Source organism: Xenopus laevis, chromosome 4S (assembly GCF_017654675.1).
Source record: "Xenopus laevis strain J_2021 chromosome 4S, Xenopus_laevis_v10.1, whole genome shotgun sequence".
Classification (NCBI taxonomy): Eukaryota; Metazoa; Chordata; class Amphibia; order Anura; family Pipidae; genus Xenopus; species Xenopus laevis.
The window spans coordinates 56,576,227-56,720,405 of record NC_054378.1 but is presented as its reverse complement, the minus strand read 5'-3'; the positions used below and the strand labels follow the sequence as shown (position 1 = coordinate 56,720,405).

The 144,179-nt window shown below is 39.3% G+C and overlaps 1 protein-coding gene across 1 annotated transcript; it reads left to right on the top strand.

Annotated features, from left to right (window-relative positions):
- The first annotated feature begins 31,364 nt into the window (after positions 1-31,364).
- fhod1.S (formin homology 2 domain containing 1 S homeolog) lies at positions 31,365-123,478 on the top strand. Its single transcript, XM_018260652.2, has 23 exons — positions 31,365-32,246; positions 51,377-51,483; positions 69,418-69,482; positions 72,285-72,352; positions 72,932-73,037; positions 74,958-75,052; positions 76,798-76,909; positions 78,163-78,257; positions 80,013-80,156; positions 80,843-81,201; positions 82,786-82,884; positions 92,102-92,247; positions 94,729-94,872; positions 96,857-97,722; positions 98,677-98,832; positions 103,233-103,415; positions 106,500-106,619; positions 107,729-107,890; positions 116,687-116,877; positions 117,385-117,577; positions 119,692-119,854; positions 121,619-121,795; positions 122,972-123,478. The coding sequence occupies exons 1-23, from the start codon at positions 32,082-32,084 to the stop codon at positions 123,052-123,054; spliced, it is 3,999 nt and encodes a 1,332-aa protein (XP_018116141.1). The 5' UTR covers positions 31,365-32,081; the 3' UTR covers positions 123,055-123,478.
- The last annotated feature ends 20,701 nt before the right edge of the window (positions 123,479-144,179 follow it).

Here is a 144,179-nt window from a genome sequence, read left to right as displayed (position 1 = left end):
CACTCGTTTACCTCTTGAGGCGTAGTGAAGAACATAGCTCTATCACCGGCTTAAACCCTCAGCTTTTCCGGATACACGGAGCTCTCACTGGGGACCTCTACATGTGTGCAGTACCCCACATCTGTCCTGTCTCACAGGGCAGTTTGACTGGGCATAGGTTGGGTGCCGTAGGCAATTTTGTAGCTCACTTTCCCTTTAGTGCCTCTTAATCTTTCGTCTATTGGGTGATCAGTCCCTCTAGGGTATTGTCCAGCCAGTAGTCCCTGTTCTGTCCTTCCTACGTATTACCCTGGGGCAGTGTGTAGTTCGACATGCAGCTAAACCTCCCCACAATCCAATAAAGAGACTAAGCTTGGAGTCTGTAGATTTTACTGGATAAGCAAGTGGAATAGAAGGGAAACTGTAATACAAACTGCAGAAAATATAATAAGTGTGCTTGCAATGAACTATATAAAAACATGCAAATGAACATATAACTGCAGCATAAACTATATATACTGGCACAAATGTCTATGCAGCAATGTCTCTGGGGGTGCTGGCAGCTGTGGAGGTGTTTTGGTGTAACTATTTCCTTACCAGCGATTCTATAGCTATGGCTCCCACAAGGCATTGCTCTAGGTGGGCGTATGGTAGCCTGATTAGTCCAAATTCTGCCATAAGCCTTCTGGATGTATAGAATGAATATAGGAAATGGTCTTGTGTAGTTACAGCAAGTGTCCAGCGGAGGGAGCCCACAGCATGAGAATCAGGAAATCCCAAAACATGGTAAAGGCTTATGCTGGAGACATGACAGTCCCCTTAGCTTGCTATATAGCACAATTGAGGCCTCAAACTCTCTTCCCTATAAGCAGGGTTAATATGAGGTATTGCAGCGTCGTTAGGGGCTACAGGGGTTGGTAGCTTTGTGGAGGTAACATTGGGGGATTGTGCCTCTAGATAATGGTGCAGCGTCTCCCCTTGGAGAGGCCTATGCTGTCTGGACAATAGTTTGTGGTTGGTGCAAAGCTCCCTGCTACCTTGCTGCCTGCCTGTAGAAGGAGGCGTGTGTAGAGCCGCAAGGGGTTAACAGCGTTGTGTATTTGGCTGTAGTGTCGGGCATTCAGGGGTTGTGGAGTAATCATCCCTTGGTCGGCTGCCGGTGAGGGAGAGGATATCTCAGAGAGGCTTTTTGTTCCCCGTTGGATGCAGATTTATTTCCTGCCGTAGGAGCCCTGCCTGAACGTGTCTTCCCTGTTGCCCTGTCGGCCACGCCCCCCGACCGGTGAGTTACATTTTTATCTAATGCATAAACCTTTTGTCTCACAATTTCTCAAAACTTTAGAATGTACGCTCTTGCACACAGGGCCCTCATTACTTATTATGTTCATTATGGGTTTTTTTTTTAGTTTATTTAGTTTTTTTGCTATTTCCTCCCCTTTCCTCTCCTTGTAATCAGGAGAGTTTGTTTAAAGAGAGATAATTAGCTCTGTATAAACAAGTCCCTTCCTTCCCACAATTTCATCCTGGCCATTTGGTTTACAGATGAGGTAGAGTGCATTGTACAGGATTTTAAATGACAAGGATATCTGGATTCATTGAGGTGTACCGGTATGTAAGGTACCCCACTAAATCCAATTGCTATGTTTATCCCTGGGCTGGTGCTCCTTTTAGGAAAAAAATGCACTGGTCAGAGGAAAAAGTACAGAGCACTGTGCCACCACTTACCATTTCCAGACACCCTTAGCCACTACACCTCACATGTGCAGTAAAGTAAGTCAAGACATTTGATTCTGCTGCACATGTTCAAGTCCAAGCCGGGGTTGTCCAGTAATATGGTTAATTGAGCAGAAAGTGTCTATTGAATTGCTGAAAATATGTCTTGTAGTAGACAGAGTACAGTACACTCCAAAATATACACAGGTTATTTAGGTAGCCCAGCGCGAACTTTGAAATAAAAGGACTTCCAGGTCCCGGGTTCGATGCCCGAATATAGGAATTGTTATATTGCGTTCCTGGGTTCCTAGATTCCTGAATTCTTGGCTTCCTGACCCTTGGCTTGACCTTGATTCTGATTCATGCTGCCTGCCTTGCTGAACTTTGACCCTAAGCTTCCTCCTTTGTCCTGACTACTCCCGCTGGGAGCCGATAGGTCCTCTGACAGTATATTTGGGCCATGGACCCCACCTGATGTCGGAAGAGCTCTCCGCGGATTGGCGTCCTGCATTAAAGCTTATGAGGCTCAGCAGGTCCACATTGGACAAGCACTGGACACTCTCTTTTCTCAGATCCCATCCACCTCTTTGGTCACGGAGAATCCTACCGTAGCAGTTGCTCTTTCTTCTGCTGAGCTCCGCATTCCTCCACCGCCCTGCTATAGTGGGGATCCACAAGCCTGCAGAGGTTTTGTCAGTGTTTATATTGCGGTAAGACCCATTTTGCCCATGACTGGGAAGATCTCCTTGCTCGGGTATAACTGGCGAATGTTACCTGGGAGGCATCGAACCTGCTCCCAAAAGAACTCTCATCGATTCCTTGTGCATTTACAGATTCGGTTACCTGATAAGACTGACAATGTTTCCGCTTTTCTTGATTCCGGGGCTGCAGGAAATTTCATGGATGCCGTTGTTGCCAAGTTCCTGAGGGTTCCCCTATTCCCTCTATCTAATCCCTTGAAGGTTTTGGCGATTGATGATTGACCGCTAACTTCTGAGATAATCTCAAAAACAACTGGAGAACTCCCACTGACGGTTGGATCCCTACATCAGGAGAAATAATCCTTTCTTCTAATAGACTGTCCATCAACTCCTGTAGTGTTGGGTCTACTCTGGCTCCATCTGCATAATCCTTCTATTGACTGGTCTGCCAATCAGATATCGCATTGGAGCCCTTACAGTCAGAAGAACTGTTTACCCGCTAAGTCCATTCATCGTGTGTCCCTTGCTGGAGCGGACTTACATATAATGACTTTGCGGATGTCTTCTGCACGAAATCTGCTGAGATTCTGCCTCCTCGTCGCTCTTAGGATTGTCCAATCAAAGTTCTTCCTGGTACCATGCCCCCCAGAGGTCGGACTTACCCCCTGTCTCCTGCTGAGACTTCTGCAATGAAGAAATATATCAAAGACAACCTCCAGCGAGGATTCATTAGAACTTCATCGTCTCCTGCAGGGACTGGGTGCAAAGGTAGGTGCCAGATGGGGAAGCCCCGGCCTGAAGTAGAAGTACATACCGTCGTAGCTTAGAAGGACAACCCCAGTTGGAAAAATGGGCAGCCAAATGGACGGCGGATGATGGACTTCTGACACTTGCCCTTCCATCACTCTCAAGAGTTGGTTAAAGCACAGCGGACCAAAGCTGCTCTGGAGTTGAGTTTTTGGCAGAGGTGGGAATTGAACCCACAACCTTTTGGACCAGTTTATCAACCAGAGCCCAGCACTCTACCAACTGAGCTATTCAGGCAGGTTATTTTAAAAAGTGGCCTCAGGTTGGTATTGACTTTATTAGGCAGACGATGGACTTCCGGCCCTGCCGGTCAATGCAGCGGCACAAGGGGACAATGGGCTATTACAGTCATCCGGAACCTTTCCCAAAATGTTGAGTTTCCTGTGGTGTAATGGTTAAAGTGCCTTTTTCTGCCCGTGGGGTTCTGAGTTCAAACCCTGGTTGGGTGACTTTTCAGGTTTCTTTATGCCTGTACAGAACCCTTTATTGTGTACAGGCTCGCCAATGGCATTTTCTTCATGCTAATCAGCTTCTCAAATGCTTAATATAAAGAAGGTTCATCTGTGCCTTCTGGATTGAAGAGCAACCTCTACTTTCTTTTCGGCAGAATCGCACCACAGCTGCCCTCACTAGTCAGCTTCTCAAATGCTTTTTTTATATTTTTAAGCTTGGCACAGAACACTGTCCTCATTAAGCAATTTGCCAAGGTCAACTTCAGGCTGATGCTAGGCAATCCCCAAAAAGAGTTCTGTATGGGGAAAAAATACCCAAGTTGATGCAAAGGTAAGGGCAAGGTGCCAAATGGGGAAGCCCTGGCCTGAAGTAGAAGTACATACCGGCGTAGCTTAGAAGGACAACCCCAGTTGAAAAAAGGGGCAGCCAAATGGAGGACGGATGATGGACTTCTGGCACTTGCCCTTCCATCACTCTCGAGAGTTGGTTAAAGCACAGTGGACCAGAGCTGTTCTGGAGTTGAGTTTTTGGCAGAGGTGGGAATCAAACCCACAACCTTTTGGACCAGGTTATTGACTAGAGCCCTGCGCTCTACCGACTGAGCTATACAGCAAGGCTCTATTAGGAAGGGGCCTCAGGTTGGTATTGACTTTATTAGGCAGAAGATGGACTTCTGGCCCTGCCGGTCAATGCAAAGCACAACGGGACAATAGGTTATTACAGTCATCCGGAACCTTTCCCAAAATGTTGAGTTTCCTGTGGTGTAATGGTTAAAGTGCCTTTTTCTGCCCGTGGGGTTCTGAGTTCAAACCCTGGTTGGGTGACTTTTCAGGTTTCTTTATGCCTGTACAGAACCCTTTATTGTGTGCAGGCTCGCCAATGGCATTTTGTTCATGCTAATCAGCTTCTCAAATGCTTAATTTCAAGAAGGTTCATCTGTGCCATCTTCTGCATCTGCATTCAAGAGCAACCTCTACTTTCTTTTCGGCAGAATCGCACGACAGCTGCCCTCACTCGTCAGCTTCTCAAATGCTTTTTTTTATATATTTAAGCTTGGCACAGAACACTGTCCTCATTAAGCAATTTGCCAAGGTCAACTTCAGGCTGATGCTAGGCAAACCCCAAAAAGAGTTCTGTATGGGGAAAAAATACCCAAGTTGATGCAAAGTTAAGGGCAAGGTGCCAGATGGGGAAGCCCTGGCCTGAAGTAGAAGTACAAACCGGCGTTGCTTAGAAGGACAACCCCAGTTGAAAAAAGGGGCAGCCAAATGGAGGGCGGATGATGGACTTCTGGCACTTGCCCTTCCATTACTCTTGAGAGTTGGTTAAAGCACAGCAGACCAGAGCTGCTCTGGAGTTGAGTTTTTGGCAGAGGTGGGAATCGAACCTAAAACCTTTTGGATCAGGTTATTGACTAGAGCCCTGTGCTCTACCGACTGAGCTATACAGCCAGGCTCTATTAGGAAGGAGCCTCAGGTTGGTATTGACTTTATTAGGCAGACGATGGACTTCCGGCCCTGCCGGTCAATGCAAAGGCACAAGGGGACAATAGGTTATTACAGTCATCCGGAACCTTTCCCAAAATGTTGAGTTTCCTGTGGTGTAATGGTTAAAGTGCCTTTTTCTGCCAGTGGGGTTCTGAGTTCAAACCCTGGTTGGGTGACTTTTCAGGTTTCTTTATGCCTGTACAGAACCCTTTATTGTGTGCAGGCTCGCCAATGGCATTTTCTTCATGCTAATCAGCTTCTCAAATGCTTAATTTCAAGAAGGTTCATCTGTGCCATCTTCTGCATCTGCATTCAAGAGCAACCTCTACTTTCTTTTCGGCAGAATCGCACCACAGCTGCCCTCACTAGTCAGCTTCTCAAATGCTTTTTTTTATATTTTTAAGTTTGGCACAGAACACTGTCCTCATTAAGCAATTTGCCAAGGTCAACTTCAGGCTGATGCTAGGCAAACCCAAAAAAGAGTTCTGTATGGGGAAAAAATACCCAAGTTGATGCAAAGGTAAGGGCAAGGTGCCAGATGGGGAAGCCCTGGCCTGAAGTAGAAGTACAAACCGGCGTAGCTTAGAAGGACAACCCCAGTTGAAAAAAGGGGCAGCCAAATGGAGGGTGGATGATGGACTTCTGGCACTTGCCCTTCCATCACTCTTGAGAGCTGGTTAAAGCACAGCAGACCAGTGCTGTTCTGGAGTTGAGTTTTTGGCAGAGGTGGGAATCGAAACCACAACCTTTTGGATCAGGTTATAGACTAGAGCCCTGCGCTCTACCGACTGTGCTATTCCGCCAGGCTCTATTAGCAAGGGCCCTCAGGTTGGTATTGACTTTATTAGGCAGAAGATGGACTTCAGGCCCTGCTGGTCAATGCAGAGGCACAAGGGGACAATAGGTTATTACAGTCATCCGGAACCTTTCCCAAAAGTTCGAGTTTCCTGAACATACCGGCGTAGCTCAGAAAGACAACCCCAGTTGGGGGGCAGCCAAATGGAGGGCGGATGATGGATTTCTGGCACATGCCCTTCCGTCACTCTCGAGAGTTGGTTAAAGCCCCTTTTGGACCAGGTTATTGACTAGAGCCCTCCGGTTGGTATTGACTTTATTAGGCAGAAGATGGACTTCCGGCCCTGCCGGTCAATGCAAAGGCACAAGGGGACAATAGGTTATTACAGTCATTCGGAAACCTTTCCCAAAATCTTGAGTTTCCTGTGGTGTAATCGTTAAAGCGCCTGTTTCTGCCCGTGGGGTTCTGAGTTCAAATCCTGGTTGGGTGACTTTTCAGGTTTCTTTATGCCTGTACAGAACCCTTTATTGTGTGCAGGCTCGCCAATGGCATTTTCTTCATGCTGCATCCAAGAGCGACTGCTACTTTGGAGACAGTTAAATCAGCACCCCCACATGGCTGTTCTATGGTGCATGCAGCAAATCACCTGGTTTCTTTACCCAAAGGGCCCAGCGTGCGAGTGCCAGGGGTGTATTTCAGGGAAAGGTGCCTTTTCTTCAGGCTACATTAATGAGTAACCAATATTTCACATTTGTTGCGGCAACAAAACTTCCTTCACTAATCAGCTTCTCAATGGTTAATTTCAAGAAGGTTCATCTGTGCCATCTTCTGCATCTGCATTCAAGAGCGACCTCTACTTTCTTTTCGGCAGAATTGCACCAAAGCTGCCCTCGCTAGTCAGCTCCTTAAATGCTTTTTTTATATTTTTAAGCTAGGCACAGAACACTGTCCTCATTAAGCAATTTGCCAAGGTCAACTTCAGGCTGATGCTAGGCAAACCCCAAAAAGAGTTCTGTATGGTGAAAAAATACCCAAGTTGATGCAAAGGTAAGAGCAAGGTGCCAGATGGGGAAGCCCTGGCCTGAAGTAGAAGTACATACCGGCGTAGCTTAGAAGGACAACCCCTGTTGGAAAAATTGGCAGCCAAATGGAGGGCGGATGATGGACTTCTGGCACTTGTCCTTTCATCACTCTCGAGAGTTGGTTAAAGCACAGCAGACAAGAGCTGCTCTGGAGTTGAGTTTTTGGCAGAGGTGGGAATCGAACCCACAAACTTTTGGACCAGGTTATCGACTAGAGCCCTGTGCTCTACCGACTGAGCTATACAGCCAGGCTCTATTAGAAAGGGGCCTCAGGTTGGTATTGACTTTATTAGGCAGACGATGGACTACCGGCCCTGCAAAGCACAAGGGGACAATAGGTTATTACAGTCATCCGGAACCTTTCCCAAAATGTTGAGTTTCCTGTGGTGTAATGGTTAAAGTGCCTTTTTCTGCCCGTGGGGTTCTGAGTTCAAACCCTGGTTGGGTGACTTTTCAGGTTTCTTTATGCCTGTACAGAACCCTTTATTGTGTGCAGGCTCGCCAATGGCATTTTCTTCATGCTAATCAGCTTCTCAAATGCTTAATTTAAAGAAGGTTCATCTGTGCCATCTTCTGCATCTGCATTGAAGAGCAACCTCTACTTTCTTTTCGGCAGAATCGCACCACAGCTGCCCTCACTAGTCAGCTTCTCAAATGCTTTTTTTTATATTTTTAAGCTTGGCACAGAACACTGTCCTCATTAAGCAATTTGCCAAGGTCAACTTCAGGCTGATGCTAGGCAAACCCCAAAAAGAGTTCTATATGGGGAAAAAATACCCAAGTTGATGCAAAGGTAAGGGCAAGGTGCCAGATGGGGAAGCCCTGGCCTGAAGTAGAAGTACATACCGGCATAGCTTAGAAGGACAACCCCAGTTGAAAAAAGGGGCAGCCAAATGGAGGGCGGATAATGGACTTCTAGCACTTGCCCTTCCATCACTCTCGAGAGTTGGTAAAAACACCGCGGACCAGAGCTGCTCTGGAGTTGAGTTATTGGCAGAGGTGGGAATCAAACCCACAACCTTTTGGACCAGGTTATAGACCAGTGCCCTGCGCTCTACCAACTGAGCTATTCTGCCTGGCTCTATTAGTAATGGGCCTCAGGTTGGTATTGACTTTATTAGGCAGAAGATGGACTTCCGGCCCTGCCGGTCAATGCAGAGGCACAAGGGGACAATAGGTTATTACAGTCAAATCGATAGGATTCAATTTAGACTGATCATTCACTGTGCTTCCGTCCAATGAAGACAATAACTTGTAGGAAAAGGGGTGATGAATTCAGTCGGACGCAGTGGGTTGCTGCAAAAACTGTGTTCTTTATTTTAACACAACATGTTTCGAGCTGTGCTCTAAGAGCACAGCTCGAAACATGTTGTGTTAAAATAAAGAACACAGTTTTTGCAGCAACCCACTGCGTCCGACTGAATTCATCACCCCTTTTCCTACAGGTTATTACAGTCATCCGGAACCTTTCCCAAAATGTCAAGTTTCCTGTGGTGTAATATTTAAAGCGCCTTTTTTTTGCCCGTGGTGTTTTGAGCTCAAATCCTGGTTGGGTGACTTTTCAGGTTTCTTTATGCCTGTACAGAACCCTTTATTGTGTGCAAGCTCGCCAATGGCATTTTCTTCATGCTGCATTCAAGAGCAACTGCTACTTTGGAGACAGTTAAATCAGCACCCCTGCAAGCTTTCAGTCTTTCCCCACTGAAGTCCTGGAAAAAAGTAAATGAGCCCTTATGTACTGTTAAAGGAGAAGGAAAGGCTTTGTGCACTTAGGGGGCCAAATGTTAGGCACCCCCAAGTGATTGTATTTACTTACCTGAAACCCCGGGCCGGTGCTCCTATCAGCAGAAAGCTGCACCGGCCTGGATGCCTTGCTTGCAAGTACTCCAGGCCGGTGCAGTTTTCGGCTAATAGGAGCACCGGACCAGGGTATCAGGAAAGTTAGTACAATCCTTGGGGGGGGTGCCCTAACATTTGGCACTACCCTTGGATTAGAGCTTTCCTTCTCCTTTAAACCACTACAGGAACAGCCTTTTGTTCTACTTTAAGCAATGTAAAAAATTAATACAACAGGGGGAAAGGAGGAGGCACAATCAGAGCCGGGCCACACTGGGCAGGCGCCCTAGGCAACCTGGGCCGACGTGGCGCCGGCTGAATGTGCGCATGCATAAGTTGACGTCAGCGCTCGTGCGCAAGTTGCAGCTGGCGCACATGCGCGTGTTAACGCCGGCGCGCATGCGCAGAAGTGTCAATCGGCGTGCGCACATGCGCAGAAGCAACAATTGAGTGCAGGAAGATGGGGAGTGAGAGGACCGGACACAGGGTAGGCGACAGAGCAGGTGCGTGCCTGGCGCCCTCCCAGCTTTGCGCCCTAGGCACGTGCCTACTCTGCCTACCCCTAGTTCCGGCCCTGGGCGCAATAGTAATAAACCATTGTAATAAATGATAATAACTAAAACAAATCATTTCACAGAATCATATATTCCACTTAGGAGAATAAATTAAAAATATATAGACCAAATGCAAATTGTCTGTAGCATACCAATATCATACTTAGTGTATGATATTGGTCATACTAAAGTTAACAATACATTTTAAATACATTCATTTATATTGTCAAAAAACTGGAAGGAGAAAATAATGTTCTCTTTCCTGCTGTGTGCTGAGTTCTCTGTCAGAGAAGCCAAGTGGCAGCAGATTATTAAATCTTCATGTTAAATGGCAGTCACTGTGGAGCAGCAGCCTTCTCTGGTAAGGATGATTTGCTCTGATGAATTAAGAAGCATTTGGCTGTATTTGCTTTACCACCTGGAACTACCCTTATAGACAAATCCTCTCAGCACATGGATCGATGAGTTAGTGGAACTCACAGCAGTAACAGGGTTTATGATTGAATCTACTAAAATGATAATTAAATCATGACAAGAAAATGACAGCATGCATTATAAACATGACAATAACAAACCAATTACATGTAAATCGCATTTGAGCAACAAAAAGAAATAACTGGGATCTTCTGTTATATAGAACTATAATTTACAACATAACGCCCCATCATGGCTGTGCAAGGGATAATTCTATATTACACACACAGAAGAATGGAAAAGTGACTTGTACAGAGAAAGGAATACTAATGATCATGTCACATTATCATTTTTATCTAATTGTAACCCCTGCATCTGACTAGCCTGCCTAATAACATGTGGAGTTCATAGAATGAGACTGAAAAACAGAGATTTCTATAGGAATCTCTAGAAATATTCTTCAATAGAAAACTGCATCATTTTAAATGACCAGAAATATCAAACTGGGCTTCTGTCATGATTTTATGATGTAGTTTTTATTTCTAAATGACACTGTTTACACTGCAAATAATTCACTCTACAATATAAAATGTCATTCCTGGACCAGCAAGTGTATTTTTTTAGTTGTAATATTGGTGTGTAAGCAGACATCTCAGGTAATTTTGCCTGGTCATGTGCTTTCAGAAAGAGGTAGCACTTTAGGATGGAACTGCTTTCTGGCAGGCTGTTGTTTCTCCTACTCAATGTAACTGAATGTGTCGCAGTGGGACCTGGATTTTACTATTGAGTGCTGTTCTCAGATCTACCAGGCAGCTGTTATCTTGTGTTAGGGAGCTGCTATCTGGTTACCTTCCCATTGTTCTGTTGTTAGGCTGCTTGGGGGGAAAGGGAGGAGGCTGATGTAACTCCAACTTGCAGTACAGCAGAGCACAAGTCACATGACTGGGGGCAGCTGGGATACTGAAAATATGTCTAGCCTGGTGTCAGATTTCAAAATTAAATATAAAAAAATTTGTTTGCTCTTAACTGATGTGTTTTGAAAAAAACAAAACATTTTTTTCCCATGACAGTATCCCTTTAAGTTTCCATGAAAGCGAATTGTTTTGGTGTTGCCAATACGAGATTCCCATGAATAAAGTGATGTGAAATGATGTCCTCTGGTTTCCTTTCACAAACAAATCAGTGAAATTGGCCGTAGTGTTTATGTTCCACAAGTGTAGTGAAAGATCACTGACTTTGTGCTATGTAATATGTCAGCACTACATAAATAAAGCATGCGAAAAAAACATAAGGATCATGCTCTCTCAAATGCAACTCAATGTGAGCAGCGTTTTCTGTTTTATACTTCTGCAGAAGAGATTGATACCCTCTGCTTGCAATGTGAAAGGCTGACCCCTATGCCCAGGCTTTAAAGGATAAGGAAAGTTAAACTAAAGAAGTAGACTAGAAATGTTGTACATTATGTTTTGTGCTTCTGTACCAGCCCAAGGTACCTACAGCCCTTTAGCAGTAAAGATCTGTGTCTCCAAAGATGCCCCAGTAGCTCCCTATCTTCTTTTATGCTGATTCACTGCACATGCTCTTTGCTGATGTAAGTTACTGAGCTTAGGGACCGACTCAAAATATACAGTATACATAGAATATAAATGTCACAATCTGATTAGTAATTAATACGTGTAATTACTACATGGCAGCTCAGAAACCAGTAGCATCTGTAGCATCAGCTTATATATCAGACCAACCTCATTTTCTTTTTGATAATTTGTGACAACCCCTAAGCTTAGCTTCCCAACAGCTGCTCAGAGCCCACTAAGCATGTTAGTGTTGCAGACACTTTCCAAGATGGTGACCCCCTCGTTTTCCGCCCGAAGTTGCCTCACAAGGAAACTTCGGGCGACTTCCGAAAATGAAGCGTTGTGTGTGCCTCCCCCCAGGTGATTTTCATTTTAGCCGGTGGAGAGCAGGGGGAAGGCAGTTCTGGGAGATTGAAGCCCCGAAGGAGAGGAGATTTGTCACTGGGGCAACTAATCACCCCGAATCTGCTTGTGTGGCCTGACCCTAAAGGAAAACATGTTTGTTTATGAAATCAATTATACAGAATTCTACATTGAAATCTGTTTTTCAAAAGAGGAAACCTTTTTTTTAATTTTAATTGTTTGAAAAGCCAAGTTTGAAAGTTTGATGTGGGGCTAGACATGTTGTAAGTCTCCCAGGTGCTCAAGTCATATGACTTATACTCTGATAAACTTCAGTCATGCTTTAATGCTGCACTGCAAATTGGATTGATGTCACAACCCCCCAGCCTATCAACAAAACAATGAGAAGGTAACAGCTCCCTGACACCTCTGCGCCTTAGGCAACCCGGCCGACTACATAGCCCCCACCTCTCATGCATGCGCGGAAGTGCGCAAGCAGCGAGAGCGCAAGTGCCCATGCGCGGAAGATCGATGAGGCTGCGCCAGTGCGCATGCGAGAAACAGCACACATGATGAGAAAGTGCAAGTAAGCATGCCCCGAAGAGCGCACATGAACCGCTGCAACTGCTTCTGGAAAAAATGGTCCTTACTAGGGGAAGTTGTCAGAAGAGGTACTGTGCCTGGTGCCCCTCTGCCTTTGCGCCCTAGGCATGTGCCTCTTCTGCCTACCCCTAGTTTCGGCCCTGGCTGAAGGATTTAGCTGCCTGAACTGATTGAAACTCCATGTTTCTATGTTGCTGTATCGGTTCTGCAGTGGGCTAATAGCACTGCTGGTAGAGAATATCCAGAACTAAAACATTTGAATCACGTAACTGCTAAAAATTGCCTGCCTCTGCTGTCAGGGAAAATGTCCCTGTCTGCCTATTACCGCTTCTTATTATATGAAATGCACTGTGACTGACATACACAGAGAGCAGACTGAAGGAGGTCCGACTTTAACTGCTTCATGTAAGTCACTCAATGTGGTTTTCAGTTAATATTTTCGACTGTTAATGGTGCATTTTAGCTGCCCTGGCTACTGGTAGATAAAATGCCCTGTGTTTCAATCGCTAACACTGCTGGTACAGGTGGTTATTAAAATGCTAAAGCTAAAATACCCTATGAGAGAACTGGCCCATGTTCCATTGGACTGGATTCATTTCTACAGTAAAGTACAAGTACTGTTGTGTGCAACTGAGGTTTAGTGACACTTGGGAAATAACATTAAGTTGAAGAAACAATAGCTTATCTGAAAGCAGTTACATTATGCATTGCTTGCTCTTTCTAAAAGCACATGACAAGGTAAAATGAAAACCCAAATAATGGACCTGACCCAGCAGTGCTGTTAAACTGCAACTCCCTTTATTCAGGACAAGTCACACTACATGTTCTAAAAAATGGCTTTGTTAAGAAACGTGGTGTAACCTGTCACAAATAAAGGAAGATGCGGTTTAAAGGAGAAGGAGGTGGTATGGACCCAATCTGATCTAAATATTCATCAATCAAGGCAGGACAAATTACCTTTTGGCTGATGGTTGCATACACACCAATATTACAACTAAAAAAATAATACATTTATCGGTTAAAGAATAACATCTTGAATACTAGAATGAATCGAGTGCAATTTACACAGTTTAATTTAGTAATAAAAGTCATGACAGAATCCCTATAATGCATGTGAATATTTTCCTAAAGTCATGGAAGACAAAAGAGCAGAAAATTGCAAATTGTCAGAATTAGTCAAAATGCAAAGTGGATTTATCTCATTAAAGCAAGAGAAAAAAAATACTGATACAGAATTTTGACAGATTTAGCTCCTAACAACTTGTTACTGTATGTTACAGTGACTTACCGAAATGAATCAGTTTCACTCAGTAAACAAAAAGGAGAAAAAAAAATCTTTCCAGATAAGTAATTAAGCATATAAATATATTTATGCAAAATCTATGTATTGCCCTCTAAAACGGGCAGAAGTGAAGGATGCAGATGCCCATTCATATCTAGCCACAGATGCACAAAAGGGGAGAAATCTTTATGATGACGTCAAACTGATGATATATTTGGGGTTTGTTCCTCAAACTTTGTTGCATGTCATCTATAGGGACTGTTAGTAGGACTGGGCAGAGATATGACTATGATGAACCACTACACTACTAGAGCTTTCTGCTTCACAAAACTCTGCTTTTGGGCCAGAGTGAGAATCTCTCAAAAAAATCGATGCCCTCTAGGAGAGAAGTCTACAAACCATTCTGATTCAATGTGTTGCAGGTTATTGCAATTAAAAAGTAATAAACTTCAAACAATTCCAAAAAACTACTGAGCTGTTCACTGCATTTAGGAACAGCTGACATCTCTAAGGGGCACATTTACTAAGGGTCGAAGTGAATTTTCGAATTCAAAAACTTCTAAATTTTTAAGTATTTTTTGGGTACTTCGACCATCGATTAGGCCAAAATTCGATTTGAATTGAAAAAACTTTGACTATGAAAATCGAAGTACTGTCTCTTTAAAAAACTTCGACTTCGACACCGCCACCTTAAACCTGCAAAATTGCTGTTTAGCCTATGGGGGACCTCCTATAACCTTTCTAGAGTGTTTGGCTATGTTCTGAGTAGTCAAAGTATTTTTTTCTGAAATCACTCGAAATGTTCGATTCGAGCAATTTAATCGATCGATCGAACAATATTTACTTTGATTGAAAACAGCCGTTTCCGATCAAAAAAATAATTCGACTATCGAAGTATCAAATCCGACCCTTAGTAAATGTGCCCCTTTTTGTTTGTATGCACTAAGCCACACCAAGACATGACTTGATTTGTCAGAGAGCACAGCCTACAGGAATGTGTATCACATGAGACAACTTTCTCCTGGGGAGGGAAACTTAATATCCCTGATCCACAGGTAACCTTATATATTATATTCAAAAAAGAACTCTATAATCACTCAATCACTTTCACTCCAGCTGCTGATAAACTAAAATTTCCATTATTACTTTACAACAGAAGCAGAGCAAAAGTTTTTAGATCCCATGTCAATTAAATTGCAATGACTTAGAAATGGTGCCCTCCAGTGGATACAATTATTAACTACAATTGTACAATGTACAATCATCAACACTTTTCAATGCTATTGAGATGGTGTTGAAATATTTACTATATTTTTCCTCATTCAAAAGTAGTGTTCCCCTATTAATAATCTCCCAACATACACCATTACCACATATAGGCTCTATAAATCAGATGCAAGATTTCACTGAACTTATAACTCGGAATGTATTTCTGCAATAGTTTTGATCAAAAGAATAACAGCTTTTTTATTTATTGTCACTGTGTGTGAGGGCATTAGATATATTAAGGTACAACATACAATGAGACTGCTGCAGGGTTTTTTTTTGTTTCTCTTCAATAACCTGTTTTTAGATTCATCTTCCTCTAACCATGGTCTATTAAAGAGAAACTAAAGGCAAAAATAAAATGTAAGCCAGCTGAATAACTTATCCTTCCACTGTCACATAGGCTTATCTTCTAAACCACACCACTGAGAGTCTATTAAACTGTCACATTTGTTATAACTGTTTCTAACAAGCCAAACAGCAAATCAGGGTTGGCAAACAATATCTTGCATCATTTTAGTTCCTTTTCTTTGTGATCAACAATACAAACCACATGGAGTTTAGCCAAGTCCTGATCAGCTTCAACTGCACATACTCCTGTTCGGACATTGCAGAGAGAAGGACCTTAAAGGAACACTAACACCAAAAAATTAAAGTGTTTTAAATCATGAAAATATCATGTAGCTTTGCCCTGCACTGGTAAAACCGATCTGTTTGCTTCAAAAACACTACTATAGTTCATATAAAGAAGCTGCTGTGTAGCAATGGTGGAAATTGAAAAAAGGCTATATGGCACAGGATAAATAGTGGATAACAGATAACACCATTATGTTCTACAGATCTTATTTGCTATCGGTTGTGTAACTTGAGCCTTTTCTCCTTTGGATGGCTGCCCCCATTGCTACACAGCAGCTTATTTATATAAACAATAGTAGTGTTTCTGAAGCAAACACAGCAGTTTTACTAGTGCAGGGCAACACTGCATTATATTTGTATTACTTTAAAACAATTAAATGTATTGATGAAAAAAGATATGCTCATTTTTGGATCCTGATCCTTAAATTAAGAAACTAAATTGTTTGTTTTTTTGGTCCCATAACCCTCCATCTGCTGTCAATGATCAAACTTTTACAAAATGCAATAAAAAAAACCACAAAGTTGTTTATGACCTGTATCGAGGCTATTGGATTAGTGTATAATCTACAGTTTAGTAGTATTGCCATCCAAAGTATTACTACTTGATCCATGCCTCTGCCCCCATGCCTGCCTAAACTGGTACACTGTATGATATGCATTATATGAACTTTTTAATTTCTGTGGAAACCATGTGTATTTGAACAAACTTGAGGGTTCAATTTAGTTTTGCTACTGTAGAGAAAGAAGAATGTCAAGAGAGTTGGACCCATATCTGTATTTAATCCAAGGATTCCACATTAATAAAAAAAAATCTGTGTATCAAGTAGGGTGCTAGTAATTTATTCTTGAGTCATTATCCAGCCTTTTCTGTACTTGACTGAGTATAGTGGTATCTGCTTCATTTTCCTTGCCCTTGCTAAAGTTTGCTTGGCTGTTGTCATGATAGCTCTGAACAAATGCAATTATGTGTTGTTTAGTCCCTCCATTTTTTACAATACTATACCAGGATCTTTTGGAATCAAGATTTCAAATATTGAATATACCCTATTAAAGCTCTGTATCCAAAACCTATGGGCATTTGGGGCATGTCCACCATGTATGTGGGATAGGTTATTTTTGTGGGATAGGTTATTTTTCTATATGCTTTTGGAAAGTATGAGGGTCAGTCAATGAATATAAATTGACTATTGCCCATATATTCTGGCTTGTCCACCATTTGAATAAAGAATCTTGTAGGTCTGGGATAAACCTTGGATGATGTAGTAAGGGTGCTGCAGGAGTGTGGGGAGAATGTAAACCCAATATTTTATAGGAAGAGTCCCAAATCTTCAGTATATGTCATAAACATATACTTGCACCTTTAGGTCTCAGTGGGGGTCAACACAGTGCAGGTGAGTAAGGATGCTGTAAAATGGCTTCGAAGGACACCCAATGAGGGCTATCTATGGTATGTAGCATTAAAACTTGAGTTAACTTGGCTGCTTTATAATAAAATAAACATTTAGATATGCCAAGGCCTCCTTTGTATTTTGGATAATACAGTGTGGCCCTATTTACTCTCTGAAGTTTACCGACCAAATGAATAAAAAGATTTTAGATTCAAACTTCTCAAGTTCTCTTGGTGGAATCAAGATTGGGAGAGTATCTAAAGAGATACAAGATTTTTGGCAAAATAGTCATTTTTACAATATGTATGTGTCCTAGCCAAGAGATATGTGGGAGATTCCATTTTTCTAGAAGGAGACGTTTTAAACATCGGGGGGGGGGGGTAATTAAACTTATACAGAGTATCATTCAAATTTGTTATCTTAATTTATAACAAGGAGATGAAGTGGGGGTGCTAGTGAACTTCAAAACTCAGTTAGAGCAATTTAAACGTTTCGTGGGGAAGATTTATATTTAACACCTCAATTTTACTATGCTTGATATGAAGACCTGATATGGAACCAAAAATGTCTAGTAATCTGCTGTATATAGATTTGGGATTGATGTCATAAGTCTAAAGATAATAAAAGTTTAATCGTTCATAAAAAGACTAATGTGGTGGTGGCAACCCCCTCCTTCTATTCCCATAATATCTGGGTTTGATCTAATCTGAATTGCTAATGGCTCAATGGCTTATGAATAAGGTTGGGGAAAGTGGGCACTCCTGTCTGATTCCACAATTAATGACAAATGAGTGTTAGGAGAACCCCATCATATTAACTTAATATAATTAATAAAAATAATAATAATAAATATAATTAACAATATAATGATTGTAAACCCCATAATACAAATAACCCCAGGAGAAGGAATTGAATGCCTTACGTAGCATCTGAGGCCTAGCAGCCCAGGACAAACCTCACTTGCTTGTGTATAATAATAGGGAGAAAGGTATTGATTCTCTATGCCAGAATCTTGCCTAATATTCTGATATCTGTATTTAGCACAGAAATCTGTCTGTAATTTTTACAATCGTATAAATCAGATTCTGGTTTGGGGGTAGCTGAAATTTTAGCCTGCACAGATTTTGTCCATAAAGCTATTCAGTATGGATGTTAAATATGAGATCTGTGGTGTTTATACAAATGGCCTGTAGATGTCACTGTGCTCAAGACTTATACTTTGCATACTTTCTATACAGCTTGTGGTGTTTGAGTTGCTTACTGTTGTGTAATGGTTGCATGAGCCTGCTAATAAAGCACTGTTATACTCTACTCATCCTCGGCTACCAAAACATAACATATTGGCGACGAGGATGGGATAAATATATCAGCTTTATCCACACTTTATACTGTGACATTTGCAGTAGGGACTTCATGAACATCTTAAGAAGAACTACGGCAGATCTTAGCAAAATATCCTACCTTTTTGCATTTGCGGCACTGTCCAGCTTTTGCAGGACATGTAGCATAATTTGCAGTGTGTTGTGTTGAACCACAGTGAAAGCAGTATTTTTTATATGTATTTGCTGCACGGTTTTGCAGTGAATCCCTTTCCTTAGTACTGTATTTTGCCTGTGACTGTGCATTATTAGGTGGTGTTAGAGTTGCTTACTGTTGTGTAATGGCTGCAGGAGCCTGCTAATAAAGCACTGTTATACTCTACTCATCCTTGGCTATCAAAACATAACAAGATCAATTCGGGGCAAACTTCCTATAATAAGTATTGGAAAGGCCGTCCAGGTCTGAGCCTTATTAGGTTTCAGCTGCTTTATGGCCTGTAAGACCTCGCCCCTTGTAATATTGTTGTCTGGTGTAAGTGTAGGGAGATCAAGATCCTGAAATATTTTCCAAAATTTTTCTCAGAAATAGTAGGTGGTTTGGCATATTGCTTTGCTAAACTGTAGTGAATATATTAGCTATCTGTGGGTTTCCCATTAAGGAGCCCCAAAGCATCTTAATTCTATGTATTGAGGGGTCTTATCTTACTTTTTCAGTTTCCATGCTAACATTCTACCTGGTTTATCAAGGCAGCAGTATAATTTATGTTTAGCCCAGAGCAAAGTTTTTAAGCAAAGTTGTCATTAATACTGTATATCCTAGTCCTTTTGTAATTGTTGAATTCATACAAGATGGGTTTCTGTAGGGGTAAGTGCATATATTGCTGTCAACCTTTCAAGTTTTTGGACCAAATTATCAATTGCCCTTTTCCTTGTATTCTTCCATTTGTGAGTCATTGCCAAAATGACCGAAGGGAGGTTCTCATTAAAGTGATTAGTTAAGCTCTATTTAACTGTAGCTACAATATCTGGAAAGCTTAAAAGAGATTCATTCAACTTCCAAATTTAGAGGTGGTATGTTCTAATTCTTGTAACAGTGTAATAAATACTGGGTCTGACCAAGCAATATTTGTCATTCTGAAGAAGTGAAGTCACTAACAGGTTAATAAAATAAAATTTGATTTATCTTAGTGGATAGATTGTATGGAGCTGAATAGTGTGAAAATTAGTGCACGTCTGGATTGACTTCCATCCATGCATCAACCAAACCACATGTGGCAAGCAAGTTTTTAAATTGTAACACCTCTTTAGTAGGGTTAACCACGGTCCATTGTTAAACGGTCAAGCCTCTGATTGCAGACTATATTAGAATCACCACAAAGTACAATCTAACACAATTGATTGCAGCTCCATAGTTCAAAAAGGTTGGTCTAAAAATTCGAATTGTTGGGTATTAGGGGTGTAATATGATACTATTTTAAGGGGAGGGGAGAATACCCAATTTACACCCGAATTTACACATTTTTATATTGTCCTTCCAGGTCAATGATTACCTTATGCATTATTATTTAGTTTATTTTAGTTTAAGTTGGGCTAGTGGAAAGGAGTACCTTTGGGTATCTTTTGTGGAAATACTTTGGTTAAGTGTTGTGGGGAAAATGTGTTTCCTGTAAACATATTATTTCTGCTTCCAAAGAAGACTAATATACAAAGGATTTTGTTTGCTTAACAAGAGAATTGAACCCTTGCACACAGGGTTGGACCGGGGGGCCTGGGGCCCACTGGGGTTGCTGTCTCAGGCCCCCCCCCTCCATGCCCCTGTCGCACATCCCCCTATGGGCCCCTGCCTCCATGTCCACCTCCTCCCTTGCATGCTCCTACCTTTCTTCTTTTGGCGATCGGGGGTCGTGGAAAGCAGTGGCAGATTCGGGCAGGGTCTGGGCCAGTGGGACCCACAAGAGCTGGGGCCCACTTGAATTTCTCCCAGTGTCCCGCTAGCCCAGTCCGAACCTGCTTGCACATTATGGCTATGGGCGTGTGATCATAGGATAGGAAGACGCAGCTACAGATTGTTTCTTGCCTGATCTGTAAGATTGTTGACTTGCCATAAAGATGGATTGCCTAGTACCCGAGAAGACATCCTTACCCCGATGGCTTCACAACAATTCACACTTACAGTCATGTACATTGAAAGATTAGCACCTGCCTCAATGAAAATCAAGCAATGGAAAAATGGGACACAGGGATTAAGCACTATCATACAATGCTAAGCATCTTAATAAAAGGCTGGGGAATGTTAGTATGGGGTAGTCAGAAAATAAAACAAATTTCCTGCCAGTACTTCCCCATCATTTCAAATAATTAAAGGTTTGTCAGTTAATTTTGAAATATACTGTATGTTACAGGGTGTCCAGATTTCTTTGTCTTCTAATAAAGCTGTTAAAGGGGTTGTTCACCTTCAAACAACTAGTTGGTTTCAGATAGATCACCAGAAATAACGACTAATTCCAATGACTTTCTATTTTCTATGTGTGACGGTTTTTCTGATATTGAAGTGTAAAGTGTAATTTCTCTCCTTCTGAAGCAGCTCTGGGAAGGGGGGGGGGGTCGTCGATCCTGTAAACTGTTCTAAATTGATAAATTTAGTTGAAACATTTCTTATCTTTGTCCCTGCAGAGCAGAATCTCTGAGTTTCATTACAGGCAGCTGTTATAATTGATACAGTTGTTGCTAATACTCCAGATGCTGCTGAGAAATGGATCAACTCAATGTTGCAAAATTGTAACAGTTTAGAGTCTGCACCTGAATTACTGAGCTGCCAGACTCAAACACCAGAGACACGAACATTCAACTTTAAACTTAGATTTTGGAAAAACAGTAAAAACGAAATAATGGAAAGTAATTGAAAAAAGTCTTTATTTCTGGGGAACAATCTAAAAACAACAGAATTGAAAAAAGTGTTTGGAAGGTGAATAACCCCTTTAAGTACAAAAGATTTTGTGTAATGTTAACTCTTTCAACGTGGCCCTAAAAAATGTTTTTGATAATAATTATTTTATTATCATTATAATTGGTGGTAATATAGGATTGTAACCATTGATTGGTGATCAAAATTTGTACTACAAGTTTATTTTGGGTCCTAGTTAAATGAGCAGAGCTAGAAGTGCTAAGTGGGCATCAAGCAAACCTCCCAACTGTCCTGTTTTTTACAGTTCTGATTTTGACAGCTCAGTCCGCAGTCCTGGATTGTTACTGAAGTTTCTCTTCTCAATTCACCTGCATTAGCAAAACTGTAATAGCACATTAAACATGGCCCTAAAACTTCCAGAAATGTGTTTATATGTTCCATAAGCTTCCAAATCTCTTTGTCCCTCTCATCATTTTTCAAATGTTGGTCGGTACTGTATTCATCAAGTGTAATTGGTTTATTTAAAATGTCCTGTATCGTCTGGAAGATATTCTTCCAATAAGTAACAGCCATCACTGCAGTATATTGTTTGAGAGTGATACAAAAGAAGCATATTGTTTTTAGTTATAAATACTTTCCATGAAATAGCCTGCAATATAGTGTGTGGATGCTGCCATCTGGTGGCTATTCACATTATTACAAGTAGTAGTTGACTTTTCAGTCTAGAATTGTATAATAATCACACATTTAGGATAGGGAAATTGCATGATCTTCATGTGCTGTTACTTTTTTACTGAGTGCCAGATTTTTTATCTCCTTCTCTACTCCACAATGGCTGGCATGGTCATGACTGTTGTAGGCATTTCAGAGGGGGACACATTAGATGCCAGTATTATGCAAAGTTGTTTTTGCACAGAGTAGTGCTTATCAGTTCCATACTGAGATGTGATTTCACATTGTTCAGGCTCTAGGTTTGACCATCACAGGTACCAGTTGGAATGAATGATACATGGAGTCTAAAATGCTTCCTATAATACTAACAAGGTATAATTCTTTTGCAGAGTCTGATGATATTCTGCTTGGGTCCAGCTTCCTTTTTTATATGTTTAACCTTATTAAACCTGTATTCTGGTTTAAATTGTGATTCTATTCTGGTTAAATCTGTAATCTGGTTCAGGATGATTGTTTTCGTTTTTTCACATTTATCCCTCACTACAGATACAAGACTTTAGATATTCTTTGGTTCATTCTGGAGTTGAGTCAGCAAGAGGGAGAAACTATAGTATAGCAGTTTTGCCTCAGGATGTAACTTAAAGTACCAGCTGTTAATGTTTTCATACTAAAGTAATATAGTCCTTTTCATACACTACATGGTACAGTATGAGATTATATTCCCCAAACTAAACATTAAAAAAAGATCTATTGTAATTCTTTGGAGCCTTTTTTCTCCCTCAAACAAGCAACCACAAAGCTTGAAACAACATTTCCTGCTAATTATGACTCACAAGACTGCCACTGGCTTTACCAGTACAAAAGAAAGTATAGTTTCAGTTATTCTTTCCTTCCTTTATCTATTTGACAGGAATGAAAGGAAACTATATTAAAAAAACAACAACTAAATAAACAGTATAGTTATGTTTAAAGTATATAGGGGGGTATTTTCAAAAGACGCTAGTGCTAGAGCAAAATGGGAGCAAAGCTGAGCCCTCTTTAGTGCCCACTTACCCAGCACTAGTGTCTGGGCCATTACTGTGCTCCTACTGTAATGCTCTGCATGGTGCAGAGCACAGTGCTAGCGGGTGCAAGGCAGCTCTGTACCTACCGTCTACCATAGTATAAGTGGAAAAGACCATTCACCCATCAGTGCCCCCTCAGCCCACCCCTTATGAATACAGTGGCAAACGCAGGTATCACTGTATTAAACAGATACTGACATCAGAAAAGAACCTTTTTAATATCTATCATAACACTGTCTTTGAATGCTATTTTTAATTTTGTCATAAAAGTATTTGCCTGCAGGCCTGGATTTGTGGAGAGGCCACCAAGGACCGGGCCTAGGGTGGCAGAATTTTAGGGGGCAGTATGCTGCCCAACCACACCCACATTGGTTCAGAAACACTGGAGATCCACAGGAGATACAATAGTTTTTTTAATTTCCTGTGCGCTGATCCCCATTGCTGAGGGGACAGGGGCGACGAATGGCAGTGGGCCTAGGGGCACCTGCTATGTAAATCCGGCCCTGTTTGCCTGATGCTTTTACATTACCTTTCTTACCCCCATGTTCCTGTATGAGGGGGTTGCCATATTTGCACAGCAGTAGTCTGATAACATTAAGGTGCAAGGAAACTATAAGGCAAGCTAAAATTGCTATAGAAAAGGATATTGCAGCTAGCAGTAAAAAAAATCCTAAATTATTTTTTAAATATGTTAATAGTAAAAAAATGAAACAGGAAGGGGTGGGACCCTTACTATCAGAGGGGGGTCAGCTGGTTGATGAAAACAAAATAAAAGCGCAGATTCTGAACTCATATTTTTCATCTGTCTACACAAATGAGGAACCAGTAAGTGAAGGTTTCCTACTTAACAGTCCCAATTCTAGTAATACAACTAATGATGCATGGTTCACACATGAAGAAATTCAAAAGAGACTAGAACATGTTAAGATTAACAAAGGTCCAGGGCCAGATGGTATTCATCCCAGGGTAATTAGCGAGCTTAGCTCTGTGATTTCCAAACCTCTTTACTTAATTTTTCAGGATTCATTGAGATCTGGCATAGTGCCGAGAGACTGGCGAATTGCTAATGTGGTGCCTCTATTCAAAAAAGGATCCCGTTCTCAGCCTCAAAACTATAGGCCAGTTAGTCTGACGTCAGTGGTAGGAAAGCTTTTCGAAGGGTTAATAAAGGATAAGATACTGGACTTCATAGCTAATCATAATACTATGAGTTTGTGCCAGCATGGTTTTATGCGTAATAGATCTTGCCAGACTAACTTAATTTCTTTTTATGAGAATGTAAGTAGAGACCTCGATTCTGGGATGGCAGTGGATGTGATTTACTTAGACTTTGCTAAAGCATTTGATACAGTGCCACACAAAAGGTTACTGGTTAAATTAAGGAATGTTGGCCTGGAACATAGTATTTGTACCTGGATAGAGAACTGGCTAAAATATAGACTACAAAGAGAGGTGGTAAATGGAACATTTTCTAATTGGACCAGTGTTGTTAGTGGAGTACCGCAGGGCTCTGTACTAGGTCCCTTGCTTTTCAACTTGTTTATTAATGACCTGGAGGTGGGCATTGAAAGTACTGTTTCTATTTTTGCAGATGATACTAAATTGTGCAGAACTATAGGTTCCATGCAGGATGCTGCCACTTTGCAGAGTGATTTGTCTAAACTGGAAAACTGGGCAGCAAACTGGAGTATTAGCAACAAATGTATCAATTATAACAGCTGCCTGTAATGAAACTCAGAGATTCTGCTCTGCAGGGACAAAGATAAGAAATGTTTCAACTAAATTTATCAATTTAGAACAGTTTACAGGATCGACGACCCCCCCCCCCTTCCCAGAGCTGCTTCAGAAGGAGAGAAATGACACTTTACACTTCAATATTAGAAAAACCGTCACACATAGAAAATAGAAAGTCTAAAGTGACAGACACTGTAGGTGTGTGCATGATCAGCATTACTATAGAGCAATTTTTTCTAAGGCAATATGTAAGGTACCGTATATCTTGATAAATTGGATAATTGCCAGGGGTAAAATCTTATTTGGCTTAAAAGAAGTAAACTATAGCTTAGTGAAATACTGTATATCACATTATAGTGTACAATATATTATGGCAATGCTATTTGTTTATATTTGTGATGAAGTGTATGAAACATATGATATTGAGGGAGCTTCTTACACAGGCCAACATTTTGGTGACACATTTGCCCTTCACCAGTCAGTTTCTAAATGCTTCTAAATCATTAAAGTCAGCTACCGCAAAGATGTTAAGAGAACTATCAGACTCTTTCTAGAAGCATTCCCTGACAGGGTTGGGTCACTTAAATCCAGTATGGCTCACGGTGCCAGAAAGCTTTTCTTAATTCTACAGAAATTGATCTGCTGGTGCATTCCTGCCAGTAGAGAAACTCCTGTCACTGCCATAAGTTTATGGCATTCTGCCTGAGTGTTACAATGTTTAAGAACAATTAGGGCAATGGCACACTGAGCTGTTTCAAATAATTTTAAGTAAGTCATCTGCACTGGTCTCCATTGTTTGCTGTGGTAATAAACTGAAAGTACACATGAGTTTGTCAAGAAATCATTGTAGTGGGTAGGCTTTCATTGGTACAGGAATGGAAGGTGGTTTACCTGACGTGTATGGAAAGTAAATGGGTGACCATGTTAATTAATTTGGACCTCCCTCATGGAAGAAGGTGGATGGTGCTGGAAGCCCAGGGTAAGGGAGGACACATCAAAAAAAGAACCAAATATAAGGCATTAGGCATGTATGTATTTATTAGTGATGGTAAAATTGCTGGAAGTGGCCACTATTATTAAAATTGTCCAAGGAGCAAAATAAAGACAAAAGAGATCCTCTATTGTCCTCCCTAGACAATGGTTAAAAAGTGTAAATACCATATATTTAGCAGTTACAACTTGTAAACATAAACCAACATTATTAAATGAAAAAATACCATTGTTTTGTCTTTTTTTTATGACTTTTTTGGAGTACAGGATATGATGTCCCTGACATAATAAATGTTGAGGATGTAGTTTCATCTCATCAATTTGCCAGCCAGAACATGGCAGAATAAACTTTGCTGAAAAGGGTAAGAAAAGTTCACACTTTGATACATTTGCGGATTACCAACTGTTTGACGGGGCGAAAATGCACCTGGTGCAATGAAGTTCTAATTCTCTTGCGCCGAGGAGCTTTTTTGTTAGTAAATTGTATGCAATATGCAAATTATGATTTCGATCGGTATTTGGCCAAATCTTACGCAAAGGATTCGGGAGTTCGGCCGAATCCGAAATAGTGGATTCGGTGCATCCCTACTGTATATAGTATCTTTAAAAAATGCCATTTTATTGGCACTCCCTCTAGATCTGGTATGGTCCCTGTCCTTATTTCAAATAAATTCACAGTAGCAGGGGGACAGCCAATCACAGCACTGCATTCACACAAGTATTGACTGGCTTCAGTTCCCTATCAGGTCAGCCTAGCTACTGATTGTTTCCTATCGCACATTGCAGTGTGCTGACTACTTCGGGCGACTTCGGAAAACTAAGCGCATGCGAGTGCCATGCCCCAGGCGTTTTTTCATTCTGGTAGGCAGAAGACAGGGGCAAGCAGTTCAAATTAGTCGCCCCAAAGAAGAGGTGAATAGTGGCAGGGCGACTAAATCTCCCCGAATCTCCCAGTGTGATCTTACCCTAAACAGCCTGGGAAAGGAGGCAGCAGAAAGTGAAACAACTGGGCAGGATTAGTAGAGTTTTTGCAGAGGTGTTAATTAAGCATATAATGCACTGGCACATTCTTGTTTTTTTACATAATGTGTGTCCTTTAAAGGGAATCACACAGGCTGAATTTGAGCGCTGTCAATTTTTTTCTCTTTTTTGTGTGCGCATTTAGCGGCTGTATATGATTAGTAGCAGCTGGTAAACTAGAGTCTAGAGTATAGGTTAGTCCGAGTGCTGTACAAAATTGCAGGTCAATGCTACAGCATGTGTAAGAACAATTGCTCACAAAGATGTCTATACTTCCTAAGCTTTTATACCTGTTCTGAACCCTCCCTGTTACAGTACCATTATCTGATCTTGCTGGGTTTGGCTCCAAGCTTTTGCGATTTGTTTGGGCTGGTAAATTCTCACGCATTAGCAAAACGAATATGATGAATATGATGTTGCCTAAGGATAAATGAGGGTTGGGATTTCCTAATTTCTCGTTGTGCGGCCCAATTAGCTCAAATAGTGACCTTACATACGATTGGTGATAGCCCTCATTGGGTCCAACTAGAAGCTCTTTTTTGTAAGCCCTACTCTCCTTCGGCTCTAATCTGGTGCCCCACCAAACTTAGACCTAAATTAGGTAGCGTATGCTTATTACATACTATTAGGCTTTGGGATAGTGTTCAGTTACGGTTTCAATGCAATCCCCATTGACTCCAGCAGCCCCTTTGTTAGGTAATCCGCTTTTTCCACCGGGCCTGCAACCTACACTATTTCAATGGTAGCAAGATCAGAACTTTTTGTATCTAGGGCAGCTCTTCTCCTTATTGGGGCCCTATACCCCTCAGAGCTTTTCTCAGAAATATAGTGTGCCACAGGCTGAAAGCTATAGAGTAAACCAAGTGTTGCATTATGCTCAATCTTTATGGAGATCTTCAGGGGTGGTGAACGGTTCTCAGACCTTTTTTGAACATTGGTGTTGTAAAGCACCCAAATCGCGGGGAGTGATTTCAACATTGTACAATAACTGTTTTGTCCTGACTGACACCCGTCAGGTTTCGTATACACAATTATGGCAAGAGGACATAGGCTGTCAAATAGGTTTAGACGACTGGGAAGTAATTTGGTCTAATATCAAGAAATCTTCAAGGAATGTCTCACTCCTAGAAACAAATTATAAGGTTTTACTCCGGTGGTACCTGGTCCCCGCACGTATAGCGCGATTTATACCTTCAGCTGATGATAGATGTTTTAGGGGTTGTACCCACAAGGGCACTATGTATCATATTTGGTGGCTATGTCCTTTAGTTCAAAGATTTTGGATAAGAATATATAATATGATTTATTCCATTTTTAATATACCTATTCCAAAACACCCTAGCACGGCCCTATTATGTAAAAAACCTGATGCTTTCACGTCACACCAATTCCAACTTTTCCTGTTGATTATGACGGCTGCAAAACAAACAATCGCAAAGGCTTGGAAAACCAAGCATATCTCTATCGAGGTCACGAAGGGTAAAATTGATTGGATAATGGTCCAGGAGAAGATGTCTAGCATGTTACTGGATACTCACCAGAAATACCTGTTGGTTTGGTCCCCTTGGATTGAATATAGATTTGGTACTAATTATCCGACTGCCTTTCTAAGCATTTGAATCATTACCACTGTCTTATCTCACTTGTAACTATTTTTATAGGATTTTCAGGACTTGTCTGCGAGTTCAATGGTTAATTTGATTGTCAGTATTTTGCTTTCTATTCACCAACAGTGGATGTTCACAGTTTAACTATAAGCTATGTGTAAATTTGTGAGTATTTTGATGTAACTACACGTGGAGACTATATGGTATATTTGAAGACTCAATCTGTACTGTCTCTTAATGTGCTACTGTAAGCTACTGTCAACTTTGTTTATGTTATGTAAACTCAATAAAAATATTGGAATATAAGAACAATTGTGCACAATTTCTCTTTGTTTTGTGAAGGTAACACATGCTCCTATAGTTATCCGGCCAAAATGAGCACAAGTAATAGAGGTGTGCCCAGTATAGCCATGATGCCCAACACATGCAAAGCTCATTTTACTACTTTCTGTTGTGGGTGTTTTCAAAAAACATAAAGTTAACATTAACAGTTACATAAAATAATTTATACCTACCAAGTGCATTACATTACGTGGACTAGGAAATTACTCATTGGTTCAGGTTAGGTATCAAGGCCAAAACAAAAAAAATCTAACGCTCAAGGCCAAAACAACAAAAATCTAACGCTGATTAAATTATATACAGTAGAACCCCCATTTTTTGTTTTTTAGGGGAGTGTAACTGCGAGCTATAACCTTAATCCTGTCTGTGATCAATCAGCAGCCACCAGATGGCAGCATTATCTGTACAGTTTTGCAACCATGTTAGTAACTAATCAGTGTTGTCAAAACAGCCCATACAGTTGTTTATACATGGTTCTTATGCATATCGCAACATGTAAAACATTTTATAAGAGGCGATCCAGCTTCATCACAGAAGAATGCAGATTATGGTATTTCCCCACGATTTATACTGATCACCACAAAAAAAAGGGTGTTCTACTTTTAACTTTTAGTATGTTATAGATTTATTAATTCTAAACAACTTTTCAATTGATCTTCATTATATATTTTTTATAGTTTCTTGATTATTTGCCTTCTTTTTCTGACCCATTGCAGCTTTCAAATGGGGTCACTGATTTTTGTCCATACAGTGGGCATATGGGCTTGGGTAGTGTTAGAGCAATGGTAGATGAGATTAGTTGCTTGCAACAAATCTCCTCTTCTGTGGGCGACTAATCTCCTCCAAATGCTTTCCCACCGGCTATAAAGTGATTGCTGGTGGTAAAACATGAATCTTTTTGACTTTCTGAAGTTGTCCAAAGTTGTCTCACAAGGAAACGTTGAGGGACTGGAAAGTAATTCTCTTACCACCTGTGGGAAAGCATTTGGGGGAGATTAGTCACCCATAGAAAAGATTTGCTGTGGAGACTAATCTCCTCGTATATCATTTCCCTTAGAGGTCTGTTTTTTATACCAAGCTGGCCATATACCTAAAGATTTGAAATCACCAAATTAGTTGATGTTAGTCTGAATCGGCCAACCAAATTGGCATGATCCAATTGCTTGGCCATACAGCCAGCCTATAGAGAACGGTCTCATGAGGACATCTTCCAGGCACCATTGTGATACTTGCCCAACAGGATTTTCAAACCTGAACAATATATGAACAATTTTCAACCTGTACATGGCCAGCTAAATCTGTTAATGGAACAGCAATACCTGCCTCCAGACTTGCTGAACAACAAATTCTATAACCCTTTTGTAGAAACTGCTTTAGAATCCAAAATGATGTCATAAAGCAGCTATGGGCAACTAACTTCCACTGTGTGACAACATACAGGCAAATCCAGCCCGACCACTAGCTGAATCCTCTTCTGTGGTTGCATCAGGAAGCCTTGTCGCATTTGCAAAGACACGTTAGGTTATGGACACTGGCTGTTGTCAACGGCTGTTTTCAGTTCAGTAATTGGGCTGACCTCAGCTAGTGTGTGACCTCACACAGACTGATCAGATTCAAATCAATGGAGCAGTGGCACTGAGCAGATCTTCTTACTCAGCCACTGACAACAGCCTGTGTGTCAATAGCCGTAGAATGTACATTTAGAAGCAAAAACCGCAGAGTGTGTTCGTGCCAGAGCGCACACAATTGGGTCAGGCACGGGTCTATAAAAGGAACCTGAAAGTCGGGAGCGGGCTGAGGGAGGGCAAGTTAGGGTCAGGTGCAGGACGGATTTTTCCCGACCCGCACCTGACCCTAACCTGCCCTGGGTTCCTTTTATAGACCTGTGCCCGACCCGCCAATGATGTCACAAAAGGGTTGAGCAGCGCTGGATATTCCCGGTAGTGATGTGCGGGTTGAGAATTTCTTGACCCGCACCCGACCCTAACCTGCCCGCTCCCTACCCGCATCCGACCCGGGCCCGCTGCTCCCCTTTATTTATAAACCAGCGCCCGCCCTGCAGTGACGTCACAAAAGGGGCGGGACAGGCGGAAGTCTATAAATTCTGGCATCAGAAGCCGGCAGTACTAGGTGCGCGACCCGCACATTTTGTCCAGGGGTCAGCCCGAACCCGCCTGACCCGCTGGTAAACCCGCAGGTGCCAGGGGGCTCAGCTCGGCCTGCACATCACTAATTCCCGGGGTCCCGCTATTGGTGTGCACCATTCCCTCTCACTGCACACGCATGTGTCATATCGCTGGGGAATGTTGTGTTCCACATTTACTTTAGGCCCCTAAAATTTCGCCACCCTAGGCCTTTATGGCCTCGCCACAAATCCGGGCCTGGGTGCGGGTCAAGCAGAAGCCATCAGTTCAAGGTGGGATGCGAGGTTGGCAAGAAGAGGATTCAGCTAGCGGATGGGGGCTGTAATAATTGATCAGCAGGCTTATTTCTTAACCATCCGACCCTAGCAGGGCTGGAACTAGGGGTAGGCACAAGTGCCTAGGGAGCAAAGCTTGGTAGGCGCAAGTGTTACCATTTTGAAAAGTGGATGCGCTCTTTGAAGTTGGTGCATGCGCAACATCACGCACACGCGCCATCAGCAGCGCGCTGTTGCGCACGCGCGTCCTCGGTTGCGCACGGTTACGCACAATTACGCACGCGCGTCCTCGGTTGCGCACGGTTACGCACGCGCGTCCTCGGTTGCGCACGGTTACGCACAATTACGCACGCGCGTCCTCGGTTGCACAGATGCGACGGGGACGGAAGTTGCTAACGGCCAGCTGGGTTGCCTGGGGCAACTGACAGACCTGGCCCGGCACTGGACCCTAGCCATTTATTTGTGCAAATGTGCCCCTGGGGCAGTAACTCAGTGACAAACCAGGAATTGTCACCATTGTTCAAACAACTATAGGCAGAGCAAGTGGAGGCAAGAACTTGTTAAAGGTTAGGGGCAAATGTGTCCATTAGTAGATGAGCCCTAGTGGAGTGTGATAGTTCATTAACCCCAGCCTGTTACAGGGTAACGCAGAAGATGAAATACAGAAACCACAAACTGCGCACGACCCTCTCTACTGACAATTCGCTTTACTTAAGTCCCTCATCACTGTCCAACCGTAGCTCCGATAATAATCAGTCCCTGGTCATTTGTCCCTCTTTTATGTCCACGTTGCAGTGTCGCTACTGTTTCATCCTCACACTGTTTCTAAACGACTTCTGAGCTGAGCCCCATTTTCCGCCGGTTCCCCTTCGCTCTGCATCTGCTTCCCTTGCGTCTCACTGCTCGTCCTCCCTGCACAGTCAGCTCCACCCCCAAATCCCCACAACAAACCCCCTCTCGCCCTCCTTGCTTTCCAGGTGACGTCAGGCTCTGCCTCCCCTGGGAGCTGAGGTCTGTTCCTTGGACTATGACTTGGGGAGAGTGAAGAGGCAGAAGCGCTGCTGGAGAGAGTTTCCACCTTAGCGGAGCTGCAGCCATGGCGACCGTTCAATGCCGGGTGCAGTACCTGGATGACATGGACCCCTTTATTTGTACAAACTTCCCCGAGCCCAGAAGAGCCCCGGTGCACAGTCTCTCAGAGAACACTTCGCTGCTGGATCAGCTGCCGGCCATACACAAGCTGCTGGAGGCGCCCTTAAAGGTACTGGATAGTTGGGGACATGTAGAAGAGTAAAAGTGGAGTCCTGGAAGATTTTATTAACAAAAGGTTGGGAAAGGGCGATGAAGTGAGCGGTATACAGTGGAACCTCAATTTTACATCCCCTAAGTTTTCCCTCATTTTACATTGTTACATATATTATGTACAATTAATTCCCCTGATTTAACATTTTCCTGGATTTGACACCATTTTTTTCTGGTCCCCTGAAAAACGTAAAATGGGGGTTGTACTGTATAGTAGAATTTATAAAGAGTAGGACTGAGTACAGGCACATGGAGCTTGGTGTTCTCTGAGGTGCTGGCAGGGATGAAGTCTTTCAGGTAATACACAGACAGTCCCGGCTTCATAGTATTTGGACTACGTGTCCCAGCAGCCCTGGCATATGAGACATAACGAGTTCCCAGCAGATGAGCTTGAGTTTTCGTTGAGTAGCAAAGGGACTCCCTTAGCTGCACTAGAGATTCTATTAATAGAGATTTCTATCCGACTCAAATGTTTAAAAGTGAAATGAGTTTGCAGCACTTGTACCCCTTTACTAGAGATGTGCCCAGATTTTATATAGAACATCATCGATTGGTTCTACATCTCAAAGACAGACTTTTTTTTACCCCGAGCAGCTGCTCTTACCTGCGACTGAGTATCCTGCCCAGATCATTCATTCCCATGTCAAGGCAGAAGGTATTTTCCTCCAATTCTACAGAGCATTGCATAGGCATGGGTCCAGAAGAATTTTACAGGCATCTGAAAAATCCCCCCCTTGTGAATATCCATGCATACCCTCACTCTACCATTGTATAGTTTGTAGCAAAGTTGTAACAGAGGCTCACACCTAATAAAATTCAGTTACACAGTGTTTATGAATATCATACTGTGCCCCCCGCTTTGCCATCCTGTAGGTTCTACTAAAGTTCTGATGGAGGCTTGCACATTATACAATTAAGCAGTGTCGGACTGGCCCACCGGGATACCAGGAAAACTCCCGGTAGGCCAAGGTGTCAGTGGGCCCTCCTGCTTCTAAACATTTGGTTTATTTCATGGCCATTCCCTATTTCTATGAGAATAAAGAGGCTAAATATATGGAATAATAGATTATAGTATGTAAAGAAAAGAGACTAGGAGAATAGAGGTTGAGTAAGGAAAGGAAGAAAATAATACTTAGAGTGGGCCCCTGGTCTAAAAGGTGTTTGGGTGGGCCCCTGATCTAAGGGTTTTTGGTGGGCCCCTGGTGTCCCAGTCCGACACTGCAATTAAGTTACACTTGTAGTGGTCCCAAGGCAAGAAAAGTTAACCCCCTTATGATGATATATGTTGACTAGATCCTATTAGTCTGTACTGTATGTAATTAGATGAATAACATGCTATTGTTATGCTCTTAAAATGTGTTCATGACTGTTGCACAGACAAGTCAGTTCTTGAAGTTGCATTGTCTCAAAATGCTATTTTGCATCCTGTCAAGGCGTTCCTTTCTTGTAGATGCTACATTCTCAGCTAATGATTGTGTCTGTCAGGTGATAAGGGTATGCATAAAGAAAGTTACCCCTACACACCTAACATTTGCAGTATGAGACTGGAAGAACTGTGCCAGTCAGAATACCCTTCCCAACTGACATCTGCTTCCCATTAGCTAGAATGCAAGGCACTGTTATGGCACTTGCATGTGGCAGTCAGTACGTGTCAATGCTAACTCCTCCTTGAGAGGGCCGAGACAATCTGAAATGCCCCATTGTGCCAAGAGCTTTGTAGTTGGGCAATATCCACTGTTCATTTAGGTTTATAAAAACTGCTACTACTCAGTTTATTGAGCCTTGTTTGGGGCCTGACCAACCAATATTCGACTGGTTATAAAATCTTGTCATTCAAGGACTACATAGGCCCACACTATCATCTGATCATGGGCCCAGGGATGATCCAATCAGCCCAAATTGGTCCAGAAAGTGTATGGCAAAATCAGATAAAAATCCACAAATGAGCAGATTGTGCCTTTGATACCAGGGATGCTGCTGCCATGAGGTGAGTTGAGAAACTTTGCCCAGACGACAGCTCCCTGCAAGTTACCAAGGATAACAAGAAGCCGCTCCTGGTTACTTTAAAGGGGCGGTTCACCTTTAAGTTAACTTTTAGTATGTTATAGTATGGTGAATTTTAAGCATATTTTCAAATGGTCTACATTATTTTATTTTTTGAATTATTTGCCTTCTTCTTCTGACTCTTTCCAGATATCAAATGGGGGTCACATTTATTGTTACTGCTACTTTTTATTACTCATCTTTCTATTCAGAATCATATTCCAGTCTCTTATTCAAACCAGTGCATGGTTGCTAAGGTAATGTAGACCCTAGCAACCAGATTGCTGAAATTTTAAACTGCTGAGAGCTGCTGAAAAAAAAGCTAAGTAAAAAAACACAAATAAAAAATGAAAACCAATTGCAAATTGTCTCAGAATATCACTCTTATCACAATTTAAAGGTTAACAACCCCTTTAAGGTGGCCAAAATTCTCAGATCTTCACCTGTTCAAAGTTGGTCAGTCTAAATGGAACCTATAATCTGCTTATGTTCAGTCTCAGCGGTGCATCTGCATGTGAGGAAGGGAAAGAAGCTCCTACACCTCTTCACTTCCTCTCAAATGTTATTGTTTAGGCTGTAACCCCCAAACAAACGAAACAATGCTAGTCTGCTATTCACTGATCAAAATGCACAATATAATATATATTCAGTTGTTAGTATAAACTCCAGTTTGGGTAGTTGGCAACTTTTAGTAAAGGCACACAAAACTTATACCAATTTCCCTATTGATCATGCATTGTTTTTAATATATACAGCAGTACGCTGTTGTTTTCTGTCCATTAATAGTGTGATAAAGGATTAAGTAAGGACTGTAATATTTTATAGTTTGTGTGGATGAAATAGAGCTCAAACAAACTATTAATTCAGAGAAATAGTAAAAATCTATGTCATGTTTTGGATGGAGATCCACCATGGAGTTTATATAAACTATAGTTGTGTTTCTGAAGCAAACACACCAGTTTTACCAATGCAGGGCAACAGTGCATTATTTTATCATTCCTTTAAAACACTTAAATATTTTGGTGTTACTGTTCCTTCAAATGTGGGCTGCCTTTATCCCAGATCTGAACCAAACAAAAAATCCTGACATCCAAAAGGCACCAAGCAAGGGTTAATGTTTTTTTTGTCTGGGAATATATGTGAAGCCGCCCCTTTTTCCATATATGTGTGTTTCCCAAATTTAGCTGAAGTAACTGTTGGCAGGCATGGTACAGTCTAGCTCTCTGGAACATACCTCTCCACATGACCCTTTGATCACTCTCTGTTTTTAGTTAAATTCTCTCTGGCTCCTAAATAAGATTTCTGTCTCCATAGCAATCAGACTAGACTCTCTTTACCCTGCTATACCAGTTGATCCAGGGTTTCTCAAAGTTCTCAGTTTGGGACTTCATCAATGTATTATTTCATACACTGCACGTGTTAAGCCTTTTTTTCCAACAACAATAATATGATATGAATAGAGTAATGCATGTCAGTCACTGGCACAATGGATATTCATATTATTTTGTTTGGTCGCCAAGAATGTTGTCACCGTTATTAAATTTCCCTGTGGCCCCTGTGGGAGTCTTGACGCTATAATTTGAAAACAATGGACTAAGAAGTTTCGAACCTGTGTTTTTACCAGATTTCATTTCAGTGCATCTTAGTAACTAACATTGTTCTCCCAATTTTTTGTTCAATATGCTTTGCAGGTGTTTGTATTTGTTGATTGGGAACTGTGATTGGGGTAGGGCTGGAGTTGTCATTAGGAAACAGTTTTTCAGTACATCTTTCTACAAAAGTGGAAATGTGCCATACCCTTTTAATAGAAATGCTTTTTTATTGTGTGCATCCAGCCTTCTGCATCTTTCCATGAAGGCGTCACTGGGAATTATTGGTTTGCCTTCTTTAAATGAAAATTGAAGTGTAAAGGGAGTCACACTTCAAATAATTTAGTCTTCCATGTAAAATGTAATTCCTGACCCAACAAGTGTATTTTTTTTAGTTGCAATATTGGTGTGTAGGCAGCCATCTTAGATTATTTTGCCTGGTCATGTGCTTTCAGAAAAAGCCAGCACTTCAGGATGCAACTGCTTTCAAGCAGGCTATTGTTTTTCCTACTCAATGTAACTGAAGGTGTTGCAGTGGGACATGGATTTTTACTATTGAGTGCTGTTCTTATATCTACCAGGGAGCTGCTATTTGGTTACCTTCCCATTGTTCTGCTGATGGGCTGCTGGGAGGGAGAAGGGAGGAGTGATATCACTCCAACTTTCAGTTTAGCAGTAAAAGAGTGCACAAGTCACATGACCGGGGGCACCTGGGAAACTGACAATATGTATAGCCCCATGTCAGATTTCAAAATTAAATATAAAAAAAAATCATTTTCATCTTTTGAAAAATGGATTTCAGTGCTGGAGCAGCACTATTAACTGATGCATTATGAAAAAAACATGTGTTCCCATGACAGTATCCCTTTAAGGGTAGGACTACATAGACGATTTTCACGCGATCTGACACGCTGTGAAAAAATACAGGCGTCACGTCGGATGCGACAGAAATAAGGTAAGTAATAGCATTGTCAGATGGTGTTGCAGCGTTGATCCGGCGCGACACGACTGCATGCTGCGTCTGCATCCGACAGTCACGTCGCTTCGGATCAACACTGTAACTTCATCGAACATTTCCATTACTTACCTTATTTCTGTTGCATCCGACGTGATGCCTGTGTTTTTGTGCAGCACGTCGGATCGTGAGGAAATCATCCATGTAGTCCTACCCTAAGAGATTTTCCTCAGACAACAATTGCAGTATATTATAATGGCTTATAGGGGGTATCTGGAAATTATTGCAGCAATATAAATCAAGAAGTATTGAAAAGTAAAGTGCCTGCAAGCTTTGTGTTCATTTTTATGGTCTATTTAAGGGAATTTTTCCTTTAACCTTTTCCCTGCCAACATTCTTTCTATGCTGCAGAAAAATGTAATTGCCTAGCAACACTTTTTTTGTCCCCAAAGTGACCTTCAAAAAGAAAAGGAAGGGTTCAATGGACCAAAAAGCGATATCTGAAAATCTACAGTTAGTTTAGAATATGTTTATATATATATATATATATATATATATATATATATATATATATATATATATATATATATATATATATATAGATAGTCAATGGAGGAGTCGGCACTCACGACACAAGGTTCACAGTTGCCTGGGTGCAGTGTCCAAAATAAGATTCAATATTGCACAAATAAGGTCCGCACTCTCAGGACTTAGGAAAAGTTAAGAATTTTTTTATACACATAGGAGACTGACGTTTCGACCTCTTCAGAGGCCTTTCTCAAAGTATAAAAAAATTCTTAACTTTTCCTAAGTTCTGAGAGTGCGGACCTTATTTGTGCTATATATATAGATAGATATATATATAGATATATAGATATATATATATATATATATATCTATATATATATATATAGTTCAAAAGCCTCCCGCACTCCGTTCACAGTTTTAAAGGACCAGGTGCCTCCTCATTATGCTTATTTGTATATATCAAAAAAGTAGGAGTACACCAGTGATGTGGAAAAGTTAAAACATATTAATTTTATTATTCCATTTAAAAACAGGCCAACGTTTCTGTCTCCTCCTAAGACCTTTATCAAGACCTGACTTGACCTGACTTGATAAAGGTCTTAATAATAAATAATAAAATTAATATGTTTTAACTTTTTCAAATCTCCGATGTGCTCCTACTTTTTTGAGATATATATATATATATGCGCCTGGGTGCAGTCCTAAAAATATCAATATCAACATAGTCCATAGACTATCTGTGCCCACATAAAATACTTTTTTATTTTGCCATAAGACCTGTGAGTGCGACTTCTATGGACTATGTTAAGCCTTTTATTTAACACAATTACTTCATTTCAAAGGCTCAAATGTAAGTGGACAAATTAAAAAACTGAAATTAAAATGTTCATTTCTAAAACTTGGTTGAAAACTCTTTGCTGACAATGACAGCCTAAAGTCTTGAACTCATGGACATCACCAGATTCTGGGTTTCCTACTTTTTAATGCTCTACCAGGACTTTACTGCAGCAGCTTTCAGTTGATGTTTGTGGGCCTTTCTAGTCTTCAACAAGTGAAATGCATGCTCAATTGCGTTCAGATCAGGTGACTGACTTGGCCATTGAAGAATATTCCACTTCTTTGCTTTAATAAACTCCTGGTTTGCTTTGGCTGTATGTTTTGGGTCATTGTCAATCTGTATTATGAAACGCCTCCCAATCAATGTGACTGCATTTAGCTGGATTTGAGCAGACAGTATGGGGCAGATTTATTTAAAAAATACTTCAAAATTCGACCATCGAATTAAAATACTTTGGCATCGAAGTCGAAGGATTTTTTACCGAATTTGGCAATCGAACGATCAAAATAAAATCGTTCGCTCAAACGATTAAATCATTCTAACGATTTCAGCGATCGATCGAAGGATTTTCCTTCGACCTCTAAAGACTTAGAAAACTGCTCTAGAAGGTCCCCATAGGCTAACATAGCACTTCGGCAGGTTTAATTTGATGACAATTGGTCAATCTTTGGAAATCCTGCCTGGTTTACCTTATTTGGAAAACAGGGCAGGCAGTTTTGACCCAGGCAGCCCTTCAAAAAAACCGGGCTGTCCGGGTCAAAACCGGACAGATGGCAACCCTAATGGCAATAGAGTAGACTCCTAACATTATACTTATACTTAAACATCATTTTATTTTGCATTCCACACCTTTCTTTCATGACATTAATTCTAAAAGACTATGGGTTATTCAATCTTATTCCAGTTGCTTCTAGCAACCGTTTTGGCAATTCTGTCAAAATGCCTGATCTTTAACTATGCATATAATTAAATAACTAAACTTCAGCATACTGCTTCACCTTGCTCATCAATCTAATGACTGCTTCACGCTAATATCAGAAACTGAGAGAAAGGGTACATGGACTTCTTTTGTGGGGGCTGCCATCCTACAACATTTATTGGAAAGCAGACAATGACATCTCAATCTTTGTGCTTTGCTTCCTGACAGCCAAAAACTATTTATTTATATATTTTGGTTGAAGAAGGTTGTTGCCACTGAAAGCTTGTGCTATCAATTTATGCTTTCCAATAAATGTTGCTGATCGATAAGCCACACAAAATAAGCCTGTGTCTGTAGTGCAGGCATGTCCAAAGTCCGGTCCGCAGGCCTCCCGTTTTCAAATTTACACTGGCCTGCAGCCTTAAACAAGGAATCGCCCATTCATGGGCAGGCCCGAATTTGGGGAGAGGCCGTCTAGGCCCAGGCCTAGGGCTGCCTTACAGTATAAGCCAAAACATGCCACTTGCTCAGTTTTGACTATTTAAAAACTGTGGCGTTTATTTTCATAAAGCATTGGCACCCAACTAGCTAGCCCAACCCAGGATCCGGTACTTTTTTTCGCTCCTGAAAATAGGAGTAGAGAGCAGTGCCTTCTATCTCCTTCCCGCGGCGGCTGCGCGTCTTGATGTAATCGCATATTAGCGTGTGACATCATGACATCACTGGATTAGGCGCTAGTTCTCGCCGGAAGCTGCCACAGGGCCAAATCTGGCCCTCGTTGCAAAAAGTTTGGACACCACTGCTGTAGTATATAGAAGTACACAAAACTTTGTAAGAACACTTGTCCCTCATAATGTTGCCCCATTAAAACTGTGAGCTGGCATAATACTTTTTAAATGGTGCAGCCTGGACATTAGTGATATATGGACATACATAACCAAAGCAGTGTATAGTAGCAGCTCCATGCAAAAACCTAACGTGTCAGTGTTGTGTTATTTTGTCAGTCTCAAGATCCTGTTGGGGAAATCTCCACTAAGATTCCAGCATGTCCATGTTTGTTGTTTTAGTTTTGTGCTAGAATTAGTATATTAAATTGATTTTTAGTCCATTTATTTTTAAGCGAGAGCAAGTGTCCAATTAGTAATATTTTGGTGTGACAAGCCTCCCTTCGTCAGATGGTGTAAACAGTTTGATGGATCCATAATAATAGACAAGGCCATCTTTTAGGAGTAATTTGGTATGATAATTGTTCTTCACAATGGTAACACGGCCAAGAAATATGATACAGACACAGTTGCTATTGATGTTTCCATATTCCAAGATGATTACACCTCCATACACATTGCCCCACTAATTTAAAAGTGGTTTCATAAACTAAAGGAGGATTTCAGCTGTCTTCCATACTCCCCCCCGCCCCCATTTACCAGATCTTAACATCAATCAATATGTATAGAACATTTTGAAGCCCTTTTCGCTTTCCACTTCCTTTTGTTCCATTTTTTAAGAATGTCTAGTATCCCAATAAACACAGTTTCGGTCATAAATTAAGACTTTTCAAAAAAAGGATTGAAGGTGTTCTTAAAGCAATGAGTGGCCATACATAATATGTATAGTGCTGTATTATGGCTCGCTATCTCCCTAGGCACCCTTTTGTGCAACAGGGGTTTTTTTTCTCTCCAAATTTTATTTTATCACATGGGCTCCCAAGGACAGCACCCTAAAGCTGTCACCCTAGACATGGGCCTTTGAGTGTGTATATGGCAAATTCACCCCTGAATACGTTTATATTTTTCACAGAAAACATACAATACTCCCTTAATCTATCAACTGAAGCACAGGACAGAATTTATAATGAGGGGTGGTCCTGAATTTGTATAATTTAATCCACATGAATTAAAATTTGCCCCTGTGGTACGTACGCTTGCCAATAAATCAGTTGATTTGTAAATCTTTTAAATTTGGCCTTTCTTATTCATATTCTTATTCATTCATTCATTTTGACTGGCTGAAAAAGACTTGTAGATAATATACCCCTTAAACCGAGTATACTTTTGGCCTTTACTTGAAAAAAAGGCAACGAAGTAGACTAGAAACCAGCATTAGAGGAGTGCTTCATCCTCTTACTTCCAGGTCAATTGATTTTTTTTAAGGCCCTAGCTATTGGTAAACATTTGACCATGCAGTGGTTTGCAGTTTTGGCTTTTCAGCTAAATTCGCTGATCAGATCAATCCATGCACAGTATTAGCTAGCATTATAAACGTTTATAGTAGTATACTAACTACATTTATTTGTGTTATGTTTTGGGTAGCCGAGGATGAGAAGAGTATAACAGTGCTTTTTTAGCAGAGTCATGCAGGCCTTACACAACAGTAAGCTTTCACTTTCACTTTTAAGCTGACAGGAAGTATGCACAGTATGTTTGAGCACAGTGACATCTACAGGCCATTTGTATAAACACCACAAATTGCTTCTAATTATTTTGTTTACTTTTAGTTTGCATGTTATCATTGTCTCAAATAATTTCAGGCTTATCTTTTTCCCCCTTTAATTGAATTTTTTTGCATTTCCTTAGAGAACTTTGTCAGATATCTTGGTCAGGGCTCCTCAGTTGCTTCCTATTATGACTCGTGCATATCCTTTGTGTGTGTGTCAGACCTTCTACGTCTTATTCATTGTAATTCTTAGTAACAGGCTCAAAGAATAATTCAATATTGGACAATGCACAGTTAATTGTTAAGACTGATGTTGAAAGTGTTTTTCCATTTCATTTTTTTATTTATTCTTTCATGGTAACTTATTGTTTCCAAAACAACTTTTAACAACTTTTTGTTATATTTTATTTATTCAGTGTCATCATGTTTCAAAGATTATGCATCATTTACATCAATCCCAGCCACAAATATTTAAAAAAATAAATAAAAAGCACATTTTATTTGTCAAAGTATGTTGTCACAGTTGTGTGCAATATAGGGAAATAGGAGTTGTGTGCAATATAGGGAAATAGGTGGAGAAAGTCCAAATTTCTGGCTGTACAAACAGATATAAGAAGTCAGTTACAAGCAAATCTCCTTGTGGGTGCTCCAAAATGTATATAACAGAAAGTGTATGTTAATGCAATTCATTAACATGCTCCTGCAATCCTCATGTTTCCATTGCCCCCATCCTGCCTCTTCTCATGAATGTTGCTCGATGCGCCTATTAATGCTGGGGAACCATGAAGCTACCACCACCCAGGACCTGCTGTTAGCTGAAGATTTCCCATAGGGAATTGTGCCAATAGGTACAGCAGACTTGCAGACTGCAAGCACAGTTGTGTCTATTTTAATGCATCAGGGAAAACTGCAGCTGGCACAAACAACAGTGGGAAAAAAGATGCATTATGAGAATAAAATATTGCTATTTGCGTCCAAAATTTGCACACTGTACTTGTGTTTTCAAATGACCCCTATTATTTTCTGTTTATTTTTTTAAAGTAAAATATAAAATATTTTTTCAACTTGGAAGAGGAAAGAACAGTGGTGGTAAATCATTACCCTCTTCATTTTGAGTTCATGCCTCAAGTACACTATGAAGAAAAACTTACAAATGAGATTAAGTTAGAATCTCATGTCTGGAAGAAATAGATAATAAAAATTCTCAGAAATGAAATTTGTATTGCACATTTTATCAAATCCTTGATTTGTGAGAGGAAACATATTCATTTAAGTATCTTACCGTCCATTAGTTAAAAGGTATTGAGTATATTGTTTTGAGCCCAGTTTTGAGTTTTATTGGCCATTGTCCCAAGGGAAAGTCTCTGTTGTAGAACAAAAACAATAAAGTTGTGAATCTAGTGTTTCTACTTCTAATTGTTTTCCAGCTGTCCCATGTTTTAATTATCTTCAGGATCCTGTGATTGATTATATTACATTTTAGGCAAAATCAAAAACATTTTATTTTTTATTTTCCCCTTAAGCTGGAACAAGAATGCAAATAATCATTGCAGGGCAAGAGCACGTCTGGTTAGAGAACATACATGTTTTGTGTATTTTAATGCATATGGACTGAATAGTATTGTCTATTACAAATTATGCATTCATTTTGTAAAACTGTATGACATTTCTTTCACTGGGTGCTTAGGTTAATAGCATTGTAAATTAAAATAGGTATGTGTTATATTACATAGATGTCTTAAAGGAATACTGTATATATTTTAGGCATTTACTTCATTTATGAGTAATTATTTTATAATGTTACTTTTCTTGATAATTTTGCAAATCTAATATATTGCTTAAAGGAACAGTTCAGTTTAAAACCGACTGGGTAAATGGACTGTGCAAAATAAAAAATGTTTATAATATAGTTAGTCAGCCAAAAATGTAATGTATAAAGGCTGGAGAGACCAGATGTCTAACATAATAGCCAGAACACTACTTCCTGCTTTGCAGCTCTCTATCACTTAGTCAGTCAGCAACTTTAAAGGAGAAACAAACCCGTACTAGAAAACCCCCCCTAATTTTCGGAAATTTTCGTGACTTTCAGCGCATGTGCAGACGTTCATGACCGGAAATTTACTCCAACTGCTCATGCGCCGAAACTCCGCTCAGATTCCAAAGAAGACCGAAAAAAGAAGATGGAGCCTGTGAACTCCCGAGGCCAAATCTGCACAGAGGGGTAAGTAAAAAATTAGGGGCATTTGCCCGGGGGGGGGGCAGTTAGGCTGTGGGGGAGAAGGGATGTTGGTCTACGCAGGGTAGGGGTTTTTTCTAGTATGGGATTGTTTCTCCTTTAAGGGGAGGGGCACATGGGACATAACTTTTTAGTGTGTTTGCTTTTGATCCTTAGCATGCAGCTCAGATTCAAAGCAAACAGTTATGACCCACATGGCCCTCCTCAATTCACTGATTGGTTACTGCCTGGTAAGCGATAAGAGAGCTGCAAAGCAGGAAGTAGTGTTCTGGCTATTATGTTAGACATCCAGTCACTCCAGCTTTTATACATTACATTTTTTGCTAACTAACTATAGTTGCAACATTTATTATTTTGCACAGCCTATCTATTTATTTTCACGCTGAACTGTTCCTTTAACATTATGCTAGACTAGAGGCAGAATGATTCCCACATGATTCAGGATTTACAATCATGAGCGGATTAGATGTTATGGTATAGTATTGTTATGTTTCAAATGTGCCTTTTGTTAAATTGGGGCAACTGTTTAGGGATAGACAGTATAAACTAATTCACAAGGCATGTAAAAACTGGCATTTGGATATATGAAAAACTTGACAGAACAAATTGTGAAATTGAAATGTAAATTTAGAGACACTCTGGCCACAAATGGCCTGCAGGGTGGTAGGCTTACAGCAGTGATCCTCAACCAGTGACTTGTGAGCAATATGTTGCTCACTATCCCCTTGGATGTTGCTCCCTGTTGCCTCAAAGCAGGAGCTTATTTTTGAATTCTTAGCTTTGGTTGCATAAAAACAGATGTTCTGCTAAAAAGAGTCTCCTGTAGGCTACCAGTCCACATAGGGGCTAACAAATAGCCAATCATGGTCCTTATTTGGCAACCCAGGAACTTTTTCCATGCTTGTGTTGCTCTCCAACTCTTTTGGAGGTGTAGTAGGAATGCTCACTCTGTTTGTTTAAACACTTGAACATATAAAGGCAACTGTGAAATTTCCAGCCAGTTTTTAATTAACACAAAATGAGACTTCATGGTGAGTCAGGAATCTCACATCAGTACAGGTATGGAACCTGTTATGCAGAATGTTTGGGACCTGAGATATTCCGGATAATGGATCTTTCCTTAATTCGGATCTCATTGCCTTAAGTCAGAGGTCCCCAACCTTTTTTCCTGTGAGCCACATTCAAATGTAAAAAGAGTTGGGGAGCAACACAAGCATGAAACAATCCCTTGTGGTACCAAATAAGGGCTTTAATTGGATATTTGGTAGCTCCTATGTGGACTGGCAGCTTACAGAAGGCTCTACTTGGCAATGTACTTAGTTTTTATGCAATTAAAACTTGCTTCTGAGCCTGGAATTCAAAAATAAGCACCTGCTTTGAAGACATTGAGAGCAACATTCAAGGGGTTGGAGAGCAACATGTTGCTCACGAGCTACTGGATGGGGATCACTGCCTTAACTCTACTAGAAAATCATGTAAACATTAAATAAATCCAAAAAGCTGATTCTGCTTCCAATAAGGATTACTTATATTTTATTTGGGATAATGTACAAGGTACTGTTTTATTATTACAGAAAAAAAGGAAATACTTTTTTAAAAATGTGGATTATTTTGATATAATGGAGTCTATGGGAGATGGCCTTTCCCTAATTCTGAGCTTTCTGGATAACTGATCCCATACCTGTTGTAAGCTGTGGGATCCACAACAGACACTTTTCTTCTTTTTAAAGGCAGACCATTTCAGGATACAAAACAAACCATAAAAATAAATCCTGCCCACTGGGTGCTACCTTCACACATGAAGCGTTCCCTTACTAACCTGGGCCCCTTGTGGACTACGAGTAAGAAAACACATAAGTAGGGGTCACCCCTGTACTCACAAATCTGGGGGATTGCTCAGCCTCCTGGCTTTCCTCAGACAGACAGACCCTCTGTCACTTGGTCTCCTCTCTCTGTACCTTGCAGTAGCAAAATGGCCCCCCCAGCCCCTCTGGGAGTGTCCTTCCTGCTCTGTGTCCTGCTCTGAGAGACATTCCTAACAGGCCCACTAGAACTAAATACCTTTCCACAGGACAGCCTTCCTGTTGAAGGTGAGTTCTAATCCATGAGCTTGGCTACTGGATCGGAGTACCTGGCTTGCCTTTACTTTCCGGAATACTCCAGCTTCCAGGACCTGGCCGCCAAAGCCTTTAAACAGAGAACCTATTCTCGCTTTATGAACACCCTTCCTGGTGCCTACCTCTCCCACTAAGGAGAACTTAAAGGGAAAACACACATTTTCCCACATTGTTTTGGTCACTCTACCACACTGTACATAGTCAAATGATTTTTGCATCAGATTTTTTGAAAGAGGATTTCTTGTTGGACACAATTGTATTTTTCCCAACAGACTTATGAAATATATCTATTTACAGAAATGGTAAGCGGTTTAGTACTGCGATGTAATCTGCATACATTTTGTCAATTTACTACATCAGTCCATTCTTGTACCTGCAGAGATTTCAGTTTCAGCCGAAGCTGCTCAGTCAGAAATCAAAACCAGGCTTCTCTAAATAAGCATCCCCTGTTTTTAGTCCACGGGATAGTTTACCATGGTGTGAGTGTTGCATTAGATCTTTTTAGATAGTAGTGGCAAACATTAATTTATATAACACTAAAAAAATGTAGCACATCCAAAACTAAATTCCAGGGCACAAAAGTATGCTAACATGGTTTCCAAACCCTGCAGCAATTTTTTTAAGGGATCTTTGAGAACAGATCTGTTAGTCATTTATTAGGCTCTTGAGAATATTCTAAATGTTCTCGTTACTATAAGGTCCTGAGACATACTGTTATTTCATTGCACCGCTTGCAAAACTCATATGACAAAAGAATAGAGTGGATTGAAGTATTTACTGATGAGTATGTAATAAAATAGCTTCATTTTAATACAGTTTAGTATATGAAACATCAATCTCTTTCATTGTGGAACAGAGCCAAGCATCACCAAAGAAATGATCATTTTACTCTAGATGTCAAACTGTTAGAACAGAGCATCTTATGCCAGAGCTGAACTAAAAACGGAAATGGGCAATACAACACAATAAACCCTCACAGATGTTTCTTCCACAACCTGGTGAAACTGTTTGCAAACCTAGCCAATGACTAAAACATTCAGTATTCCTGAATGACAACATTAAAGGAGAACTAAACCCTAAAAAGGAATATCGTTAAAAATACTATATTTTATATACTGAACTTATTGCACCAGCGCACAGTTTCAGCTTGTCAATAGCAGCAATTACCCAGGACTTCAAACTTGTCACAGGGGGTCACCATCTTGGAAAGTGTCTGCGACACTCATGCTCAGTGGGCTCTGAGCAGCTGTTAGGGGTCGTCGGTAATTATCAAGCAGAAAATTAGGGTTGTCTGTAATATAAACTGATGCTACAGGGCTGACTATTAAATTCTGATGCTAGTTGCACTGGTTTCTGTGCTGCCATGTTGTAATTACTAATCAGCCTTATATTGTGACATTTCTATTCTATGTGTACTGTATATAGTGAGTGTGACAGCAGCACAGAGCATGTGCAGTGAATCAGCAGAAAAGAAAATGTACAACAATGTACAACATTTCTAGCCTGTTTCACTAGTTAGCTTTAGTTCTCTAATTTGAGAGCTAAATCTGCATCAGAATGCTAAATCTTATACAATTTCACATTTGTAATGGATCCTAGACTTGACTTAGAACTAAAGATGCCTGCACACATGCTACTGAAGCATGTTTTTGGTTGACAGTTCTGGTTTGCCAAAGCATGGCTAAGAAATACTGTAGGGGAAAGGTAATAATAGGAAAGATAATAAAAATAAGAACACACAAAATTAACAATGAAGGCCAAGACCCCTTTAAGAGTAATAAAAAAAAATAGGCACCAAATCTGAAGAAATCTATACGTAAGGTATTACAATCATTTCAAGTGCTGTACTTGTAAAATTTAATGCATGTCAGTCAGCAAGCTGGTGTAAACTGATTTTTACTTGTAATGGTGCCTGGGATATATCCAAAGCTAATTCCAGAAGCACAATGAGAGATTCTGATCTGCTGAAAGTACAGTATCTGCAGATGATTGCAGCAGTATTCCAGATAATGTAACAGGTATTCCCTCAGCATTCTCCTGCCTAACTCTAAAAAGAAACAATCATTACTGCTGTAATGAGCAAAATGCGTACAGCAACCAGTTTAGCAAAAGGGTGGTAGAATGTTCTTTTGGTTTTAAGGACAGCCATCCTCCCTAAGGCAAGTTGTTAGCATTGGTTAGTTCAGTAAAGCTAGCATCACTAAAATATTTTAGTTTCTCGATCCATAGTCACCATTGTAAATCAGCCTTGCTTTCCTGCATATAGTGGGGAAAAAACTTACCCATTTTAATTGCATGGATATTGTCCTTTCATCTCCTTTTTCTGTTAACGTGCCTTGTTAATATAAAGATAATTGTATGAAATCATTGCTAAAGAGAAATCCATTGACATTCCTTTGTGTACAAAGCAGCAGTCAGATCCCTCCCCACAGATATGTGGCCTGGGGGCTTTTCCAGCTATAAAACAATTAACAGTATGTGCTCAACTTGTGCAACTTTTATTTAATTTTTGTGAAATTAAGCCAAAGAAAAACAATGAATAACTAAGAGAGAGAAAATATTAAAATTATATATAAACAGCAACTTTTGAAACTGAAATTTTTCTCCGTTGTTATAAGCATGCTTTGTAGTAGAAGACCAGCATGTGGTCATCAAAATCTTCACCTTAATTGGTATGATACTAATTAAAAAAATAAGAAATAGTAGCAATAAATGTTATAATATTTCAACCTGAGGTTTAGCTACATTTTTGCAAGGCATATTTGATTTATATTCAGTACAGGGGTAGCTCCTTTACAACTTGACCTGCATCTGTACCCACATTCGAAACTCCTACCCGCAAACCCGCAGGTTACCTGACCCACTACAGGACTCTAACTATAGGTGCTGTAGGCCCATGCTAGTGCAAATGCTAGAGGGACTGCTGTTAGATGCAGTCATGGTTTATTGGGCTGGTGGGGGCTGTTTGGGCTTGAAATGTCTTGAAATGGGCTTGAATCCTAGTCCAGGGCTGATGTGCGTTGTGCCCATGCTTGATCAGTGGGGCTTGACTAAACTTAAAATACATGCAAAATACTTTTTCTGTACAGTATGTTACAGTTTCACAGGGCATTCACTATCATTTCGACACTTAGGGGCAAATTTGTCAAGGGTCTAATAGTAAATTTGAATTAGAATTTTCAACTGTCAAAATTCACATTTTCAAATTTTACTCCCACCATTTCAATGTAAATGTCGAACGTGAGATTTATGTGAGAATGTGAGATTTATCACACCTTGACTATGGAAACACTCCTAATTCAAATATTCTCCACCTAAAACCTGCCGAGTTCATTTACAATTCAATGGCAGAGGTCTGTTGAGCCATTTGGAGATGTTAATAGCCTTCCTGACATTGAGTTTTTTTTCAGGAGAAAAACTAGATTCGTAAAAATTGAATACGATTGGAATTTTCGGATCGGAACCATTCAATTTAATATTAGACATTCAAAATTATTCTTAACCTTCCAGTCGAATTGTGAGCATATTCGAATTAAAAAAAATTCACATGAATTCAAAATTCGACCTTTGATAAATGGGCCTCCCCATGTACACTTAATCCAAAATACGGGCAGACACATTGAACTTGGGTTGGTCAGTAATGTGTTGCTTGAGCTACAATGTTCTTTACAAAATCACTTGGGTTTCGCACACACTCTGTTATTTGAGAAATCGGGTTAATTTGTTTTGGTTCTGGCTTGATTGATCTAAACAGAAATTAAGATAATCAGTCTTCTGATTTAGTGCCTGTATTGGTGTGTAACAAAATACACAAAGGTGCATTTCCACATAGTGACCGCTGCTAGCTGGTCAATCAGATCTGTGCTTTAATGCCACATACATGTGTGGTCAAAACTATACACATATGTTTGGTCAGGTATCCCAAAAGTCAGCTAGGGGCCGATTCACCAAGGGTCGAATATCTTAACCCTCGGTATTCGACTGGGAATTAAAATCCTTTGAATATCGAAGTCGAAGGATTTTAGCGCAAATAGTTCGATCGTTCGATCCATCGTTCGATCGAAGGAAAAATCCTTCGATCGAACGATTAAATCCTTCGAATCGAACAATTCGAAGGATTATCCTTCGACCAAAAAAACTTAGGCAATCCTATGGGGACCTTCCCCATAGACTAACATTGAGTTCGGTAGGTTTTAGATGGCGAACTAGGGGGTCGAAGTTTTTTCTTAAAGAGACAGTACTTCGACTATCGAATAGTCGAATAGTCGAACGATTTTTAGTTTGAATCCTTCGATTCGAAGTCGTAGTCGAAGGTCGAAGTAGCCCATTCGATGGTCGAAGTAGCCCAAAAAACACTTCCAAATTCGAAGTTTTTTTACTTCGAATCCTTCACTCGAAGTTAGTGAATTGGCCCCCTAGTGTGTGGCACACAGGGTTTGGAAAGATAATGAAGAGTTCAATGAAGAATAATCAACAAACTACTTTGTACAATAGGACTGTCAAATGTGGAACAATTTGTTCTTCTATTCTGGTAGTTTTATCCAAATTGGTCTGATTTTGCATTATATAGTGAATAAAGTACCCCCTTTTGTAAAATATAGGGATATTATAAGTTACCGAGGAGTTTCATGACCATATAAAAACACGAGGCCGAAGGCCGAGTGTTTTTATACAGGTCATGGAACTCCGAGGTAACTTCTAATATCCTCATATTTTACAACTGGGGGTACTTTATTTATTATAATACACAAATTTCAATGAGTCATGTGACAGAAATGACATCAGAACTCACCGTTTATAACTGATGACATCAGAACTCACCGTTTATAAGGATATAATTTACAGGATATTCATGGCTTTTGTGTATTATATGTAAATATAACACTGTAATACAATTATTGTTGCATGTTCCAATATCTGTTGACACTCTGATCGCTGAGAATATTTTATTCTAGCTGATGAAAAGCTATGTACTATCTGTGATGCAGGAAGATACAGGCATCAAGATGCACAGAACTGGTTCAAGGTAGTTGATATAGGTTAACTGCTGTAGAACAGAGTATATACAATTTAAAGATTTGATTTTAAAGTTTTATTTTCAGAATTAAGATATATTCATTACAGAATGTGAAATTTTTAGTCCTCACACTGTTAACTATAACATTGTGCAAGCATCATGAATGCTGTAAAGCTTAGCTCCTGGAACTATTGCCTGTGGCTGTTATATTCATGCTAAACCATGTGATGTATTTAAGCATATATGACTTAATGGGCTGGATAATTAGCAATTTAATGGGATGAATGTGACCTGGAAGTTAAAGAGTAAGCCTCACTATTGTGGCTTCTCATCACAAGGTGACTTCTAATAGATCTGCATTAGCAACAAAAAGCTATACTACTATAACTTTATATGTATATATTTTTTTTTTAGCTGGAAGACTGCACACTCCAGTTAACTACCAATGGAAATTACCTGGATATTGAACTATCTCTGGCAGAGCAAAGAGATTATCTAGAAGCTTTTTATGAAGATATAAGGTAGACACAATTTTACTCTTAATTGTATTACGGTATATATTATTGGATTTGTTCTTTGCACGTCTAATTTATCTATTTTAAGTAGTATATGGTTGTAAGTTTACTTGATATTAACTTTAACAAGTTTGCATCACTCTGCTTTTTTTTTTTTTTTTAAACTCTCGTTCTATATTGTTCATTGGGCACCTACAGCTTCAGTCTCGCACTAGGTGGTCATTTAAACTTGCATATGTGGGGGGCTGATCTAAATTGTGTTAATGTTCTTATGGCTTTTGCATATCTACATTCAGTTTTAAATACTAGTAGATATTTTTCTAGATTTATTTAAGTTAATATGTTCCACAGTCATTGTTGTGTGTGTGTGCCAGATGTAATTCATAAAAATGCTAAATATTCATTAACAATTTACTTTTAAAGAACTTTTTACTCTTGCTATCTTATTTGCCCCATCTGTGGCATTTTCGTTTTTTTTTCTTCTTCAAAATTAATTTTGGCAAGCATTATATCACAACTTAAAAATTACAAGGCGGAAACTGTTTTAAATCTGTTGCTTGTCAAGTCTGGTATTGGCTCTGATAATACAACATCTTCTTGGCTGTTATATACATTTTTTTCTCTTTTCTAAAGATCAGGTTCATATTGATACTCCGAATTGTTCACCACACATTTCCCCCTTGTATTGATCTGTTTATGTCTTTATAGAATGCATAACTCAACTTATACATATCAGGAGTTTTGTTATGGCCAAGCACTTAGTAGCCATGTTTTTTCTCAACAATCCCAAAGTAATTGCAGGGCAGCGATATGTCCGATTTCAGGGAATTGCAATTCAGACACTGCATACAATTTGCAAGAGGAGGCAGAACTGAACCAGAGGTAGTAAGTGCAACGAAACAAAAGCTGGATTTTGATATAAGTAGCTTTAATTAATGTCAGTTTTCCCACAACTGCACTTTGTAAATGACCACCTTAGTCAGAGGTGACTGGCAGTGAGACAAAATGAGATTTGACTGGTAGTCCAAACATCAGGTGAGAGGCTGTTCATGAGACAATGGTAAGAAAACAGTGTACTTGGCTTAAGACAATTCAATATAATGATAGAAATAGATGGTTAAATGCTTACTATCTTCAAACTTCAAATTTTCTGCAGGAAGGCATAGCATGCTGTAGGTCACACTGTCTTGCACCCTCTGCTATTAAAGGAAAACTATACCCCCGAACAATGTAGGTCTCTATAGAAAGATATTGCATAAAACAGCTCATATGTAAAATCCTGCTTCATGTAAATAAACCATTTTCATAATAATATACTTTTCTAGTAGTATGTGCCATTGGGTAATCATAAATAGAAAATTGCCATTTTAAAAAATAAGGGCCGCCCCCTGGGATCGTAGGATTCACTGTACTCACAAACATACCAACAAACCATACATGTTAGGTCACATGAGCCAATTAACAGACAGAGTTGTGACTTTTGCTTCCACACTTCTTCCTGTTACAGTTAGAGTTGAAGTATTTCTGGTCAGGTGATCTCTGAGACAGCACAGAGACCATCTCGAAATGGTGGCTCAAGGCAAGAGATGTAAAAGGGCAATATTTACTCAAATATAAATTCCAGTTTGGTGAGATTCTTTAATATGCCACTTAATATGATATGAACTATCTTTTGCTTAAGTGATCATTTTGGGGGTATAGTTTTCCTTTAACATGGAAATGTGAGGGCTTGTGGTTGGATACAACTTGCTGGACACAACAGCTGAGTGCATGTACTGTTGCCCTGCACTGGTAAATCTGATCAGTTTGCTGCAGAAACACTACTATAGTTCATAAAAACAAGCTGCTGTGTATCAATGGCAGAAATTGAAAAAAAGGCTATAGCACAGGTTAAATAGCTGTGTAACCTGAGCCCTTTCTCCTTTGAATAGCTGTCCCCACTGCTACACAGCAGCTTATTTATATAAACAATAGTAGTGTTTCTGAAGCAAACACAGCAGTATATTTTATGTTACTATTACTGTCTTTGGATGTGATACACTTGCTCTCTATGCTATGTCTGTAAATGTAGTTTGTCTCATAATTGGTTTCCCACAGTCCCACAATTTTAGATCCTGAAAATACTGTATGTATGGCAGTAGAGGCTTTATTTGTAGGAAGTATAACAAGAGCAGAAGGTGGTTGCCTTTTTATACTTTAAGGCTAAGGCCACACTAGGCGATAGCGCCGCGATTTGACTCGCAGCGACTTTTCGCCGCGACTTTTAAGCCGCAATCGCTGGGGAAACTTTTGCGCTGGCGTCTATGGGGAATCGCGTAAAATCGCCAGCGTAAAAACACACGCGGCGATCTTTTTTCTATTGTCGCTCGAAATCGCCTAGCGAGGCAATTTCGAGCGACAGTAGAGAAAAGATCGCCGCGTGTGTTTTTACGCTGCCGATTTTACGCGATTCCCCATAGACGCCAGCGCAAAAGTTTCCCCAGCGATTGCTTAAAAGTCGCGACGAAAAGTCGCGGCGAAAAGTCGCCGCGAGTCAAATCGCGGCGCTATCGCCTAGTGTGGCCTTAGCCTAAAGAAGAAACAAACCCCTTATTAATAAAAAAAAAACGTACCCCGCATACACCCCCTCCCTCCTCCCCCTCCCGCAGCCTAGCTGCTACCCCAGGCAAATACTCCTAACTTTTTACTTACCCTTCGGTGCAGATTCAGGGATTGGAGTTTACGGCAGCCATCTTCCGGGTCTTTGTGTCCTCTTCCAGCGCTTTGCCAATTTCCATCCATTTCGGCACATGCGCAGTTGTCGCAAACCGGGAAATTGCTCCAACGGCGCATGCGCCGATCCACCGGACTCATTCTCAAATTACTGAAGACCAGGAAGATGGTTGTCGTGAACTCCAATCACTGAATCTGCCCAGAGGGGTAAGTAAAAAGTTAAAGGCATTTGCCCGGGTAGCAGCTAGGCTGGGGGGAGGAGGTCTATGTGGGGTGGTGGGTAGGGTTTTTTCTAATAAGGGGTTTGTTTCTCCTTTAAATAGATTATTTCTTACAGGTGAAAATAATGTTAATTTTAATATATTAATATTATATATAGATATTACTATTAATATTTTTATACATTTGTCCTTGCACTGCATAATTTCTCTTTTCTGTAGTGTTTACAATAAATCATACACTCTGTGTTCTGTGTTTATAAACACTGACTTTTTATTATCCCTAGTCTGGTAATTATCTGGTAAACAGGAAGAATGAAGTTGCTCTTTATAAGCCAAGTTTTTTTTCTTGCTGCACGTTATTTGTAGAAAGAGTTGTAAGGGTAGAATGTTCTCATTTTTGCCCAAAATGTAAAAAAAAAACCAAAACAACAATTTGTCCACCACAGTCTTCCAATTTGTCACTTTAAAGGGGTTGTTCACCTTCCAAACACTTTTTTCAGTTCAGTTGTTTTCAGATTGTTCACCATAAAATACTTTTTTCAATTTTATTTTTTACCGTTTTCCCAAAAATGAAGTTTAAAGTTTAAGGGTTCCTGTCTCTAGTATTTCAGTCAGGCAGCTCATTAAACCAGGAGCATCTGAACTGTTACAATTTGCTACATTTAGTTGATACATTTAGTTTATAAATTTCTTAGCAGTATCTGTGGAATATAAGCAACTATTGTATCAATTCTAACAGTTGCCTTTAATGAAACTCTGGGATTCTGCTCAGTAGAGACAAAGATAAGAAATGTATCAACTAAATGTATCAGTTTAAAACAGTTAATGAGTCGGTGACCCCCTTCCCAGAGCTGCTTTAGAAGGTGAAAAATTAAACTTTATACTTCAATATTAGAAAAACAGTCACAAATAGAAAATAGAAAGTAATCGGAAAAAGTATTTTTGGTTAACAATCTGAACTGAACTGAACTTTTTTCAACTGAACTGAAAAAAGTGTTTTAAGGTGGACAACCCCTTTAATTTGGACTTTTTTGTTTTGCAGTAATTAATTTCTAACTATAAAAAAGTTGTACCCTGGTTTATCTGCAAGTGTTGAAATCCACTGGAGAACCACTGTGCTCATGTATGGAAATCATTTTACTCAAACTGCACTTCTTGTTTAACATCTAAGCCTTTTTTTAACATCCCATCAGTTCTATTGCTTCCATATGAAGAAATCCAGGAATTCCCAAGAGGGCTACAAGTTCTATAAAAGGATGAAAGTTTCATGTTACTAAATATTTTGATGTGTTATTGCACTTAATTTTAGTATTATGAGTAATGGCTTTGAGGCACGCCTCTACTTAAAAAAGGAACATGTTTTCTTTTAGCAAGTGTGTACAATATATATAACCTATGTAGGTTATATATATATAACCTATGTTCAGTTTTCAGGTACAGACTGAACTGAAATACCTAGGCTATTTAAAGGGGTTGTTTACCTTCCAAACACTTTTTTCCAGTTCAGTTGTTTTCAGATTGGTCCCCAAAAATAAAGATTTTTTTCAATTACTTTCCATTACTTATTTTTTACTGTTTTTCCAAACTTTAAATTTAAAGTTAAATGTTCCTGTCTGTGGTGTTCGAGTCTGGCAGCTCAGTAATTCAGGTGCAGATTCTGAACTGTTACAACTTTGCAACATTTAGTTGATACATTTTTCAGCAGCATCTCTGGAGTATTGGCAACTATTGTATCAATTCTAACAGCTGCCTTTAATGAAACCATTAAACCAGCTGGGACATAAATAAGAAATTTATCAACTAAATGTATCAATGTAGAAAAATGTACATGGTCGACGACCCCCCTCCCAGAGCTTCTTTAGAAGGTGAAAACTTACACTTTACACTTCAATATTAGAGAAACAGTGACACATAGAAAATAGAACGTAATTGGAAAAAGTCCTTATTTCTGGTGATCTATCTGAAAACTAGTTGTTTGAAGGTGAAAAACCCCTTTAAGTCTCAATCACTCTTACACAGGAGGGGTTTTTTTGGTGTGTGTTTGGCACTCATTTGAGACAGAGGTTTCGGCCTACCTGAGCACATGAACTGATTGATTCCATTTTGTTTTGTTTAAGTACCTACAAGTGTTCAGTTCAGTACAATTTTGTTCCATTGCATTATGATGCATTGATTTTAATTCAGTATGCTGCATTATTTTCATTTGACTCATGTTCAATATATTTTAAAATAGAAATGTATGTTTGTTTTAAAACACATATACATGCTTTAGCAAAAACTCATAAATGCAATTTTTATTCTAATGCTTTCAGCATTTATTACATTTTGAGTAATAGATATTTAATTAAACAAAAAGATGGTTGGTGGCTTATACCTATTACTATTTTTATAGCTACAATTCCTGAAGTTTAAATACCTATTGTTATGTAATATACATGGAATACCAGAGTCGTTTGCTGCCTGGTTTCCTGAGGCAGAAAGAACCACAGCTAGTAATGGTATCAGCTGTCTTAAAACAGCAGCAGACTTTAAGGCGTCCTTTAGGATAGCTCAAATGCTGTATTTCGTGTCTCAACACAGTAATGTATGATTGGACCTGGCTGAGATACCAACTTAAATACAAGTTGGGTTGCCATATGACTGACATTTCAACGGCCTAGCTATTATATTATTGCCAGTTATAGTTACTGCCAGGATCAGTATAAATAAATTTACCAATGTACTTGCCGGTAAATTTGTAATTTCCACTTCCTTGCCAATCAGTTATGCTCCCTGTCCCCGTGCAGCCCTGTTTTGCACTAGGTCTGCCCCAATTCCAGCTACAATGCCATCAAGGTTCCCTGGACTTGATGAGCTCTGCCCCTGTTCCATTAAATCCTCACCCTCATGATGTCATGGTCCCACCCCTTGACATCAACACCCATCCCCTTTAGTTACAAGCCACAATAAAATGTAGCAAAGGTGGCTTCCCTAAATACAAAATATATACCAGCTTTCTGCTGTATGGGCTATCTATTTTTCCAGTTTTATGATAGTTATTTCCTTTCTGGATTTGATAAATGCTGTGATTGTTCATCAACATTTTTTAGTAATTCTAAATTCAGTTAGAATAATCCAACATCACACACCAGACATAGACAGTTGATTTCTATATTTTGAGTTCACAGAAGTATAATCCAAAACAAGATTTTAGGAGAGATAGACCATGGAATTTGTTGTCACTGAAGCTTACCTACATTTTTAGAAAACATAATTAGTAACTCTTGCTGAAAGGTTTTTCCATGTAGTTTTTCCATGTAGTTTATGATGCAGTCTAAAACTGCTTTCATATTTTTTGTGTAATAGAAATTAGTGTTTCCTCTCAGAAGACAGCGAGACATTCATTTTTATTGCCTTTTTTAATGTAATTACTTTTACCCGTCTTAACATTTGATCAATATCTGCATAGTTTTAGCTTATCTTTTTCTGCTATGGAGGGTTTTTACCCCAAGCTCTAGAAGACATTTGCTTTAGAGTGATGAATAATATGAAGGTTTGAAACTACCCCCTTCCATTTCCAAAATATATTGATTACACAGGATCACAGGATAGTCATAAGCAGAGGCATAAGTCCAGCTCTGCAACCCCTATAAATATTTTTTGCGATTGTAAGTATGTTTGTAAGTGCTTATATACCATCCACCATGTTTGTATATGAAAACTGAAGCAGAGAAAAACAGAGAATCGGTTTATTATTTATATTTTGTTAGTATCCTCCTAGATATGATTTTACATAGTTTTATAGGCTTCTATCATTAGTAAATATGCAGATTTTCTACACTAACTTTTGCATAAGCTCTCACTGCCTTTTACCAGGAATTATAGAGCACACAGCCAAGTAGTATTAGAGATGTATAGTCTTGTTGTAACCCCCAACATCTCGGCTGTCCAACTGGAGACCCAGTGCCTGAACATGTCTCTTTAGCATATTTGTAGTTTCCCCAATCTGGCCAATGACTCAACTGATGACTTTGTGTCATTATTATTATTATTATTATTATTATTAATTAACCCCTGTTACTAGTGAGCCACATCTAAATGTAAAAAAAGAGTTGAAGAGCAATACAAGCATGAAATACAAGCCAAATAAAGGCTACGATTGGCTATTTGGTAGCCCGTAAATGGACTGGCAGCCTACAGGAAGCTCTATTTGGCAGAACACCTGGGGGCAGATTTATCAAGGGTCGAAGTGAATTCGAGGGAATTTTCGAAGTAAAAAAATTCAAAGTAATTTTTTGGATACTTCGACCATCGAATAGGATACTACGACTTCGAATTTACTTTGAATTTGATTCGAAGTAAAATAGTTTGAATATTCGACCATTCGATAATCAAAGTATTGTCTCTTTAAAAAAAACTTTGACTTCAATACTTTGCCAAATTAAACCTGCTGAAGTGCTATGTTAGCCTATGGGGACCTTCTACAGCAAGTTTTTTGAAGTCAAAGTAAAATCGTTCGATCGTACAATAAAATCGTTTTAATTGGTTGATTCGAAGGATTTAATAGTTCGATCGAATGATTTTACTTCGACCGCAGAATACCCAAATTCGATGAAAAAAGTTTGAATTTTATATTCGAATTCAAAGTATTTGAATTAGATGGTCGATTTTCGAAGTATTTTTTACTTCGAAAAAATCTGCCCCCTGGTTTTTATACAACCAACACTTGCCTCCAAACCTGAGGCCACTGGGAGCAACATCCAAGGAGTTGGTGAGCAATATGTTGCTCACGAGCCACTGGTTTAGGATCACTGATCTAGGCCCTAAACTTGGTATACTGGATAATCAGCGCCACTACATTGGATTTTATGATTGCACTGCCTATTAAACTAGACTATTAAGGTGATATTCTGAAGAAAAGAAACAAATCTCTGTAAGCAATACATAGCTAGCCATGTTCTTGAATTCATATAGATTTTGTTTGCTCAATTTCCTGTGTTATTTTGCATATAGGATATAGACTGCATATCTTATTCCCCCAAGAAAATTATAGATGAATACAGATGAATGTTCACTGCACATCCTTCAGGCCACATATCATAGAAATGTATAATTTATTTTGTAGGAAACCGAAGCCAAAATATGCTGGTCTTTGCAGATGTATTTCAACTTTCCTTTGGAAGCATTCCTACATTAATCCCCTATGCATGCAATTATTTCTATGTCGTTTAATATAAAAATGTCAGAAAAATATTTTACATTATATGAAACAATAATTTATATTGCATTTTTGTAAGTTTTCAATATACCGTACAGTGTGGGCCTCAAGGCCGCTGTAAAGTGAAATACAACTATAAACATAAGGGGGAAAAACTCAAAAGCTAAAAAATTAAGGAATTAGAAAGGTAAAAAGTAAATCATTACCAGTAGTTTATACTATCAATCAGTGAAGACTTAACTGAACATCAATAATTAGCAAATACAGTTACAATATCAGTCCAAGGATTTTCTTATCAAAATCATCAAATTGGTTTGTACTGGGAGTCTCCGATTGCCTTGTTCACACAGAAAGCAGTAAAGCAAATGTTTGATCGGGTTTACCCTGATCCAAAATCTTGTAAAAATGGGACAGGTCTACCACATGGTTATATTGAACCAGGTTGTAGGCATCCAAACAGTTGGGACTGGTATTTTCTACATATTAAACAGTTATTTGTTAGGCGAGTTACCATCTTTGCAGGACTTTATAGAAGACCTCCAATAATATTGTTTTAATAGAACTTGCTTTAGTTAAGAAAAATATTTTGCTTACTAGTTATCTAGTCAGGCAACTACTTAAAAGGAACATTTCGGTGTAAAAATTGGGTAAATAGGCTGTGCAAAATAAAAAATGTTTTCAATAGAGTTAGTTAGCCAAAAATGTATTCTATATAGGCTGGAGGACTGGATGTATAACATAACAGAACACAACTTCCTGCTTTTCAGCTCTCTTGGTTTCCACCAGGCAGTAACCAATCATTGACTTGAGGGGGGGGCACATGGGTCATAACTGTTGCTTTTGAATCTGAGCTGAATGCTGAGGATCAATTGAAGACTCACTGAACATTTATGTCCCGTGTGGGCCCCCTTAAATTAGTGTTCTGGCTATTATGTGAGACGTCAAGTCACTCCAGCCTGTATACATTACATTTTTGACTAACTATATAAGAAACAGTTTTCATTTTGCACAGCCTATCTATTTACCCAGTTTTTATTTTTACACTGAACTGTTCCTTTAAGCTGAAGCCATAAGGTAAAATATTTGCTGAGCCGGCAATTTTTTGTAATGTCTGCTGCCTGGGTTAATATTTCTAACATATGCCATACATTTTCATATCTGTTCCATGATCAACGTAGAAATCCTGATGTTAGCATTGTACTGCCTATTACCAAAATGCTTCATAACATTTTACTTTTTTACCTGGCCAGTATCTCACTGACTTTAGCTGGCAAAATAGTGGCAAAGGCCAGGCCAGTATTTCAAATATACCAGCAATGTTCTTGCTGGTAAATTTGTAATACAAGTATGGGACATGTTATCCGGAAATCTGTTATCCAGAAAGATCCAAATTAAGGAAAGCACGTCTCACATAGACTCCATTTTATCCAAATAATCCAAATTTTAAAAAACGATTTCCTTTTTCTCTGTAATAATAAAACAGGATCTTGTACTTGATCCCAATTAAGATATTATTAATCCTTATTGGAAGCAAAAGCAGCCTATTGGGTTTATTAAATGTTTACATGATTTTCTACTAGACTTAAGGTATGAAGTTCCAAATTATGGAAACATCTGTTATCCGGAAAGCCGCAGGTCCCGAGCATTCTGGATAACAGGTCCCATACCTGTACCATAATCTTTCTGCCCCCTGATATCATGACCACACTCTCTCTCATCATCAGCTTACCCCCATCAAACTCCAGCTGGTGTTATACTACTGAAATAGTAGCATCTCTAGCTGTGCCAGTGCATTTGTAAAGAGAGTGAAGGCAGCGGATTGGCACATTTACATATATGGTTTGTATGTGTATAGACACCACAGTTTAGAGACAGTGCAATTTTTTGATTGAAACAAACACGTTTGATCATTTGTTTTTGTGTGTACAATCATCCAAAATGGAAACCTCTGTTGGTAACTCCATTCTATATGTAAGGGACCCATCTGCAAGCTCAGAACTCATTGGGATATTCTTTTCACACATTATTGCCCTGTCAGTTTAATTGCTGCAGTCTGGCCATCCTGCACATTCTGTACCCATTTATGGCCAACACGTGTATGTGGAGGAAGGTGAGTTCTATGCTATTACTGCTCTGGTAAAAAGAGCTCTCCACCCAAGTCTGTATATTTGTCTTCCTCCCACTACATGGGAGTTCACAAAATCATCTTTGTATAGTCAATATGTAGAGATTCGTGACTATTTGTTTACTATATGTATTTAAGTATTCCTTGTGCACAAGCTACACATGTAGGCAGCACAGATTTTTGTTGTATCTTGTTTTGGAGTTTGGCCAGTGAAACCAGAATCCTAAAGCTGACAGAAAAGAAAACACTGTCTACATGCCAACCATTTATTTCTCATGTGTTTATTTGTTCTTTTTTACTAAAAGGGTGTAAACAGAATATTGCATGCAACAAATTGAGACCAGATTAATGTTGAAAATTATAGGCTCTAAAATGTTTATGGCCAAAACTGTCGAATTCAATTAGGGAGTTTTTCAATTGAGCCCAGAGTGTCTGTTCGGCATTTTTGGAATATACTGAATAGTGCGGATATACAGAAATGGGAAGTCTTTTTGTTGTGCTATAGGTATGCTATACTAAGCAACTTTGTTCTGGACTACATTTTTTATTTTCCATTATTTTTAAATTATTAGCCATTCTATGCAGGTGATTTTAGCCTGCAACAGAATATACTGTCTCATTGGGGCCACTGATTCAATCCTTACAACCAAAAGGAAATAGTGACTGTGATGCTATTGTTCTGTTCTGATTTTCAGATCCTCTTCTAGTATTTTTCCATTTAGATTTCAGAATGTATCCCTGGTGAATAACCACTAGTAACCAGATACAAATGTAAAAACATTTGCAAAACAAATGTGTAAATAATTCAGAACTAAGAAAAAACAGAAACTGCCTTATAATTCTGTTAAATCATATTAAAAGTTAAATTTAAGATGACTTACCCCTTGGTAATGTAACCTTGGTGCTCTTTATATGTCAAAATACCTCCTCAAAGGTATATCAATAAAGGCAAGGCCGAATTCTATGGACATAGTTTAGCAATGCCAAAATTTAATTTGTGAGGAAAACCGTCTTTATTAAACAGTCATTAAGATGTAACATTTTCCTTAATTCTTGTCCTGCTCTGAAGTCTTACAACAAATTTGAAGCTACCATTGGCATTAGCAGTTTCTTTTTTGAAGGGGATGGTGTGTCTTTATTGAGCTGGCAAGTTCTAAATAATTCTTTCCAGTTGTTGTCATGGCTGGATTATTTCTTTGCATGAGTTTGCAAGAAATTTTCCACCACGTATGCCACTGAATGATATAAGGAGTTACTAATATTGCCCTTAATTTTTAAACTACAGAGAGATTTCCAGCCGGGGGATATATCCTGTGTGGTGATGAAATCTTTACATTTTGTGGAAGTATTTGGGATAAAGTTGGTATTTATAAAACCCATCTGTTTTTGTTTCCATTACTCCTAGGAAACCAGGAGGCAGGCTCTCTTTAGTAATTTATATGCCCCACATACAAATATCTCTTAATTGGTGTGTTTTGAGCAGGCGGAAACAGGGACATGTCAATGAATTAAAAATAATAGACACCATACATGTGTGTTTAAATCAGGATCTTGTTTGTCAAACTAACCCTTTAAAGGAATGATAAATGTAAAAAAGAAAAACTGGGTAAATAGATGTGCAAAATAGAAAAATGTTTCTATTATAGTAAAATCTATAAAAGCTGGAGGGACTGGATGGCTAACAATAATCAGAACTCAACTTCCTGCTTTTCAGCTCTCTGAGTCAGTGACTTGAACAGGGGCCACATGGGACATAAATGTTCAGTGAGTTTGCTTTTGATCCTTAGCATGCAGCTCAGATGCAAAAGCAAATATTTATGACCCATATGGCCCCCCTTTAAAGGAACAGTAACACCAAAAAATGAAAGTGTTTTATTGTAATGAAAATATCATGTATTGTTGCCCTGTACTGGTAAAACTGATCTGTTTGCTTCAGAAACACTACTATAGTTCATATAAACAAGCTGCTGTGTAGCAATGGCGGAAATTCAAAAACGGCTATATGGCACTGGTTAACCAATGGATAATAGATAACACTATTAGACAGACAGAGCTTATTTGCTATCTGCTGTATAACCTGAGCCTTTTCTCCTTTGAATGGTTGCCCCCATTGCTACACAGCAGCTTATTTATATAAACAATAGTAGTGTTTCTGAAGCAAACACAGCAGTTTTACCAGTGCAGGGCAACACTGCATTATATTTTCATACACTTTTATTTTTTGACGTTACTGTTCCTTTAAGTCACTAGTTTGATTTTGATCCTGAGCATGCAAGCAAACTAACTAAACAGTTATGTCCCATGTGACTCCCCTTCAGGTCTCATTAACCAGTTAGAGAGACACAATGGTGGAAGTTCTGTTATGGCTTTTATGTAACACATTATTCACTCCAGCATTCAAAGCTTACATTTTTGGTTAATGATATTGAAAATATTTTTTATTTTGCACAGCCTATCTATGTACCCAGTTTTATTTTTACACTGAATATTTATTTCAAAAGAATGGTTAATGCCATATGTCCACTGCAGTGCCAAAGCTGGAAACTCTGGCAGTGACATTCAGCCTCCGTTTAGAAATAAGCTTTCCTGAAGGAATATTACTGCCTGCATGTGTCATAAGCAAAACATTTACTGTGCTCTGCTATGGTAAGTGTTGACCAGTGGTGGTTATTTTGTGTTTTCCTTCTGCGCCCACCAGTACACCACTTTAGGGCAATGACACACAAGAAAATGTATCATCCATGTTAAATATTTGCTACTGTGGGCAAAAAATCTCCCTGAAAATGCCTTGCTGTTCACTAACCTTGTAATCAGTGCAAGTAAATTGCTGGAAGTTTCTTCCTCTCGCATTTTCTTGCAAATAAACCAAATTGTCACGAGTAGTGTAATTTACTTGCGGTGATTGCAAGATATGTGAACAGCAAGGCATTTTCAGGAAGGTTCACCGTTTTCGCTCACAGTTGCGGATTTTTAACACAAAGCTATATGCCATTGCACTTAGGTTTAGGGATGCACCGAATCCAGGATTCGGTTCGGGATTCGGCCAGGATTCGGCCTTTTTCAGCAGGATTCGGCCGAAACCTTCTACCTGGCCGAACCGAATCCTAATTTGCATATGCAGATTAGGAGCGAGGAGGGAAATTGCGTGACTTTTTGTCAGAGAACAAGGAAGTAAAAAATGTTTTCCCCTTCCCGCCATGCAAATTAGGGTTCGGGTTCGGTATTCGGCCAAATCTTTCACGAAGGATTCGGGGGTTCGGCCGAATCCAAAAAAGTGGATTCGGTGCATCCCTACTTAGGTTAGCCATTTTTATATTTTATCGTTGAGTTTGAAAGGTAATTAGTATTGAAAACAAACATTTTTATATAAAATACAAAAATGGTCTTGGATTTTCAGTTTAGATTTTTATTTATTTTTTTGTTTGTGTGTTTGGGTTGTGAGTCATCTTTCTGCCATCAGTGATATTCTTAGAATATCTTAGAGGCTTGAGTCACTGTGGGAAGCCACTGTCCTTGAAAACTGAGCCAAGAACTCATGTGCTAAGGATAGTAATATGAGAACAGCATCCTATAATGTTTTAAAGGCATAGAGGTACAACTATAGTAAAGAAAATACAGTTTCTCAAATTTTTCATGCATTGGGGACTGAAAACACAAGTGTATTTATGTACACTAAGAAAATGTTTTACATATGTTTTAAGAAATGCTCATTTGGTGAGGTCAGCAAATAAGCGGATCTTTACATGATTGGGACAGAGGGCCAGATTGTATTGATGCAATTTGTGGCTTAGTAATATGGGGCCTGTGATTTCTGATGGCAGTCCTACCAATGACACAGGGAGTGATTTGACCACTACTGTGCTCAAGTAGGAAAATGCAGTAAAAAAAAACTGGTGGTTACCGCATTAAAAAAGCCCTCCTTATGTAATTTGCTGGCTGACGGACAATCAAAGCTCAGAAACCGCAAATCATCTATTTTTGTCCAGTGCAAACAGTTGAATGTATATTTTTCCTGTGTTGTGACACTAGTTTCTAGGAATTACACTAGGAATTACTGATTCTCCTTACAGTTTTTAAAATCACTTTCTTTTTATAGACAATCCCCTTAATCTTGTCAGTCAGTCTCTTCAAACGGATATCGTCAACTATGCCAGTATAGGTATTCTGCTGTAGTAAACACAAGACCCTACAAGAACCACTGCATTTTTAAATCATGCTTTCTCATGTACTCTGTTATTTAATGATTAACCAGCAGCTGTAGCACAGTTTTCTTAAAACACCGCAATAACCTTTGCTGAACCGACCACTATAACCTGTTGGCTATGTTGGTCAGCATTGTCACATATGAATAGATTGGCTCAGATACAGTACTAAAAAATCAAGCAGCATGTTTGTAATGTCAGTTTTAATAAAGTTATTTTTTCTTTTTTTTCTTTTTTTTTAAACTGGGCAAGCTAGAAAATCCCATCTCGCAAGTACCACATCACCACACTGATACGGTTCATGTCCTCTCCCCCAGAAGAAAAATAATTTAAAAAAAAATTATAAATGAAATACATTTTATCCTCAGCCTTTGCTACATTTGCTGTTGTATGTGTAATAGATGGGAGAAAAATGCAGAAAGGAAACTTTCTGCAAGTATGCATGCATATATAGGCACTCTCTCATACAATCCACAAAGGAAAAGCTTACTAGTCAGCCCAAATGATTTAAACTTAAACCTAACCCACTGTAGAAGTCAACTTGGCATTGTAATAGACACCATTTTAAAATGTTTTGGTGAGCCTGAGGATTTTTTTAATATAGGTTTCCTTCAGTTTAGGTTGAAGCCAGACTCCCCACTGTGTTGCAGATTAGAGGATTATACAGGCTTTAGAAGACAGTATTGGTTTGGAAGTTGGAACAACTGAGCTCTTTACCACAAAGTAATAAAGCTCTGACTTCTGTCTTCTATATCTTAATCCTTTTTCCTGTTGGACAATACTCACTATAAGAGTCACTCCCTGTAACATTCACAGGTGGAAAATCCCAATATAGCAGAGAGACAGTGCAGTAAAGATATGAATTTAGAGCTTGCACTCTGGTGAATGTTTTTTAAATGTTTCCCTTTTTAGTAATTATGTGCAGAATTTATTTTTAAGGGCAGCCTTGTGTGGGTTTGGTTTGTGGAGCTTTGTTTTCTTTTTGGTTTTAAAACCATTGTGTATTCTAAGGAAAGTGGGCCACATAGCGTTTTCTCTGCTAGCAAACATGCCAGCAGGTTAAAGACCGATCTGAGCATAGATAGAACATGCAACGCAAAATTAAAAACCAAGCAAACATCAAAGCTCCACAAAACAAACCCATGTAAACCCATGTCAGAAATTCTTCTCACAATTACAGTGTTATGAAATTATCATGCATGACAAACATTTCTTTGACACCACAGGATAGCAGTTATGAAATACACTGTAAAGATAACTTTGTGTGCCACCGGCCTAAAGCCCTTGTCAGTTGCTTTCCCAACTTTGGTTCATGTACAAACATGTGACTTGTCATGCTGATTTTGTTTCACTGCTGTAACTAAGGAGCAGACAACAAGTGACGTGCCAAGCCAGCCGGCCGCCACTTAGGTCCCAGTCGCTGCCGAGGACGCGCGTGCGCAACTGTGCGTAACCGAGGACGCGCGTGCGCAACTGTGCGTAACCGAGGACGCGCGTGCGCAATTGTGCGCAACTGAGGACGCGCGTGCGCAATTGTGCGCAACTGAGGACGCGCGTGCGCAATTGTGCGCAACTGATGATGCGCGTGCACAAAGCACTTTGACTTTAGAGAACGCCCCCATTTTTAACTGAGATAACACTTGCCGTACTAAGGGTAGGCTGCATATGAGGTACTGCCTACCCCTAGTTCCGGCCTCGAGGCCCATTTAAAATCACTAACCACGAGCTAGGCGCAGAATTGCTCCCATTACATTGTGGTGCTTTATTTTAGCTCCATGCACATTGCATCAGTCTGCCAGCAATTCATTTCCTTGCTGCATGAGGTGGAACCTGTAACGAACACCTGTTTTAACCTAGCAGTACATAGGGAACTTTGTGTGTTGGGTTGTAGGAGCTGGATATAATAGCTGTTCACTATCACACATAGTTCATGTGGTACCTATTCCCTTCCAGAATTAATCTTTGCACCCATGGTTTATTATATATTACAATATTATTGCGAGAGCAGCAAGAGGGGACCGGTCACCGGACTAGGGGTAGGAGGCAGTGAAGGTGTGTGCTGGGCGCCCCTTCAGCTTTGCACCCTAGGCACATGCCTACTCTGCCTACACCTAGTTCCGGCCCTGCAACACAAACACACAGTGGATATAGGGCTTACAGCCTCAGCCAAAAAATGGCAAGACCCCATGTGCAGAAGGAATGTTATCAATACTTTTCAGTTGAGAATTTCGCCTTGAATAAATGATTCTTAGCCAAACACATGGGGGCAAAATCACTAAAGGGCAAATTCTCTCCTGCAAAGGCTTCACCAAACTCCGCACCACTTCGCCAGGTGCAAATTCGCTGCCACTTCGCTAATTCACTAAAATACAAAATTGGTGAATGCTGGCAAAGTTTCGCTAGCGTTAATTTGTCAGCGCGAGCATTTCATAGCTTTCACTAGCGTTCATTTCTGCCTTGCGATACAGTGTTAGTACTCTTACGATTAGGTCAATTTGAATAGGGCGGATTCATATAGGTCTTAAATACGACTTTATTAGAGATGTTGGCGCATATGCTTGAAGTGGTCACTTATTACAAATGTCCAAGGATGCAAAATAAAGACAGAAGAGATCCTCTAATGCCCTAGACATGAGCCCACAAATGTGGCATGCCCCTCAAATGGTTGAATAAAAAAGTTAACACAAAAATATTTAATAGTTAGAACTTTTGACGGCAATCCCTCTTTAAAATATGAAAAACCTGGCTTTTTATAACTTTTATGAGTTTCCGGCATACAGGATATGATGTCACTGACATAAGATTGAGGAGGATGTAACTTCATCTTATCAGTTAGCCAGGTCTAAGATGACGAAGGAAACGCTGGTGAAAGAGGTAATGTTCTGTAAAATTCGATTGTTCATCTGGCTATAGGGCGCTAAACAATGCTAGCGACGGTGTCTTTTGCTAGCGAATTGTGCTGTATGCCTGTTAGAAAATTGGCGATGTGCCTGTGGATGGGATTGCTGGCAAAACTTTTGCTAGCGATGGCCACTTCACCCTTTAGTAAATCTGCCCCATGGTGTTGCATACAAGGTAGCAGACTGCTTTTCTCGTTCATGTCACGGGAAAGTAACTTGTGGCGAACTGCGGACAGTATATTACATATGGCCTGCAGTTAATATAACGTAGTAATTTTCAACAGAATAGAATTGGTCTGTGATAGGGACTCATGAGTAAACATTTTTAATGTTTACATTTTGAGTTGATCACTCTTAACAACTGTCTTTGTGGTCATTGATACCCAGGGGCACTTGTATGAGGTAATGGGTCACACCAGGAGTGGGATAAGGTAAGTATAAAAATGAATCTGAAGGCAGGCCACATAGACTGATGACACAATCTGCTTGAGAATTTGTTGAGCAAATGAACCTGTGGAAGAATGTTACTAATAAAGGCACCTAGCTTATACTGGAAACTTACAAATGCCATTATTTTTTCTAGCAAAGGAAGACGACCTACAATTATTCTCCGCACACAGTTGTCAGTGAGAGTCCACTCTATTCTTGGTAAGTGTTTTAACAATGAGGAATTCAGAACCTCCACCTCTGTGACTACTGTAAAAATTTCACTCCAGCACCCTGATTTGAGAATGTATGGCACACAGACAACTTGAGAGGTCATCTTTATTGTTATATATGGACATCACAGATGACGAGCACAAGTACAGCTCACTCATTTGCATACATACATTTGCCCCCCCTTCATTTGGTACAGAATTAATCTTTGTGCCCCTTGTATATTATATATTACAATATTTTTGCCAGAGCGGCAAGAGGACAGGACTAGGGGTAGGAGGCAGTGAAGGTGCGTGCCTGGCACCCTCTCCAGCTTTGCGCCCTAGGCACTGCCTTCTCTGCCTTTAGCTAGTTCCGGCCCTGCAACACAAACACATAGTGGATATAGGGCTTACAGCCTCCCCCATAAAATGTCAAGACCCCATGTGCAGAAGAAATTTTATCAATACTTTTCAGTTGAGAATCTCACCCTTAATAAGTGATTCTTAGCCAAACACATGGGGGAAATTCACTAAAGGGCAAATTTTGCTTGCCAAGGCTTCGCCAAACTCCACACCATTTCGCCAGGTGCAAATCCGCTACCACTTCTCTTATTCACTAAAATGCAAAGTTGACGAATGCTGGCGAAGTTTCACTAGCTTTAATTTGTGAGCGCGAGCATTTCATATCTTTCGTTTCTGTCTTGCGAAACATTGTTAGTACTCTTGCGCTTAACGTGTTGTAGGAAACTGTGGTGAAAGAGGTAATGTTCTGTAAAATTTGATTCTCTGGCGACAGGGCTCTAAACTACGCTAGTTATGGTCTCTTTTGTTAGTGAATTGTCCTCTATGCCTGTTAGTAAATTGGAAACTAGCGACGGCCACTTCACCCTTTAGTAATTCTGCCCCATGGTAGAATTACCCCAAGGTAGAGGACTGCTTTTCTCGTTCATGTAACAGGAAAGTAACTTTTGGCGAACTGCGGACAGTATGATTACATATGGCCTGCAGTTAATAGAAATTAGTAATTTTCAACAGAATAGAATTGGTCTGTGATTGGGACTCATAAGTAAACATTTTTAATGTTTACATTTGGAGTCGATCACTCTTAACAACTATCATTGTGGCCAAAATGTATCAGATTTATCTTATACTGTGCAGATGAGTTACACGTATCTTTTCAATTTCATGCCATGTGACATAAGTGTTCCAGATAGTGAGGATAATGTAGAAAATGCAATATAGATAATACAAACCAAGGTGTGAATTAATAAACAGTGATGTATACTGTATAACATCAGATAGACATATTAAGTGTAATATTAGGTAACTTGCAATAACAATATATTAAAATACAATAGCTTTCAAAACATGACCAAACTTGATTTCTGTTGCTCCATCCAGCTATTGGATGGTAGGTATGCATGGGGTTATTTTGTAATATTTACTTTAAGTCCAGCGTAAGTATTGTTATTATACTTTCCCAAAATGATCCCCAAAACTACTATTCATAATAAACCTTTATACTGACTTGAGAGACAAACCAGGAATTAGAGGGTGGATCAATATTTTCCCACGCCCTAGCAATTGGAGTTCTTGTAGCAATAAAAAATGATAGGCTATAGTATAATGCTCCTCAGTCAGACTGTAGTAATCCCAATTAATTAAATTGAGACCTGTAAAAGCATACTGAGTTGATATCTCATACTGGCAAATTTCTAATATTGTCTTTAAAATATATTGTTTTGGGATATGACCACCAAATGTGCCAGCATTGTTATACATTTTAATTTAGGGTAAATTTTAACCTAAATATAGGTATTTTATTGTAATCATATGCTTTGGCATCAAAGCATACCAATAATAAATAGAGACTCGTTGATTTCATAATTTTAGTGTCAGCCAAAACAACTAATGTCTTCCAACAAAGATTAAAAAAACAAGCCCTAATATGTATATTAAATTTTGAGAAATCAATTAGCATCATCTTATAGATTTTAAAAGCGTTAATGTCACATGGCTTTTTGGTTTCAGATTGTATTGAGCTAAAAACTAAGGGTTTACACAAACGTCCTGCAAAAAAGCTGAGATTCCCAAACCCAAATATAAGATTAATTGCTTTACTAATACTTAATATTAACATTTTACAGCAGAACCAATATAAATCAAATTAGTCTGTCTATAAATGGAGAAATTAATGTGTAAGAAAACCAAGTAGTAATTAAGAGGTTCTTTTGTATGATTAAAGGAGAACTAAACGCTAAAAATTAGTAGAGCTAAAAATGCCATGTTTTATATACTGCACTTATTGCACCAGCCTAAAGTTTCAGCATCTCAATAGCAGCAATTATCCAGGACTTCAAACTTGTCACAGGGTGTCACAACTGTTGAGAAGCTAAGCTTAGGGGTCGTTGCAAATTATCAAGCAGACAATGAGGTTGGCCTGTAATATAAGCTGATGCTACAGGGCTAAATATTAAATTCTGATGCTAGTTGCACTGGTTTCTGTGCTGCCATGTAGTAATTATCCATATTAATTACTAATAAGCTGTATACTGTGACATTTAAATCCTATGTGTACTGTATATTTTGAGTAGGTCCCTAAGCTCAGTAACTGACAGCACCATGGAGCATTGTATCTGAATCAGATACAGGTAGAACCTGTGTATCTTACAATTCAGCTCTTTCAGCTAGTATTAAAAACAAACAACCAAAGGTCGCAAGAAAGATTGTAATTGTAATGTAATTGCAATGTTTATGACCACTTTAAAATTGAACATTTTAATAGCTAAATCCTTCTTATTTTTTCCTTCAGAAAAATTATACAATTCCAATGGGCCTGAACTGAGAAGGTCTCTCTTCTCTCTCAAGCAACTTTTTCAGGTGAGTCCAGGATTACTTTTTTCCTACTATGTTAGTGTGTAGTGATGGGCAAATAAATTCGAAGTGAAAACGATCGAATTGCTTGTTTTTAGTGAAAATGTTGGAATTGCTTGATTTTCCCGAGAAAACGTTTTGAATTGCTAGATTTTATAGTGAAAACGTTCAAATTGCTAAATTTTTTAGAGAAAAGTAATTGCTCGATTTTGTTGTGAAAACATTCGAATTGCTTGATATTTTCGTGAAAACATTCGAATTTCACGATTTTTCTGCAAACTTTTCCGATTTCATTTTTCGCCTTTTTTGTGATTTTTGCGGGAAATTCGTGAATTTTTCTGGAGAAATTCGCCCATCACTATTAGTGTGCATAAAATGTGGAATGTGTATCTAGCTAATAATTTGATGGCAATATTACATCGCTGTGCAGCAATGGAAACACAATAATTTTCATATACCTCATGTAATATATTTTTTATATTTGTTCAATAGAAATCTGCAAGAATTGTAAGCTATAATTGAAAATGCTGCTGTCTATGGTATTATCTTTTTTTTTTATATTTTATATCTCCCTGACTTCTACAGGAAGATAAGGATCTTGTTCCTGAGTTTGTCAACTCTGAGGGTTTAACATGTCTTATCAAAGTGGGTGCAGAAGCTGATCAGAACTATCAGAACTACATCCTTCGAGGTTTGCCATATTCTGTACAATATTTCTTTGATAACACCTCAGAAATGCTTTGTTATATACACGTTATGACACCGATCAGTTTCCAGTTGTCTGCTTTGAGTTCTTAAAGTTTACTGTGTGTTGGGAAATGCCACGCAAGTATTTGATCAGCTGAGGCTACAGTTAAAACCATAGTGGATCCAAGCAGGTCTCATTTCTCATGGTGTTTAAATGCTGCAAAAAAAATCTTCTGTTAAACTTAAGCCAAAGAAAAAGTTAGAAAAGCTAGAAAAAGTTCTTGGCATCTTACTAGCAGTATGAAAGAGTTGCTGAGATGTTGCTTTGGATTCTTTGCTTTGATAATTGATGTGGCTGCCCATATAGAAGAGATGCATGAAATGCAGAATTCACTGTGGGATTTGGACAAAACTCAAAAGCAGAATTTGTACAAATCCATAGTGGTTACTTGAACCAAATCAAACCCTAAATTGTCATGTAAATTTTTGGACCACCCTGGAAGGAGACACTTTTTTTCTCGTTTTAATTATTTTTAAACTTCTCTTATTTAAAATAGGGTTTGGTTCAGTATTTATTCAAATATTTGGTTGAGGCTTCAGTGTTCAGTCAAATATAAAATTAAAGCATTGCATGCATCTCTATGGTATAGTTTTGTTGATGTAAATCATGCAAAATGTTCTAGAAATATTTGTGCCCATTTTAATTAAACATTGGCCAATTAGTTGATATAAATTACTTTTTGTGTTTTTCTTCCTAACTAAAGCCCTAAAGCTAATTATGAGACAAAGGTGGAAGCTTCCCCTGTCATCAAAAGTTATTGTGTTAGAGAGGAAGGAATGAATCTGTGTTTGAAAGTCCTCCATTGTTTCCAGATCCTGCAGTGGGAAGATGAAGGGACACTTTATGAGAACAGGCTTCAGGCCAGCTAGTGACTTTTCTGTCTATTTCATGCTGAAAAATGAATAAACACTCCGCATATAAAATGGTCTAGATGTTAATTTGTCTCCACCATGAACGAGTATAAACTTTAGTTACTCTCCCACATTTTGCAAAGCCTGTGATTTCGTAATTGATTTAAAAAATGTTGCAAATTGGAGAAGACATAGTCAGGCTCAGTTAATGCTGGGCACCTTTGCCCTTGGTTGCTATCAGGGTCGGACTGGGCCAGCAGGATGATGGGAAAAAAACGGATGGGCCCCGACCCTCATGGGCCCCCGCAGGCCCAGACCTGCTCCCTGATCGGGCGAAACAAAAACAAAAATCTGTGCGTCGCGGTGCGCTGTTGTTTGCACATGTGCTGCTGTTTGCGGATGTGCAACGCGTGCTGCTGTTCACGTGTGTGCACAACGGCTCGGTTCGCATATGCGTGCAACAAGACAGTTCTTGCACATGCACATAGGGCCCATAAAGTTTAGAACCTGGTGGGCCCCAAATGCGCCAGTCCGACGCCTGTTTCTATGGGTTATTGCTCAGGTGATTATTTCCGCAGTGTTGGCAAATGAGTCCAGAGTGTCTGCAAATGGGTAAAACCCCAAGGATACCCTTGGTGCCAGTGCCTTTGATCTTATGTCACATATACCGTTTCCTCTGTTTTATGCAAATACCACCAGCACAACTGCAGTTGACATTAATGACTATTGCCATTGTGTATAGGGGCATGTGTTAAAAACACCCAAGTGTGATGTGCAGTGGCGTAACTAGATGTTACGCCCACAGCAAATTAATTTTAGGGTACCCAACATAACCAGAGGTTGTCTTTTCTTTACCAATATGTGTTGAAATTGCTCATTATTTAGGACCTTATGGGCCCCTATACCTCCTGCCCCCCCCCCTGCTCTGCTTCCTCTGTAGTTACGCCCTTGGTGATGTGAGCGTTAAGATTCTGGCTTGCATCTGCTAAAGGTCTGATTTTGTTTCCAACAGCTTTGAGTCAGATAATGCTGTTTGTCGATGGCATGAATGGTGTGATCAATCACAACGAGACAATTCAGTGGCTTTACACACTTTGTGGCAGTCAAGTGAGTTTCCTTCTTTTAAAGTCATAAATGATATATTATATAAAGTTATTATTTCATTATTATTATTATATTAATATATATTAGTATTATTATATACATTTTTATGTAAACTGCTCACAATATTTTGTGCATAAATACAAAAGCAGTATTATTCTCATGTATGTATGTATATATATATATATATATTTTCTGAGGGACAGTCCCAATTTTGACAGCTCAGCCTGCAGTCCCGGGTTTCTTACTGAAAAGTCTTCAGTTTCTCTTTGATGCACCAGAAAAAGTTTGTTACAAACTGTCTGAAGCTTTTAGCAGAGAGCCCAGAACACTGAGTAGCTGCACTTTGACACAATTTAAGATAAGCAAAGATACAAATGTAACTATTTAAAATAAGCATGTCTCTTGGGGAAACTGAGACTCATAGCTTAAAGGGCAATTTCAGCTTCATTAGCAAAACTCTTATAACACATAAAACATGGCCCTTAAGATCACAGAAATGCCAAATTTTGTAAAAATGGACATGGTAATTAGGGGTGCCTACAAAATGGGCGTGATCAAAACATTTTCACCACTGCCTTGTAAAAGCTGCCCATTCTGTAGACATCTTATTGGTCTATTGTGTTAGGTCCCTTCCAACAGCCTGCCCAACTGATAGCTTTGCTAAAACTGGCCAAATATCTATCAAACAGACTCGAAAATCCCATTGGGTGAGGAACGCATCAGCATATTGATGCAGTCCTCTCCAAATTGGTCACTGTAGGCACCATTATGATCTGATTGTGGCTTAGGGCTCCTGATAAGTCCTAGGGCTCCTGATAAGAAATAGCCTGATAGTGGCCAGGCTGGTTTAAATACACTTAGGTTTGCCACCTATCTGGTTTTGACCCGGACAGCCCGTTTTCTTTCAAGGGCTGTCTGGGTCCAACCTGCCAGCCCAGTTTTTCCAAGTTAGGAACACCAGGATTCCATGTGATTGACATTGTGATCGGCTGATCAGCATGTCATAGCTCCAACCCTGACATCATCAGCCTACCCCTAATACGCCATATTGTCATTGGCCGCCCCCATTACCTCACGTCCCTCCCAGAGTTACCCACAAGGAAAGGTGGCAACTCTAAATCCACTCATTTGGTAACCTTGTCAAACACTTGGATAATAAAACACATTTCCAGTATAATGTGAGTTTTACGAGGTTTTTGTGGGCTCCTTATATCCTCCTGTAGCCATATACCTTTAGCTGGCCATTAACGCAAAGACTTGACAGTATGAATCTCTGCTTCGTATGATTTTCGGGCCGTGTGTGGAGTGTACCGACATTTTACTTGCCATGGCGATCGGTCGTTCAGACGATCGGACAGGTTAGAAAATTTCTGTCGGCTACTGATAATATTTCTGCATGTATAGCCGATCTGACGATATCAGTGGGTGATTGTTAACAGCTTTTATCGGACCTAACTTTCGTACGATTGCTGTCAGGGACAGAACATAGTCTAATCTTTTCTTTTACTACCTTATTTGATCTGAATGGTTAGTGGCAGGTCAAGAGATGGCACTGAATGAACATTCGTCCGATATGAAGGTAAATCTGCACGTCTATGGCCAGCTTTAGGTAGCTCCCATCCCTTATTTATGTCACTGTTGAACCTGCTTGCACTTTATTCATTTATTATGGTAACCAGAGTTATTTGACTAAAGTGCTATTATAAGCTACAGATCATTTTGAAATAAAGTCTTCCATTTTTTTACAGTATCGACTGGTCGTAAAGACTGCTTTAAAGCTCCTGATTGTCTTTGTTGAATATACAGAGTCGAACGCTTCTGTTCTAATTAGAGCAGTAAACAATGTAGATAACAATCGGGGTAAGCAGTATTTTGCATTTTACAATTTGGGTGTTGCAAGCAGATTTTTTCCGGAACCTGTTTATTAAAGAAACATGTCAACTGTGTTTTTGTTGAGACATTTTGCTTTACCCAAAGTAAACACATAATTATAAGGGCGCAGTTTATTGTGGATGTGTATTCTGTGCATACAAGTGTTTTTATGTGTTTAAGTGTTTATTTTATACAATTACTGACTTAATATAATACAGTAATAACAGCTGCTCCGGTAAGCTTCATTGTCATTGTGAATTTTTACCATAGCCTTTATACCAAATGAATCTTTATTCACTACCAATCTTTAACTTGCCTCTAAAGGCAGTTAAAGAGATGGCAAAAAAATATCCTTTAAATTGTTACCTGTGCATGGTAACTAAAAAGTACCGGAGTTTGCAAAGACTATATTAAATTTATGCGAGGGAAAATTTTTTGCCAGAGGCATACAGTGTCGGACTGGGATACCAGGGGCCCACCAGAAAACCTTAGACCAGGGATCCCCAACCATTAGAACCCGTGAGCAACATTCAGAAGTAAAAGGAGTTGGGGAGCAACACTAGCATGAAAAATATCCCTGGGGTGCCAAATAGGGGCTGTGATTGGCCATTTAGCAGCCCCTATGCGTATTGTCAACCCACATTGAGGCTCTGTTTGGCAGTACAACTGTTTTTATACAACCAAAACTTGCCTCCAAGCCTAAAATTCAAAAATAAGCACCTGCTTTGATGCCACTGGGAGCAACATCCAAGGGGTTGGAGAGCAACATGTTGCTCGCGAGCTACTGGTTGGGGATCACTGCCTTAGACTAAGGGCCCACACTCCAAACTATCCTCTCCTCATTCAACCTCTTTATTCTCCTAGTCTCTTTTCTCTACATAATATACTCTATTCTTCCATTATTAAGCCTCTGTGTTCCCATAAAGAAGAAGAAGACCATGAAATAGGCCAATGGTTAGAAGTAAGAGGCCCATTGAGACCTGGGACCACCAGGAGTTTTCCTGGTATCCTGATGGACCAGTCCGACACTGGAGGCATACATTATTCTTAGATGATCACTGCATACTCCCTACTATACATAGTGATATGCAAAACCAAGTCAGCATTTAGGTTTCATGTTAGGATCATTTAAAAATGCATTTGCCTTTCAGTGGTAAATGTTAATTCAGTCAACATTTAAATGTTAAAATAAATATACCTTTTAGTGAAAGTCTTATACCTAAGTCATTTTTCCTGATCAGGCTGCAGTCCATGGTTAAATTTAATAGATATCCTGGAAGAAAAGAACGGGGCCGACTCAGAGCTGCTAGTTTTCACAATGACACTCATTAATAAGGTATGTAAGCACATTTATATCTGTTATGTTTATGAACATGATGTTTTTGTACACCATGGCACTTATGGATAAGGATATAGCAAACATCCTAGGAAATCGGCACTTTTAATCATTCAGAGAATTTTCCCTTATGCCAATACCTAGAATCTCCTTTGAGAAAGGGACAACATACTTGAAATCACCTCCTAATTACTGTATGATTGTGCACTTGCTGAATTTATAAAGATAAAAACAGTATAGTTCACGTGTAGGATTTTAGCATTTTTCACTGTTGGCTGTAATTTAATTTAGGTTAGTAATACTAAGGGCCAGGGCACACAGGCAGATTCAGGGAGATAAGTCACGAAATGCCTCCCCTGCCTTCCCGCTGCCTAAAATGGAAATCGCCGGCGGGATGGCAAGATTCGTTTTCCAAAGTCGCCTGAAGTTGCCTCACGAGGAAACGGTCTGTTCTTTTTTTCTACAATCAGCCTCTGTGTGGCTGGGCTGGTCTGCACTTGAGGACCAAATCTCTTGTTGGGCAAATAATTGGTTGGGCATCAGGTACCAAAATTAAACTAAGCTATATAGAACAAGGACAGTTTATGCCCAAATATTATATCTTAAAATAAATAGTGTAAACAATGCATACAGTAAATTTAAAAAAATATAAATATATTATTGCTGTTTAAAACTTTGAAGCCCATCCATTATTCCAAAATGGAATCATGCTCATATCTATGTCCTTTTAGTCAGATATCATGCTGTATATCATATCATGATGTATGGCCATCTTAGAAGTTTATATAATGATGTTCTCTAATTACACAGGGTGACGACAAATATATTTATGCCTTAGCCACATAAGAATCAAGAAAGCAAACACATGTGGAAGTTGTTTATTTAAAACATTTAACTACTTCCCACATGGAAAGGGCCAGTGTAATTTTATACAGACCTGTTTAGTGTTATGAACTTTATCTGGCATGACATAAAATCTAAAGCACATAGAAATGATAGCTCAAGGTCATGAGAACATCATGCTACAGAAATGAAAATGAGCCTGTCTGCATAAACTTCAAAACATCTTGCAATGATTACGCTGACCAGATAATCTTCCAAACACTTGTTACAGCAAGGATGAACAGACCTCCTTGCCTTCCTTGTGGCCTAATTGCATTTCAAATTGTTGTGGAAGGAGAGACCTTAAAATGTATTACTTTTCTTTCATTGTGTCTCCATGGCTTCAGCCTTGTGACAACCACTATTACCAATAATGTAATTGACTGTCTCCATGATTATATAAATATTTGGGAAATAATTTTAGCACAAGACACTTGTCACCTGATATATTACTGATGCAGATATAACAAGAATTGGCAGCTTCTTAGTTATGTTGGCATTCACACTAATAAAAATTGGACCATTCCAAATATTGACACTGAAAAATGGGGTGGTAAGCTGTAGAACAGAATGCAAACAATTTAATTTTATTTACTTGTAGGGTTTTCTTTCCAACATTCCAAGAGTGATAACAACAGATAAATTATAAAACGGTGAATAACATTTCATTGTCAAACAAAAGCATACAGTGTTACTATTTCTGGAGAACAAGGAGAGGCCTTGTTCTGTGCATAAGGAAGTTTTGGTTGGTTTTGGTTGGTTTTGGTGCTGCTGTGGTGGGCACCTGTTAATTGTTATAGCTATTTTCCTTGTGTCACCACTAGCTGATTATATTCTTCGGAATTTGCATGACTGTTGTTTGGCTTTCTGTAGACTCTTTCAGCACTTCCTGACCAGGACTCATTTTATGATGTTACTGACTGTCTGGAGCAGCAGGGAATGGAAAAGATCATTCAGCATCACATGAACAACAAAGCAACTGACCCAGACCTGAAACAGAAACTTGTACTGTATGAGGTAACTCCTTTCTCGCATTGTACATATAGTTTGAGCAGATCTTTAGTATCGTAAACTCAAAATGTTCCCATGTTGTCTGATAACATTAGTTTAATATTTTGTGTGGGCAAGTATTATGGCCTGTGCTCTCTTTAGTGTGGGAAATATTGTAAACAAAAATATGCAGTGTCTATAAAAAGTTTAGACCCTCTTTTGAGATGTTCTTCTTATTTATTCTGCCCTTTACTACAAGTGGAGAAGATCAAAGCTATGTGATATTGAAAAAATAATCTAACTGGGCATTGACTGAATCGGTGGAACATAAGATGGCAGCTGTTACTCCCAAGTTTTTTTCCTTGCCTTTTATAAAAACACATACTATGTCCCGTTTATAAAGCAATTTGTTTTGCTTGTACGTGACTAGAGGAGGATGTTGACTTGACTTGAATGAGAATCACAGATTTGTGACAGCACTTAGGAAGCTTATGCTCAAGACAATCTAATTTGAGTTTCATTTAAAATATCCAGTTAAGAATAATATAGGGTTCGGCCAAATCCGAATCCTGCTGAAAAACGCATCCCTTAAAATCGAATATCGAAATTTTTCATGTATTGTCCCTTTAAAAATTTGATTTTGACTATTCGCCATCTAAAACCAACATTATTTTTTCACTAACCTGGTGTCTTCTTTCTCTTGGAATAACCAGAGTGCATTGAAACAGGAGGATGAAGGTGTCGAGGAAGCATCTAAAACTTTCCGTAAAGAGCGTAGACGAAACCCTCTGGGTGTTGAAGAGGTACGACGCTCCAGACGCTCGCTTGGAAACAGTGCAGAAGTTTGGGCAAAGATCAACTCCACTTCTTCAGTGACAAAACCCCAGGATGAAAACAGTACTTCCCTAACCCCTGTGATCAATGAGTTCAGCCTACAAGTGCCTAAGTTCAGCGTTGTGCCACCATCTCCACCAAAACAGCTTGCAAAAGAAGAGCCACTGCCTTCTCTAGCGTACATAGATTCATACACAAAGGCAGATTGTTATGCTTCAAATGGGAATAAAACTGAACTGTAAGCATAATTCTATCTGAGCATGTTACTTCTATTACTGTTGGCAGCTTTTCACATTCATTTGCTAATGCAGTATTTTGAGATTCTACAGCCAGCTGTACACACTTTGCGAAGCACATTTACCTGTATTAGCATTGAAATTTTACGACTACTGTACCCACAGACAGGTAAATGAAGAGAGGACATAATAATATATGGGGGGCAGATTTATCAAGGTCGAATTGAAAATCGAATTTTTAAATTTGAATTATGAGGCAATTTTAGTGTACTTCGACTAGGGAATAGTCCAAATTCAAATAGAATTTGAAAAAAATTCGTAGGGATGCACTGAATCCACTATTTTGGATTCGGCCTAACCCCGAATCCTTCTCGAAAGATTTAGCCGAATACTGAGCCGAATCCTAATTTGCATATGCACGATTTCCCTCCCCACCCCTAATTTGCATATGCAAATTAGGATTCGGTTTGGCCGTGCAGAAGGGTTCGGCCAAATCCGAATCCTGCTGAAAAAGGCTGAATCCCGAACTGAATCCTGGATTCGTTGCATCCCTGAAAATTCGAATATCGAAATTTATCATGTACTGTCTTTTTAAAAATTCGACTTCGACTATTTGCCATCTAAAACTTGCCAAATTGCTGTTTTAGCCTATGGGGGACCTCCTAGAACCAATTTGGAGTCATTCGGTGGACTTTGAATCTAATTCGATCGAATTCATTCCGAATTTGATTCAAACGATTGAATACAGCCTATTCACCCAAAGTTAAAAAGTGTGATATTCTTTTTTAATAAATTTCGGTCGTTCTTTCTTTATTCGAATTTCGAGTTGATGGGAGTTTAAAATAACTCCCATCAACTCAAAATTTGACCCTTGATAAATCTACCCCATAGTGTTGCTAAAACATGCAACCCTAATTGGTAAGCACTATCAAAAAATATTCACTTAACATTTAATAGACAAGCATAATTTGACAACATCCTTTAAAAAACTATCCTTAACAGTGTCTACCTAAAATGATCACTCCAATATTTAGAATTAGTACAGTAAATATTCTGTCTATACATACATTTATTTATACTATTGCTACTACCTCTCTACATGCTTTTATATTTGTCAATTTATTATGGATATTTATTTGTATTTGATAAAAAACTGGCCTGTTAATCTGTTCATGAAATCCAGGTATGATTAAGGTTAATATTGTGACTTGATTTCAATCTGTAAATTGGGTGCCTGAGCTGAAACATATTTTAAGGTAATAGTGGATCTTCAACTACTGGCCCTAGCATTGTCTCACTTTTCTGGCATTTAAATTATTTGTTGATTAGATACCCCCAGTACCATAGATCAGTGACAGTAGTTGAAAGCTTCATACATGTATAATATCACTGCAATCTATAAATGTTCCCAAAATGTTAGTGATATTTTCAAGAGCCTACTACTGTATAAAGCATCAACCAGCTAATGCATACCAGTGTTCAGGAGAATTATGGAATGCAAAAATTCTTCCAAAGATGAGGAGATTTGTGCTACAATTATTAGAGCCAGCAACATATTATTCATACTATTTCTTGTTGATTTACAGATCTGCTGTTGAAAATGTCAGCACCTCCACATTATCCTTTTCCAACCCCACCCCAGAGTTGGATCAGTTGTCTAACATTGGTGACAGAAGTATATTTAAGTAAGTTTTACAGTTTAAATGCTTTGGGTATGAAAGCCAGCATTTTAAGACGCAATCTCTGTAACATTTGTAAATATGTGCTTGTTCCCATATACATGCATTAATACTTCTTCGAATCTCAGGCAACACTCACTCTGGAAACCCTCTATAACAGTGACAGATGGTTTGTTCCTCTGTCTCTGTGACATTACACTATAGCCCCACTTTAAGACACTTTAATTATTATATTTGTATGGTTAGTCTTTCCTTATCTCTGCCAGTGGGAGGGTTAGGTTAGCCTATGTCTAGTTAACTGCAGTTTTTTAATTTAACCACTAACTAGAATACAGCTGTCCCTTTTATGAGTGGTCAGAGAAGGGGGATGGGAGGAGAAGGGAAAAGCTTTGTTGTACGGGGAGTTACCACGGTAATGTCTGAGTTTTGATTTCCCATGCTTTTACTCTGGTAATCAGAGCATTCAAGGAAAAGAGATTTCTAATCAGACATGTCTCCATTTATGAAGGTGAGTGTGTGATATTTGTATGATATTTGGGCTACAAATTTTACTCTTGCTTTATGAACAGTTCAGAGTTCAGACATTATGGGGATATGTGTTCTCTACAGGAGAAAAATATAAATATATTGCCTGCCTTTTCTTGTGGATTTTTAGCTTGTCTGTTTTAAAAAAAAATATATGGGAGAGAAGGTTTTGTCATAAATATAGGAATATAAATAAGGGATTTACATGCAATCACAGTGACTGAACCACTAATTATATATTTTACTGAAAACAATTATCCATAATATGGTAAATCATGAATATGTTGCTTTTTCATGCTAGAATTATATTATTCTACTGCTTTTATAATCAGTAGTTTTTGAATAATGAGCCCACTATATAATACTGAGTTCAGCAGACTACTTTTTGTTATTTCAAACCTGTCTTTAGCTTCTCCACCAATGTTTGTTTTTTGGAAGTTCATCGTTTGATAAATGCATATCAGAAAAGAAATAAATTATACCGCAGATATTTCTCTTGAAATGGGAATCCCCTTCTGCATAGAAGAAAAGCGTTTCATGGCAAGAATATGCAAAATGACCAGTATCTAACTAGTGATTAGTAACAATAAGGCTTAGTACATTGTATACTGTATATAGATGTGATCGAAAATGCAGTGATAATCTGGATCAGTATATGTACTGTAACTTGTTAATGTAAACTAAAGTCCAGTTTATACATTACCGCAAGTGTAGTCACTTAAAGGTTTTAACTCATTGGTTACTACTAATATTTATAGATTATACTAAGGGGGTAAATTATTCCCTGTATATTTAACATAGAGGGTGCATTATTCACTCTGTGAAGTTCTTCATTTGTTATTTATGACCCTCGCCTTAGGTTTCATATAATTATTACCATTCTCATAAATAAATATTCACAGTGTTGTTAGTCCATCATCTAGCTAGGCTTAAAATTAAGCTTTATCACAAGCAATTACATCTCAGCAATATCTGTGGCCTGTCTGACGCACCATTGCCATTCTAAGCAATTCACAATTAAGATAGCCTTCGCAAACAGTTCTGTGATGTCATTTGAATTGAAATGTTCTGTGGTCTTAAAGCATAATATATGTCCTATAATAACTCAACCTGAAAAATGTAATTAGTAAGCACTGCATAGTTTCATTTACAAAATATCAAGGGCCTGCATAGACACCTGCACACATACACTATGGGGCAGATTTATTAAGGGTCGAAGAAAAAATTTGAATTTTCGAGAAAAAAATTTTTGTCAAAACTCGAATTTCGAATTGTGAATTATCCAAACTCGATTCGATTTTTAATTAAAATTTCAAGACTATTTGCCGCATAAAACCTGTCAAATTACTGTATAAGTCAATGGGAGAGGTCCAGGGATTAATTTGGTGAAGTTTGCAGCCTTCTTGACATTCAAGTTTTTTTCAATTCAATTACAGTTTTCGGGTAGATTCAGTTCTTCCGAACTGAGAAAATTAGATTTTATTAATACATTTGGATTGGTTGAATTTAGAATTTATGGGAGTTTATTGGAGTTTTAAAAAACTCACATGAATTTGAAATTCGACGCTTGATAAATGTGCCTCCCCGTCAAATGGAAGAGGCAACATATGGGAGTACCTCAGCATGGACTTCTGGATCCAGTGTCGGACTGGCCCACCGTGATACCAGGAAAACTCCTGGTGGGCCCAGGTGTCAGTGGGCCTCTTACTTCTGACCATTTGGTTATTCCCTATTTCTTAGGCTTAATAATGGAAGAATAGAGTATAGTAGGTAGATTTAAAAGACTATGAGAATAAAGAGGTTAAGTGAGGAGAGGAAAAATAATAGTTTAGAAAGTGGGCCCATGGTCTGAGGTTTTCTGGTGGGCCCCTGGCATCCCAGTCCGACACTGTCTGGATCCGCTATTTATAGTATATCTGTACTGTTCATTGAACTTCTGGAAGTAGCTTCAGTCTCAGATAGGGTTGCCACCTTTTCTAAAAAAAATGTTACCGGCCGGTGGGGGCGGGAACAAAAGGGGGCGGTCCATGACGCAAAAGGGGGCTGAGCCACTCACAGTGCTGTAAAATGGCGGCGGAGCAACACACGCGATGGCCAGAAGCCTGAAAAAAACCCTGTAAGTTCTGAGCGAATTGGGGGCGGGCCAAGGGCTTTTTAAAAGTGTATTATAAATTACCTGCAAATTTGTAATACCGGCCCGGCCTTGGCAGGTGTTTTACTGGCTAGGCCGGTAAAAAACTGGCTGGGTGGCAACCTTAGTCTCAGGCACACCTTTCAGATGTCATGGGTTTTGCAAAAATTGAAAGCAACATTAAACTGGAGAATAAAAATGAAATATGAAATTATTTAAACAGTCAGTTTGAAATATTAAGTTTTGATGAAAGTCTTCCTCTATATTCTCTGCTCAAAACTTTTTTCTTACTTCTTTTTCAAACTCTTCTCTTTGCAGACTTCACCAAACAGAATTTGTTTGGTAAGTGGTTTTTCTAAGCACTAACAAACTGAGCCTATCTTGATCTCAGCTCTATTGCTGTCTGTTCCCTTAGTATCAGTTTGCCTTTAACCAGTAAGTTAACCATGACGGTTTAATGGATACATGTTAATTGTAGTATTTATTTTCTTAACATCATAAACAGCTACTTTTTTTCTTTTAATTCTCAGCAGCCCCACGCATTTTCTGTTGTTTTGTTTAACTTTTTTGTCAGTTACTTACATAATGTATGTATAACACATTGTTTGAACTATAGTGTGATTCGTTTTCATTTTTGGCATTGACTATCTTTATAAGCTTTAACACTATTGTGTTATAACTTTGCATGTTGTTGTAATCTCTAACACAGTCCTATATTTCTCTTGTTTTTTTAACTGCATTTTTTTAAAAAGAATATAATGAAATATAATGTAGATAATCTTATGTATAAATAGGTTATATTCTTCTTTTAATATTTATATTATCGTAATAGTAAAATTTAAGAGCATTACACTGTATGTCCTCTGTGATTCATTTTCTCCTTGCTGGGCAACAAAACATCACCGGCGCTGGAAAATATCTTTTCATTTCTGTGAGTGTAGATTGTGACTTTAACTGGTGGCGATTCACACTGACAATAGAAATGTATTGTAGGAAGAGATTAAGCACAGACAACATGTGCCATTACCCTAAAAGGTGTTATCTTGACAGTCCCTGGCCTCTCATAATACTATTCGTTCTTTGTCCCTGGCCTCTCATAATACTATTCGTTCTTTTGAAATGAAGTTCCCAGTGGCACAATGATTTGTGCTGTTGTCTTTAACCATTTAGGTTCTAGGTGCAATCCTAACTAGGGCACTATCTGCAAGGTGTTTGTATGTTTTCCTTGTGATTGTGTGGGCTGCGTCTGGGTATTTCGATTTTTTTTCCAGCAGGTTAATTGACATCTGATTATAACTGACCTTAGTGCGTGTTAGGGTCAGGCCACATGAGCAGATTCGGGGATATAAGTCGCAGCGACAAATCTTCTCTTCTTCGGGGCGACAATCTTTTTCTCAACTTTTGGCGACTTCGGAAAACGAATTGCCACGTGTGCCTTCCCCCAGGCGATTTTCATTTTTCAAATCTCTGGTCCTAGTCGCTGGGCAACTAATCTCCCCGAATCTGCTCGTGTGGCCAGACCCTTAATGGCATAAGCGTCATTGGAAAGTATTCTTTTTGGATTACTATATTGCACCAATCCAGTGACTTGTGTTTTAGGACCAGAGATTGGATCATGGCATAATTATATTATTTTGAGATGTTGAACTGAGTTATTAGCAACCCAGATTATTTTTTAAACAATCAAAACAAAACAAACATTAGCTACTAATTTAGCTAAAAACTAAAAATTAATTTAAAAAAATTAATTAACCCTCGATATTCGACCATCGAAGTAAAATCCATTGACTTCCAATATCAAAGTAGAAGGATTTACCTTATTTCGTGCGATTGAACGATCAAAGGAAAAATCGCTAGATCGAACGATTAAATCCTTCTAATCGAACGATTCGAAGGATTTTAATCCATCGATCGAACGATTTTCCTTAGATCCCATATTGGCTAGAAAGCCTATGGGGACCTTCCCCATAGGCTAACATTGATGCTCGGTGGGTTTTAGGTGGTGAAGTAGGTGGTTGAAGTTTTTTTTAAAAAGACAGTGATTCGACTATCGAATAGTCAAACAATTTTTAGTTCGATTCGAAGTTGTAGTCGAAGGTCGAAGTAGCCAATTCGATGGTCGAAGTAGCCGAAAAAATACTTTGAAATTCCAAGTATTTTTTATTCTAATCCTTCAGTCGAGCTAAGTAAATGTGCCCCATGGTGTTGCTTTTACATGGTGCTAAAAATTAATATTATCTTTAAAAATAACCCCTTTATTGGAGCTCCCTATAAATGTTCTCTGGTCTCTGTCTTTGATTCAATTGAGGGGTGGGCATGTCCTAACGGTCCCGACCAGAAGCACAGTAGAAGGGGGACAGACAATCACAGCCCTGCAGTCACACAAGCACAGACAGGCTTCAGTTCCCTATCAGGTCATGCTAGCTGCTGATTGGTTCCTGTCCTACAATGCAGTGAGCCGCCGGCTCCCCTGCACAGCCTGGGAATTCAGGGAGCAGAAAGTGGAAGCGAAGGAGGGATTATTAAGGTTTTTGCAGAAATATTCAATAAATCAGCCTGAAACACTACTTTTTAAAGCACAATTCTTCTATATCTAAATGAGTATAATGCACTGGTACGTTCTTATTTTTTACTCAATATGTCTCCTTTAAGAATGTGCTGACATCCAAACTCTCCCTTTTTTTTGCTGTTGCTTTTTAATGAATTTATAAAACCATTCCAGTACATATTGCAAAAGTTATTTTGTCAATGTGTTCTAGGTGTGTGAAGTGTGAATATTGCATGAGTTTGTTACTTTTGGTGTGATTGAAAAGCACTGTGACCTCAGGTCATGCAAAGTTCACTTATTGACTAATGAATTCTTCCCACAACCCTAAGAAGAATAGTAATTTTTGTGATGATAAACCCATTCTCAACAAAATTTAGTAAGTAGTCTGAAAATGTATGCAAATTTGATCTAACCTGAAGCATACAAATAACATATTGCAAAACATTTAGCTAAGGAATTCTTAAGATGATTTGAGACAAAAAAAATTACTCATCATTATCCACAGCAATACATTGTAATCTCCTCCTGCAACAGAAATTACAAAGTAAGGTGCCTAACTGCTTCTTAACCACTTTTTCGGGTTGCACAGCTTAGAAAACGTTAAGGAAAAGTTGGTACTATTGACCATTCGATAGTACTGTCGACCAGTCGAAGTACTGTCTCTTTAAAAAAAAAGTTCGACCCCCTAGTTCGCCACCTAAAAGCTACCAAAGTCAATGTTAGCCTATGGGGAAGTTCCCCATAGGCTTTGCTATCTTTTTTAGGTTGAAGAAAAATCGTTCGATCGATGGATTAAAATCGATCGAACAAATTGTGCTAAATCCTTCGACTTCGATATTCGAAGTCGAAGGATTTCAATTCGACAGTCGAATATCGAGGGTTAATTAACCCTCGATATTCGACCTTAAGTAAATTGTCCCCGTAGAGTAGGATTAAACCCCTCACCCTTCCAAAATGTCATATACATGAGCAATTGCGACACTATCACTATATCTAAAAATTCAAGATTTACTTCAAGTAAAAGTTGTCGAGGGACTGTAGAAGACAATAGAAGTTGCTCTAATCCTATTGGACCATTTGGACATAGTAAGTTAGGTTGAAAAATGACACACGTCCATCAAGTTCAACCTTTTAGCTCTATTTTAACCTGCCTAACTGCTATTTGATTTACCAATGAGAATTTTAGAGGTTTCTGGTTTTTGTTTCTCAAAAGTCGCCCAAAAAAGTCTAATTTTTAGATTGTCTTCTGTTTTTTTTCCCGGATTGTTCATCGCTTTTTTTAGTTCAAACTTTTTATAAATGGAACTTTTAATAAATTCAATGGCAGTCATTGTTTCAAAAACCTCTAAAACCAAGACCTTTAATACATGCAAGCCTCCACATGTATGTTCCAAACATTTTTGTTTTTAAAGGGTAAATGTATTTTTGTTGCTTTAGCCCACATAAAATGCAGTAAATGTGTTAATTTTGCAGTATCCACATGGATTGCCATAAAAGTTTGTATGCACTATTGTGATTTTTGTGTGTCTATGTACCAGATACTTTAGTAACCCTTGGTACCTAATGCCATGTGGGGAGGCAACATGAGTGTTTTGATGTGTTTTTTTTTTCTTTTAGATTGTTCATACATTTTTATGAAAACAATTGGTAAAGCAAAGTTTTCCAGTATGGTACTTTGAAGTAAAGAGACATTTACCCATTTTTTATTTATAAGAATGTATACTTTTCAAAAATCTATGGTTTCCTGGGTTAAAATTACTGTTAGATTATTTTTTTTTTGGCTTTGGAATTTAAAGTATGCTGATTTCTGCTGTGATGCTTTAATAATTTACTATGTTACTATCAATAGAGGTCATAAATCTCCATAAAACTATACTTAACTGATATTGTCACATTTGGGAGACATGGGACTTTCCAAATCAACTGGATTTTGCACATACAATAAAACTGGTATATATATATATATATATAAATATATATATATATATATATATATATATATATATATATATATATACATTTTTTATTTTGCACAATCTATTTGCCCAGTTTTTATTTGTACACTGAACTGTTCCTTTAAGAAGAACATGTTATTATTTTGGCAGAATATGTAACTGTTTAGGTAAAACATCTACTGCCTGCCAGGGTGCGCTGAAACATTAATGCAGTGTGTGAGAGAGCCCTGGAGCCATCTGTGCATTTAAGCATGTAGCCATTTATTATCATCCCTAAAGTTGGAAGGATGCCAAAGTGTTCCAAGTTTCAAATACAAATATTCCCAACAAAAACAGTCAGCATGAGTTTTATAGCTGTGCTTTAGATTATAGAAAGTGTGATAATACAATTTTGTTTTAAAGAAAAAACTTTTTATGAATGCATGGGAAAGATAATTTCTGTTACCTACAGCTCTGCTGTTTTAGGCAAGATAACTGTTTCAGAAGTGCTGTTATGCAAAATGTTTCTTTAATTCCTTTAGGAATAGGATCCAAGCTTCTTCACTTTGCACGTACCTTATGCCCACAGACAACATCAAACATTCCAGTGTTGTCCAGTTTTTCCATAAAGTGGTCTGATTTTAGACATGCCACTTGTTACCAGACAGACAATAAAAGAACAATCTCACACTAAGAAGCCTATCTAGTTGGCACTCCCAATTGTCTGCATTAGGATCCTGCAGTCAGGAATTCCACACATTTTTTTCATTGTTACATTTCTTTAGAAAATTAACATTGACATAATAGAAACATATCTACTTGTGTGTCATTAGTCTTGTGAACAGCAAACCCCATGGTGGCCATAAATAATTTTTAAAACGTTTATTATTCTTGTATTCCAAACATTTACAACCAGATGATACAAAGGGGAAATTATAGAAGGAATAGAAAGTAACAGAGCAAATTATGTACATATATCCAACAGAATAATTTAAAATAATAGGTTGCTCAAGTGCAATTTCCATCTGGGAAAGTTTGCTGGGCATGACTTCTCAGCTGAGACAATTAATATGGTATGCAGAAAAAGATTACCCTAGCAAATATACATTAGCTTTCATTGTTTTAATTGCACTTGAACCATTTAAGCTTCTTTTAATACTGTTATGATTTTGTTCAATGTTTCAGGTTTATTACTAAATTTATATCTTTTGAAAGGGCAGTAATGTTAAAGACTGCAATATGTCTATATATAACAAAAAGAGCAGAGTTTCTAAAGACGTTGTAGGACTATCTACAGTTATTGTCTGTGTGTGTAAAAAAGTATACTGGTATGGGAACAGTTATCCACGATGCTTGGGACCTGGGGCTTTTCGGATAACGGATCTTTCCATAATTTGGATCTTCATACCTTAAGTCTACTTAAAGATAATTTAAACATTAAATAATCCCAATCGGCTGGTTTTGCTTCCAATAAGGATTAATTATATTTTAGTTGGGATCAAGTACAAGGTAGTGTTTTATTATTACAGAGAAAAGGGAAATCATTTTTTAAAATTTTTCATTATTTGGATATAATGGAATCTATAGGAGACAGCCTTTCCATAAATCAGAACTTTCTGGATAATGGGTTTCCAGATCACGGACCCTATACCTGTATATTTATAATATCTCTCTCTATCTCTCAACACACAAACACACAAAAATGTATAACAATCATAATGTTTTTTAATGGTTAGGGAAAATTGTGGGTGTGATTGACATAAAACTAAATACAGTAAAACTCTAATTTTTACATTTTTAGGGAGACCAGAAATAATAGTGTAAACTCCAAACTTAAAACCAGGGAATGTATCTCCCTATTTAGATCACTTCATATGCTGATTCAATGGTTTCAACCTATAATTTATAAAGTAATTTGTGTAGTCAACCCCATAAGCAAACATCAGTGGTAAAAACAGAATCTCTGTGTCTCTCAATAGCCATTAAACTGTGGGATTGCCACCCGAAGCTGAATAATTTAATATTTTCAGACAGTGTAATGAGCTTGGAGGAATTCTCAAGTGTAGGTTCTCTTTTTACTTGCAGAAGCAGGTTTTTGGAAAACTTGGCTGCCACTGAACTGGAGAAAATATCAGCCTTGTCCAAGGGCAGACAAGATGTATTGGCGGAGGCTGTGCGTAGTGGAGGGGATTTGTGTGAAGAAGCCATGTCTCCTAGCCAACAGGAAGAAGGTACATGCTTAACTCCAGTAGTACGATATTCATTATTTGCATAAATCCCTGACTCTAAGGAAAAAACTTTGTGCCACATGTGAAAAAGAACGTTCAATATTTTCTACTTCATACGTTGCTATTAAATACTGTATGTGTATGAACGCTAATGTCTAATTATAAGGCACAATATCCAATGCAAAATATTACTTTGCCAAACAGTAACAATCTCTTTTACTGCTTAGCAATGTGTAATTGAGGTTTTTCTGTTCCACGGGTCTAATGACAATTAAAAGGGTTATAAATTAAGAAAGTATTGGCATCTAAATATAACTATCTGATATATCAAGTAACGTAAAGCTGAGTAAGAGATTAGTCACCCGGCAACAAATCTCCTCTTCTTCGGGGCGACTAATCTCCCCGAACTTCCTCCCCTGCTTTTCCGCCGGCTAGAATGAAAATCAATGGCGGGATGGCACTCGAAGTGATTCATTTTCTGAAACCGCCCGAAGTTTCTTCCTGAGGCAAATTCGGGTGACTTCGGAAAACGAAGCGACCCGAGTGCCATCCTGTCGCCGATTTTTATTCTAGCTGGCGGGAAGGCAGTTTGGGGAGATTGGTCACCCCGAAGAAGGGGAGATTTGTCGCCGGTTGACTAATCTCCCCTAATTGCAGCGTGTGTCTCTGCCCTTAGAATAAGGCAGAAGTGTTCCATCAAAAGAAGGCTTCAAAGAATCCCACAGAATCCTTCTCAGACCAGAGCTAAAGAAATGTACTGTAAAAACCTGGTGACAATGAAAGGGCTAAAAAATTAGCTTACTTCCTTGCTTACTTTGATAGACAGGCATATCAACACTTATGTTTTTTCATCTGCGTTTACATGCACTTATTGATTAATATAAAATTATAGTAGTTAAAAATGTGTATTAAAATTCTAACATCTGCGTGCACATATTCTACTGTACACTATTATTGCTCTATGCCCTCTTTGATGACACTTTTTTGTCATCTGCCTTATTTAACAGGCTGAGTCCCTTACACAATAATTATTTTCATTGATATTTTAGACAAAAGTTTGAGTTCACCTAAGTACATGAGTTGAGGTAATTTTTTTCCTGTCTGGTTGCACCTATGAACATTCAGATTAGTTCCAGTAAGGTTTTTAAAACACCACGTAGTGCATTTTTATCCATATGTTACATAATATATGCGTGTTGAACCCACAGAAACATAATTACCTGTATTTAAAAACTTTGATGTAGTGTGATGTGTTTTGATGCATTCATTTTAGTAGACATTCTTTAAAGGGATGTAAAGTCAATAAAAATAAAATCCTATTTTTACTTTCTTTAATAAAAAAGAAACATTTCCAATATACTTCAATTACAAAAATGTGTACCGTTTTTATAAGAAACCTGACTGTATGCAGTGAAATTCCCCCTTTGTTTTACTGGCTCCGACTGCTGCGGAAAGGAAAACCCACCTTACTTCCCAGAACTCAAGCAGCTTTGTTTGTTTCCCTGCAAAGCAGCTGGCAACTGTAGAGATTCGTATCCACAGACCCAGTGCAGTCTGCATTCTGAAGCATCAGTCTTGCTGTTGGCTTCTATGGCAGATATTATTAGACTTGTGCTGTTTTGATAATTTATGATGATCCCTAAACTTAACCTCCCAACTGAAGCCCAGACCACACTGAGCATGTGCAAGGTCTTGGGCTTGTAAAGATTTTTCACATAGTTACAAGATGGTGACCCCCTGTGGCCAACTTTGAAAGCATAAATCATTTGTTTTATTAGGCTTGTGGTGCAGTAAGTTCATGTTTATGTTTAGTATACAAAATACATAATTTCTAGCCTTATTCTATTTTAGACTTTTGTTCCCTTTTAAAGTGTCCTAAGAGCTTTTAAATGCAAAGGCCTTTTTAAAATACTATGTGAGTACAATGGGCAACAATATGTTTTGGAGTTAAGGGTATCCATATTATTACAAGTGTCATAGTAACAATTCTCCTATTATTTTCTTCCTGTCTATGTATGCCATGTTTTCTGTATATATTTTCCATTTATTATGTATTTTTAGAGCACCAACATATTCAGCAGTGCTGTAAATTAAGGGTCAGATTTATCAAAATGTGAGTTTAGATTTTATTAACTAAAAACTCACCCACGTTCAACTCATTCCTATGGGATTTTTGGAAGAATATTCCTCAAATGGTGAGTTCTAACTTTCACCCATTGATGAATACTATTTTAAAAATCCCATAGGAATTAATAGAAAGTGGGTGAGTTTTTGTTTATTAAAATCTAAACTCACATTTTGATAAATCTACCCTTAAATGTGTTTATACATAGTAACCAGTAACCTATACAAAGGTGAAAAGGGTCCTGCTCAAAAGAGCTTACAATCTAAAATAGCAAATAAACAGTGACGTTGTTTGGAAATGTTAGAGATATTATATTGAGATAATTCTATTGAGTAACCTTAGGTCTTTGTTTAACAAAGGACATGAAGATCTGAGTGAGAAAGAAGAGAAAAATGAGAGCCTAAATGAAAAAGAGCTGTGCTCTGGCTCCAGTGATTCTTCAGCCAGCAGCACATTGGAAAGGGAGGAGCGAGGAGAGAAGCAGGAACATGAATCAAAACCAAGTAAGACATTTTTTTATGAACTTGGACTTTACTCAGATAGTTCATTTAACATGTTTGTATCTATAAAATATACTTTTACAGGGATGCTGTTGTTATTGGTTAAACTTTGCATTTAAAGATGAAACTTACTTAATGCCTTAATAAAGTATGACGCACAAACAGATCCTCGGCATTGGCAGGCATTGCTGTTCTCTGCACCTTCAGCATACGGGGCGGATAACCGTAAATGAATCTGGAGCAGGCACTCAAATAAAGGCAATCTTCCATCAAATAGTTGAAATAAAGTAAAAAGATTTATTGTGTCCTCTGCCTTACGCGTTTCTTGTTACAAACACTTAATCATAGGCTCTCTGCACCTGTTTTTTTTTTAATTTAATGCCAGGTGCAGAGCACAGCAATGTCCTGGATGAAAGTTCTGTATAAATGATTACTAAGGAAAGTGATGGGGAAATTAATAAATGCCATACATTGAAACAGATTGTAGAAATGTTAACAAACTAAATTGTTAATTATACAATATAAATTATAAAAATTTGAATGGTGGAGGATACTTTTAGTGGTTTGCAAAACTTTTACGCAGTTGCATAACTTTTGCTTATATATGTATGTATAAATTTGAATTATTTTTACTGAGACTTGAGTCCTGATAATCCAGTGCCTTGAACTTTTCCTTGTTTTTATATGTTCCTCCATAATATTCATTCTCAGTAATGTAGACTGACGTTATTAGTGCCTAAATACGTATGTATGTATAGGTAATTTTAGAACAAAATCAATTTTACATGCCATACATGAGTGCTAAGTAAGGCTATGGACATTTCAAATATGTTTAGATATGTTTAGGCCTTATGTTTCACATAGTAGTACATCAGTGAGCCATTCCTTCATATCTATATTTAAGTTTGTTATGTATGTACTGACAATCCACAGCTCTGAAAAATCAACTGTATTTAATTCAGGGATAACCTGTGATCTCATTTACTTTTATGATCTGATTCAAAATATCAGGGAACTAGTAGGATATGGGAAATGTCTTTAACCATATTTTATTTGCATATATCTGGTCATGATTGTGATTTTTTTTTCAGACACCCAGTTTTCATATGTGCACCATTTCTTTAGGTGGTAACTAAACTTGGTGAATTTGTCACCAAGCAAAAATACAGATTTATCCAGCTGAAACAAAGGGGTCTTTTTTCCAGTTGTAATGCTCCCACCATTTATTTGCATTTTGTTAATTTTAGCCCAATGGCTGGTAATTTGCAGGCATTAAACTTTGGGTTAGAGCTCATTTTTATGCCCGAAAAGCATTTTTCTGCTCTGCCTTTGACCTGTAATGGCACAACTCACTAGATAAAAGGGCACGTTGACATATGACCCATGCCCAGGTGTTTGGTCATTATTGTGAACTGAAGAGTTGACGTCAATGTACAAAATTGCCTGACCACATCTTGGTATTTATAGCCATATACAATTCTTTTTATCATTTTAGCCAGACTATTTTTATAAACAGTAAATGCTCTTAGATTTATTAAAGAATTTCTGCACACAAAACTAAGTCTGTTTGACACTGAGGGCACGTTTACTACGAAAGCATTTTTGTAGCAGTCATACAAAACTGGACACCATCAATGCACACATTGACACTTCATTAAAAGTACTTAAAATTACTTGGATCCAAAGATGCTTCTTGCACTATCCTATAGTTGCGCCCTGTTGCCTCCCACCACCCTTTCTGTTATGCGCAAAAGTTCACTTATTGATGCAAGCGAACCATGGAGCTTCAAATGGTGTTTGAAATTGCACTTTGCACACAGCACTTGGGGTCTTAAATAAGCCCTAATTTGTTTTGTGTTTATTTATTTTTGTGTATTATAATGTGATCTTGTTTGCATTGAGTCTTATTAAGAGATTCCTGAGTTTAAAATATTATTCTTTGTGTCTTTGCTATTAATGGTGATTTAAACTTTTTTCCCCCTTAAAGAAAGTCAAGTTTGCGTCCCCCCACCAACTACAGATCGCTCCAGCTCTAAAAAGTTTATGCTGGAAATGTTCTATTCCAAAAATCAGGATGGTACTAGCCTCGATACAGAAATTGTTAATGCAAAAAACATTCCGTCAAACGAAGTGCTGAAGTCACCCAGAGAAAGGAAGAATCCCATGTTTAGGGCGGAGAAAGGTCAGATAGAGAATTCTACGAATATAAGCATTGAAAATACTGCTGAATCGAGGAGAACAGTTATGAGGTCTCAGTACAGCATTGATGCAGAAACCAATGCCAAGAATTTGGAGAAAACGCTAATGATTCCCTATAAGAAATCCTCAGCAGTTCTGTGGGAGCAATCATCAAAGCCTCAGACAGTACTAAAGATTAAAGACCTGGATTTTACTGATCTGTGTGAGGAAGAGGATTACGACGTCCTTTACTTTGATTCACCAGTTACTGCATCACCACCACATCCACCAATTTTGAATTCTATACCCCCTCCATCCCTTACTGGGTTGCCTTTTCCACCTCCACCACCACCTCCGCCACTACCTGGTTGTCCACTTCCACCAGCTCCACCTATTTGTCCTCCACCTTCACTATGTAACAGCCTAAATTTGCCACCTCCTCCACCTGCTCCTCCTAGCTTTAGTTCCATGTCCCAGAATGTGAGTAGCACAGCTTTGACTAAAAAGAGGAAAACTGTGAAACTTTTTTGGAAGGAAATGAAAGAACCTGAAAACACAAGTAGGGGAAAGTTTGGAAAAGGAACACTTTGGGATTCAATGGATAAAGTTTCTGTGGATACTGAAAAAATTGAGCATCTTTTTGAATCCAAAGCCAAGGAATTGACAGCTTCTAAGGTAGAAAAAGTTTGAATATAACTTACCTCATAATGTTATATATTATTTTTCTTTTTGTTTTGTTTTTTTGTTTTTTAGATTTATATCTATAGTTAGAAGTTGGATAACTTGTGCTGATGAAAAGTCGGCATAAAATGAGGGTCTACTGTATAATTTAATAAAAATGTATATCTGGGGCCTCACTGGTGACTAAATTTTTTTTTTGGGGCAAACAAAAATACTGCAACTTTTACTAACTGTGTAGAGGCTTTGCTGTCAGAGTGGTGTGCTGGCTACAGACCCTGCTTACATTCATACAGTACACAGTGGCTGCATGTGTTCTGACATGTTGTGTATTAATTTTGTATACGAAGTGGCATTCTGGCACATGGCCTTTGCATATTGGCAGATGTAATATTTCCCCAGCAACAAGCTACTGTTGATGGGGAAATGCTCTAAGCTAGATTCATAAGTCAGTATTTAAATTGACTTTTGTACAGCTGTTAGTATGGATAGCTAGAATTCAATGTCATATCTTGAGATTAGTAGCTTCTACTTTAATCAGGCTAGAAATTGTGACAGTTCCTTCTCAGGAAGAAAGCAGGTTATTCTATCGCCCAAAAAACATTGAAAGCCTTTGTTTTTTTTATATACCGGAATGCTGTCTACAAATAGCATCTACTAATTTTCCTGTGTCTCCTACATCTACAGCTTATAACACGTTGCATTTTCAGGTGTTTTTACCTGTCATGTTTTCTTTTACTCCACCTCCACACAAAAAAGGCCCCAGATCACACCCACTGTATGAGCAGATTGGTGGTTGGTGGTGCTGTCGTCTGATTCCCATTGACAGAAAGAGGGAGACATTAAAATAAGTTTGTGTATATTATAAGACTTAGTAAAGTACAAGTATTTAAGCATGAATATTAAATTGGGTGCCCTGTATGTCCTTAGCCTTTTAATTTGTTTTTACAGAAAGGGACTGATGTGAAGAAACAGTATCTGGTTGTACTGGATCCCAAGAGGAGCAATGCTATAAATATTGGGTTAACGGTGCTGCCAACTGTTCATATTATCAAGACGGCGATCTTGAATTTTGATGAATATGCCATCACCAAAGAGGGTATTGAGGTAATGACCTAAATACAAAAACATCTAATAGTCAATAAAAACTAAATAAAATGCTATGTACTGAAGTTTTTTTCCTTTAAGCAGGAGGGAATAATCATAATAGAACTAGGGATCCCTTTTTGTTATGTCTATACACTCTAATTAATATAACTGCATATTATATTTGAAGTTTTATTCTTATTAAAAAGAGTGAGCAGATTCTATTTATTTTACTTGTGGGAGCCTTAAAAACTTCCTTATTAAAAGGAGATAATAACTGAGCAAAAGCACCCTTCCTGATCTTGTGCACACAATGTTAGAAATTTTTATCAAACTTGCCGTAATTTCTCTTTCCTGAAACAGCATACACCATGGGTTTTTATCCCACCCCCAAGTTGATTAGGACAGGCCCCTCAAAACACCTACTTTTTTACTTCTATCTCAGACCCTCCTCCAGCTTAGTTCCCCTGTTGGCATGGTGTATGCTGTTTCTTCTGAGTCCAGATAAGAGAAATTACGGTAAGTATGATAAAAATTTCTAACATTCCTGGACTCCTTGAAACAGCATACACCATGGGAATCACCAAAGCGATCTGGGAGGGAATAAAGACACCTTCAATGCTTAATATATTTTTACTGAGAAACTGAACTCAGGACAGACAAAGCAAATACTGACTCCTGGTTGCTACGAATATCCAGTTTATAAAACTGAATAAATGTATCTGGACAGGCCCAAGTAGCAGCTCTACAGATCTTTTCCATGGGAACCTCCCCTTTAGCAGCCCAAGAGGTAGATAAAGCTCTTGTTGAATGCGCCCTTAGATTCTGAGGTTTTTGCAAACTCTGTTCCCTATATGCTGTCTCAATGCAATTCGTTATCCACTTACTGAGTGTCTTCTTAGAGGCCACTTGTCCTTTACGAGGCCCCTGTAAAATAATAAACAGACGATCTGTTTTCCTCACAGTCGCTGATCTTTGGATAAATGTCTCTCGAATTCTAGCTGGATCAATTTCTAATAGCTGAGGTTTTTCTTGGATAATCTCTTCTGACAACCTTGGAATAATAATGTCTTGTGACAAATGAAAGTTTGAAACTTTTTTTGGTAGAAATTCGGGATCAGTTTTTAAGATAACCTTATCCATAGCAAAAATACATAGTTCTGCCTTCACTGATAAGGCTTGAAGTTCACTGATATGTTTGGTGGACACAATAGCAATTAAGAAAGCCACCTTCCAGCAAAGAAGATTTAAAGATATTTGATCCACAGGTGAAAATGGAGGACTTGTTAACATTTTAAGAACCATAGGCAGATCCCATGGGGGACTAAAAGATCTAACTCTTGGCTTTAACTTTGTAATGGCCACACAAAATCTCTGAATGAGCTCATCATTAGAGAATCTAATACCCGACACAGCAGATATAGCTGATATTTGTACTTTTAGGGCACTTGGGCTAAGGCCCCCTGTCAAGCCCAGAGTGTAAGAACTCTAAGACCTCCACCGTCTTAGAATGTGTTGTATCAAATCTATCCAAAATCCTATAATAGGTACTTCTGGTAGAAAATTTTCTGGCAGCCAATAGAGTAGATATAACTTTATCAGAACAACCTGAACTACTCAGCCTTGACCTTTCAATCTCCAAGCCAGTAAGTTGAATACTTGGGGATTCAGATGGACTATTGGTCCCTGTTGGAGAAGATTGGAAAACTGATTCAACTGAATTGGAGCACTCATTGAAAGTCCCAATAATATCGGAAACCAAACTCTGCGGGGCCAACACGGAGCAATCATTATTATTATCACCTTCTCCACTGCAATCCTCTTCAATAGCGGAAGGATTAATGGAATTGGAGGGAAAGCATATCCCAAATTGAGTTCCCAAGGTGCTGTTAGAGCATCCACTGCTTCCGCCCCCCTCATAGGGAATCTTGACATGAACCTGTTGGAAGAGGTTGCAAATAGATTTATTTCTGGACAACCCCAGATTTTGATGATGAATTTGAAAGCCGTGGGCTGTAGCTCCCATTCTCCTGGCTGTACCTGAGTTTGGCTCAGAAAATCTGCGCAAACGTTTTGACTGCCTGCCAAATATAGGATTGATAGATTGTCTAGATAATATTCTGCCCATTTCATAATCTGAGCAATTTCCCTGAGAAGGGATGGACTCTTGGTCCCTCCCTGCTTCTTCACATACTGAATCGCTGTGACATTGTCAAAGCCGGCCCGACCTTTCAGGAGTGGAGTAAAGGCTTGAATAGCTTCCCACAAGGCTCTTATTTCTAGTATATTTGATGACAGATTTATCTGTCTGCATTCCCATGCTCCTTGAGCGAATCGCTTCTGAAATTGTGCCCCCCATCCTGAGGCCGAAGCAACCGAGGTCAAAACTTCCCATTGAATCTTCCCCATCTGACAGCTCCTGTCTAAATTCTCTGGAACTATCCACCATTGTAACTCCTGTCAGATTTCTAGAGGCAGTTGGAAGTTCTGGAAAAGATTTATCTTGTTCCAACTCGTGAGGAACCAACCTTGCAATGTTCTGGAATGCCACTGAGCCCAAGGCACCAGTCCTATACATAATTTGTCTTGTTGACACACTGACAGTCCTCATAAATTCTTCCATCTCTTGGATAATCACCATTTTCCTCTGAACTGTAAGAGAAAGAGTCATTTTCCGTGAATCTATCATGGTCCCTAAAATCCTGCTTTGGATCCAAGTTGCTCTTCTCCCAATTGATGATCCAACCATGAGCCTGAAGACTGTGAATCACCTTCTCTATATCTGCTAATAACTTTGCTCTGGATGAAGCCTTTATCCATTATTATATTATATTTGGATCCCTGACAACCTCATTTGTGCTACTAAAACAATCAGAATTTTAGTAAATGTTCTTGGAGATGTTGAAAGTCCAAAAGGTAGGGAAGTGAACTGGAAATGCTGGGAGCCAATCACAAATCTCAGAAATCTTTGATCCTCCGGACTTATAGGAACATGATAGTAAGCATCTCTGAGATCTATCGTAACTAGCCAATCTCCTCTGAGAATACTTGAGCTTATAAACTTTAGGGATTCCATCTTGAAGGAGCCAATCTTTAGATAACGATTTACTAACTTGAGATCCAGGATTGCACTATATTCGCCTGATGGCTTCTTTACTTGAAACAGAGGAGAATATCTTCCTAACCCCCTTTCCTCTTCCGGTACTTCTATTATTACCTCCTGTGATGCAATTTTCTTAAAGATTCCTGTAGCGCTCGTTTTTTCTTTGATTCTAGTGGAATTCTGGATAGTAGAAATCTCTGAGAAGAAACCTTCTTGAACTCTAATCTGTACCGTCTTTGTATGTCTAGTACCCATGAGTCGGTGCACCATGTTGCCCAGATTTTAAAGAAGGCTTTTAACCTTCCCCTAAGAATCCCCTATATGGACAAAAGGCAGACGAACCTGAAGAAGAAGCTATGCCTCTCTGACCTCTCAACAAAGCACTCTGACTTCCTCTCCATGACTGTGATCTTCCAAAAGATTTTCCAGGTCTATATGTTCTGAAATCTCTAAAATTTTGTCTGAAGGATTGTTAAAAATATCCTGCCCGCCTTCTATTCCTATCCTGAGGAAGAAAAAAACTCTTACCACCTGATGCTCGCTTAATGATGTCATCCAGCTTCTGACCAAAAAGCAATAGAGCCAACAAATGGTAATGTACAAATATTTACCTTTGAAGCTGCATCGGCTGCCCAACTTTTTAACCAAAGACTTTGTCTGGCTACTACTGAGAGAACTGTAGACCTAGCTGCCAGTCTTACTAGATCCATAGAAGCTTCCGCAAAAAATTCTGCTGCTAACTTAATCTCAGATAAAGCCGCTACTATGTTACTTCTCTCTACCTTATTAATTAATGCTTCTTCAATGTTAGCCAGCCATATTCTCGTAGCTCTTGAAATTTAGGTCATTGCCATGACTGGTCTAAATGCTGCTGTAGAAGATTTAAGAGAATAGCACAACACCATGTATGTTGCAGGTGGGGAGCTTACCCCTTTTATTTAAAGTGACCACCTGTGCATTAACGTTTCGGGGGGATTAACCCTCCCTTCGTCAGAACGAAGGGAGGGTCACCTCTTTCTGGTGGACCACTAGGGGAATTTTCTGACATATTCTTGTGCTAACTATAAAACAATAAGCAACAACACATAAATATAATTATATTATAACTCCGTGTTTTAATTTAGAGTAGAATGTGCAGTGTTCCCAATGCATCTCTGATAGACAGAAATCTGCCATGTTTTTTTGAATGACAACAATTATATATTTGAATTATTATATAAAGTATATACATATTTTCTGTTTAGATTCTTAGCACTTTCCCATATTTTATTGCCTAATTTATAATTACATTCTTTCTGATGTTTTTGTTTCTTTACAGAAAATTCTGACAATGGTGCCTACAGAAGAGGAAAAACAGAAGATTCAGGAAGCTCAGCTTGCAAACCCTGATATTCCACTGGGGACAGCCGAGCAGTTCTTACTCACCCTTTCTTCTATCAGTGGGCTATCATCAAGACTGCAGCTCTGGGCTTTTAAACTTGACTATGAGACCATGGAGAAGGTATAATGACCCCCTAGATCGGTTTACTCTCTTCTCCCATGCATGAATGAATGGAAAAGGCACAAGAACCCATATAGTCATGCACTTTCCAAACAGAAAGAAAGCAGTTCTTACTTTATTAACCCATGTTTTGGTTTATTTCTGGTATGATAAAGGAAAATTTCTTTAGTATTAACACTTTTGTATTTTCAGTTAAAAAAAATTACAGTCTGACTTCTTAGCAAGGCCTTCACCATCTTAAACAGGAAACTACTGAAAAGGAGCCTGTATGTTTGATAAATGTTTTAATTCCTCTGGCTGCTAGGAAGAAATAGAAACCATATGCAAAATATGTCACTGTTTACATTTTCTCCTATAGTAATATGTCAATGTTTATCTTGACTAGATTCCAGAAAGGAAAATGGTGCTGTAAATTCAAGCAGTGGCCATGCGTGTATAGCTGCAGAATGTACATTTTATGATCTTCAAAGTAGGGTTATATTCTATGACATTCCCAGTAATACATGAGAAAAGTAGAGCATTTTGTCTGTGCTGAGCATTTTATTTTCATATTTGCATTTCTATGTATAAATTGTATTTGCTGTAATGCGTGCCCTGTATGTTGAAACTGCTTTTCAGTCAGTGTCTTCCTGACCCCCCCCCCAACAGTCACAGGTGTAGCTTCCTTTGGAGATCTGTGTGGCAGTAACATGGAGTACTGAGATAACACATGCAGTGTGAACAAAACCAAACATGATCCAGGAATAGGCAGTTGATTGGGAGAAATGTTGGTAGAAGATGATGCAGTTTGTTGGTCCTTATATTGTCATTTCCTTTCTCTGAATATGCAAAATACAATATTCTTAGCAGGGCATACAGAATCAACCTAGTGGTCTGCCACCCCATGCCCCCTTAATGGTGTTAAGTACTAGGGGTAATGGAGCTTGCTCCATGGATTGGTATGATCTGTTCTCATCAGCAGTTTAGCTTTAAATGTTTTTAATTCGCAGGAGGAAAATGAGCTAGTATTTTCCTTTCTTAAATGTAAGTTACTTACTGAAATTATTTTCCGATTTTTTTCTAACCAGAAGCTTGCCTAGTTTCTCTTGGGGAACAAGCAAATACTGTAATTTTAAACTGCGGATTTGTTGAAACTTGCCTTCCATCCTGATTTCAGAGTGTTAAAGAAATTAATTTGGAACTTTGAGCAACTTGTAAAATCCCACTAACGTTCATTTTTTTTTCCTTTAAAGACTTTATCCTGACCTGTACAAGCAAGTAATTCTGATTAGTCTAAACTGAAACCAAATTATAAACCCTTTGCAGAACAGTGCAAAAGTCCTGTTTCTGTTAGTCCTGTTTCTCAGCTTTTAGTGATGAGTGAACATTTTCACCATGTTTCGCCACAAAAAAGTATGATGTATCTGAAATTCTTGGGACCTGAGGTTTTCAAGATAAGATAACTCTCTGTAATGTGGATCACCATACCTGGAGTCTGCTGAAAAGCATTTATGCATTAAATAAACCCAACATAGATTAATGCAGCTTAGTTAGGAGGTACTGGTTTTTATTACTCAGATAAAAGGAAATTATTAAAAAAAAAAATAAGAATTGTTTGCCTAAAATATACTCAGAGTGATGGCCTTAATTTTGAGCTTTCTGGATAACTGATTTCAGTGTCAGGGATCCCATTCCTGTACCACCAGACAACAAGATGATTTCAAACTTTGAGACCCGATGTCAACTTCTGGGGAAAATCCATATACATTCCAAGCATAGTGACCCCACATATATCCTTGTTACAGGACATTCTGCAGCTGTGTGCCAAGTTTGTTTTATTTTACATCTAATTTATTAGGTTTATTGGGCCTAATCTAGACAAAATAATGCACTAGTCTTTACTGATTAGGAGAGAGATAATGATAGGATAGTGTCTTCATGGTGAAGAATGTCACATCTACATTCCAAAGCGTACAGTAGTTGCAATATTTAGTATTTATATGATTTAATGAGAGTATGAAAGAACATAGTTCTTGGCATAACTCAAAACCTCCATCTAGAAATGTAATAATTCTATGATTTAAAATATAATTACAGCTGTTGCATATACATACATTTTAGTTGCATGTACATTGAATTCAATTAGAATTCAATTAGTCAGAGACAGTCATGTTTTTTCCTGTGTAATATGTTGGCTCTATACAAAAATAGGACGCTAATAACAATATTTTGTAATAGGTATGTCAACATTCAACAAAGTAAATTCCCTTGGGAGCTAGAATTAAACCATTAATGCTTCACATCAACAAATATTGTTCTATACTGGAAGATTCATTTATGTGTGTGTGTGTGTTTAACAGGATTATTATTATTATTATTATTATGATTGTTTAAAAGTCCCTTTCTTAGGCTAACAGTGATGATACTGGCACCAGAAAACAACCCTTAAATCATAACATTTAACTCTAAATGCAATTTATAATTTTGCCATAAAGGTATTTGCCTGATGCTTTTACATTACCTTTCTTACCCCCATGCCCCTCTATAAGGGGGCTGCCATATTTGTGCAGCAGTAGTCTGTTAGCATTAGAAGGGACAATAGGGTTGGCAAAACAGTTGGGTTTAGAAACTTCAAGTAACAATTACTTACAAAAGCAGAACTATCATTGAAAAACGATCAACATGACCTATAGGTAACTTTTAATGTAGTAATGTAGTAATATTTTTAAAAGAAAAATTGTAGTGTCAGTATCATTTTAAGAAAAACCAATGTAAAAGATGCATTGTCTTGTAAATATGTAAATAGTTACTAAGGTATCCTTTTAAAAGCCTAGCATTGTAATTCATTACCCTAAGACTTTCCTGTGTGTGTTATTTTATCAGTTTCCACGGTATTACCAAATGTTTTTGAGCCCTGGGGGGGGGGGTACAAACAATGGCTGAGGAGTTGTATACAGGTTCATACCAAGGGCAAGCTGAAATGTGTGCTGAATGGTGTGTGTATATTATACTGTTTATGTTACAGAGAAACATAATACATATTCTATCAATATATGGTCCTAAGATGTGTATGACTGCTTACTTATCTCATACTTCTTATCTTAGGAAATAGCAGAGCCTCTGTTTGACTTAAAATTGGGAATGGAGCAGTTATCGAAGAACAAAACCTTTAAAGTCATTCTGGCATCTCTTTTGGCTGTTGGCAATTTCCTCAATGGATCTAATGTAAGTCGTGCATTAAAGCAGGTGGCCGACGGTGCTCAGGTGTCCTAATTATGATATCTGAGAGTCAAAGTTCTGGTCTCATGGAGCTTGTCGCTACAATGGAAACCTTTATATAGCAGTGAATATTTCAGTTACTGCCAGGCAACCTTCAGAATGATAATTTCTGATATCTATTTAAGATGACTGCTGTATGTTAACTTTGATTTGTCATATATACAGTGTACAGTTCCACAGAACAGAACATGTTTCTCTTTATTGCTTTTCTCAGTGTTTGTTTAGACATTAAACCAGCAAACAATTGCTGCTTGAGTTATTAATGAGCTCCTTAGGGGCCCTGCAATTCATTGTATCAGTGAGCTTAAAGTAGCAGTGATGTAAGGATGAATTTCCTTATGCCGTTCATAACATACAGATGGAGCCTTGGCTGTGCTAAATGATTTCTCATTATATAGTTAAATTTTTAAGGTAGATACTACTTGCTGTTTTGAACAGTGAATTATTTTGATATAAGTATGCAAAAAGTATCATAGCCTTAGCAATGTGATTCAAATGACCCCACAAGAATTACACTTCTAATTCAAGAATGTCTAGTCTGTGCCCTTCCTGTGGCTGTCAAATTGCAGCTTCCAGCATACTCTGAATGCCTTCAGTTGTTGATGGATGCTGTAATTCAGGAGTGGTTTGATAGCTGCAGGTTGGATGGTTCTGCTGTAGCTAGCTTATCAGGAGGGGTTATGCACTGTTCAAAGATGGCAGTGAAATCCAACAATCAGCTGGGATATTACAGCAGTCTGAACACAGAAAACTTTTTAAAAAGCCAAATTTAAACCTCCCCCTGACCTGACCCATTGTGATTCTGGATCTGGAATTCTCATCAGTCTGTTTATTCTGGGCTTCTTCTGATTCTGATTTTTTTCTCTTAATCTCTCTTATAAGTACATTTGTTAGACAGCTATAATTAGGCCTACCTGTGTTTGGGTTTATTTCCATTGAAATATTTTTCAATTAGTCTATGATAAAGTTATATAAACACTTCAACATTTTTGTTGTGAGACTTGCCTTTTAATCTTTTGTTACCTTTTTTTTTGTTTTGTTGTTTTTATTTCTAGGCAAAGGGCTTCGATCTTAGTTACTTGGAAAAAGTATCAGAAGTGAAAGACACTGTTCACAGGCAGTCCCTCCTCCACCATATGTGTAACCTTGTCATAGAAAAATTCCCAGAAACCTCGGATCTTTACTCGGAAATTGCCGCCATCACACGTTCATCAAAAGTGAGTTACATGAGGATTTTTACTGCTAAGTTGTCAGTGTGTGATCTCCAGCCCAAAAATGTTAACAGTGGACATTTGATGTATTTCAAAAAAGTATTCCTAATAATTATACAGCATTAACAAGTATTAAGGTCAGTTAGACATGGATTCTCCAAGTAATAACCACCAAACATAAGCTAACATTTAGTCAGGGTGTATCAATAGACAGTAGACCCAGTGGATACTAGAAAAGTGCAGACAAATAAATGATGCAACATTTTATACTAGATATATATATTATACCAAGCAGAATGTTTCCCATATTTTTGTGAGCCATTGAAAAATATTGCCACAAAGCCTAATAATTCCAAACTACATAGTTACATTTAGGGCAATGGCACAGATAGTCCCTTTCTGCCTTCAGGAGATCTCCACTCCTGCACCAATGCACCAATAAAGCATCTGAAAATACCCCTTAATTAGTGTCGGACTGGCCCACCGGGAAAACAGGAAAACTCCCGGTGGGCCAAGGTGTCAGTGGGCCCTCATGCTGCTAAACATTTGGCCTATTTCATGGCCATTCCCTATTTCTATGAAGCTAAATAGATGGAATAATAGTTTATAGTATGTAAAGAATAGAGACTAGAAGAATAGAGATTGAGTGAGGAGAGGAAGAAAAATAATACTGAGTGGGCCCCTGGTCTAAGGTTTTTGGGTGGGCTCCTGGTCTAAGGTTTTTGGGTGGGCCCCTGGTGTCCCAGTCCAACACTGCCCTTAATCAATGCAAAAGTAAGGGTATCGCAACATGTAAAGTGTTTTCATCAGCAGTAATCCCATTATCCAGTATGCTTCGACATAGACTCCATTATAATCAATTAATCCAAATTTTTAATTTTTCTCTGTAATAATAAACAGTACCTTGTGCACAATCCAAACTAAGATATAATTAATCCTCATTGGAAACAAAATCAGCCTATTGAGTTTATTTAATGTTTACAAGATTTTCTAGTAGACTTAAGGCATGAAGATCCAAATTGCGGAAAGATCCGTTAACCGAAAAACCCTAAGTTCTGAGCATTCTGTATAACAGGTACCTTTATAAGGAAAACATTTTCATAATGAAATAAATTAAATTAGCTTTTTTGTTTATGGATATTTGGGTAATGAGCACTTTTGCAATTTTTCATTCATTATTCGTTTTTAGAGGTTTCTGATCTATTGGCATTTTTAGAACAACTCAAAAGGTAAGAACACAGCCTTGGAAATAACAATCAATCCATTAATGCTGTGCAATGGGTACAGACCAATGATTACTACCGCAAACAAAAAGACTCCATAACTCTGCACCAGCATTATATAAAAGGCAATCTTTATTTGCCAATAACCTGCCAGTATTTTTTTTTTTTAACAATTCAAGTTTATTAAGTATATCAGAATAACAGCAGTGTGACACAGGTAGGTATTGCAAAGTCACATAACAAGTGAATACAGTACAAACAATGTTAGCAGGCAAAGCATACAATTCGCAGGTTTCAACTAATCTAACACCTCGCAGTGTCTACCTTGTGTATTGGGTAAGTGGGTATTGAGACGGTTAAGGAGTTTGTATATGCAACGAGTTGCTCACCCAATTGCCGCAAGGACTCATACTTATACCTTAACTAAACTAAAGCTGGCCATAGACGCAAAGATCCGATCGTACGAATCAACGTACGATCGGACTTTCCCATCTCCTGACCCTCCACTAACCATTCAGATCAAAGTCTTTACCTTTCCGATCAAATAAGAACAGATCACCCAATGTTCTGCCCCTGACGGCAATCGTACGATACTTATGTCTGACAACACTAGTGACAGTCTCCCTCTGAAAATCGCACGATCGGCAATACATGCAGAGATATTATCGGCAGCCGACAGAAATTTTTTTCTAACCTGTCCGATCGACCAAACGACCGATCTCCGACGGACGAAAAATGTCGGGACTCTCCACACACGGTCCGAAAATCGTACGAATCCACGATTCGTACGATCGGATCTTTGCGTCTATGGCCAGCTTTACAGGGAGGGATTTTAACACCTGCTTAATCCGACTAAAGAACATGCGGGAATCAGTGACACTTTGCATGGTTCCTTGCATCGCTGTACCTTCTGAGGTGACCATTTAGTAGATCACAGGGGGGATTATCTAAGATTAGGAATATTTATATCCCTGTATACTCTTCATGTGATCTCATAATTTACCTTATACTGTGAGAGTTGGTTGAGCCTCTAGCCATTTGTCCCATGTCTTTTTAAACTTTTCAGGGCACCCTCTTCTAATATATATCAGCTTGTAAAGAGGAATTACTGAATTAACTTGCTTCTGCCACATGACAAGTGAGGGGGGGTCGTGGGCCTTCCACTTCATAGCTATACATTTTTTGGCCGTAGTATATAAAATTGCTAAGAGAGTCCTAATTGCCCTTGTTGGGGCCAAGTCCTCCACTTGGTTAAGTAACATAATCAACGGGTCAAGTTTAATTGGGATGTTTATAACCTCGGATGTGTAGTCCGTAACAGAGTTCCAGAACTGGTGTATTTTGCTACATGACCAAAACATGTGCATAAAATTTGCCGGGGTCTGGTGGCATTTGGGGCATTCTTCCGAGTATTGCATTGAGATTTTATGTAGTCTGGAGGGAGTGAGATAGGTCCTGTGCAGAACCTTAAATTGCAGTAATTTGTCTCTAGCTGCAACCAAATACTCTTGGTGTGAGTCTAGAACAGCTAGCCAAACATCCTCAGTTATACAAGGAATGTGTTGTGACCAGTGGCGAAGAGGAGTAAGGTCTGAGATTGAGTAAGACAAAATTAGTTGGGCATAAAACATAGACAGTGGTTTAGTTAGCCGAGGGTTGTGTAGCCCGTCTTCTATGCGTCTCGAGGATGTGTCAACGGAGTGGCCCGTGACTTGGGCGGATAAGGCATGCCTCAACTGAAAAAACCTAAATAACATATAGTTCGGAACATGGAACTTGTCTTTCAAATACTGGAAATCACAGATAGCACCATTTACACAAACATCCTTAACATACTTAATATTGAAACTGGCCCACAGCTGAGGGTCTGGCACTGTTTGTACCTGTGGTAGGTTCGGGTTACACCAAAGGGGGGCGTAAGGTAACATGTGGTTGGGAGGTCTCGGGAATAACTGAAGAGCTGTACGCCAGGCCTGCACCACAGCTTTCATTGGCACTGTAATGTTGCGAGAATGGGTAATGCCTCTATATAACAAGTTTTTAAGTCCTTCATATGATCCTATCACCCGTGCCTCCAAAGTAGTAGATGGGTTTTCCCTTGTCGGAGAGGCCCACCACCATGCAGTCGTTAACCTAGCTGCTAGATAATATAAAAACATGTTGGGTGCTGCCAGACTCCCTTTGTCTGCGGGGAGTTGCAGTTTCGTTGTCTTTACCCTGGGTTGGGTAGCCCCCCAATATAGATGTGTCAGGAGCGACTTAAGTTTCTGGAAGAAGAGTGAGGGGACACTGACAGGGGTTTTTCGGAAGATATATAAAAATTTTGGTAACATAACCATTTTAAATAGATTAATGCGTCCCACTAAAGACAGAGGCAGCTTATCCCAGGCTTTGATTTTATTTTCCAGGGTGAGCATCAAAGGTTGGAGATTAAGATCCACAAATAGTTTAAAATCTTTATGGATAGTAATCCCAAGATATTTAAAGGATGGAGCCAACTGCAGCCCTTTCAGATCAGTCGATGTTGGAGAGTTAGGGGTATCGATAAAGAACAAATTCGATTTTGCCCAATTGATTTTTAAGCCAGAATAAGTTGTGTGTTTGTTGATAATAGACAGGGCCGCCTCTAAGTCGGAGGTAGGATTTGCCAGATATAGAAGTGCATCATCCGCAAACAAGGACAATTTTTCTGTTTGCGGGCCCAATTTAAGTCCAACAATTTCAGGGGACTCCCTGATTAGGCAGGCCAATGGTTCCATCGCAATGGCAAAAAGCAAGGGGGACAGCGGACATCCCTGCCTCGTGCCCCGGGTGAGGGCAAATTTGGAGGAGACATTGTGATTAGTTTTAACACATGCTGTAGGAGCATTATATAAGGCTTTCGTCCATTTCAGGAAGTTAACAGAGAATCTGAGATATGACATGATAGACCAAAGGTACGCCCACTCAACCGAGTCGAAAGCTTTCTCATTGTCTAATGAGGCAATGACTCTTTCGCCTGAGTTGTCGTGTTTGATTGCCAGATTAGTATAAAGCCTCCTGAGGTTAATATCCGCTGATCTACCCGGGATAAATCCGGACTGATCTGGGTGAATAATGGCAGGAAGGATAGGGGATAACCTCCGGGCCAGCACTTTAGCCAATATTTTTGCATCACTATTTATAAGCGATATAGGCCGATATGATGAACATTGCGTGGGGTCTTTACCCGGTTTTAATATCAGGATAATCAAAGAACTGTTGGTAGAAATTGGGAGGGTACCATTATCACAAATGGCATTGAAAATTTTTGCTAGGCATGGCGCTAAAAGCGGACTGAACCTTCTATACCACTCCATGGGTAAGCCATCTAGGCCGGGGGTTTTCCCAGATGTAAAGGAGTTGATGGCCTCGGTTACTTCTTGGTCAGTTATGGGCATATTCAAATTATCGCTGTCGGTGTGTGGCAGGGGGGACATATCAATGTCATGGATATACTCTTGGATAACTTATTCCGGTATAGTTAATTTAGTCTTGTATAAGGATTGGTAATAGCTAAAGAAGGCAGCATTTATTTCCCCTGGGTGTGTGTGAACAATCCCCTGTTCATCTCGTGTGCCCGGTATTGTGGTAGTATGAGTTGGGTCCCTCGCTAGTTGGGCTAATAATTTCCCCGACTTATCCCCAGTTTCTAACAGATTTGCTCTGTGGTATATATGCGACTTTTTGACCCCTTCCGTCTGAGCTATTAACAGCTTAGTTTGGGAGAGTTGCCAAGCTGTTCTGGTATTCTCATTGGGAGTTTGGATATAGGCCTTCTCCAGATCCACCACTGTTTGTGTGAGATTGGCCAACTCTAGCCTATTTTGTATATTGAGGCGCTTGATGTGCACAATATATTCCCCCCTTATGCTTTGAGAGCATCCCATACTACCGGGTATTCAGCTGTATGCTCATTTATACGTAAAAATTCTTTAATACTAGATTCAATGTGACCACATAGATCTGTATGAGTAACCCAGTATTGACTCAGTCTCCAGATACTATTGCTTGCCTCCCTCCCCATTTGTAGGCTCACTAAGATGGGGGAGTGATCTGATATCCCCCTTGTGAGATGTCGAATGTCCAACACCATCTGATTGACCTCAGGTGAACCTAGGGCCATATCAATGCGTGATAGGGTAAAATGTGCTTGGTTGTAACATGTGAATTGAGCAATCCCTGGGTTCCTATATCTCCACAAGTCTTTAAGCCCAAATGCATCAAACCATCTATGAAAGGCGTTATCTGTGCGGGAGGGTATAGGTAGTCTGTCAATTTGTTCATCCAATACTGCGTTAAAGTCTCCTATTAACAAAAGCGGGGCATCAGGTAGGTTAGCTATCTTATACATAATAGTATATAGTATTGCATCTGAGAACGGTGGAGGGACATAGACATTGACCAGGGTAATTAAGGATCCCGTAATGCGGGCTTGAACTATCAGGAATCTGCCCTCTGGGTCAGATATTAGATGCAGCAGGGTAAAGGGACATGTTCTGTGCACCAGGATTGTAACTCCTCTCGAATAGGTTGAGTACGTGGCATGGTATGGTGCTGTCACCCAACGTTTTTTAAGTGTCATAAGCTTGCTGCCGTCTAAGTGGGTTTCCTGGAGGAACACTATATGAGGATTGTGTTGTTTTACAAATTGAAACACCAAGCTACGCTTTATAGCGCTGCCAAGACCCCTGACATTCCAAGACATAACATTCAAACTAGCCATTGTATACTATAGAAGATATAAAGGCCTAGTAAAGGCCACCAAAGTACAGTCTTACATAACACAATTTGTAAATACAAGTACTGATACCCCACACATTGAGAGAAAAAGCAGGTAAGGAAAAACGGGGGAAAAAACTTAACCCAAAAACATACCCTTGCCCCCACCCCATCCACCACTGACCGCAACATTAGAAGTGGATTTATCGCCCCAAAAAAAAAAGAACAAATATACTTATGGTTACAGCTGCTGTCTTAGCAGGAATATGAAGACTATGAGTCTAATGAACATCGTGTCCCGTGCTCACAGGTAAAGAATACATTCCCAACGAAGCTGGCAAACTGAAGGTTGTAGGTACTGCCCAAACTAATGCTTTAACGTCGTGGTGATCTATTGGCTTTTGACTCGATCCAATGAATTGCATCTTCTGGTCTTGTGAAAAAATGTGTGTGATCATTCTCCTGGACCCTTAATCTGGCCGGGAAGAGCATAGCGTAGGGCAAATTATGCTGACGTAATCTTCTCTTGGCTTCGGTAAATTTCAGGCGTTGTTTGCGAACTTCAATGGAAAAATCAGGGTAAATGGATACTTTTGTATTGTCGTGTATAATTTCCTGTCGCTTCCTGGCTTCGGAGAGTGCTCGGTCGCGGTCTCTGTAATTTAGAAGACGTGCAATGAGAGGCCTCGGAGGTGCACCTGGCAGAGGGGGGCGGGCAGGAATTCTATGCGCCCTCTCAACTATGAAGGAGGAGGAGAAAGACTCGGCTCCCAGCTTTTCCTTGAGCCAATTCTCGACAAACAGTTCAGGATTACCCCCCTCCGCCCTTTCAGGAAGGCCCACCAGCCGGATATTGTTCCTGCGCAAGCGATTCTCCATGTCGTCTGTTTTTGCCGTGAGATCTCTTATTTGCTGCGTCATACTGTGGATATTGTCAGGTATGGGAGCTATAGTGTCTTCCAGAGTGCTGATGCGCCTTTCTGCTTCCGTGGTGCGCTCTCTGATTTTCTGCACATCATGCTTAAGTAAGGCGAGATCTGCTTTGAGGTCATCAAACTTGCTAATTGTGACTGCATGGTTAGTAGAAATAAGTGCCATTAACTCTGCTAGCGTAGGCTGGACTGGTGTAGCTTGTAGAGAGTCCTCACTTTGGTCATGGTATGGGGAGAGTGCAGGGGAGTTATATGGAGAAGCCGGAGGAGTGGCAGCATCTCCAGCGTCTTGAGCTGTGCTTGTCTCCATCTGGTCTCTGGCATATCTCCCCAATTTCTTAGCCGTGGATGCTGCAATATTTCTGCGGCCAGCGCTTTCAGATGCACTATGAGACTTGTGTGCTGTGTTTATGGGTACAGCGGAGTTGCGAGCGCCGTCGCGATTCTTTTTTGTGCTCGCCATCGAGAGTTGTATCAGTCTTCAGTTACGTCTGTGGTTCCTTCAGAAATCGTTATCCCCGCTGGGAACCGGGTTATGTCAGGATAAATTGAGCACGGGCACGGAGCTAATCTATTATGCTTCCATCCTGCTCGCGTGTGGACGCGCCACCCCTGTTACAGGAATATTATACGATTAGGTAAGTCGACAGCAAGTCGTTAGAGGCTATTGTGTACTGGGCACACGGATTCAGTATCAGTTCAAACAGCGTGCATCCACCCCAAGACTTGGTCTCTAAGCCTCAATCAGGCATGTAGCTAAAGAGAAGGATAGTTTCATGATGCCTGCAGTTTACTCCCTGGAAAATAGATATAGGTATCAGGGGTTCAGTCATTCAACTCAGGTGTGGAGTGCGCGGACTCTATGATATAGTCCCGGTATTCTTATAATGGCTGCTTTGTATAGGCTTGGGCAGCTACTCCAAGTGAGGAGCTAATGTGGGTCCTGCCTTGTAGCAGCCAAATTGCAGACCCCAGGGCAGTTTCCTTGCGAAGTAGCAGGACTCCAGCATGGGGTATGGCAGGGTCCTTATGGCATTCCCAGACTCTATATGAGGCCACTATCCTTCAGGCGTGCATAAGAGGTATGCTGTGAATGGGGAGCATACACCCATAGAGCGTCGTGCTGCACATGAGGCACTGTGTACAGGGGCCTTGAGAGTCAGTACAGCTAGGTATGGGCTGCTGCTGGCTGTAGATGGGTCCCCAGGGCTCCAATCCTACTCACCCCACTGTTATACTTTGTTTCTTTGCCGTCCGGAGTTCTATATATAGAACCGCGCCGATGGTAGGGCTGCGGGCGGGTCCGCAATCACACGAGGCCGCGGCTTCAGGTGAACCGCTAGGTCCCAACCGGATCTCAGCCGATTTAAGTGCTAGAGGAGTCGGAGTGGCAAGGAGGACTACCGGGCTGCTCCCCAACCCTCCTGTAGTGCTTAGGTAGGTGGATGGTGGGTTAAGCAGGGTATATGGTGCAGGATTAAGGCTGGAGCCCCAAGATTTCAGAAAAATGCGGCCGTGTAGCTGCGTGGTTGGCCACGCCCCCAACCTGCCAGTATTTATGGTACAAACTTTGAAAACAATTAACATAACTAAACTCCTCCCCACCCCTTATCTCACTGTACAATGTAAGTAAAACACTCCTTCACATGGTTAAGAGCAAAACATTGGAAGGAAAATTAGTGGATGTGTGGTGCCCAGCCAGTTAGGACAAGGTTTATTTTTTATCTGAGTACTTCTCTGCTGTCTCTGAATTCTATTGAAATTGTATCTGTTACCTTGCTGAATGCGGGAAGCAATCTCTACATTATTAAGTATATGCACTTGCTGGCATTTAGCCAAGAACTAAGAATACTAGTGTGTGTTCCTTTTATTCATTTTCAACATTCTTTGAATAATGTCTTTGCCAGGTAGACTTTGATGAGCTGGCAGATACTTTGATTCAGTTGGAGAAGAGATGCAGGGAATCTTGGGAGAGCCTGAAGGTCATTGCCAAACATGAGATCAAACCTGGACTGAAGAACAAAATGACTGACTTCTTAAAAAGCTGCACTGAAAAGATTGTCATCCTCAAAATTGTTTATAGGAGAATTCTAAACAGGTCAGACCTTTAACATAGTCTTGTTTATAACACAGCCTGTAAGATTGCATTAAATGTTATTTTAGTTAGTGTTTTATTTTATTTTGTTCTAACATTTCTCAGTACTGTCTACGGCAGGGTACGGCAGACAGTCACTATGCTCCCCACAATTTCAAACCTAAAGTTCGGGATGTGTTTGCTTGAGAATTCTCAAGCTGGTTTAGTAAATCCATTCAATACAAGCCCATGGGAAACTTGTGCAACTCAAGAAGAATTAGCAAACGGTTCAATATGTGAGATAAAAAAAAAAAAAATAAGTACATGAAATGAAAATGATGTTTATGGAGGCATTATGTGTTCCAATGCCGAGTAATGGAGTAGAAATGCAAAAGTTCTTGGCAAGCAGTATGAGTTTGGAAAAGCCTTTCCTTCACTTTTTCTGGGAATGAACATTGTACAGTTTTATTTTTTCTCCATGATTAATGTTTTTAAGAGCAAGTCAGCATTAATTATATCACTTTATGGCAGGTTCCGTTCTTTCTTGCTGTACCTGGGCTACACTTACTCCTCTGCCAGAGACACAAAGATTACAAGATTCTGCAAGATCGTCAGTGAATTTGCACTGGAGTATAGAACTACAAGAGAAAGGGTCCTACAGCAGAAGCAAAAACGAGCAGCTTACAGAGAGAGAAACAAAACACGTGGCAGAATGATTACAGAGGTAAACAATTTAACATTAAAACTACATTACAGGGGACATATAACCACCTTTATAGCAAAGTAAACTTGCCCAGAGTTTCATTCTTGACACTTATGGATCCATTTCAGGATATTTTGCTTTATATGCTAATAACATGGCGTCTCCTGATACTTTCCTGCTCAAAAAGCTTCAGGAGATGCTTTTTTTCAACAGTAAATTTTGCTGTTCTCTCTTGCTCTTGCTGGGACAGAACAGTAATATTAGCACTTTCAAAAAATGCTAAATCTAAAACACAAGTTAATGTGAATGAGCAATTTTACATTGTTATACGGTTGGGTATATGTGCTGTTAAAGTTTCATATAAAACTGTAGATCACTACAGTCTCTCTGGCACGGTGCATTTGTTGCAATTATTAGGGCACTGTTGTTTAATTTTTAATACTTATACCTTCAATTGACATAAACAAAAGGTTTACATTATAAGAAAGCTGTATATTTCTTGCTTATGGAGGGGTGTCTACTTAATAAATGTGGCAGCCAGGTCTCCGTTATCTGTATTCTCCTCCCATAGACACCTGCAGGTCAGATTCAGACTTCAAGAGACAAAAGTAACAGGAATGCTGAATGGACTGGTTTTGCCTGGAGCATTTGCAGGAATGCCAACATATTCTCCTGATCGATTTCGATGAATACGCCACCTTGTAGATTTGGTTAATCAATACATACCAAACCATTAAAATAAAATTAAGGCGTTTATAAATTGTGTAGTTGTGGCTGAACTAAAAGCAGCCAAAAGTACAACATGCTATTTATCTATTCTCTCATGTACAGTATAATCAGGTGACTTAAATATTAGTTGAAGTTGTTACTGTTTTATTTAAATGGCTTAACCTGGCTAGTAGAATTTTGTATTCTAGCATGGGTTGCCCATGAAAAAAAACAAAAAATGCATTTTTGCATTTACATAAAATCATTATTAAAGCAAATAAAAATGATTTGTGAGGGCCCTACATGTCAAGTGTTTTGTTTCTTTAGTCCACGTTTTGGGGATAAAAATGTGGTTGTTTTCTTGGAAGATTAATATAAAACAGATGGCATACAAATCACTTTACTAAACTTCTTTATCCAGAGATTAGAAAACAAGATTACCTTGCTAAAACGTGCAAATAAATGTGTACGCAATATCTAATAGAATTGTGACTTTTTAATGCCATACAGAAAATGCACACACAAAAATGTAAGATAGATATTTATGTGAGAATTATGGTTATAATCTAAGTAGAGCATTTTAAATGTATAGTTATTTTTTATTTCTATTCACCCTTTCCATTGTGAAATACATTTACACAATACATTTCCAAATATTTTATTTGGTTTACATGGTCTGTTAAACTGGCATCCAGAATCTAAACTTCAGCCCAGCTTTGTTTTATATTCTTTGAATTATGCAGGATTCTTGCCATTACCCAGTTCCTTCAGTTACTAAATAGAAGTTTTCTGATAGATATGATATCCCTCAGAATCTGGCTAAGGCTCCACAGCTGTGATTGCTGAGCAGATGTATGATTGCCTGAAGCTGACCTGGTCCTGGCTACCAGCATAAATTCTTCTGCTTGGCAATTGCTGTCATGGAGCCTGGGGCTGGATGTGATGCAGCAAATACAGCATCTGGTAATCCTGCTGTGTAACTTTTAATTACCATAGGGGGCTTATATGTCCCCTTTAAGGGTAAAGATTATTAGTAGAAGAAGTAAAAGTGCACTTAATTTTCTGCCTAAATAGGTATTAATCAATGTCACAAGAGTAGGCGAATTCTCTTCTGTTGGTGATATTCTTCTCAATTTTATGCATGTTTTGAAAGAGTCATCTGTTTTCCCATAAATGTCTGTCCAGATGGGAATAAAAAAATATTTTGTTTTCATTGAGTGGCAGAACAATGTCTGTGAGGAGCTGAGGCTCTTAACTCCCTACATTGTTCGTCCATAGTGGTGAGTAATGTCAGTGCAAAAGGATTTTACATTTCATACCAAAACACTTCCCTTGAGTACAGTCATTTACTCTACAACTCTCTCTTTTCACATTTACACACAATAATATGATAGTGTTTTCTGATGGTCCAGTGCTTTTTTTCACAGACAGCTAAATTTTCCACAGCTGCTGGCAGTGTGGAGAATAACTTAACGTCTGCTACTTCATCTAGACTACAAAATCAGACATCTGAAGAAGGACATGAAAACATGACCAACCTACTCATCTCTGCAGGGGAAACTCAAACTCGCAGAAGCAGAGGCGTCCGAAGTATGATCTTTTTTTTTTTGATTGTTTGTTCATTTGGACTAGTGTTTATTTCTGTAATGTGATGAAGGGAAACAATTAATAATGAGCATGGGAAAGAGTTGGAATGTTATTTTCCTCTATACACATCTGTTTAGTGCTCCAGCATTTCATTCTCATGCGTGAAGATATTTTCTTTTTCATAACAGTATCACATTTGAAATATTTGTCCTAACTTCCCCTTAAAAAAACAACTTGGGATGGGAATCATTTATAGGCTTTTTACCAGAAGTTCAGTGAATGTGGTCCTGTGGATTACCAGTGTAATAGCCTAGCAGGGGACTAGCAGGGGGGCCTCAGCTGTAGAGTTTCTGTGTTACTCAGGACACATATGCTGGGTGACAGTTTATTATAAAGCACAATTAAGCACTTTTCACCATCATCGCTGTATCACTGGACATTCCCAGATGATATGGAAAAAGGTTCTCACAGCATTAAGGCACTTGGAAAAATGGTCAGAATCCCCAGGGAATATCCTAGCTAGCCTTTATGGAATGAGGTATACTCTGTTGAGGCATTTGGTCTGTATATATCTATCTGTACTAAAATAGTTAATTGGGGCACTAAAGTTAGGGTATCCTTCCACATGTCGTCATCTAGTTCTGGAATATCCCCACACCATTGCTGTCGAGCCTTATTCAGTTTGGTGGTATTCAGCTCCATTAATATAATGTACATATATAGGTTAGGGCTTTGGCCAAATCCACTCAGCGGAGTTATAGCTCCAGATTAGTGTCAGTGACCACTATTGGCCTACATGGTAATTGGGGCTGGTAGGTGTGTTTCAGCTGCAGGTATCTGGGTGTTGGTATTCAGCTTGGAGAACATTGACTCGTTTACACTCCCCATCAGCTATAATATTGCCCAGTGTTTTAATTCCTTTAAGCACTATCTGAAATGATTCAACCACTGTTTTAATGGGGAGGTACAGTATATACACCCCTGTAAGGTTAAATTAGAGATGGCCTTTAGGGAACCCACTATAGACGGTCCAACACAAGTGCCCAGTTATCTAGATGTGGTACTAACCACTAGTGTACAAAATCTAGTTACTGGAAAAAGTACCTGAAAGTTTGGCAGGGCCAGCCTTCCACCTGTTAGTGGGGCTTGTTGTGTCTATAAGGCCAGCCAGGGTCATTCCCCAGACCATATAAATGTAATTGTTTATATAATTTCAGGTCCTTGTGGCTCTGTATCCCTAGGTACATAAATTGAAACATCACCCTGAGCTGGGCAATAGTGTGCAGGCTATTCTGTGAGAAGTTATCAATGGGAAAGATTAGTGACTTCTCATAATTGACCTTTAATATTTGGCAAAATTTGTCAGTAATTGGATCAGAGCTAGGACTTTGGCCTGGGGTCATGCGTAAAGTGCCTTGACCCAGCATATGAATCTGGGCCCTAGGCCAAAACGGCTGAGGACTTCCCACAGATAGGGCCATTATAACGTATCAGATACTTTCTCCGTGTCTAAAGCTACCGCTATTCCATTAACCATGTTTTGATGCCAGATCCAGAGATTATTAAAAAGATGTCTAATATTTATATCAGTTGCCCTGGCTGACATAAATCCTGTCTGGTCCAGGTATACCAGATCTCTTATCACTCCCTGTAGCTTCAGTGCCAATGCAAAAAAGATCTTTGTTTTATCCTGTCTAATATTTAGAATACATAGAATATGTTATGGTACAAAGATAACGCTTTCCTTTAAATTCAATCCCTCTTTAGGTTTAAGTCGTTGCAGCCCTCCCGAAGTCTCAGCAAGGAAGGCTGAATCTGGGTCTTCCCCTGTAGATGCCTCAGATGAGATTATGGACCGTCTGGTACAATCTGTGACCCAAAACCCTAATCCAAGAGTTGTGGCTCCCAAGGAACGAAAGAGATCCAGAGCAAACAGAAAATCATGTGAGTATCTCACATTAGCTGCAAAAAGAGTAGGGTCTGCTTCCTCTATAGCTAATTAAAAAATCTTCCTCCCCAGCCGCTCTCTCACACCAGCGAGGAAGTGGGAAGCAAGTCCGGCTGGAGTTGGATTGCTTCATAGGCGGAGTCAGGGTGGGGCAGAGATGGGATGTGGGTGGGTGGAGGCGGGATGGGAAGTGGGCGGGAGGATTGGGATCGGAGTATCCCGGGCCCCTCTGAAGATTTTTTTGCAGGGGGGCTCGATGCACTCTAGTTACTCCACTGCTTCTTAATGAAAAAGTTGTTATGTTTGCTTCAAAAGTTTACACCATCTTTAAGAAAAAAGTGTTTAAGGTTTGCAATGCACAAATAAGATTCGCAATAAAAGCCTAATAAAGAATATGCCATTGCAACATGCAAATTTGCTCTCTTTGCATTACTTTCTCCCTAAGTCTGTTAACCTAGTTTTTTTGTCTTTTTTTCTCAAACTAATAAAAAACAAACCCTGAAGTACAATGCAAATATTTAATATGCATGGTTTCTGTACAGTGTACGTATATAGTTAGTTATGGGTATCTACAATGAGTTAAATAAATCACTAAAAAGTCATTGTAAAATATATTGGCTATTTATAAAGCTCTGCTGTAGACGCAGCATGGAAAAAGAATGAAGAGATTCCTTTTCACGTAATTCCATATTTATTACAAAGCTAGGTTTGTATGCCAGAATAATGTGTAAAATCCAGTATTCACTATTTTATAAGACTTTATTCAATATTTAACACTTAGCTAAACACATATTTACAGAAATGTATTAATAAACATTTTTGGTCATTTTTTTTCATTCTCTTAGTTAAGATTAACAGTCGCTTTTCATTCTAATGATGAATTTAAATGCTGTTTCTTCCATTTCTCCGCCTTTTCAAACCACTATGGCCCCTGAACCCATTACTAGTTGATTTCAAACTATTTTTCTGTTCAGCTTTTTGCAGCTATAATACGCCTACTTGGTGAATAGTTACATGTAAAGCTCTGCAAACTATTTATCCCTGTTATGTGCTGAACTATAAAGGTAATTACTCGGTCAGTCATTGGATTTGATCAGTTTATGTTAACACTTGCATTTTTGCATATTTGTCGGGAGCTACTGCTATACCTGCCTTTCTGCTTTCTCTTTCAGTGAGAAGAACCCTAAAGAGTGGATTGAGTGATGACTTAGTGCAGGCACTGGGGCTGGCAAAGTCCTCTGAGGTTTCTGTATGATGAACTTCATGAAAGACTGTACAGCAGAATGCCTCGCGCCCCCTACGGTGGGTTCTCAGGATTCTACAGAGCACATGAAACAAATCCTCTTGTGATGACATGGTTATTTAGCATGTACTGAAAAGAGCATGAATAAGCAGTGTGTGGCGCACTAGATGAAGAAGTTTTTAACCTATTTTATTCAAGAAAAGCAGTGCACCACACATGTTTTGCATTCATTCTCTTGAAAGAATTTTCTGCCTGAGCTGAAGTATGAATTCTTTGCCTTGGCCAGGACATGCTGCAATGCCAGATTTAACCTACCCAAGAACTTGTGTTCTCTGCTCTCTCTGTTTCTTTGAAACAAAAAACTTTGCAGACATTATAATTCTGGTAATGTTTTTAAGAAGACAGATATGCAAATAAAGCCTGTGGATTTCCAGGAGTCCTGGAGTTTAAAAGCACCTTGTTATAAAAGAGGAGAATCCACTTTATGTATGACCCACCATGGGCAGAGGGCACGCCACAGACAACTATTGAAAGCTGTTGTTTCCCTAGGGATTATTCTGTTTGGGATAGTTCAGTGTATGTTTGGTTGATTGACACCTTTGTCTCCCCAGGCAACCGCTGGATTCATGTAAACTGTAGCAGACTTAAGGTATTCACGCTGTGCTCCATAGTGAAGCAGAGCAATTATCATTTTCCAACCCTGTGCACTTGGCTTGCAGATTTCCATGTGATGCTGTAAGATTCTGAGCACCTTATAATGGACTTGCCTACTACCAATGCTGCACTGGGATGAGCTCCCTGTATGAGTTTCAGCTAGTCTAGTGTTTATTTCCAGCTCTGCTCTGTGTTTTTTTTATCTCCCGTATAAATTGTCTGTCTAAGCCAAGGAAACAAACTTTGTCAGATATTACCACTAACATTACAAGATTTTTTATGATAATGAAGCATATGGTATATCCTGCTCACCACTTCAACTGTTATTTCTTTTGAAGAGACAGATCAGTTCCTAGTAGTAAAACAACATTTCTGACTTATATGAAAGAGGGTCAGGAGTATCAGAGCTGCACTTGGAAGATGTATTTTTCAGTGTTAGAAGTGTGCTGTTGCATTAATCACTACAAACATAAACCGTGGCTGCAGCTCCCTTTTATATAACCCCCATATACTATTTTCATTTCATTTTTGGTTCCATTTTTAATCATCTGTCTTTATAAGCGAACAAGTTGTTCACCTTTACATTAACTTTTATTCTGAGACAGTTTGCAATTGGTTTTAATTTTTTATTATTTGTGGCTTTTTGAGTTATTTAGCTTTTTACCCTAGCAACCATGCATTGATTGGAATGAGAAACCGGAATACGAATAGGAAAGACTTACATAGAAAGATGAGTAATAAAAAGCAGCAATAACAATAAATATGTAGAATTCCAATGGGGATCCCTGCACATCTCAAATAACCAGCTATAATGAGTGGGGAAAAAAACTGAAAAAATAAAAAATAATAATAGTGTAGTATCTTAAATACGATTCACACCCATCGTGTTCAGAGGAAGTTTAATCAGTGTGCCCCTTCTGATAGATATAGTGGGGTGAATATAATTACATCACACGTGCAACAAGTAACTGCGTGTAAGAGGGATTAGGGTAGTATCAATACCCACACTAGAATAAATGCGTTGATTCTAGCGGTCGATTATACTCACAAAAGCACCTATGATTAAGGCATTAATCAGAATACAAGTACTTGATCACCACTTGTGATCTTCTTATGTGGGCAGGGGGAGGAGCGTTGAACAATGTTTAATAAATATTTAAAATGACAATCACAAGTGTTCTCAATAAAACGCATATAAAATCAAAGGCAGTCCCTGCAATCACGCTGTATTACTCTCTTTAGCGTCTCTCAGGTTCCACTAGCTCATGTGTCTGCTTCCGAATCTCACTCTTCCGCACCTCTTTGCTCACCACTGACGCGTTTCACTAAAAGGCTTCCTCCAAGAGCGGTGACAATGCTTCCGGGTAGTCACTCGTTATGGAAAATCTTAGCTATGAGGAAAGACTGGCCAAATTGGAGATGTTCACGCTGGAGAAGAGGCGCTTAAGGGGAGATATGATAACTATGTATAAATATATAAGGGGATCATATAGTAATCTCTCTAATGATTTATTTACCAGTAGGTCTTTCCAGCTGACACAAGGTCACCCATTCCGATTAGAAGAAAAGAGGTTCAACCTCAATATTCTGAAGGGTTTTTTTTTTTTTTTTTACAGAGAGAGCTGTGAAGATGTGGCATTCTCTCCCTGTATCAGTTATACAGGCTGATACATTAGATAGCTTTAAGAGGGAGTTGGATAGCTGTTTAGCAAGTGAGGGAATACAGGGTTATGGAAAATAGCTCATAGTACAAGTTGATCCAGGGACTAGTCAGATTGCCATTTTGGAGTCAGGAAGGAATTAGTTCCCCCTCTGAGGCAAATTGGAGAGGCTTCCTCTCTGGTTCAACTGGCAGTAAGGCAGGTTAAAAAAAGTAAAAAGGTTGAACTTGATGGACGTGTGTCTTTTTTCAACCTAACTTACAATGTTACTATGTTACTCTTTAAAGTCCCACATAATTGAATTCGAAACCGTGTTATAGTATTAAAGAGCAGATGATAGCAAACTAGACAGGAAAGAACGGCCGTCCCTGTCTCCCTATAGCGCACCTTTGTTAGTATTCAGTGCAGACCGCAAGTGGTGATCAAGTACTCATATTCTGATTAACGCCTTAATCATATGTGCTTTTGTGAGTATAATTGACCGCTAGAATCAACGCATTTATTCTAGTGTGGGTATTGATACTACATAGGAAAAAATTTATATAATGAGATGCTAATCTCCACATAGACTGTAAACAAGAGCCCATTATATACCCCAAGTTCACAAGGGTAAACTCATTCAAAACCAAAAAAGTTATCCCAAAACTCCATATTATATTAAAAAATATAGTCTTCATTCAAAAATCATGTTAAGAGGATAGGTATACAGACCACATGGTATTCCGCCTTACGCGTTTCATACCTCCTGGTATTTAATCATAGGCATGCCTATAAAGAATAAAGACTATATTTTTTAATACAATATGGAGTTTTGGGATAACTTTTTTAGTTTTGAATGGGTATTGATACTACTCTAATCCCTCTTACACACAGTCACTGATGTGATGTAATTATATTCACTTCACTTTACTATATTTATCAGAAGGGGCACACTGATTATGAACACTCTGATCGTGTGAATGGTACTACACTATATTATTTTCTGTTTTTTCCCCACTCATTAACGCTGGTTATCTGAGGTGTTCAGCAATCCCTTTTGGTATTCTGCTGATTGGAGGTTGAAGAGAGCCTTAATAGATCACTGGACTGAGGGAACACTGGCTTTCAGATTCACCTGCATTACTGTTACAATAAATATATATCCTTACAGAGCATTTGTTTGTAGATGGGGGTCAGTAAGCCCTGTATTTGAAAGCTGGAGAGCGTTGAAAGAAGAAGGGTAATAATTTAAAAACTATATAAAAAAATAAATAATAATGACAACCGATTGATAAATTGCTTAGAATTAGCCATTTAATAACATACTAAAAGTTAGCTTTAAGGTGAACTACCCCTTTAATATAACTTTTACTTTTTAGAAAGTACGTCTGCCTGTTCTCTGCTATTCCATGCACTCCTGGTACCGACTACATGCAGTGTTGAAAAAGATAAAGCAGTAGTCTGCTCCCTTCCCAAGACTCCAATTCCCATAATGCTCTGCATGCGTCTGAGATTAGGGGGCCGATTTATTAAGGATCGAATTGAAAAGTAGAATTTTTGAATTTCGAGTTTATTATTAGGACTAGGGAATAGTCCAAATTTGATTTGAGTTTAAAAAAAATCTGAAATTCTAATTTCGAAATTGATCATGTGCTGTCCCTTTAAGAATTAGAATTTGACTATTCGCCAAGAATTAGAATTTGACTATTCGCTGACTATTTTAGCCTATGGTGACCTCCAATCAGTTTGGAGTCGTTAGTTGGCCTTTTGAAAACTTTTTTTTTTTTTTGAGAAAAAACGTGAATCAAATTTGATCAATTCAAGTTTGCAGGTCCATTTTAAAAATTAGATTTTTTTAATAAATTTCAATTGGTCTTGGGTTTTTTTTTTTGGTGGTTTTTTTTAGAAACTCCCATAAACTCGAAATTTGACCCTTGATAAATCCGCCCCTAACAGTTCTGTGATGGTCAGCCATAGCAGCATGTGAGGCAGTGTGGGAAATGGGATTTTTCCTTGAAGAGAGCTCACAGCTATAACGTCGTTTCAATGGCATTTACATGTAGCCAGAACCAGCAGTGATTAGAATGGCAAGGGACAGAAAGATGCTGCTTTCAATAACAACTACATTTACATTTTATTTAATGCATATTGGTAATGTTTTCTTTAAATATGATTTCATTAGGCAATTATATTTTGGTACACTGCTCATTTATTGAGCAACATATGATTAAATTGAAGGGGTAGTCATTAAAATCATTTTCTGTTTAGTCACAAAAGCAGTGTATAATGCTTAGTGAGTCAGAGTAGTCAGCAATGAAAAATGTGATATTGAGCCAGGATATATTAGTACCAAACTCATAGGGGTCACATTATGTAGAAGAATTGTGAGGAAACACCTTGTTAAAATTAAATAAGGGCAGAGTAGTTTGAATCATTTTAGTGTAAATAATATATTAACTTTCTAACTCAATAAATTGCCAGGTCGATTTATCCTCCACCTTTTGTGAAAGAAAAGCTGATAAATATAATACAGTTATAGGATCCATTATCTGGAAAGCTCTGAATTACTGGTAGTGATGGGTGGATCTGACCTGTTCTATTTTGCCAAAAATTCGTGAAACTGTGAAAAATCTGCCAAATTTGTTGATCTATTGGCACCAATTTTTTTTTGATGTGCAAAAAAATTCTTTTGACGTGCTTTTTTTCACCCATTGGGTGTCTTTTTTCGCGGCGAAACCTGCCACAAAATATTGTTTATCACAACTGGAAGGCAATCTCTCATTGACTCCATTTTAATTAAATAATTAACATTTCCTTTTTCTGTGTAATAATAAAACAGTGGGGGTCATTTACAAAGTTCACGCAGCGCATATTTATTTGCAAATGGTTGTTTTGCCCGCACGTTTTCCTGAACTCTAAAATATTGCACTTCTGTGTCCATCAAATGAGACGGGTCTTTGTATGAGTAGAGGCACTCTGCAAGGTTGTTGTGCGCGAAAATAGCGTAGACAGCAACTTAACTTCGCAATTTGCAAAAACTGTTTTGCGTATATTTTCTGGGCCACCAAAGTTGTGCCGTAAGTCAAACGCAGAGTGTGCACATAAATATTTGCAATTTTTTCCATATTTAAAAAGCTCTTAGACATTCGCAGTGTAGACAGAAATCGCAATTCTGTTTGCTTATTCAGCTTTATAAATGTAACCAGGCACAGGGCAAATATATTCACTGTGCGAACCAATCTGCCCTTATAAATGAGCCCTAGTAACTTGTACTTGATCCAAGATATAATTAATCCTTATTGGAAACAAAAAAAAAATAGGTTTAATTAATGCTTAAATTATTTTTTCTTTTGTAGTCGTAAGGTATGGAGATCCAAATTATGAAAAGATTCCTTATCCAGGTCCTGAGCATTCTGGATAACAGATCCCATTGCTGTAAAATTGTTTTTTTATATCCACACAGGGGTGTTTGGGAATTTAAAGGAGAAGGAAAGGTGTTTTAAGTTGAGGGTGCCAAAAGTTAAGCACCCCTAAGTGATTGTATTGACTTACCTGAAACCCTGGGCTAGTGCTCCTATCAGCAGAAAACTGCACTGGCCCAGGTTATACCAGTGAACACCACGGAGCGACCCTCTTCTGTCTTCCTCTTTCTTCGTGTGGCTGTGCGGCTATTCCGTTCTACTGCGCATGCATCTGCCCAAGGAAATTTGAAGAAAGAAGAAGAAGGAAGTAAAAATACCTTTCCTTCTCCTTTAAGGGGTAAGCATACAAGTAGCATTGCATTGAATGTTTATGAGTTTATGGTGAATGAATAAAGGCAGTGTGCAAAGTGCAAAAAACAGACGCAGGAGTCAATGCCCCAGTGTAGTGTGTATTAGAGATGCCAAACCTCCACATAGGGATGTTTTTAGTTGCTCGACATTTGTGTTCTAACTTCCAGGCTTTTATAGCTTGGATGAATTGAGCTGAAAATAAAAGCTTTATCTGTATAGAATAATGAGTGCCTTTATGTTTTCCCAGACACCAGTCCAGGTGATAAAAGTACAGGCCTTGCTATTTATAAGGCAGATATTCCCTGATAAGCAGTAGATCAGATGCATAGGTGTGTATGACCATAAGGCAAGTGTGATGTCCCTTTATATGGGGTGTTCCCTTATACCAGGGGTCCCCAACCATTTTTACCCGTGAGCCACATTCAAATGTAAAAAGAGTTGGGGAGCAACACAAGCCCCTTGGGGTACCAAATAAGGTCTGTGATTGGCTATTTGGTAGCCCCTATGTTGCTTGGCAGCCTACAGGAGACTCTAATTGGTAACACTTTCTTCCAAGCCTGGAATTCAAAAATAAGCACCTGCTTTGAGGCCACTTAGAGCAACATGTCTTATACCAAGATGGAGCTTTGATTTCTCTCTGATGATAAAATGATTGAACCCTGAACTTCCATTCTATTGTGTTAAGTGGGGAAAAATCTCATATTATCTCTGTGACCTCTCATTTTATAATGTGACTTGCTGCATACTAGTCATATGTATGTCATATGTAACTAAATCTCCTTGGGTTCCCTGATGAAGACTTGCACTCACATATGAGCTTAACAAGCACAGACTTTTGTATTTTTTATTCTATATATATATATATATATATATATATATATATATATATATATATATATATATATATATATATATATATATATATATATATACATATATATATATATATACAGTATATTTATAGACCATCACTCCAGCTGTAATAAATAGTGAAAACAGTCTTTGTTTCCTTGTCTTTTTTCACATTACATCTCCATGGCATTGTCAAGTGAAGGAAGTCATTTAAAAAATGCCAAAAAATTGGTCCATGTGCCAAAGAAAGCTGCCAACCAGAAAGTTCTTTAGCCTAAAGCCAGCCAATGGCCACACGTACTTCATCTCAATGACTTTTTCCAGTAACTCCGTTTAGTTGCCATGGTGACAAAAGTAGGGGCAGATTTATCAAGAGATAAAATATCTTGTAACATTTTGTAGCCTTGTAACATTTTGTCACCCGTGGGAAAAAAATCAGGTTGTCTGGAAATTTTCCCTGTATTTATTATTGTTCCCGCATTTTTCCCTTAGGCAAAAACATGAAAAACAAACATACAGAGTTTTGTATTTTTGAGTCTTGTATTGTTATAAACTTCCCACAGGGAAAAACCTTTCTGCAGAGTATTCATGTTGTGTATAAATACCTTGTATGATATAAATAAATATACATAATAAATATAGATATGAAAATAATCTGTGTCAAAAACATACAATTTGTACCAGGTAAGACATGTAAGCCTTTTATAAATAGGCCCCTAAATTTTACAGATGGAAGGTATATTAAAAGCATTCTTACCCCCATCCTGATTTATATGGTGAGATGATTAGGGCCAAAAACATTCAGCCAGTTGATTATACTGTGAGATGTGACAAAAGGAAATATCAATGTAAATAGTAGGAATGCACCTAAATCCACTATTTTGGATTTGGCCAAATTCTAATTTGCATAAGAAGGGGGAAACATTTTTACTTCCTTGTTTTGTGACAAAAAGGCACATCCCTAATTTGCATCTGCAAATTCGAATTCAGTTCAGCTGGGCAGAAGGATTCAGTTGAAACCGGCCAAAAAACAAAAAGGCAAAATCTGAACCAAATCCTGGATTCGGTGCATCCCTAGTAAATAGATCACCAAGTTGATAATGTGGTCCAGGTGCACTAGACCATCAGTGACAGGGAGCGGCAAACTGAAATGTACAGCAGGAAAAACAGGACTATCTGGCACTCAGAGGAATCCAAAGGGCCAAAAGAATAAGTTAAAAAAATATGGTTTTATTAGTCAAAGTTAAAAGTGTACATGCATCTCCAAAGGCCCTACGCATTTCATACCCCAAGGTACTTAATCATGGGCTAAGATTAGGTGCAGCTGCATTGTGGGAAAGAATGGCACTTGTGCCTGTTATTTTAACCTTACCCTATCATGTGCTATTACAGTCTAATATCCTTAATGTACCTTCCAAATGAATAGGGTGACTTCAGCCAACAAATGTCCTCTGTGTCACCTAAGCCCTAGTGATATTGCATTATCCCTTCTCAGTAACACGGTTATTTTGAGGGTTGAATAAACAAGGTCCTCAAATCTGTTGTCAGGGTAGAACTGACCTGCCAGAGGATCTCCTGGTGGACAGCCCTAGTCTAGGACAGTTCCCATCAACCCCTTCTCTTTTTTTCCATATCACATATATAACATTTAGCAGTGTCTGTTGAGAGTAGGCCCTAGGTGTTAAAGGGATACTGTCATGGGAAAAAAAAAAAATTTCAAAATGAATCAGTTAATAGTGCTGCTCCAGCAGAATTCTGCACTGAAATCCATTTCTCAAAAGAGCAAACTGTTTTTTTTATATTCAATTTTGAAATCTGACATGGGGCTAGACATTTTGTCAATTTCCCAGCTGCCCCAAGTCATGTGACTTGTGCTCTGATAAACTTAAATCACTCTTTACTGCTGTACTGCAAGTTGGATTGATATCAACCCCTCCCTTTTCCCCCCCAGCAGCCAAACAAAAGAACAATGGGAAGGTAACCAGATAACAGCTCCCTAACACAAGATAACAGCTTCCTGGTAGATCTAAGAACAGCACTCAATGGTAAAAACCCATGTCCCACTGAGACACATTTAGTTACATTGAGAAGGAAAAGCAGCAGCCTGCCAGAAAGCATTTCTCTCCTAAAGTGCAGGCACAAGTCACATGACATGGGGCAGCTGGGAAATTGACAAAATGTCTAGCCCCATGTCAGATTTCAAAATTGAATATAAAAAAATCTGTTTGCTCTTTCGAGAAATTGATTTCAGTGCAGAATTCTGCTGGAGCAGCACTATTAACTGATTCATTTTGAAAATAATTTTTGTCCCATGACAGTATCCCTTTAAGTTCTATGGTTGCGCCCCAGGAAAGCCAGTCTAAAGCTAATGACACACAGAGCTAGGCAATGCCACAAGTCCCAGGCCTAGGACGGAAAGATTTAAGGGGCAGCATGCTCCCAGCCACATTCACATTTTGTTATAAGCACTGGGGACATGCTGCTGTTTAAACTGCCCTTGCACCTAATCCCTAGTGCTCTGGAGGGAGCCTGTGCATGTGTGTGCCCACGAGGGGGTGGGGGTGGAATCCGGCCCTGGTAGCAGCTACTTGTCAAGGTTACAAAATAGATAATAGTGATACTTGGCTTTGTTAAGATATAATGACACTACGACACACTCAGTAATGTCTATGGCAGGGTATTTTTTAGCCACAATGAGTAGCTCTGTGTGTCCTCACCCTAATACTGTGTGGTCTCTTTATAGTTCAGTAATACCATATTAAAACACACCAATGTAAAGTAAATGATGGTGGCAACCAGTCTTCTTGTGAATGTACAGCAGCAAAAACCAATAGCTAGTTCATGAATATATAGTGAATAAAGTACCCCCTCTTGTAAAATATAAGGATATTATAAGTTACCAAGGAGTTTCATGACCATATAAAAACACGAGGCCGAAGGCCGAGTGTTTTTATACAGGTCATGGAACTCCGAGGTAACTTCTAATATCCTCATATTTTACAACTGGGGGTACTTTATTTATTATAATACACAAATTTCGGGGGGCGTGTCCGGCCGCGAGCGTTGGTGGAGGTGCAGAGTCAGCGCTCCCGGGGTACCCAGTTTAAAAACCGCTGCAATCCTCCCAAATCCACCGAATCTACAAGCGGAGGGGGGATTACATGCACCCGCAGCCATCCGCCTAAATAAATTTCCCTGCAGGCGCAGTTGCGCACCTTATCCGACTGCGGCCTACCCGCGCCGCCGAAGCCGCGGCCTAAATTTGGACGGGCCTGCCCAGGAACACGCAGGTACGGCGCGGAACCCCTCCCGACCCTGACATTTTAAAGGGCTGTGGATCATTGGCGGGTGAGTGTGGATCATACCCCGGGGGCGCCCTATCTAAGGTTTTTAAGTGCACTTAAGTGCAGGAAAGCAGCAGTGGACGTGCTCCTATGTAGGAAGCCTGTGGAGGCCGTGGGGGAGTACTACATTATTCTTTACTGACAGCCTGAAGATATGGACATATACAGCATATCCTAGGCAGGCTATAATTATCCCAGGCTGCAGCTTAAGCGCTCCCCAGCCTAAACAACACACCCTGCTCCAAATAAAGCCTCCCAACCCTAGGGCCCTGGAGAATCTGTGGATAATACAGTGCCCAGCAAGCAGCCCTTACACCCACTCAGCACTAACCAGTGGTCTGTAGGTGCAATAGACCCAGGGACTATATGAGGCTCGTGGCTCCAAATTGCTCAACTCCGTCATAATTGATAGCACCACCTGTACTCACTACTCTAGCAGAGGCAATATTGAAGCAGCTGGGTGCCGGGGCCTATCAGACCACTAATGGATTATTGTGGAAGCATGTGATGTACTGCAGCTTCAGGGACGTGCTGCACTTGTGATACAGTCCAACCCCTGAATTTACCGCTCGCTACTGAACTTGTGTTTTTCAACTAATTGCGTTTCTGACCAGAACTCACACGATTGTATCAAGGTGTTCACCTACCAGACCAGACTAAGTATGGGTAAAAATACAAACAGAGTAAGATCAGAGGCAGCTGCGCGGTTGGAACAGTATGCCCGAAATAACACTCAGGAGGCTACTAGATCCTCCCCCTCCACTCCGAGTGCCTCTCCTCCACACACAACTGACAAAGAACTGCCTACAGAGAACCAAGCGGAGCCAACTTCAGCAGAACTCATGTCAGCTATTTTGAATTGTCAAACCACCCTAACTGCCATGCTTACATCAAAGACGGAGGAATTAAAGGTGGATCTATCTCTCATCAAGCAGGACATGCAAAACCTTCGGGAGAGAACAGGGGAACTAGAGGCACGAATGGGTGAGATGGAAGACCGCACAGCTCACCTGCCCCAGGATGTCAACCACATAAATCTCCAACTCCAAATTGTAGCTGAACGCCTGGACGACATGGAGAACCGACAACGCCGTTCCAATGTCCGAATATTGGGTCTCCCGGAAAGAAGTGAGGGTCCCCACCCTGAAAAATTCACCGAAAACCTGCTTAAGGAACTACTGGGCCAAGACATATTCTCACCATAATTCGTGGTAGAACGTGCTCACCGGGTCCCCCTGAGACCCCTGCCTCCGGGAGCACCACCAAGGGCCTTCCTGATCAAACTACTCAATTACAGAGATAGAGATGTGGCACTGAGAGAGGCTCGAAAAAAAGGCGAGCTGCAACATGCAGGGGCCCGAATATCTCTTTACCCTGACTTTTCCTCTACGGTGCAAAAGAAACGCAGCTCTTACACTGGAGTTAAACGCAAATTACGTGATCTGGGTCTGGAATACGCAATGCTGTATCCGGCCAAACTGAAGGTGATGGATGGCGGAAAAGCCCACTTTTTTGAACGCCCAGAACAAGCACTGAGCTGGCTGGAACAGAGGCCTAACAACGCCCGCAGCCCACCACGGGCGCAACATTAAGGATGCAATGATAACACAGTACCTAGCCCACAGATGCCCCCAGTCCCAGTGGATCCAGAGTTATATTTCTACTCCTTCACAATGACTGCTAGTTATTTGCTGATGCTACATGTTTGCTGGATAATATGTCTGGAATGGCTACAGGTGCCTGGAAAGTAGGCACCTCCAGCAATTCATGGGAAACATTTTACTCTCCAAGAAGGGGTCAGAGAAACATATTTTGTTTATAGTTGCACCACAGGATCGGGGGCTATAGGCACGGGCCTAGAATCCGCGTGGAACTCACTTAGTCCTACGAGACCCCGCACAGTTGATTCTTTATGGGGCGGGATTGTGCTACTTGTGCAGCACCCCTGCCTAAGTGTAGGGAACCTACTGATTCTTGATTCCACGGTAGCCGTTGCTACTTTAATAGTTTGTGACTCATGGTCATATAGTGGACCATACCACTTGTTGCATTTATATGTTTGGGAACATGTATCTCCAGGTTTGGGGGAGGATACCGGGAGGGGGGATTATTGGGACTGTATTGCTATACTATTTTTCTTTCTGCCTTTTTCTAAATATTTTCTTTGTGCCAAGATGGAGCCAGGTAAGCGTTGAATATATGTGTTATGTGAGTAGATGCTATGTTGCTGAACGGCCTTTCATACTAGGGTGGTGGCCTGTGGCTGCCTCCCCCATTCAAAATACAGACAGGACTAATGGCTATACAACAACAGTTTAATTTGCTGTCATGGAATGTTAGGGGTTTAAATGACAAGATCAAGAGGTCAGTGGTGTTGGAACAGATAAGGAAATCTAAGGCTGATCTGATCATGTTACAAGAAACTCACCTTGTGGGTCAGAGGGTCAAGGCACTTAAAAGGTTTTGGATTGCTAAGGTATACCACGCTGAGTACTCCAATTATTCTAGGGGAGTGGCCATACTAATTAGGAAATCCCTTAATTTTACATTCGATAAGATTGTAACGGACAGAGTAGGACGATTCGTAATACTGAAAGGGCAATTAGATGGTACCACATTTATATTTGTCAATGTATATCTCCCGCCACCTGCAGATTTACAGGTCCTTAATGAGATTCTACAAAAAGTTGCTATGATGGGAAGCTTCCCCATGATTTGGGCTGGCGACTTCAATATGGTCCCGAACCCTAGTTTGGATAGACTGAGACCCAATGCAGCTGACAATAATAGTTTTGCACAATGGATAGAGTCAGCCGGCCTCACTGATACCTGGAGATGGAGAAACCCCCATCTTCAGCAATTTTCCTGCTATACTATTTCCTCATCGGCGCTGTCCAGGATCGACCTCATTCTGGGCAGTGCTGAAGTGTTGCAAGCCCTGGAAAATGTACACTTCTCCACCCGAGTATGCTCAGATCATTCCCCTGTTATATTGACATTAGCGGGAAGAGACCATAGGGCTACACGGCAGTGGAGACTGCCCCCCAAGTGGATTTCCAACACTAAAGTAGCAGAGAATTATGCCCCAATGCTTGAAGCCTACTGGCAGGATAATCAGGGGAGCGCTCCTGATGATATAATATGGGACGCCTGTAAAGCCCATACAAGAGGTACCTATATTTCCCTAATCTCAGCCGTGAGAAGAGAAAATGAAACTAGTCTAGATCTGGCCAAGAATGAACTAGCAAAGTTAGAGTCCAGTTTAATAACTCACCCTTCAGAGAACACCAAACAAGAACACGCAGCAGCCCAAAGGCGTATAAACTTACTACTTACTGAAAAAGCTTCTCAGAAGGAAGTATTTAGGAAAGCAGCTTGGTTTGATAAGGGGGACAAAAATGGGAAGCTGCTCGCCTTATTAGCTAAAGGGGATGTTCCACATACAGTTATACCTGGGGTCAAGGGGGACGATGATGTCCTGATTACCGAGAGGCCACTATTAGTAAATAGATTTAAACACTATTATCAAAGTAGTTATGCAGCACCTCCACCACCTCTAACTCAGGATCTCCTTTCATATGTAGATAAAATACCGCTTCCACGCCTTAACCAACAACAAATAGGCGAGCTGGATTTGGATATGTCCGAGGAGGAGATAAGCAAGGCTATTGCCGACATGCCATCCGGAAGGTCCCCTGGACCAGACGGCATCCCTACCGAGTGGTATAAAAACCATGTAAAGACACTGGCCCCTAAACTCTGTATGCTCTTTAACAGAACTTCACAAGATATCCCACTTCCAGAATCTTGCTACATGGCCCATATAACTCTGATACCCAAGGCAGGAAAACCACTTGACAGCTGTGACTCGTATCGTCCCATTTCCCTGTTGAATTGTGACACCAAAATATTCGCAAAAGTGCTAGCAAACAGGGTAAAAAGGGTCATCACTGATCTGGTACATCCAGATCAGACTGGATTTATGCCAAACAAGGCAACGGATATAAATATTCGGAGATTGTTTAATAACTTAGCCCTAGAACACTCTAACAGCGGTAACAGGATAGTGGTGTCCTTGGACACGGCGAAGGCATTCGATACGGTATCTTGGACATACCTCTGGGAAATCCTGGCCAAGTTTGGTTTTGGGGAGCGGTTCTTGGGATGGGTAAAGGCACTATATCATAAACCGGAAGCCAGAGTACTAGTTAATGGGTTACTTACAGAAGGGATACGACTTGAGAGGGGAACAAGACAGGGCTGTCCTTTCTCCCCATTATTGTTTGCCCTAGCGATAGAACCCTTGGCAGTGAGATTAAGAGAAGATCAGGAGGTGGAAGGGCTTGTAATTGGTAGAATCACTGAGAAATTGTCGCTCTATGCTGATGATATGCTCCTTTATCTTGCTAATTCTGGTAGAGCCCTGGAAGCAGCCCTTAACCAAATTGAGGAATTCGGGAAATATTCTGGTCTGTGCATCAACCGGGCCAAATCAGTAATATTTCCAATTGACCCGCTACCCACAGGATCACCACCGCAAATCTGTCACCTGAAAGTAACACAGACCTTTAAATACTTAGGAATCCAAATTCACATGGATTTTAAGACATTTGAGGAGAACAACCTGACCCCAATAGTGGAGGCGCTAAAGGCTAAGACCGAGATTTGGCGGCAGTTGCCCCTTTCCCCCCCGGCAGAATTAACTTGTTTAAAATGGTGTTTCTACCCAAATTTTTGTACGCTTTCCACAATTCTCCTATACTGCCACGGAATCAATGGTTTAATCAAATTGAATCCATACTGCGCGGATTCATCTGGGCGGGGGAGCACCCACGTATGAACTTAAGTATATTGCAAGCCCCGGTGACTAGTGGGGGGCTTGCACTCCCTAACCTTAAACTCTATTCCTTAGCCAGTCAACTAACATTTGCGCATTGGTGGTTGGTGCCCCAGGTTGACAACCCCTCTACTATGTTGGAAGCTGCACACATGGGGTCCCTGGAGGCCTTGTCCAAATTGCCTTACAGGGGCCCTACAGGGCACTATAATGTCACTACCCCAATGGTCACTGTGGTGGAGGCTTTTAAAAAAGGTCTCAAACACGTTCACAAGAAGAGAGCGGTGTGGTCCCGTTGGACACCCGTTTGGGGCAATGGCTCTCTTCCGCACTTTGATGTGCTACCTGACATTAATAGATGGGCGTCTAGAGGAGTTAAAGTACTGGGGGACATAGTCGAAAACGGAGACATTAAGGGATTTCAAAGCCTAAAAGAGAGTTTTCAGTTACCTAACTTTATGTTTTTTAGGTACCTACAATTAAGGCATGCATTTAGAATGCAATTCCCCAACAGACCCATCGAACTAGGGGAATCTACTTTGGAGAAATACATGCGCAGGGTGGATCTTGGGAAACCAACCTCTTGGTTTTACACCATTCTATGCCAGGCCTCTCCAGACCCCCTAGCCAGGGCGAAAGAGAAATGGGTCAGAGATATCCCTGAACTGGAGGTCGACATGTGGGAGGATGCTCTCAAACAAATCCCGGCTATCACAATGTCAGTTAGAGATAGATATATTCAAGCCAAATTCTTCAACAGAGTATATCTTACCCCACATAGGCTGGCCAAGATTTATCCTACGAATTCTGATCAGTGTGTCAAATGTATGCTGGAGGTCGGCACCTATATGCATGTCTTCTGGACATGCCCGTGCATTCAAAGGTATTGGGGGGATGTCTTGCAATATGTATCCAAAACACTAGGTGTCCCATGTATTAGGAATCCACTGGTGTGTTTGCTGGGGGTTGTGGACGACCTAGGTTTGCAGGCCGGAGTCAAGTTATGCTATCTTCAACTACTGTATTATGCAAAGAAAGCCATCTTATTACAGTGGAAATCTACGGCTCCCCCATCTCTAGCCTTCTGGCGAGCATTGGTTAACGATACCCTTCCAAATCAAAAAATGACCTATATTGCCCGGGGGTGTCCCAAGAAATTTGAGAAAGTCTGGGCCCTGTGGTTGGAAATGGAAGACTCTCGTCCAAACCCTAATGTATAATGATATTGCCTACGGCAAATGGATCTTAGTGTACAGTAATGTTACTCCGTGACAACTACATAGGCATGACACTGATGATAAGGTACTGTACTGTATTTTAATTGGCTCCTCTGGCACGGAATCTTCTGTGTATGCTCTCTTCTTTTCTCTCTCTTCCTTTTCTCTCTTTTTCAATTGTTAAAATGGAAAAATAAAAACTTTTAAAAAAATAATAATACACAAATTTCAATGAGTCATGTGACTGAAATGACATCAGAACTCACCGTTTATAACTGATGACATCAGAACTCACCGTTTATAAGGATATAATTTCCAAGATATTCATGGCTTTTGTGTATTATAATGCATATAAATATGTACAGGTGTGTTCAAAATAATAGCAGTATGTTTAAAAATTGAATAAAGCTCATCATCTTTATAATAGCTTTTATTTCTATACATGCAAATGCATTGGGGACAGTGCAGCTTCTATTCCAAACATGAAGAAAAATGTATCACATTTGTGTTATTCCTTTACAGAAAATAAAGTAAATGGAATATTAGGCTGTAGCCTGCATTCTTCTTTACAAACTCAAACATTCACTGTATAAACTGAAAAATGTTTCAAGATTTTGCTTTCCTTTGAATCACAGAACTAATATTTAGTTGTATAATCAGTGTTTCTGAGAACTGCTGCACATCTGTGTTACATGGAGTCCACCAACTTCTAGCACCTGTTACATTCCACAATTCTTCTGCATTTCTTGGTTTTGCCTGAGAAACATCATTTTTGATGTCACCCCACAAGTTTTCTATTGGATTAAGGTCTGGTGATTGGTCTGGCCACTCTATAACATCAATCTTGTTGGTCTGAAACCAAGATGTTGCTCATTTACTGGTGTTTGGGGTCGTTGTCTTGTTCAAAAACCCATTTCAAGGGCATTTCCTCTTTGACATAAGGCAACATGACCTCTTCAAGTATTTTGATGTATTGAAACTGATCCATGATCCCTGGTATGTGATAAATAGGCCCAACACCATAGTATGAGAAACATCCCCATATCATGATGCTTGTGCCAATGCTCTATGCTTCACTCTCTTCACAGAGTACTGTGACTTGAATTTAGCGTGTGGGGGTCGTCTGACAATCTGTCTGTGGCCCCTAGACCCAAAAAGAACAAACTTGCTTTCATCAGTCCACATAATGTTGTGCCATTTGGTCAGTCAGTGTGTTCTTTGGCAAATTGTAACCTCTTCAGCACGTCTTTTTTTTCAACAATGGGATTTTGCTGAGGCTTCTTGCCGATAGCTTGGCTTCACATAGAGTCTTTTAATTGTAACATTATCACAGGTAACGTTAGACCTTCTTTGATCTCCCTGGAGCTGATCATTGGCTGAGTCTTTTCCATTTTGGCTATTCTTCTATCCATTCCAATGGTAGTTTTCCATTTTCTTCCATGTCTTTTAGGTTTTGGTGGCCATTGAATCTGAGATAATTTTAGCTGAGAAGCCTATCGTTTTCTGCACTTCTTTATATGTTTGCTCCTCTCCAATCAACTTTTTAATCAAAGAACTACTTATGAACAATGTCTGGAACATGCCATTTTACTTTATTTTATTTTTTCAAAAAAGATTTTTAAACATACAACACAAAACAACATCAGCATATATTTGGGGGTTATTTACAGGAAAAACGTATTTTATTAAAACCCAGAGGATTGAAAAGTCTGAATCTGAAAATCTGGCATCTCAGACCTGTCGAGGTTGCATATAGGTCAGTGGGAGAAGTCCCAATGATTTTTTGATGTGTGCTGGGTTTTGTGCAATACCCCAAAGTTTTCAGGGTTTTTCGTGCAAAAATCAGAGTTTTCAAGTTTAAAAAATCCGAATAAAACTTGAAAATCTGATTTTCCCTGCAAAGCAAATTTGTGAGAAAATTTTATAATAAATAACCGTAAAAAACCTGAGCACATTTGATCGGAGTTTGCAGCAGAAAATATTGAGATAAATTCGGACTTTGATAAATAACCCCCTTGGTCTCGCAGGACCGCAGCGTATTAAAGCATGAGCAACAGGCACCCATTTATAAGCAATCTTCTCACGGTGCGTCTCACGGTGTATTAGGCTGTTATGTGTACAGTTACATCAGGATCCATTTGCTCACGCAGGACCAGAGAGTATTCGAGTTGAGTTTGGCATTCATTAGAAAATAGATAGTCATGTATTAATAGTACATTCAGTTTATTTTACCTTTCTTATACCATAGGATTCACTTCAGTGTGAGCCTCTAGCCATGGGTCCCAAAATTTTTCAAACGTTTGGGGGAATGTCTGGCTAAGTAGGTTAATTTTATTACCGGAAGCCTATCATTGACCAGTTTTTTTCATTGCTTTACTGTAGGGGGCTGGGGACTCATCCATTACATTTGTTGCATAAAACAGGAGGGTTCGTAACAAACATCTGGTTTTAATGAGGGGTGCCAGTTCCTCCTCCATCCCCAAAAGACACACCTCCGGTGTAAGCACCCCAGGGAGCAGGACCTCGTTGGTTAGGTGATCTACTACCTTGGCCCAGAATCTGTGCACTAGGGGGCAGGACCATAGCAGGTGAAAGAAATCAGCATCTGGGTGTCAACACTTGGGACAACTGCCAATGACTTGGAGTCTTAGTGGGGGTGATGTATGTACAATGTATAATTCTGAACTGTACCATTTTGTGCAAATTAAAAAATTATAAAGCCGTTTTACTATTTTGATCACAAGCCTCAATTAATGATTCAATTATGCAGAATCAGCAGCATGCATGTCATGAACACAACTGTACATTCGTTATGTGCAAATGATCATACTTTATCTGAGTTTGGAATCTCAAATTTCACCTAAATTAATGAATATACTCCTTGAGTTGGTAATAAAAAAAATATAATATATAATTCTTCCCGGCCATGTAAATAATTTACCTTGAAACAGGAAAAGAATTCACCTGCAGCAAATCGTTCATCCTTTAGTATATGTAGCCGATCGATCCAGATACTGTACATTCACTCTCATCTGTGTCACTGATGCAGAACAATAACAACTCTTAACATTGATTTCTCTAGTATCTTGTTTTCTCTTCTCTGTTTAAGTCATGAACACAGCAAAAAAACAACATAAAAGACAACTCCACAGCCAAGCTTTTCCCCAAAGGTAGATGAACTACAGGAAATAAAATATTTCCCTTACAATATTTAGCATTATTTGCATTAAACTAAAGCATGCATCATGTTGGCATTTACTGGGTTTGTGCAGTTAGAACAATAATAAACATCTGGTTGGTGGCCCTGGACTTGTGATGCAGGACTGGACTTTGATTCAAAACAGGCCCTGGCATTCCAGGTACACAAGGCCCAAACATCCCCCACCAGCCCAATAAAAAGTCACTGTCTATGGCAGCCCCTCCACCCCATTACTGATAACAAGAAGCAGATTCCTGACCAACATAGAGGTCTTATCATATTACATAAAATAACACAATAAATGAATATTATCCAAAGCAGAGTGCAAGCAAACTCAAGGAAGTTAAGGGTCAGGGCACACAGGCAGATTCGGGGAGATTAGTCGCCTGGCGAGAAATCTCTTCTTCCAGGGCGACTAATCTCCCGAACTGCCTCCCCTGCGTTCCTGGTGGCTAAAATGTAAATCGTTGGCAGGATGACAGTATCTATCATGGCTACAAGGCCTTGGGATAGTTTCATTGTCTTATGGAAAAGAGCCTTCTGTCTCCATGGATTTCAAATGGCTGTTTGCCCATAAATCATGTATTACACAAATCCAGTTTTTTTCTGTAATCAGGCAGTTAATGGTTTACATCACAAATACCTGATGCAGTAACCTGCGCACAAAGTCCACTGGGTGACACTGACAGGTATTTCCTACCCAGGCTGCTTTTTATGTCCTGGATGTAACAAGTCCCTATGCAAGATAATTGTCCTGCCAAGTAGCAATAAACAGAATAATCACTGATCTGAGATAGGGAAAGTATGCCTTATGTTTCTTCCACTCATTTTACCTTTTGAATAAAATTCATGTTGTGCAACAGTTATTTCCCTATTTTATTGTATAATGAAATTGTGTCAAGCACAAAAAATGCAGCATGTTGTGTTTAAAAAAACACAATTAAAAGTGGCTATGATAAAATCAGGGCCAGAACTAGGGTTAGGCAGTGGAGGCATGTATCTACAGTGCAATGGGACGATGGCATCCAGGATAGTTCAGACCAGGAGAGCACATTGCTGGGGGGCATATTGAAAGTGTAACTCTGCTTAGGGGCCTCACATATCATTAATCATTAATTATTAATTATCATTAATTAAGGCAGCAATTAGGGTTGCCACCTTTTCTGGAAAAAATACCAGCCTTCCTATATATTTATCTTTTCCCCCTATTAATAACATTGGGATCAGCCATCATTTACAGGCCAGGCGGTAAAATACCGGCCAGGTGGCAAGATATTAGGGGCAGCATGCTGCCTAGCCTTCTACAGAGAACGGGGGTGGCCAGGACTAGCCAGATATCTGCAGAATCCCTAAAGGACGAAGTGACTAACGCTAGCGCAAATACGCTGCCTAGCCTTCTACAGAGAACGGGGGTGGCCAGGACTAGCCAGATATCTGCAGAATCCCTAAAGGACGAAGTGACTAACGCTAGCGCAAATACGCCAGCGTGACGTTATTTCGGAACTTCGTCGATTTCCAAACGGGTGCAGGCGTCACTTTGCTAGCGAAGGAGAAAGACGCTACCATTGCTTCGCACTCTAACACCAGGCGAGTTTTTGCAAATTCACTAAGATGCGGATTT

Excerpts from the sequence above, each read along its gene's own strand:
- fhod1.S (XM_018260652.2), top strand. The coding sequence starts at position 32,082 with ATGGCGACCGTTCAATGCCGGGTGCAGTACCTGGATGACATGGACCCC. Across the intron at positions 81,202-82,785 it reads AATGGGAATAAAACTGAACT|ATCTGCTGTTGAAAATGTCA; the intron begins GTAAGCATAATT and ends GTTGATTTACAG. Across the intron at positions 121,796-122,971 it reads CAGAGCAAACAGAAAATCAT|TGAGAAGAACCCTAAAGAGT; the intron begins GTGAGTATCTCA and ends TTTCTCTTTCAG.